Source organism: Elephas maximus, chromosome 2 (assembly GCF_024166365.1).
Source record: "Elephas maximus indicus isolate mEleMax1 chromosome 2, mEleMax1 primary haplotype, whole genome shotgun sequence".
Lineage (NCBI taxonomy): Eukaryota > Metazoa > Chordata > Mammalia > Proboscidea > Elephantidae > Elephas > Elephas maximus.
The window spans coordinates 212,880,614-213,024,792 of record NC_064820.1 but is presented as its reverse complement, the minus strand read 5'-3'; the positions used below and the strand labels follow the sequence as shown (position 1 = coordinate 213,024,792).

General features: G+C 41.6%; 3 protein-coding genes across 5 annotated transcripts; 1 reads left to right on the top strand and 2 right to left on the bottom strand.

Annotated features, from left to right (window-relative positions):
* Window positions 1-9,573: 9,573 nt before the first annotated feature.
* Window positions 9,574-18,653, bottom strand: LOC126068336 (replication factor C subunit 5-like). Its single transcript, XM_049870821.1, is given in 3 exon segments — window positions 9,574-10,488; window positions 17,625-17,681; window positions 18,561-18,653. Coding segments are annotated over 3 exon segments (1,065 nt in total).
* A 24,781-nt stretch (window positions 18,654-43,434) lies between these two features.
* ALDH3A2 (aldehyde dehydrogenase 3 family member A2) lies at window positions 43,435-102,330 on the top strand. 3 transcript variants are annotated; one of them, XM_049874623.1, is made up of 10 exons: window positions 43,435-43,670; window positions 45,204-45,435; window positions 46,551-46,636; window positions 48,673-48,881; window positions 50,076-50,193; window positions 52,337-52,478; window positions 60,893-61,059; window positions 64,588-64,687; window positions 92,195-92,430; window positions 95,596-102,330. In XM_049874623.1, exons 1-10 carry the CDS (start codon window positions 43,518-43,520, stop codon window positions 95,608-95,610), a joined length of 1,458 nt encoding a protein of 485 aa, XP_049730580.1. In that variant the 5' UTR covers window positions 43,435-43,517; the 3' UTR covers window positions 95,611-102,330. The 3 variants fall into 3 exon arrangements, with proteins under 3 accessions (XP_049730580.1, XP_049730582.1, XP_049730581.1); XM_049874625.1 differs by lacking the exon at window positions 95,596-102,330 and adding an exon at window positions 93,366-95,583; XM_049874624.1 differs by lacking the exon at window positions 92,195-92,430.
* SLC47A2 (solute carrier family 47 member 2) lies at window positions 100,221-138,281 on the bottom strand. Its single transcript, XM_049874626.1, has 17 exons — window positions 138,159-138,281; window positions 137,065-137,166; window positions 136,653-136,721; window positions 135,095-135,243; window positions 133,818-133,860; window positions 130,731-130,775; window positions 130,267-130,364; window positions 129,589-129,686; window positions 128,542-128,655; window positions 127,597-127,664; window positions 126,493-126,601; window positions 125,522-125,597; window positions 124,756-124,825; window positions 103,135-103,267; window positions 102,960-103,054; window positions 101,513-101,597; window positions 100,221-100,441 (listed from the first exon to the last, which is right to left on the bottom strand). The coding sequence occupies exons 1-17, from the start codon at window positions 138,279-138,281 to the stop codon at window positions 100,221-100,223; spliced, it is 1,698 nt and encodes a 565-aa protein (XP_049730583.1).
* Window positions 138,282-144,179: the final 5,898 nt, after the last annotated feature.

Genomic DNA, 144,179 nt, shown 5'->3' with positions numbered 1-144,179 from the left:
AGTGGAAGAACATACCTTGCTCATGGATAGGAAGACTTAACACTATAAAAATGTCTATTCTACCAAAAGCAATCTATACATTTAATGCAATTCCGATCCAAATCCCAAAGATATTCTTTAATGAGATGGAGAAAAAAATCACCAATTTCATATGGAAGGGAAAGGGCCCCAGATAAATAAAGCATTACTGAAAAAGAAGAACAAAGTGTGGGCCTTACTCTACCTGATTTTAGAACCTATTATACCTCCACAGTAGTCAAAACAGCCTGGTACTTGTACAACAACAGATACAGGAACCAGTGGAACAGAATTGAGAATCCAGACATAAATCCATCCACATATGAGCAGTTGATATTTGCCGAAGTCCCTAAAACAGTTCAATGGGGGAAAAGACAGTCTTTTTAACAAATGGTGCTGGCATAACTGGATATCCATCTGCAAAAAAATGAAACAAGACCCATACCTCACTCCATGCACAAAAACTAACTCAAAATGGATCAAAGACCTAAATAAAAAAAAAAATATATATATATATATATAATTTAAAACAATAAAGATCGTGGAAGAAAAAATAGGGTGAATGTTAGGAGCCCTAATACATGGCATAAACAGTATACAAAACATTATAAAGAATGTAGAAGAAAAACTAGGTAACTGGGAGCTCCTAAAAATCAAACACCTATGCTCATCCAAAGGCTTCACCAAAAGAGTAAAAAGACCACCTACAGGCTGGGAAAAAGTTTTTAGCTATGACATTTCTGATCAGTGCCTAATCTCTAAAATCTACATGATACTGCAAAAACTCAACTGCAAAAAGACAAATAATCCAATTAAAAAATGGGCAAAAGATATGAATAGACACTTCACTAAAGAAGACATTCAGCTGGTTAACAGATATATGAGGAAATGTTCACAATAATTAGCCATTAGAGAAATGCAGATCAAATCTACAATGAGATTTCATCTCATGCCAACAAGGCTTGCATTAATCCAAAAAACACAAAATAATAAATGTTGGAGAGGCTGTGGAGAGATTGGAACACTTATACACTGCTGGTGGGAATGTCAAATGGCACAACCACTTTGGAAATTGATTTGGTGCTTCCTTAAAAAGCTAGAAATAGAACTACCATACGATCCAGCAATCCCACCCCTTGGAATATATCCTAGAGAAATAAGAGCCTTTACACGAACAGATATATGCACATCCATGCTTATTGCAGCACTGTTTACAATGACAAAAAGATGGAAGCAACCAAGGTGCCCATCTACAGATGAATGGATAAATAAATTATGGTATATTCACACAATGGAATACTACACATCGATAAAGAACAGTGAGCAATCAGTGAAACATTTCATAACATGGAGGAATTTTGGAAGACATTATGCTGAGTGAAATTAGTCAGTTGCAAAAGGACAAATATTGTATAAGACCACTATTATAAAAACTATTATAAGAACCTGATAAATAGTTTAAAATGAGAAGAAAACATTCTTTTGTGGTTATGCAAGGGGGGAGGGAGGGAGAGTGGGAGAGGACTTTTCACTAATTACACAGATAAGAACTACTTTAGGTGAAGGGAAAGACAGCACAGAATACAGGGGAGGTCAGCACAATTGGACTAAACCAAAAGCAAAGAAGTTTCCTGAATAAACTGAATGCTTCAAAGGCCAGCATAGCAGGGGCAGGGGTCTGGGGACCATGGTTTCAGGGGACATCTAAGTCAACTGGCATAATAAAATGTATTAAGAAAACATTCTGCATTCCACTTTGAAGAGTGGCGTCTGGGGTCTTAAACGCTAGCAAGCAGCCATCTAAGATGTATCAATTGGTCTCAACCCACCTGGATCAAAGCAGAATGAAGAACACCAAGGACACAAGGTGATTAGGAGCCCAAGAGACAGAAAGGGCCACATGAACCAGAGACTACATCACCCTGAGACCAGAAGAGCTAGATGGTGCCTGGCTACAGCCGGTGACTGCCCTGACAGGGAACACAACAGAGAACCCCTGAGGGAGCAGGAGAGCAGTGGGATGGAGACCCCAAATTCTCATAAGAAGACCAGACTTAATGGTCTGACTGAGACTCTAGGGACCCCGGTGGTCATGGCCCCCAGACTTCTTTTGCCCCAGGACAGGAACCATTCCGGAAGCCAACTCTTCAGACATGGATTGGACTGGACAATGATGGGTTGGAGAGTGACGCTGGTGAGGAGTGAGCTTCTTGGATCAGGTGGACACTTGAGACTATGTTGGCATCTCCTGCCTGGAGGGGAGATGAGAGGGTGGAGGGCATTAGAAGCTGGCGAAATGGACTTGGAAAGAGAGAGTGGCGGGAGAGAGCGGGCTGTCTCATTAGGGGCAGAGTAATTGGGAGTGTGTAGCAAGGTGTATATGGGCTTTTGTGTGAGAGACTGACTTGATTTGTAAACTTTCACGTAAAGCACAATAAAAATTATATATAAAAAAAAACCAACAGCCAACACAACTGAATGAAGAAAACCATAAAGAGAAATGAAGTCCTTGAGAACGGAAACGAAAGAAGCATGCTTGCTATCACCACTTCTATTCAATATCATACTGGAATTCCTAGCCAGAGCAATAAGGCAAGAAAAAGAAATAAAAGGTATACAAATTGAAGAAGAAAAACTATCTTTATTTGCAGATAACACGATCCTATATATAGAAAAGTTCAAAGAATCCATAGGAGCTCTGGTGGCCCTGTGGTTAAGAGCTCGTCCACTAACCAAGAGTTTGGTAGTTTAAACCACCAGCCACTTCTTGGAAACTCTATGGGGCAGTTCTACACTGTCCTATAGGGTCACTATGAGTCAAAATTGGCTCCGCAGCAAAGAATTTTTAACAAATCCACAAGAAATCTTCTAGAACTAATAGAAGAATTCAGCAAAGTTGCAGGGTACAAGATTGGCACACAAAAAATCACTTGGAAATCTATAACCAATAAGTTAAATCTAAAAAGAAAATATCAAGAAAAGAATTCCATTTACAACAGCACCTAAAAGAAGAAAATACCTAGGAACAAACTTAACCAAGGCTATGAAGGACTTACACAATGAAAACTGTAAAACACTGCTGCAAGAGACTACAACAGACCTAAATAAATCCAAAGACATTCCATACTCATGGACTGGAAGACTTGATATTGTGAAAATGTCAATACTACCTGAACAATCTATAGATTCAACAGAGTCCTGATCAAAATTCCAACAGAATTTTTTTACAGATATGGAAAAACTAATTCTCAACTTTATATGGAAAGGCAAGAGGCCCCAAAGAGCCAAAGCAATTTGGAAGTGAACAAAGTAAGAGGTCTCACACTTCCTGATTTCAAAATATACTATACAGCTAAAGTAATCAACGCTGCCTGGTACTTGTTTAATGACAAAAACATAGACCTTGAGTCAGAATCAACATGATGGCAATGAGTTTGTTTTATGGTTTACATAGATCAACAGAATAGAATTGAGAACCAAGAAATAAAACCATACATTCATGGTCAATTGATTTTCAGCAAGGGTGCTAAGTCAATTCGATGGGGAAGGAACAGTCTCTTCAACAAATAGTGCTGGGAAAATTGTATTTCCACATGCAGAAAAATGAAGCAAGAGTCATACCTTACACCTTATACAAAATCTAATTCAAATTGGATTAAAGACCCAAATGTTAAATCTAAAGCCATAAAGTTCTTGGAAGAAAATATAGGGGTAAAGCTATTGGACCTAGGTTTTATGTTTTTTTTTTTGTTTGTTTTAATGGTAGATTATCAGATGCAACAACAAATCCACAAGCAAGAGAAGACAAAAGAGATCATTGAGACCTCATAAAAATTAAATGCTTATGTTCATCAAAGGACTTCATCAAAAGAGTAAAAAGACAACCTACAGACTGGGAAAAAATCTTTGGGAACTAAAAATCCAATAAGGGTCTAATATTCAAATATATATAAAACTGATACAACTTAACAAAAAAAGACAAATAATCAAAACATGGGCAAAGGACATGAACTTCAGTAAAGAGGATAACCAAGAAGCCAACAAAAAATGAAAAGATGCTCATTGTCATTAGCCATTAGAGAGGTGTAGATCAAAACTACAATGAGATACCACCCCACCCCTATTAGAATGGCAATGATCAAAAGGAAAGAAAGAAAGAAAATAACAAATGTTGGCAAGGATGTGGGGAGATTAGAAACCTTATTCATCATTGATGGGAATATAAAATGGTACAACCATTGTGGAAAACAGTATGACGATTCCTCAATAAATTAAAAAAGAACTACAATATGACCCAGGATTTCTACTTTTAGGTATACCCTAGAAATCTAAAAGTAGCAACACAGACATATGTACACCTATGTTCACAGCAGCACTATTCACAATAGCAAAAAGTGGAAACCATCTAAGTGCCCATCAATGAATGAATGGGTAAAGAAAATGTGGTACACACATACAAAGGAACACTAAAAACTCAGTCATAAAGAGAAATGAAGTCCTGATGCACACTACGATATGGATGAACCTTAAAGACTTGTCTTAAACCTTAAAGAAATAAGTTAATTACAAAAGGACAAGTGCTGTATGACCTCAATTACATAAAATGACAAGAATAGGTAAATATATAGAGATCAGTGGTTGTTAGTAGTTACCTGGGGTGAGATGGGGAGGGAGAATCCTTCTCTGGGAAGCAGTGAGTTTATGCCTATGGTGATGGGAAAATTGGCATCAATTAAGGTAACTATTATGCACTTGACTAATGTAACTGATATCACTAAATTGTATAGCATAAAACGGGTAAAACGACAAATGTGTTGCATATAATTTTACAACAACAGCAACCCCCCCCCCCAAAAAAAGGGATGAAGTTGCTGAAACTACTTAGGTACAACTAAAAGCCGTATGAGATTAGTTCTCTTGGTTTGAAGACCTAGGGTCACGGCTCCATGGAACTGTCCAGCCAATTGGCCGAACACTGTTTTTAGAGTTTCTGTTCTACCCCCCAGTTTGGTGAGTAATGCCTGTCTTAAAAACTTACGAGAAGCCATCCAAAATACAATAATTGGTCTCTATCCTCCTGGAGCAGCAGAGCAAGAAGGAGACCCAGGAACTGGAGGAGGAATTGGACTGTGAGTCTAGGTGCCTCCATAAACTACCACCTCCTTTGCCATGATACCAGAAGAATTGTATGATGAACATTTTGATCAAGGACTCAATAAATGGGTCCTGATCAATTGGGGGGAGGGGAATGTGGAACAGAATTTAAAATATCCTATAGAATCCAGACATACTGGACTCATTGAGGTTGAAGTAAACCCTGAATGTTGCCCTGAGAAAATTTTTGAACCTTGAACTGAAACTATCCCCTGAAGTCATCTTCAGAAAAAAAAAAAATAGTTTAGATAAATTAGTAAAGAATGTTCACCTTGAGCATTTCACTCTTTTGAAGAATTATCTGTGTCAGATGAAATTAACAATAGTAACTCCCAAACATAGGTGAGTAGTGTATGGTATAGTGAGTCTAAGTGAGTGGTGGTGAAACAATATGGGGAGAGATAGTGAGAATGGTGACACAACGTGAGGAATATAACTAATGTCATTGAACTGTACATACAGAAATTGTTGAATGGGTGTATGATCTGCTGTATATATTTTCACCAAAAATAAAATATATATTTTTTAAAAAAACAAACATGATTCAACTATATGCTCTCTGTAAAAGACACTTTGGACCCAAAGACACAAATAGGTTGAAAATGAAAGGATGGAAAAAAGATATCCATGCAAATAGTAACTGAAAGAATACAAGCTGTAATTCATTTATACTCCTTCCTAGGTGGTATCCCATTGAATGCATATATCACAATTATTTATTATACTATAGAGGGCATTTAGGTTGTTTCCATTTGAGATTATTATAAACAATGTTGCAATGAATATTCTTGTATGTGTGTTATGGCACATATATGCACAATTTTCTCCAGAGTCTATAGAAGAAAATTAATGGGCCATAGGGTTTATTTACGGGACTCTGAATGACCCAAACGGTTTGTGCTCCACTACTAAAGGTTGGTGGTTCTAATCCACTCAGTAGTGTCATGAGAGAAAGGCCTGGTGATGTGCTTTCGTAAAGATTACAGCCAATAAAGCCCTATGAAGCAGTTCTACTCTATAACACATGGGGTCAACATGAGTTGGAATCGACTCAATGGCAATGAGTATTTTTTTTTTGGTAGGGTTTATTTATCCTCAATTTTACTAGATAATAAAAAACTGTTTTCCAAAGTGCTAGCACAAGTTAACATTCTCACTAGCAGTGTATGTTGTTGTTGCTGTTGTTAGGTGCCATCAAGTTGGTTCCGACTCATAGTGACCCTATGTACAACAGAACAAAACACTGCCTGGTTCTGTGCCATCCTCACGATTGTTGTTATGCCTGAGCCCATTGTTGCAGCCACTGTGTTAATCCATCTCCTTGAGGGTCTTCCTCTTCTTCGCTGACCCTCTACTTTACCAAGCATGGTGTCCTTCTCCAGGGACTGGTCCTTCCTGATAAAATAACCATAGTATGTGAGACAAACTCTTGCCATCCATTCTTCTAAGGAGCATTCTCACTGTACTTCTTCCAAGATAGATTTGTTTGTTCTTCTGGCAATCCATGGTCTATTCAATATTCTTTGCCAAGACCATAATTCAAAGGCATCAATTCTTCTTCAGTCTTCCTTGTTCATTGTTTAGCTTTTGCATGCATATGAGGTGATTGAAAACACTATGTCTTTAGTCAGGTGCACCTTAGTACTTAAAGTGACATCTTTGCTTTTTAACACTTTAGAAAGGCCTTTTGTAGCAGATTTGTTCAATGCAATACATCGTTTGATTTCTTGACTGCTGCTTCCATTGGCATTGATTGTGGATCCAAGTAATATGAAATCCTTGACAACTTCAATCTTTTCTCCGTTTATCATGATGTTACTTATTGGTCCAGTTGTGAGGATTTTTGTTTTCTTTCTGTTAAGGTGTAATCATATTGGAGGCTGTAGTATTTGATCTTCATCAATAAGTGCTTCAAGTCTTCTTCATTTTAAGCAATCAAGATTGTGTCATCTGCATATTGAAGGTTGTTAATTAGTCCTCCTCCAATCCTAATGCTACATTCTTCTTCATATAGTCCAGCTTCTCAGATTATTCACTCAGCATACAGATTGAATAATTATGGTGAAAGGATACAACTCTGACACACACCTTTCCTGATTTTAAACCACTCAGTATCCCCTTGTTCTGTTTGAACGACTGCCTGTTGGTCTATGTACAGGTTCCACATAAGCACACTTAAGTGTTCTGGAATTCCCATTCTTTGTAGTGTTATCCATAATTTGTTATGATCCACACAGTTGAATGCCTTTCCATAGTCAATAAAACACAGGTAAACCTCTTTCTGGTACACATCTTGCTTTTAGCCCAGATACATCTGATATCAGCAATGATATCCCTCATTCCACTTTCTTTTCTGAATCCAGCTTCGATTTCTGGCAGTTCCCTGTCGATGTACTGCTGCAGCAACTTTTGAATGATCTTCCACAAAATTTTACTTGTGTGTGATATTAATGATACTGATTGATAATTTCCACATTCAGTTGGTTCACTTTTCTTGGTAATAGGCATAAATATGGATCTCTTCCAGTCAGCTGGCCAGGTAGCTGACTTCCAAATTTCTTGGCAGAGACGAGTGAGCACTTCCAGCATTGCATCTGTTTGTTGAAACATCTCAATTGGTATTTTGTCAATTCCTGGAGCCTTGTTTTTCACCAGTGCCTTCACCATAGGTTGGACTTCTTCCTTCAGTACCATCAGTTCTTGATCATATGCTACTTCTTGAAATGGTTGAATTCTGTGTATTCCTTCCACCTTTTCTTGATGCTTCCTGAGTCATTTAATATTTTCCCATAGAATCCTTTAATACTCAAGGCTTGAATTTTCTCTTCAGTTCTTTCAGCTTGAGAAATGCCTACCGTATTCTTTCCTTTGGTTTTCTAACTCCAGGGCTTTGCACATTTCATTATAATACTTTGTCTTCTCAAGCCATCCTTTGAAATCTTCTGTTCAGCTCTTTTACTTCATCATTTCTTCCTTTTGCTTTAGCTACTCGATGTTCAAGAGCAAGTTTCAGAGTCTCTTCTGACATCTCTTTTGGTCTTATCTTTCTTTTCTGCCTTTTTAATGACCTCTTGCTTTCTTCATGTATGATGTCATTGATGTCATTCCACAACTCATCTGCTTTACAGTAAAGATTACAGCCTTGGAAGCCCTGTGGTGCAGTTCTACTCTGTCCTTACAGGGTCACTATGAGTTGTAATCAACTCAATGGCAATGGGTTTGGTTTTATAGTCAGGTTACAAGATATAAGTAGTTATTAAATTGCTTAGACCTAACCAATTAATAAATAGAATTATTGGTATTTCTTTTGGCTTAGGTGTGCTATGAAAAATTACTGAATACTAAGGGCACCATGAGCCAAGAAAGTTTGGGAACTTCTGCCCTGCATACTTTAAAAAGATAAAATTTGAGGTCACAATGTGACACTCTAGATTTCAAAGGGTCAAGGAACCTTCATCAAGCTGTGAATGAATCCTTCGTTGAGGGTCAACAGAAGATAGAGATACCTGGTGTTTTTATCTTTGCCTAAGTCTATAACTGCTGCCTTGAAAAGGTCTTGAATACTCTTGGTTTTATGCCATATTCTCATAGTGCATTGCAAAAGCCAATTCTCTTTAAACAAATAACTTTTATATATATATATGATAAAACAGTCTTATATAAAAATTTAAGCAATACTGAAGAGTTGTTGTTGTTGGGTTCTGTCAAGTCAGCTCCAACTCATAGCAACCCTATAGGACAGAGCAGAACTGCCCCATAGGTTTTCCAAGGAGTGGCTGGTGGATTCGAACTGTTGACCTTTTTGTTAGCAGACAAGCTCTTAACCACTGCGCTACCAGGGTTCCTTTTTTTTTTTAACCTACAGTCCACACCACAACTAGGAAGCTGCTGGTAACTCTCTACTTCAAGAGGAGAAATAAAAAGTCCAGTTTTTAAAATAAGAGAATTGAGTCTGTTTTATAAGAATATAATGCTCTTAGCCAGAAATCCATCAATACCCATTTAAAGTAGATATGTAAACTTAATTTTGGAGATCTTCTGTTTACCTAGAGTTGAAAGACACATGGACTATGTTAGATTTGAAAGTTTCCCGTCATGTCATCCAAGCAACATATGAGTAGAAGCCTTAAGGCTGACAAGTTTTATTTCCTCCTGTAAAAGACAAATGGGCAATGCAGTAAGACAGTTGTACACTAAAACTGTTTTGTAAATTCCTCCTCCAAACTGCCACAAATGCAGTACTTCTTGATGCCTGCTCACCCAGGCCTGGAATGGAGTTTTCCAACACTTTGGGTGACTGTGGCTTTATCACTCCGGCCCAGGGCAACAGGTTGTCTTCTGAGTCCTCTGGTCTCTGGTCACTGCTGGGTACTAAGAATTGTAGCTAACAAGCCCTGCCATCTAGGCCTGTGCAATGATCAGGTCTCTGCTGACTATAAAAGCGGCAGTGAGGGAACTCAGCTGAATCTTCTCAATGGTGCCAAGAGAAAATCTGTACTCAATGTCTGCCATTTTGGGCAACAAATGTATTCTAACTGAAGATGGAAAGTTGACTCTGTGCACCAACAAGTGCAATGCCAACCCTTTCAGCATTTACAACTCCAGAATATTTCTATGGGCTGTGGTGAAGTTTTGATTCAATATCCAGTCTAGGATGTTGGTGATGTCTGACCTGAGCAGGCGCCCCGTGCAGGTGTGGACAGTCCTCCCTGTCGCCTTCCGAAAGGCAGTATTGGTGCTCTGCAAAATGTTCAGAGCCTTTCTCATATCTCCACTGGAAAGAGTTACAAGTGCTTTCATCTCATCTTCACTTATATCAGCTTTCTCTTCTTCCATGACATGTTCCAAATATGGGACCATCAGTTCAGGAGTCAGTGGACCAAACTGGGACCTCATACACAGTGACCGCAAGGCAGGAATGATCTCCAACAGATAGTTACAGATGAGGCAAAATCTGGTATTTTCAGTAAATTTCTCAATCAATCTCCTCAGGGCATTCTGGGTGTCTTGAGTCATGGCATCATCTTCATCCAATATCACTAGTTTAAAGCCTTTCTTAAATATTGTCCTTGTGCTAGCAAAGCTCGGGATTGGTCTCCTAGTGATGTCTATTCCTCGATCGTCTGAAGTATTCAGCTCCAAGACTATGGAACAGAATTCTTTATCTTTGTAGAGCTGTTTAGCACAAGCTAGGTTGGTGGATGTCTTCCCTGTCCCAGGAGGACCATAGAGAAGCAGATGTGGCAGTTGGTCCTCACTGATAAATTTCTGAATGGTACTCAAAATTTCCTGATGAGAAATGAGATTATTTAATGTCTGTGGCCATCGCGGGCTGCTGTTGCTGCTTTAGTGCTGAGGTCCCCATGGTGAGGAGATGGGGGTGACCGAATCTACTAGGATAGTAGCATTCCCCAGGCACCAGCAGAGAGCAGCTGTGATCTGTCCCCAGACCCTCTCACTTAGAGTTCGGGCAAAGGGTAGTCAATATCAAACCCATTACCTGGTAATTTAATGAAAAAGACCGTGTGTTTCCTTGATTTTTGTTTCAAGAGGTCTCGTAGCTACAAGATAAAGAATACTGAATATACCATGGGCTGCCAGAAAAATGAACAAATCTGTTTTGGAAGAAGTACAGCCAGAATGCTCCTTAGAAGCAAGGATGGCGAGGCTTGGTTTCCTATACTTTGCACATATTATCAGGAGGGACCAGTCCCTGTAGAAGGACATCAATCTAGGTAAAGTAGAGGGTAAGTGAAAAAGAGGAAGACCCTCAACGAGATGGATTGACACAGTGGCTGCAACAATGGGCTCAAACATAGCAACAATTGTGAGGATGGTGCAGAACCAGACCTTGTTTCATTCTGTTGTACGTAGGGTCGCTATGAGTTGGAACCAACTCGATGGCACCTAACAACAACAATAACAAAAAAATTTTTTTTACAACATAGCTGCAAATAAGGAAAGGCCAGTTTTCAGGAATTACTTTTTTTTTTATTGCTAATTTAGTAACCATTAAGTACCTTGTCACCATGGAAAGTTGTATTCATTAAGTAAAAAATTATTTAAGCTTCTGTGAAATCTCCAGTCCTTGGGAGTGTTTTTTCTTCTTTTTCTTCATGCACAGAGACTCATGCACCCCTAATTTGCAAATTGTTTATTAAATCATCAAACCAAAACCAAACCTGTTGCCGTTGAGTTGATTTCAACTCATAATGACCCTACAGGACAGAGTAGAACTGCCCCACAGGGTTTCCAAGTTGCAGTTGGGGGATTCCAACTGCCGACATTTTGGTTAGCAGCCAGTAGTTCACCATAGCTCTTAACCACTGTGACATCAGGGCTCCTATTAAATCATAAAAACAGAAAGCCAAACCCATTGCCATTGCCGATTCTGACTCATAGTGACCCTATAGGACAGAGTAGAACTGCCCCATAGGGTTTCCAAGGAGCTGCCAGTGGATTTGAACTGCCAGCGTTCTGGTTAGCAGCTGAGCTCTTAACCACTTCATCACCAGGGTTCCTACTAAATCATAGAGCAATCAAATATTGTGTTATTGTTTTGAGCTAATTCAAAAGTTTTTTTTAAAGCAATTGTAACTAGGCTACTTTGAGCCACTTGTTTTTAGAAACAAAATGATCTCCCTGCATGCTTATAGATTAACTGCTCAAAATAAATCCTGTTTTAATTTCCTTGGGTTTCAATTATTTTTAATAGTTGTCTTAAACACTTCATAAAATCTGTTATTCTCTGGAAATACATATGCAAACAATGAATAAACATATGAAAAGATGTCCACCATCATAGGCATCCAGGAAATGCAAATTAAAATCACAATGAAATACCATTACACATTCACCAGAGTGGATTAAAAAAAAAAAAAACTGACACCAAGTGTTGGTGTGCTACTAGACTGTCATACACTACTGGTGGGGAGTATAAATTGGTGTAAGCACATTAGAAAATTATTTGGCGACTAAAGTTAAACAAGCCCTGGTGGCGCAGTGATTAATAGCTCAGCTGCTAACAAAAAGGTCGGCAGCTTGAATCCACCAGCCGCTCCTAGTAAGCCCTGTGGGGCAGTTCTACTCTGTCCTATAGGGTCGCTATGAGTCACAGTCACCTTAATGGCAATGGTTTCATTTTCATTTTAAAGTTAAACATGCTAAACATATATTTGCTTTCACCCAGAAATTCTGTAGCAGTGATTGGGTAGGGATAAGAAGGATAATTGGGTAGGGATAAGAAGGTAATGTTCTGAGTCGTTGTAACGATCTGTTAAAAATAGTCAAAACTCAAGGAAATTGAAACATGAGATTTCTTCCGAGCAGTTATTTTATATGCCTATAGGGAGACCATTCTGATTAAAAAAAAAAAAAGCAAATGGCTGGAAGTGAGCTAGTTACAATGAGGCTTAAAAGAGAAGGGGGTAAAGAGAATAGAAGATCAACCACTGGCTAATCTTAACATGTTTGATTGAACCCTGCTCTCTCCCTTTTACTGAGATCAACTGATATCAGATTAGGGGGTGGTCTCAGGCCTGGCAGCTAAAAATTTGGCCCTCCACCCACCTGCGGCCATGGTACCTTTTGAAATTTAAATTAAGTAAGCCTAGAGTCTTTTTCCTTAAATCTTGAGGTAATGGTTTTACTATTGACTGCTCTCCAACAGGAAAAAGAGTCAATTAACAACTTCGGGGGGGGCGGGGGAGGAGGGAAGGCCATTAAAGCTATAAAACCAAAAAACCAAACCCGGTGCCATCAAGTCTATTCCGACTCATAGCAACCCTATAGGACAGAGTAGAACCGCCCCATAGAGTTTCCAAGGAGCGCCTGGTGGATTCGAACTGCCGACCTTTTGGTTAGCAGCCATAGCACTTAACCACTACACCACCAGGGTTTCCCATTGAAGCTATAACCCAGTGCTGAGGCAGTATTAATTTTGGGTCAGGAATTTTTAGGTTCGTGGATAAGAAATGTCTCTTGAAATAAAAGTAAAGTATTTTTAATAAGAAAAAATTTATTTCATGAGCCAATAAAATCTACTTTTCACACCAACTGAATGAAGAAATTCAATTCCAACTCAAATCTATTCCACTTCTGTTCTAATTCTGACACCAATTGCTCACGCAGTACTTCTGTTACCAGAGAATAGCTCCGGTCTTGTCTTCGGTGTAGGAAAGAATTCAAACACTGAGACAAATAGTGCCAAGTGAGCAGAGTTTATTAGCTAGCAGAGGGTTAGTAGTGAAAGCACACTTGACTAGGGAGCGTCAAGCAGGCTACTCAGATATAGAGAGAGCCTGAGAGCCCTGATAGTCATTTTCTTAGGGTTTTATACCCTTCTTGTCTCTTATTTCTCCCTGTTAATGTTTAACAGCTAAGTCAGGGACCCCTATCGAGATTACTTCTTCGGTTTAACATTTAATTAGCAAGTTAGGGACCTTGGTACCATTTCTTTGGCTTAAGGTTTACCATTTCCTTGGCTTAATGTTTACCATTTCCTTGACTTAACGTTTAATGACGTAGGGACCATCTTATTGAGGAATGTCACCACCCCCTGCCTCTTCTTCCTCTTGAATGTAACCTCTCCCCCTGCCCTTACATTTTTTCCTCTAATCTTAACCACCACAGCTAGCTCTGATCTCATAAATTAAAGGACACAGTCTTTCAGACTCTAAGTCTGCCCAAGACTTCAGATGACAACTGTAAGCTTAGGGGTCTCTGGGTCCCTGCACGTCTGACCTGCTGGCTACAAACTGGGGGATTTCACACCACCCTCTCAGGATGCCAGCCATAAGCTCAGAAATCCCCAAGGCCCCCCTTCACTTCTGAACTGCTGGCCCCCACTATTTCCTCAGGTTTGATAATTTGCTAGAATGGCTCACAGAATTCGTGGAAAATGCAATACACCTACTACTTCCTTATCAACTATCTTGTTATCTGACATTTTGCAATTATGACAATAGCAAAAAATCTACTTTCCAGCTATTTTGTGCATTGACAACTTACGTACGGCAGTAACAAATGACAAGGTGTGGGGCCAGAATAATGCTGGCCGTGATGGTTAAGGTTGTGTGTCAACTTGTGATTTAGGATTATAATAAGAAATTTGCAAATTGTTCAGGAATCAGACATACCAGAAGAGCTGATCAAACTGGTTTGGTTGTTGGATTGAGCTGGCTAAGGATAAAAGGTCTTTTTAAGTCAAAGATTGATTCTTTGAGGCAAAACACCAGTAGTTTGAGGCAAAACACCAGTAGTTTTAGGCAAAACAGCAGAAATTTTTGGCAAAACATTTTGTGATTAGCATGGGGTTGAGAGAAAAGAGAAATACAGCCCTTAAGAACATAGATATTATTAGTTAAAAGGCCACCAATCCAGAGAGGTTTGTTTATAAAATAACCTATGTATTGATAAATCCCGTTCTCATCAGGATGAAGCAAAATTGTATCCAATAGTGATTTTACTGCTATCTTTCTCCTGGTAAAACGGTATAAATTATATAATTGGCAGACTCAGTTTGATCTTGAGTCAGTCAGCTGTGTCCCCCACTCAAGTGATTTGTGGTGTTTGTCTCTGAATAAAGGATTTTTCCTTTTTCATGCAAATAACTTGTCCTCTATTTTATTCTAGAAGTTTTTTTTTTTTTTTTTAATGGTGTAGCTGGCAGGATTTCGGAACCAGCTTCTTCTACAAAACCCCAAAGAGACCTGGACGGCAAAAGATGCTGAAGCTGTCAACTAATAGGTTCTTGTCAAGCAGACTAGCAAATTGAAGTCAGCCAGACACAAGGTGACCTAAGGCTGCCAGCATTCTGAACCAGGGCAGATGTACTCTTTTTATAGGGAGTAACATACTTTCGCATGAACAGTGAGGGGAGGATCTTCAGCCTTGTGACATGTGTGCAGTCAGCATAATTTTAGTGAATGAGTTTTTGCGCACGGCTCTAAAATACGGTGCACAGCCCCTGAAAAATGGTGATGGCTTGCTACTGCCAACCTGGAAGGTCACATGTGGGTAGATTAGCAGTCAGTGCGCCTCTTGCCAGGGGAGGAGACGAATCCTGGAGATCGGGCAAATCAGGTGAAGTGCTGTTAAATTTGTAACAAAAATGTAGCAAGAGTAGACTTTTCTGAAAAACAACTATTATGGGATAGTTAATAACCCTTTCATGACTGCCTGCTTCAACGCCACTACGCTACTGGTCTGTTGAACCCTGTTTCACGCATCCATTTGGGAAGTTCTGGCATGGTTAAGTGGTCTCAGAAAAAGAGCCTTTGTTTTTTATAACCGAAAGTAATAGAAAGAGTAGAAGAATAATTCTTGTTCGGATTTCTTTGTGGGTTTTTTTCCCCCCTTTGGTTGAAATTGGTTCATTTGCTACTCAGATGACTTGCAGACGAAAGAATCCTTAAGGTGTCCATGTCTCTAAACTCAGAGTTAAGCTAAGGGCATTATCTAGTGGCCTTTTTGAGAACTGCAGTCTGATAAAATTTAAGTGGAGATCACGGGGAAATACTGGTAGCAAGCTGAAAGCCCCCCTCCCAGACTCCTGCGAGCTTATATGCTTCATAATTTTGGCCCTGCTACCATAAAAAAAAAAAAGTTCAGTTTTACCATTCAGTACTTTTTTTTTTACCATTCAGTACTTAGAACAATGGCATGAAATTACGAAGGACTGAGAGGTGGAGCCATGGCCCGGTGGAGGAGCTTTGAATTACACAGTTTGTAAAAATACAAATTGGTATGAACATAGACAGTCAGCCTCAATAGGAAATATTTTTAATTGGTATTTTGAGACTTCTCACTGACCACATAATGCTAAATTTGCCTCTATCTATATAAGAGAAAATTTCTAAATAAGCTCAGCAATTTCAGGAAATACAGAAGGGACAACGTCCCCTTTATCAATCAAAAGGAAGGAGTGAGGTAGTTGCTTCTTGTTTTCCAGATTTATCTTCTTCAAATCACAATCTTTTGTTCAAATTATCTTTTTCCAATGTAGAATCTTTAGACGCAAGTTCTGCTGCCCCTATTACTACAATGCCATTAGTGGCTAGAAAACCTAGGGTGGGAGGTGGGCACCCGGAAGTCACCTGTTACGGATTGAATTGTGTCCCCCTAAAATGTGTGTCAACTTGGCTAGGCCATGATTCCCAGTAGTGTGTGGTTGTCCTCCATTTTGTAATCTTGTTACCGCAAATCGCGGGTTCAAGCTGCCTGTCACAAAGCTAATACTGAGATAGGAGGAGGTAAGCAGTAAGAGGGCTTTACTGAATACCGGTGTTCAAGAGACAGAGGGGGTTAAATTTCTCCCAAATTCTGTCTACCCTAAAGGGTTGATGGGAGGGTTTTATATGGGGGAGATCAGGGTTATCTAATGTTTTGAGCACATAGTCCACAGATGGTCTTATATGTCACAAAACAACTACAAAAAACTCTTTATTAAACTAAAGATATGCATATCAGGTATCCGGACTCTAATCAGTATGTTTGTAACAGGCTGAAAAACTCACATAAAACTCTCTCGGCTAGTGGAACTGTTTTGCCAAGTCCACTGTGGCTGAGATAGGGAGCAAGAAAGAAAGTTGCAGATTAAAAATGCCAGAGAGCTTTCCTATCGGTTTTGCAGGCTGAAGGCCATTTCTCAAGAGAACAAAAAAGAAGAAAGACCAAGGCCACAGGAGCTGAGATAGCTCCACACCCCTTTGGAAGAGACTGGTGCAGCTGGTGCAATAAAAAAAATGTTTAGAGATTATTTAGGGCATCCTTATGGCATTAGTCATGTCAAGCTCTCAGTCACCTATTCTGAACAGAGGAAAACGTGTTGTAAGGTATTAGGGTGTTTGTTATGTTTAAGAGTGGAACAGGCTGCTCAGCTATATTTTGAACAGAACCTGCACCATTTTCCAAGGACTAGAGATTAATCACAGCTTATACAGCTATACTAAAACGAATGAGAAAATATATTCTCTCTAATACTAAAACACTAAAGAAAATGCATTTTCGCTACTTCAATCTGATGTAATTATACTATGTGTCGTAAATCCCAACCTCTGTGATGTAAATGAGACAGGATCAGAGGCAGTATGCAATCTACAGGATCGGATTATATTTTGAGCCAATCTTTTATGAGATGTAAAAGACAGAAGCAAGGAGAGAGAAGAGGGACCTCTTACCACCAAGAAACAAGAGCCAGGAGTGGAACATGTCCTTTGGAGAAGGACTGAGAAACTCCTAGACCCAGGGGAAGGTTGATGAGAAGGACCTTCCTTGTCCTTGTCATCAATCTTGTCCAGAGGAAGACAGAGAGAAAGCCTTCCCCTGGAGCTAGCACCATGATTTCAGACTTCTAGCCTCCTAAACTGTGAAAGCATAAACTTCTATTTGCTAAAATCTTCCCACTTGGGTATTTCTTTTATAGCAGCATTAAATAAGACACCTTTTCTCACTGGTCCAAGGGTGAACTTCTTGCCATTGTAAAAGAATTTCCTGACCCCCGAGAATATCTGCAAAAATTTATACATAAGTTTAGAATATTAACTGAAACTTATGAACCAGGTTTGGTAGACCTGTGTAGTTTATTAACTATGTTTCGGGGACCAGGAGATGCCCTTAGGCAGACGGAAGAGGCTAAGTGGAAAGATTCAGAACAATCTGTGTCCATTCCCATTGGAGCATTGGGAAAAGAAATTAGAACAGAAATTAAGGCCTTGGTTAAAAGTCTGACTGACACCTTTCCTGTTGTGTTCTCATCAAAGATTAATTGGACAAAGGTGCAGACTTGTACCCAAGAAAAGGATTAAAATGTTTATAATTACTGTGATAGACTAGCTAAATTATTTTTAGAACATTCAGGGTTAAAATTAGAAGACCAAAGAACAAAGGTCACTTTTAAGTTTCTCTTCAAAGGAGGGTTGAATCCTGGATTAGCAGATTTGTTAAAGAGACATCAGCTTAATTGGGAGAGTGTTGATACTTCTGAATTAACTACTGTGGCCTATAAATTAGCTCAAACCATGAGAAAAAAGGCTAAGGAAGCTGAGCGAAGAGCTAAAGAGAAAAAAGATAAGCTGATGGCTTTACAACTATAGCAATTACAACATGCTGGTCAAGATCCTCAACCAATGACCAAATCGGGAATTCACAACTCAAATGGCCCAAATGGCACAGTAGTCTGCAGTTATTTTTAAAAAAAAAAAAACCCTGGTCATTTTAAGGGGCCCTTTTTTTTCTAAGTTAAAGAACAAAATGTGAGCTTTTCCATCAGCTCTGCTTCTACCTAAGACCCAATGACTAGGTCCCAGGGAGATCTTAGAGGCTTTGTCAGTGGTACCACTCACCCATCAAGGTGAGGCAACACTTCAAGTGAATGAGGAGCCTTGTACTTTCTTGGTGGACGTGGGGGCAAGCCTGTCTGCAATAAATCCCACAAGTTTGCAGAAGCCTTTTCCCCTTAGTACCCGAACATCTAAGGTCATGGGAGTCTCAAATCAAGAACAGGTTTTACCTCATACCTTATCTCTATTTCTTTAGGTCCAGTTCAAGATTTCCATTCATTTCTTTCAAGTCAAGTTACCTTCATTAATTTATTAGTCGGGGACTTTTTATCAAAATGGAGGTATCATGTACAATATACTGAAGGAGGAAAAATTCTATCGACTTTCCCGAATCCCAAAGGGAACTCAGAAGAACCCCTACCTGAGGTTGTAGAAACCTGTACTTGCTTCAAGGGCTTATGGTAACAGAGGAAAGGACAGAAGAAGAAAACAGGGAGGGAGGGAAAACTCTAGATCAAGTTCCTTCCCGACTGTGGGCTACCTCTTCCACCGATGTGGGACAGGAGCTGTCAATTGAAATCATTAAGGTACAGATAGATGCTTGTAAGCCTTTGCCTAGGGTAACTCAGTACCCATTAAAATCAAACACTAAGATAGAATTAGAGTCTGTTACTCAAGAATTTCTAGATAAAGGACTCATTATTCCATACACTAGTCCTTGGAACACTCCTGTGTTTCTTGTCAGAAAGCCTAACAATCAGAAATGGAGATTTGTACAAGACTTAGAGCCATTAATCAAGCAGTAGTTCCTCAGTTCCCATAGTCCCTTATGTTATTGTAGATGGATCTTATTTAAAGCCCGACGCCTAAAGTTGGATATGTATCAAGGAGGATATGCTATCGCCACCTCCGCAGAGGTTTTGGAGAGTGGTCCCTTACCAGAAGTGACAGCTGCTCAACAGGCTGAGCCGATAGCTTTAACCAGGGCCTGGCAGATGGGATCCAGACAACTGATTGCAATATGTACAAATTCAAGGTGTGGCTTTTATTGGGGTCATTTTTGGAACGCTATGGATCAGGTTGTTAGAAGTTGAGCTGTTTTTTCAGAATTAAATCCGGAACACACTTATCAACCACCTCCAGGAAGATATCCCTTTTTCAACTGGTCCCATATTAGAATGGCAAATGGATTTCATACAACTGACTCCTTCCCATGGATATAAATGTGTTTTAGTAATGATATGCAGGTACTCTCATCAGGTTCAAGCTTTCTCTTACAGAAATACCATTGCAACCTTTGTAGATTAAAAAAAAAAAAAAAAAACTTATAGAAAACATTCTTCCCACTCGGGGAAGCCCAGCCCTGCTGTGTAGTGATCAGGGTTCTCATCTCACAGAGCAAGTAATCTCTGCCATATATGGAATTTTTCCATTCCTTCAGCGACTACATCATCCCTACCATCCTCAATCATCAAGGTTGATGGAATGAATAAATGGAATTCTAAAAACACAATAGGTTGGGCAAGCTGGCTGCATCCTTAGGGCTGACATGGCTTCAGGTACTACCTATAGTTTTAATAAATCTTTGTTCCACTCCTTTTGGACCACATAAACTTATTCCTTTTGAGATTGTGACTGGGAAGCCAATGATCCTTCCTTATGGAGCCTGTATCACTGACTCTAGCCTAATTGCTTGTAATCCTCTTAAATATCATCAAGGGTTGATATATCATAATAGGGAGCATGCTTACTAAATACAATAAGCTTTTTCCACTGATAAACATTCAGAGAATCCAAGGTTCAGAAATCCTAAGCCTAGAAATTATGTATATTGGAGAAGGCATCAATTAAAAGATTCATTAGAACCAAGATGAAAGGGACTATGTCTAGTCTTGTTCACTAACAATTATGCTGCAAAGTTGCAAGGAGTCAAATGGTGGGTTCATTTGTCACAGCTTAAGAAGACAAAAGTTCCCAGCTGGGAAACAGAACCAGCAGACGAATTGAAACTGAAGTTCAAGCATCATCCTAAGACCCCAAACAACTGTCCTGCTCCAAATACAGAGAATCCTGCTGTGGAAACATGAGAGCAATCAAGAACTGACTCTGCCTCCAGCTGATCTTTTGGGTTTAACTTTTGCCTGTTTCCATTTATTACTCTTTTCATACATTAATTGGAAATAAAAAAAAATACCTTAATCCACTCATTGGTGTGAAATTATTGGTATTGTGTGTATGATTCTCGGGCCTATCATTTTGATTATTGGTTTATATCCTCTTTTTCATTTATCATCGTGTTAATTATTCAGGCAGTTTCATTTTTGTTACTAGTCATAAAAAAAACATAGATATTAGCAATTCTTGGAAGGAAAATGCCTTTGCTAGGTCATCTTAGTCTGAAGCCAGTGCTAGTAACCTTACAAGTTGCTGGATTCATCGCCAGAATTCTGGGTTGGTTGAAGAAAATTCTGATCCCTTAGCTTCCCTGGTTTCGAATTATCATATTATATCACCTCCCAGTATAAATGTTAACTCAGCCCTTAAGAGGGTTATAAGGGTAAAATTATGGAAGCCCATGTTAGTCATACACCACCAGTTCCTTGTTTAACTGTCATCCAACTTAGTTATTACAGCTGTGATAAATTATTATTGAGGGGCATCCAGATTTACCCTGTAAAAAAGGAGAATGTCTTCAGACTCAGCGTGAGAGTACTCCCCACTACTATACTGATTGGTATGAAGGCTGTCTCAGATGCGTAGCCACTAATCAGCATTACACTTCTGTGACAATGAACGTTTACATAATTATTGACAGCAAGAACTGCTTTTCAGACGCCTATGCATATGTGATAATCGTATACTTGAAACTTGGTTAACACGTGCTAATTTTTCTATTCTGTACCCCCATTCTAATCAAGTGGAACATACCCCATATGGACATACCTTTTTTTACGTGGGGGTTCAAATTACACTCATATCCATGATCCTTTTCCTAAATACAATTCTTATACCTGGGATATTCCTTATATTGACGGAGGGTGTATGAGGGGACAGTGTACCTTGGGATCTCTAGGACTGCCCCTAGACATTCATAGCTATACAGATAGCTTACAGTGACCAGTAAACTAAAAGTAACAAACCTAGTGAAAAGAGAAACAGTAGATAATCCCATAGTAGAACATGCATGGTGTTGTTGTTAGGTGCCATAGATTTGGTTCCAACTCATAACCACCCTACGTACAACAGAACGAAACACTGCCCAGTCCTGTGCCATGCTCACAATCGTTGTTATGCTTGAGCCCATTGTTGCAGCCACTGTGTCAATCCATATCATCGAGGGTCTTCCTCTTTTTCATTGACCTGTACTTTACCAAGCATGATGTCCTTCTCCAGGGACTGATCCCTCCTGACAACATGTCCAAAGTATTTAAGATGCAGTCTCGCCATCCTTGCTTCTAAGGAACATTCTGACTGTACTTCTTCCAAGACAGATTTCTTTGTTCTTCTGCAGTCCATGGTATATTCGATACTCTTCGCCAACACCACAATTCAAAGACATCAGTTCTTCTGTCTTCCTTATTTACTGTCCAGCTTTTGCATGCATATGATGCAATTGAAAAATACCATGGCTTGGATCAGGCATACCCTAGTCTTCAAGGTGACGTCTTTGCTTTCCAACACTTTAAAGAGGCCTTTTGCACCGGATTTGCCCAATGCAACGTGTCTTTTGATTTCTTGACTGCTGCTTCCATGGATGTTGATTGTAGAGCCAAGTAGAATGCAATCCTTGACAACTTCAACTTTTGTCCATTTATCATGACGTTGCTTATTGGTCCAGTTGTGAGGATTTTTGTTTCTTTATGTTGAGGTGTAATCCATACTGAAGGCTGTGGTCTTTGATCTTCATTAGTAAGTGCTTCAAGTCCTCTTCACTTCCAGCAAGCGAGGTTGTGTCATCTGCATAACACAAGTTGTTAACGAGTCTTCCACCAATCCTGATGCCCCATTCTTTTTCGTATAGTCCACCTTCTGAGATTATTTGCTCAGCATACACATTGAATAGGTATGGTGAAAGGCTCAACCCCGACGCAGTGGTTTCCTGACTTTAAACCACGCAATAATCCCTTGTTCTGTCCAAACAATTGCCTCTTGACCTATGTACAGGTTCCTTATGAGCACAAGTGTTCCAGAATTCCCAATCTTTGCAATGGTATCCATAATTTGTTATGATCCACACAGTTGAATGCCTTTGCATATCAATAAAACACAGGTAAACATCCTTCTGGTATTCTCTGCTTCCAGCCAAGATCCATCTGACAGCAGCAATGATATCCCTGGTTCCACGTCCTTTTCTGAATCCTGCCTGAATTTCTGGTAGTTCCCAGTTGACATACTGCTGCAGCCGCTTTTGAATAATCTTGAGCAAAATTTTACTTCCATGTGATATTAATGATACTGTTCGATAATTTTTGCATTTGGTTGGATCACCTTTCTTGGGAATCGGCATAAATATGGATCTCTTCCAGTCTGTTGGCCAGGTAGCTGTGTTCCAAATTTCTTGGCATAGATGAGCGAGAACTTCCAGTGCTGCGTCCATTTGTCAAAACATCTCAATTGATATTCCTTCAATTCCTGGAGGCTTGTTTTTCACCAGTGCCTTCAGTATAGCTTGCACTTCTTCTTTCAGTACCATCTATTCCTGATCATATGCTATCTCTTGAAATGGTTGAACATTGACCAATTCTTTTTGGTATAATGACTCTGTGTATTCCTTCCAACTTCTTGTGATGCTTCCTACATCATTTAATATTTTCCCCATAGGATCTTTCACTATTGCAACTTGAGGCTTGAAATTTTTCTTCAGTTCTTTCAGCTTGAGAAATGCTTTTGATTTTCTATCTCCAGGTCTTTGCACATGTCATTATAATACTTAACTTTTGTCTTCTCGAGCCACCCTTTGAAATCTTCTGTTCAGCTCTTTTGCATCATCATTTCTTCCTTTTGCTTTAGCTACTCGACAGTCAAGAGCAAGTTTCAGAGTCTCTTCTGACATCCGTTTTGGTCTTTTCTTTCTTTCCTGTCTTTTTAATGAATTCTGGCTTTCTTCATGTATGATGTCCTTGATGTCATTCCACAACTAGCCTGGTCTTTGGTCATTAGTGTTCAGCGCATTAAAGATGGTTTTTAAATTCAGGTAGGATATACTCAAGGTCATAATTTGGCTCTCGTGGACTTGTTCTAATTTTCTTCAGTTTCGACTCGAACTTGTGTATGAGGAATTTATGGTCTGTTCCTGAGTCGGCCCCTGGCCTTGTTCTGACTGATGATATTGAGCTTTTCCATTGTCTCTTTCCAGAATTAGTCGATTTGATTCCTGTGTATTCCATCCAGTGAGGTCCACGAGTATAGTCACAGTTTATGTTGGTGAAAAAAGGTATTTGCAATGAAGAAGTTGTTGGTCTTGCAAAATTCTATCATGTGATCTCCAGCTTCGTTTCTATTACCAAGGCCATATTGTCCAACTACCGATCCTTCTTCTTTGCTTCCAACTTTCACATTCCAATCACCAGTAATTATCAATGCATCCTGATTGCATGTTCAACGTCAGGCTTCAGGAGTTGGTAAAGATCTTCAATTTCTTCATCTTTGGTCTTAGTGATTGGTGTGTGAATTTGAATAGTAGTTGTATTAACTGGCCTTCCTTGTAGGCGTGTGGATATTATCCTATCACTGACAGCTTTGTACTTCAGGATAGATCTTGAAGTGTTCTTTTTGACGATGAATGCAATGCCATTCTTCTTCAAAATGTCATTCCCGGCGTAGTAGACCATATGATTGTCTGATTCAAAATGGCCAGTACCAGTCCATTTCGGCTCACTAATGCGTAGGATATTGATGTTTATATGTTCCATTTCTTTTTTTTTTTAAATAATTTTTATTATGCTTTAAGTGAAAGTTTGCAAATCAAGTCAGTCTGTCACACATAAGCCTATATACACCTTACTACGTACTCCTATTTACTCTCCCCCTAATGAGTCAGCCCCCTCCCTCCTTCCAGTCTTTCCTTTCATGACCGTTTTGCCAGTTTCTAACCCTCTCTACCCTCCCATCTCCTCTGCAGACAGGAGATGCCAACACAGTCTCAAGTGTCCACCCGATACAAGTAGCTCACTCTTCATCAGCATCTCTCTCCTACCCATTGTCCAGTGCCTTCCATGTCTGATGAGTTGTCTTCGGGAATGGTTCCTGTCCTGGGTCAACAGAAGGTTTGGGGACCATGACGGCCAGGATTCCTCTAGTCTCAGTCAGACCATTAAGTCTGGTCTTTTTATGAGAATTTGGGGTCTGCATCCCACTATTCTCCTGTTCCCTCAGGGGTTCTCTGTTGTGCTCCCTGTCAGGGCAGTCATCAGTTGTAGCCAGGCACCATCTAGTTCTTCTGGTCTCAGGATGATGTAAGTCTCTGGTTCATGTGGCCCTTTCTGTCTCTTGGGCTCATAGTTATCATGTGACCATGGTGTTCTTCATTCTCCTTTGATCCAGGTGGGTTGAGACCAATTGATGCATCTTAGATGGCTGCTTGTTAGCATTTAAGACCCCAGACGCCACACTTCAAAGCGGGATACAGAATGTTTTCATAATAGAATTTATTTTGCCAATTGACTTTATAAGTCCCCTTAAGCCATAGTCCTCAAACCCCCACCCTTGCTCCACTGACCTTCGAAGCATTCAGTTTATCCCAGAAACTTCTTCGCTTTTGGTTCAGTCCAGTTGAGCTGACCTTCAGTGTATTGAGTATTACCCTTCCCTTCACCTAAAGTAGTTCTTATCTACTAACTAATCAGTAAATAACCCTCTCCCACCCTCCCTCCCTCCCCCACGCTGCCTCGTAACCACAAAAGTATGTGTTCTCATAGACCAATGGAACAGAATTGAGAACCCAGACATAGATCCATCCACATATGAGCAGCTGATATTTGACAAAGGACCAGTGTCAATTAACTGGGGAAAAGATAGCCTTTTTAACAAATGGTGCTGGCATAACTGGATATCCATTTGCAAAAAAATGAAACAGGACCCATACCTCACACCATGCACAAAAACTAACTCCAAGTGGATCAAAGACCTAAACATAAAGACTAAAACGATAAAGATCATGGAAGAAAAAATTGGGACAACCCTAGGAGCCCTAATACAAGGTATAAACAGAATACAAAACATTCCCAAAAATGATGAAGAGAAACCCGATAACTGGGAGCTCCTAAAAATCAAACACCTATGCTCATCTAAAGACTTCACCAAAAGAGTAAAAAGACCACCTACAGATTGGGAAAGAATTTTCAGCTATGACATCTCCGACCAGCGCCTGATCTCTAAAATCTACATGATTCTGTCAAAACTCAACCACAAAAAGACAAACAACCCAATCAAGAAGTGGGCAAAGGATATGAACACACATTTCACTAAAGAAGATATTCAGGCAGCCAACAGATACATGAGAAAATGCTCTCGATCATTAGCCATTAGAGAAATGCAAATTAAAACTACCATGAGATTCCATCTCACACCAGCAAGGCTGGCATTAATCCAAAAAACACAAAATAATAAATGTTGGAGAGGCTGCGGAGAGATTGGAACTCTCATACACTGCTGGTGGGAATGTAAAATGGTACAACCACTTTGGAAATCCATCTGGCGTTATCTTAAACAGTTTGAAATAGAACTACCACACAACCCAGAAATCCCACTCCTAGGAATATACCCTAGAGATACAAGAGCCTTCATACAAACAGATATATGCACACCCATGTTTATTGCAGCTCTGTTTACAATAGCAAAAAGTTGGAAGCAACCAAGGTGTCCGTCAACGGATGAATGGGTAAATAAATTGTGGTATATTCACAGAATGGAATACTACGCATCGATAAAGAACAGTGACGAATCTCTGAAACATTTCATAACATGGAGGAACCTGGAAGGCATTATGCTGAGCGAAATTAGTCAGAGGCAAAAGGACAAATATTGTATAAGACCACTATTATAAGATCTTGAGAAATAGTAAACCTGAGAAGAACACATACTTTTGTGGTTATGAGGTGGGGAGGGAGGGAGGGTGGGAGAGGGTTTTTTATTGATTAATCAGTAGGTAAGAAATGCCTTAGGTGAAGGGAAAGACAACACTCAATACATGGAAGGTCAGCTCAATTGGACTGGACCAAAAGCAAAGAAGTTTCCGGGATAAAATGAATGCTTCAAAGGTCAGCGGAGCAAGGGCGGGGGTCTGGGGAACATGGTTTGCAGGGACTTCTAAGTCAATTGGCAAAATAATTCTATTATGAAATCATTCTGCATCCTACTTTGAAATGTGGCGTCTGGGGTCTTAAATGCTAACAAGCGGCCATCTAAGATGCAGCAATTGGTCTCAACCCACCTGGAGCAAAGGAAAATGAAGAACACCAAGCCCACACGGCAACTAAGAGCCCAAGAGACAGAAAGGGCCACATGAACCAGAGACCTACATCATCCTGAGACCAGAAGAACTAGTTGGTGCCCGGCCACAATCGATGACTGCCCTGACAGGGAGCACAGCAGAGGACCCCTGAGGGAGCAGGAGATCAGTGGGATGCAGACCCCAAATTCTCATAAAAAGACCAAACTTAATGGTCTGACTGAGACTGGAGGAATCCCGGCGGCCATGCTCCCCAGACCTTCTGTTGACACAGGACAGGAACCATCCCCGAAGACAACTCATCAGAAATGAAAGGGACTGGTCAGCGGGTGGGAGAGAGACGCTGATGAAGAGTGAGCTAATTATATCAGGTGGACACTTGAGATTGTGTTGGCAACTCTTGTCTAGAGGGGGGATGGGAGGATAGAGAGAGAGGGAAGCAGGCAAAATTGTCAAGAAAGGAGAGACTGAAAGGGCTGACTCAAGAGGGGGAGAGTAAGTGGGAGTAGGGAGTGAGATGTATGTAAACTTATATGTGACAGACTGATTGGATTTGTAAACGTTCACTTGAAGCTTAATAAAAGTTATAAAAAAAAAAAGTATGTGTTCTTCTCGGTTTATACTATTTCTCAAGATCTTATAATAGTGGTCTTATACAGTATTTGTCCTTTTGCATCCGACTAATTTCACTCAGCATAATGCCTTCCAGGTTCCTCCATATTATGAAATGTTTCACAGATTCGTCACTGTTCTTTATTGATGCGTAGTATTTCATTGTGTGAATATACCATAATTTATTTAACCATTCATCCGTTTATGGACACCTTGGTTGCTTCCAGCTTTTTGCTATTGTAAACAGAGCTGCAATAAACACGGGTGTGCATATATCTGTTCGTGTAAAGGCTCTTATTTCTTTAGGGTATATTCGGAGGAGTGGGATTTCTGGGTTGTATGGTAGTTCTATTCCTAACTTTTAAAGAAAACGCCAGATAGATTTCCAAAGCGGTTGTACCATTTGACGTTCCCACCAGCAGTGTATAAGAGTTCCAATCTCTCTGCAGCCTCTCCAACACTTATTATTTTGTGTGTTTGGATCAATGCCAGCCTTGCTGGAGTGAGATGGAATCTCATCGTAGTTTTAATTTGCATTTTCTCTAATGGCTAATGATCGAGAGCATTTTCTCATGTATCTGTTAGCTGCCTGAATATCTTCTTTAGTGAAGTGCGTGTTCACATCCTTTGCCCACCTTTCGACTGGGTTGTTTGTCTTTTTGTGGTTGAGTTTTAACAGAATCATATAGATTTTAGAGATCAGGCGCTGGTCAGAGATGTCATAGCTGAAAATTTTTTCCCTATCTGTAGGTGGTCTTTTTACTCTTTTGGTGAAGTCTTTAGATGAGCATAGGTGTTTGATTTTTAGGAGCTCCCAGTTATCTGGTTTTTCTTCTGCATTGTTGATAATGTTTTTTATTCTGTTTATGCCTTGTATTAGGGCTCCTAACGTTGTCCCTATTTTTTCTTCCATGATCTTTATCATTTTAGTCTTTATGTTTAGGTCTTATCCACTTGGAGTTAGTTTTTGTGCATGGTGTGAGGTATGGGTCCTGTTTCATTTTTTTGCAAATGGATATCCAGTTATGCCAGCATCATTTGTTAAAAAGACTATCTTTCCCCCAATTAACTGACACTGGGCCTTTGTCAAATATCAGCTGCTCATATGTGGATGGATTTATATCTGGGTTCTGAATTTTGTTCCGTTGGTCTATGTGCCTGTTGTTGTACCAGTACCAGGCTGTTTTGACTACTGTGGCTGTATAATAGGTTCTGAAATCAGGTAGAGTGAGGCCTCCCACTTTCTTCTTCTTTTTCAGTAATGCTTTACTTATCCGAGGCTTCTTTCCCTTCATATGAAGTTGGTGATTTGTTTCTCCACCACATTAAAAAATGTCATTGGAATTTGGATTGGAAGCACATGGTATGTATAGATGGCTTTTGGTAGAATAGACATTTTTACCATGTTAAGTCTTCCTATCCATGAGCAAGGTATGTTTTTCCACTTAAGTAGGTCCCTTTTAGTTTCTTGCACTAGTACTTTGTAGTTTTCTTTGTATAGGTCTTTTACATCTTTGGTAAGATTTATTCCTAAGTATTTTATCTTCTTGGGGGCTACTGCGAATGGTATGGATTTGGTGATTTCCTCTTCGATGTTCTTTTTGTCAATGTAGAGGAATCCAAGTGATTTTTGTATGTTTCTCTTTTAACCTGAGACTCTGCCAAACTCTTCTATTAGTTTCAGTAGTTTTCTGGAAGATTCCTTAGGGTTTTCTGTGTATAAGATCATGTCATCTGCAAATAGAGATAACTTTACTTCTTCCTTGCCAATCCAGATGCCCTTTATTTCTTTGTCTAGCCTAATTGCTCTGGCTAGGACCTCTAGCACAATGTTGAATAAGAGTGGTGATAAAGGGCATCCTTGTCTGGTTCCCATTCTCAAGGGAAATGCTTTCAAGCTCTCTCCATTTAGAACGATGTTGGCTGTTGGCTTTGTTGTATAAGTATAGATGCCCTTTATTATAGTGAAGAATTTTCCTTCTATTCCTATTTTGCTGAGAGTTTTTATCATGAATGGGTGTTGGACTTTGTCAAATGCCTTTTCTGCATCAATTGATAAGATCATGTGGTTTTTGTCTTTTGTTTTATTTATATGGTGATTACATTAATGGTTTTTCTAACATTAAACCAACCTTGCATACCAAAACACTTGATCATGGTGAATTATTTTTTTGATGTGTTGTTGGATTCTATTGGCTAGAATTTTGTTGAGGATTTTTGCATCTATGTTCATGAGGGATAGAGGTCTATGATTTTCTTTTTTTGTGGCGCCTTTACCTGGTTTTGGTATCAGGGAGATGGTGGCTTCATAGAATGAGTTAGGTAGTATTCCGTCATTTTCTATGCTTTGAAATACCTTTAGTAGTAGTGGTGTTAACTCTTCTCTGAAAGTTTGGTAGAACTCTGCAGTGAAGCCGTCCGGGCCAAGGCTTTTTTTTGTTGGGAGTTTTTGGATTACCGTTTCAATCTCTTTTTTTGTTATGGGTCTATTTAGTTGTTCTACTTCTGATTGTATTAGTTTAGGTAGGTAGTGTTTTTCTAGGAATTCATCCATTTCTTCTAGGTTTGCAAATTTGTTAGAGTACAATTTTTCATAATAATCTGACATGATTCTTTTAATTTCAGTTGGGCCTCTTGTGATATGGCCCATCTCGTTTCTTGTTCGGGTTATTTGTTTCCTTTCCTGTATTTCTTTAGTCAGTCTGAGCAATGGTTTATCAATTTTGTTAATTTTTTCAAGGAACCAGCTTTTGGCTTTGTTAATTCTTTCGATTGTATTTCTGTTCTCTAACTCATTTAGTTCAGCTCTAATTTTTATTATTTGTTTTCTTCTGGTGCCTGATGGATTCTTTCGTTGCGCGCTTTCTATTTGTTCAAGTTGTAGGGACACTTCTCTGATTTTGGCTCTTTCTTGCTTATGTATGTGTGCGTTTATCGATATAAATTGACCTCTGAGCGCTGCTTTTGCTGTGTCCCAGAGGCTTTGATAGGAAGTGTTTTCATTCTTGTTGCATTCTATGAATTTCTTTATTCCCTCCTTAATGTCTTCTATAACCCAGTCTTTTTTCAGTATGGTATTGTTCAGTTTCCAAGTATTTGATTTCTTTTCCCTGATTTTTTCTGTTATTGATTTCCACTTTTATGGCCTTGTGGTCTGAGAAGATGCTTTGTAATATTTTGATGTTTTGGATTCTGCAAAGGTTTGTTTTATGATCTAATATGTAATCTATTCTAGAGAATGTTCCATGTGCACTAGAAAAAAAAGTATACTTTGCAGCTGTTGGGTGGAGTGTTCTGTATAAGTCTATGAGGTCAAGCTTGTTGATCCTAGCAATTAGGTCTTTTGTGTCTCTAGTGAGCTTCTTACTGGAAGTCCTATCCTTCTCCGAAAGTGATGTGTTGAAGTCTCCTACTATAATTGTGGAGGTGTCTATCTCACTTTTCAGTTCTGTTAAAGTTTGTTTTCTGTGTCTTGCAGCCTTGTCATTGGGTGCATAAATATTTAATATGGTTATATCTTCCTGGTCAATTGTCCCTTTAATCATTATGTAGTGTCCTTCTTTATCCTTTGTGGTGGATTTAACTTTAAAGTCTATTTTGTCAGAAATTAATATTGCTACTCCTGCTCTTTTTTGCATATTGTTTGCTTGATATATATATCTTTTCCATCCTTTGAGTTTTAGTTTGTTTGTTTCTCTAAGGTGTGTCTCTTGTAGGCAGCATATAGACAGATCATGTTTCTTTATACAGTTTGAGACTCTCTGTCTCTTTATTGGTGCATTTAGTCCATTTACATTCAGCCTAATTATAGATAAGTATGTGTTTAGTGCTGTCCTTTTGATGCCTTTTTGTGTGTGTTGTTGACAATTTCATTTTTCCACTTACTTTTTTGTGCTGAGGCGTTTTTCTTTGTAAGTTGTGTGTTTCTCATTTTCATAGTAGTTGAATTTGTTTGCTGAGTCGTTATGTTTTTCTTGGTTTTTATTCTGAGTTATGGAATTGTTAGGCCTCTTTGCAGTTACCTTAATATTTACCCCTATTTTTCTAAGTAAAAACCTAACTTGTATCGTCCTATATCATCTTGTTTTCCTCTTCATATGGCAGTTCTATGCCTCCTGTATTTAGTCTCTCTTTTTGATCATTGTGATCTTTTACATAATGACTTCAATGATTCCCTGTTTTGAGCATTTTTTTTTCTTTTTAAAATTAATCTTAAATTGTTTTTGTGATTTTCGTATTTGAGTTGATTTCAGGATGTTTTGTTCTGTGACCTTGTGTTGTGTTGGTATCTGATATTATTGATTTTCTGACCAAACAACTTCCTTTAATATTTCTTGCAGCTTTGGTTTGTTTTTTGCAAATTCTCTAAGCTTGTGTTGATCTGTAAATGTTTTAATTTCACCTTCATATTTGAGAGAGTTTTGCTGGATATATGATCCTTGGTTGGCAGTTTTTCTCCTTCAGTGCTCTACATATGTCATCTCATTGCCTTCTTGACTGCATGGTTTCTGCTGAGTAGTCTGAACTTATTGATTCTCCTTTGTAGGAGACCTGGCTGCTTTTAAAATTTTCTCTTTATCTTTGGTTTTGGCAAGTTTGATGATAATATGTCTTGGTGATTTTCTTTTTGGATCAGTCTTAAATGGGGTTCGATGAGCATCTTGGATAGATATCCTTTCATCTTTCATGATGTCAGGGAAGTTTTCTGCCAACAGATCTTCAACTATTCGTTCTGTGTTTTCTGATATCCCTCCCTGTTCTGGGACTCCAATCACACGCAAGTTATTCTTCTTGAATCCCACATGATTCTTAGGGTTTATTCATTTTTTCAAATTCTTTCATCTGATTTTTTTCAGCTATATTGGTGTCAATTCCCTGGTCCTCCAGATTTCCCACTCTGCATTCCAACTGCTCGAGTCTGCTCCTCTGACTTCCTATTGGGTTGTCTAATTCTGTAATTTTATTGTTAATCTTTTGGATTTCTGAACGCTGTCTCTCTATGGATTCTTGCAACTTATTAATTTTTTCACTGTGTTCTTGAACAATCTTTTTGGTTTCTTCAACTGCTTTATCAGTGTATTCCTTGGCTTTTTCTGTAGATTGCCTTATTTCATTTTTGAGGTCATCCCTGACGTCTTGAAGCATTCTGTAAATTAGTTTTTTATATTCTGCATCCGGCAATTCCAGGATTGTATCTTCATTTGGGAAAGATTTTGATTCTTTAATTTGGGGAGTTGTAGAAGCAATCATGGTCCGCTTCTTTATGTGGTTTGATATCGACTGCTGTCTCCGAGCCACCTATAAGATATTGTAATGATTTATTTTGTATTTGCTCACTGAGTCCTTATCTTGTTTTGTTTTCTTTCAATATACGTAGATGGGCTACTAGATTGTGCTGTCTTGATTGTTGTAGCCCTTGAATCAGTTATGTCCTATTACCAGCTGGTTTGGGCTGTTACCAGATATATAAGCCTAAGAGTACATACACTATTCTTGAGTAGAATCTGATTTCGGTCACCAAGTGTGTGGTGTAGACTGTCACCTATTCACTTAGAGGAGTAGTGGTGATAGTTGTGTGCACCAGATTCTAGTAGCAGCGGGGGGGGGGGGGGGCAGGATGCTGACAGGCTGCCCCCAAGTGCCAGTGAGGTAGGTGTGTCTGTATTCCTAAAGCACTTTGGTGAGTGGGCTCTGCAGCTGTACCTTAGGCACCCAGTGCATGTACCTCTACAGATTGGTAGGTGTCACTATCCTCAGACCCCTATGGCAGGAGGCTAGGTGGTTTGGGTGGAGCTTCAGCCCTCAGTTCCCTGTTGTGGGTCAGTGAGGGCTCTGTTTAATAGGTAGAGATATCAGACCTGGGAAACTTGTCTTTCCAGTAATCTGCTAAAACAATTACAGTCAGATCACTATCAGAATTGCCTTTGCAGTATAATAGCCACCTTGTTGCCTGTAGGGATGAAAGCCCAAGACTGCGGAGCTCATATGCTTGGCTGGAGCTGTCTCTGTATTTTTAGTCCAGTTTCAGGAAGTCAGGGAAGGATTTTTGGTCCCTGGTTTTTTTGTAGCTGCTTCTCTCAGGCTAGGAGAATGGGTTAGGAAAAGACAAAGAAAAAAAAAACAAAAACTGCAGAGCACTTCACTCTCTGGCCCAGGATATTCCAGTGTTAATGAAGCCGCCTGGGAAGGGGAGGGGAGGTATCAGATAGATAGGAGAGAGTAGCACCCAGGGATGTAGACAAAGTTACTTATCTTGCTTGGTGATGACTGTTTTATCTGAGATTCCTGAGGGGTGTGTAGCCTGTGTGAGTTGGCTGGGTCGAGATTGCCCCTGACGGTCAGGCCTGCATCCTGTGCTTGTGCTGTCTCAGAAGCTGTGGTCAGTTCCTCCGCTCCCAGTCCAAAGCCTAGTGCCAAGGTTCCCCGGCTGGGGCGCCGCACTCCAGGCTCCAAAACCAGTTGCTGCCTCCCGGTGACTTCTCCTCCTGTCAGCTGCGTCGCTGCGCTGCCTGCGTGCACTGGCTGGGCTTCCCCCGAGGTCACTTCTGTGGGCTAGGGCTGCGTCTCGTGTTTGTGCCGTCTCAGGATGCCATGCTCAGCTCCCCTGTGCCTAGTCCAAAACCCGGCGCCAAGGTTTTCTGACTGGGATGCTGGCTCCAGGCTCCGAAAACAGTCGCTGCTTCCCCGTGGCTGCTCATTCTCTCGTTAGCCCTGTCAGTGTGCAGCCTTCTTGCACTGGCTGAGTCTCTACGGAGGTTATCCCAAGGGGCTAGGGGTTAGGGCTGCCTCCTGTGCCTGCCCCACCTCAGCGAGCCACAATCAGCCCCGCCACTCGGCACCCGGGAACCACGAGGGCTCAAGGCTGTGGCGTGGGTCGCTGGTTCCAGAAGCGGTCACTGCTTCAGGATGCAGCTTTTTGCTCCCGTCACTCAGGTCAACTTTTAGATCTGTGTTTGATGGTCAGGGTTCATAGATTGTCATGTGTGTGATTGAGTCACTTGTTTTTGTGAATCTTTGTTGCAAGAGGGATCCGAGGTAGCTTCTACCTAGTCTGCCATCTTGACCCTGCCTCTGTTCCATTTCATTTTTGATGGTTTCCAATTTTCCTAGATTCATACTTCATACATTCTATGTTCCAATTACTAATGGATGTTTGTAGCTGTTTTTTCTCATTTGAGTCATGTCACGTCAGCAAACAAAGGTCCTGAAAGCTTGACTCCATCCACGTCATTAAAGTTGACTCTACTTCGAGGAGGCAGCTCTTTCTCAATTGTATTTTGAGTGCCTTCCAACCTGAGGGGCTCATCTTCTGGCACTATATCAGACACTGTTTTTGCTGCTATTCATAAGGTTTTCACTGGCTAATTATTTTCAGAAGTAGACTACTGAGTCCTTCTTCTTAGTCTGTCTTATTCTGGAAGCTCAGCTGAAACCTGTCCACCACGGGTGACCCTGCCAGTATCTGAATACTGGTGGCATAGCTACCAGCATCACAGCAACATGCAAGCCCCCACAGTACAACAAACTGACAGACACGTGGGGGAATATGCAGGGTGGGGATGATCATTTTTGAAGGTTCTAATACCTACATATGGAATAGTTGAATTAGAAAAATCTTTACAGAATTTGTCCATTACCATGGCTTGGCTTGGTGATGAAATAGCTGATGGAATAGTGGCTGAATGAAAATCCTTAATTTCTTTTCTTTAGTTAGAGTAGTTTTAAACAATCAAATAGTATTAGGTTTTTTTTTTTTTTTTATTGGCACAACAAGGGGTATGCCCAATAGCCAATTCTTCCAGTTGTACTTAGATAATAACACAGGAGAAGTGAAACCAGATATTAATCAAATTCACCAACAAGCTGCCTGGTTGCCTATCACTCCCATACAGGCCCCTGAATTATTTGGGTAGTTGCCTCAGGAAATTTAGTCTTGGGCTTATTTCTTTTTACAAGACATGTTGATTATTTCAATTTAGTAACAATAGTAATTGGTTTAGTTGAATGTACTATTTTTTTGTGTCACCAAGTGCCAGCACTCTGGAACCCATCCAATTGCCAAACAAATGATGTATACGAATTCTGTCCATTTCTGCAACACTGTGGCCAGCCTGGTTGCCTTGTATTAACACTTGAGCTCTTCAAGGAATCCTTTCATCACCTCAGTGGAGAAACAGAAGGTATCCGGTTCAATAGAGCTCTGAGATTAAAGTACCTGCTACGGCTGCCATCCAGGAGCCACTTAAGCCTAGGGCATTGTCTTCTGCATGATCATTGATTTACTGCCTGTAATTCAATGATCAAAAGAAGGAATTGATTTAGGATTATAAGAAATTTGCAAATTCTCTAGGAATTAGACATACCGGAAGAACTGATCGAACTGGTCTTGGTTGTCAGATTGAGCTGGCTAAGGATAAAAGGTCTTTTTAAGTCAAAGATTGATTCTTTCAGGCAAAACACCAGTAGTTTTAAGCAAAACATCTTGTGACTAGCGTGGCAGTTATGAAATGATGTAATTTGGAGTTATGTAATGATGTAATCTAGCAGTTATATAATGATGTAGTCATGTTCCATTTTGTGATCTGATGTGGTCATCCTCTATTTTCACATAACAACCTGGTTCTTGGAACCTAACCATGTCAGTAAGTGAGGAGTGACTGTACTTGCAATTACATTTTTGTAACAAAAAGGATACAAGTGAAGAGATGCATAGGATGGGGCAAGGAGGGTTCTCAATGCAAAGCTTCCATGTCCCAAGAAGGGATGTGCTACCCTTTCATGAGCTGCAATGTTTTTCATCAACCAGGAAGCCCATGGAGCTTCCATGTCCAGAGCCGTCATTGGGGTCATTACATAGGCATGATTAATTGAACTCAACCTTCAGCCCTCTCCCCTGAGGTCAGGCTGTATCACGTGGTGGGTTTTTCTGGCCTGCCAGCTCCCACTCAAGAGTCACCTTATTATCATAAGCTGTTAGGTTAGGTGTGGTCTGGAGGCCTCATCAAAGACATTTCGATAACTGGGGAAATTCCAAAGTTTTAGATGTTATTATTCATGAGCCAAGGACAAAGGCCAAATTCTTTGGGAAAGTTAACCCCACAGTTGTAGATATACAAGTGGCTTAACTTTGTAATAATTCATTGTATACATTTATGATTTATGTACTTTTTTGTATTTATGCGATATCCAATAAAAAAAGTAATACTTATTACCAAAAAAAGTGGTAGCCTAATATCAAGGTTTAGACCTTTGATCTCCTCTATTGTCAGTGCGGACGGCCTTCTTAACAGCAAGGGTAAAATAATCAACCAACAAACAAAACCTGTTGCCATTGATTCCAACTCATAGAAACTCCATGTGTTACAGAATAGAACTGCTCCACAGGGTTTTCTCGGCTGTGACCCTTATGGTGGCAGATTGCCGGGACTTTCTGTCTCAACCTTAGGGGACTAACATTGTGAGTATATGCCCAGAACTTACTCTTCCTTCTGGCCCTGATTTGGTTTCCTAGCAACCTGGATATGATTTATCACTTATATTCCCCTGCAAGTTGTTCACTGACTACTTAGATACACTTTCATAGTTTCAAGATTATTTCACTCCTCCTATTCCGTAGTCGGAGCCCTGGTGGCACAGCGGTTAAGAGTTTGGCTGCTAACCAAAATGTCCACAGTTCGAGTCCACTAGCTGTCCCTAGAAAGCCCTATGGGGCAGTGCTATTCTGTCCTATAGGGTTGCTATGAGTTGGAACCAACTCAACGGCCACGGGCTTGGTTTTTTGGTTTTTACCCAATAGTTAGGAGCCCAGGTAGCACAGTGGTTAAAGCACTCAGCTGCTAACCAAAAGGTTGGTGTTTTGAATCTACCAGCTGCTCTGTGGGAGAAAGATGTGGCAGTCTCCTTCCATAAAAATTTACAGCCTTGGAAACCCTATGGGGCAGTTCTGCTCTGCCCTTTCAGGTGGCTACGAGTTGGCATCAACTTGACGGCAATGGGTTTGGTTTTTTTGGTTTACCCCACAGTTGGAGTCCCTGGATGGTGTAAATGGTGTCTATAGTTATCTAGTGCTATAGTAGAAATACCACAAGTGAATGGCTTTAACAAACAGAAATTTATCCTCTCACAGTCTAGTAGGCTAGAAGTCCAAATTCTGGGTGCCAGCTCCAGAGGAAGTCTTTCTATCTCTGTCGGCTCTGCAGGAAAGTCCTTGTCATCAATCTTCCCTTGGTCTGGGAGCTTCTCTGCACAGGCACCTCTGGTCCAAAGGGTGGGCTGTGCTCCTGGTGCTGCTATCTTGGTGGTATGAGGTCCCCATGTCTCTCTGCTTGCTTCTCACTTTTATATCTCAAAAGAGATTGGCTCAAGACACAATCCAATTTTGTAAATTTGAGTCCTGCCTCATTAACATAACTGCTGCTAATCCCATCTCATCAACATCATAGAGACAGGATTTATAACACATAGGAAGATTTCATCAGATGACAAAATGGTAGACAATTATATAATACTGGGAATCATGGTCTGGCCAAGTTGACATATATTTTTGGGGGACACAATTCAATCCATGACATTGGTTAACAGCTGCTAAATGAAATATTGGTGGTTTGAATCCATTCAGAAGTACATTGGAAGAAAGGCCTGGAGATATACTTCCAAAAGGTCAGCTGTTGAAAATCCTATAGAGCATAGTTCTACTCTGTCGCACGTGGGGTTTCCGTGAGTCAGAATTGACTCAGTGGCGACTGTTTTTTTCCCTATAGTTAATTTGAGGGCCTAGATAACAGAATTGAGTGAAATTTGGCAAATCTCTCCATACTATTCAAGTTTCTTTTGGTGACAAGTGACAAAAATTCAACTCAAACTTTGTAGGGCCCTTAACATTTGGGAACGTATTAGCTCATGAACCTGTGAACTTCAGATGTATATTTTGCATCAGGTTTTAGCTGAATACAAATACTCTTACCAGAACACTGTCTGAGTTCTACTTTCCTCTGTATTGGCTTTATTCTCAGGGAGTCTTTTACCTCAGAATGCCCCAAAAGTGGTTTTGGGTGGCTGGAGGGTTGTACCATCCACAATAACTAGTGATCTCATGGGGAAAAGCACGTCTCTTTCATAACAGTTCTAGTAAAAGTTCTAGAGGGACTTGAATGGTCAGGCTTGGGTCACCTGCAAATTCCTAATCACTGTGGCTAGAATGATCTGATTTTCTAAATAGACAGGTCTGAGTCATATGGCAACCCTGAGGTTGTGGTTGGGAAGATCATGAAGTAGGTTACCTACTATAGAGAAATTTCTTTCTTTAACTGAAAAAGGTGAGAAAATATGCTGGGCAGGCATACTAAAATTATTAGTCTGCTACATTTCCTGAAAGAATTAGCCCGTGAACTCTTACCCCATAACCCTGTATCCTGCAGTGGTGATATCATTGGTTCATATCTACCCAAATCAATGATTATATCATATTCAAAGCTAGAAGGGAGAATGTTTCAACTTGGGAGTGTGGTGAAAGAATTACCAGTCCTCTCATTGGTTCCATAAATGTATCTCCTTGTTCTGTTAAAGTATTTGCATGTGGTTTTTAAATATGCCTAGCAAAATGCCATCAATTGATTTCTCCAACTAATAAAGAAAATGTTCAAGAATTGGTGGAGTCAAACTCTTGGTGATTGTGCCATTAGAATACATTCTTTTAAAGAAATCCTCACATCTTATCATATTTGCTACTGAGAAATTAACTTGCCTCAGATAATACTGATTTCTATTTTCACACTGGAATTCTGTTCATTCTTTACATTTATGAGGGTTTTTTTTTTCATTGTAGAATGACTCATATTTCAACTTACCTAGCCCCTCACATAATGTTTACATATTAGCCCAGAGTTTAAAGCTAGTCACTTTTCCATATCTTCTCAGATAAAACAAGATAACTGGGTACACTCTATGGTGAGCTTTGAGCCAATTTTAAGCATTGCTACACAGTTTTTTTTGGTGGGTACACAGTTTTGGATACTGTTATCAGACCCTTTGCCTGCTATGCACACGCAATGCTCAGTTACTTATAGAGTTGATTTAATTTAACCCTTTGGTGACCGAACTATTTTCTGCTTTGATTTTTTTATTGATACCATGTGTTTTCATTAATGGAAGCATACTGAATCATTGAGTGTGTCTGAATTTTGGTGGGTAGTATGGATTTTTTTCTTGCCCCCTCCCACAAGCCTATCCTAAGTGTTTAATGGTACATATGAAATACCACTAATTATACCCTGGAGTCCTCACTAGGGTCTATTGGTACCTACATGTAACAAATAAAAGTTTTCAAAATTTCTATTTTGCCTACCAAAAATTCAGACAAAATACCCTGTAAAACAATAATTTGCTGCACATGTCCATTTCTTCGGTTTCAAACAGTCACAAAGATCCCTGCTTTCTGGTAGCATGCACTGTCAGTGGTACAGTAGCACCCCAATAAACCACAGAGGCTGAAAAAGTTCATGGTCACTATATGTACTGTTGGGCACAAGAGTTAAAGGCTTTGTATGCGTTGGAGCTACAGCTTTTCCTTGTAATGTAAGAAGCCTGCTTCTCTTCTCCCCCACCTTCTCACCTAGAGATTTCTCAGGGGATCTCCACATGGACTGTCATTTTCTTTTCTTTCTTTTTTATTTTGAGACAAGGCAAAGGGAGAAGTAGAGGTGAAGAGTTTGATGGTCTTGCCAATTTTCTTCCTTCACCAAGAATCTCCTTACATAAGCCTCAAATTATAGGCTGTTGAGAAGGCCATAAAAGTGGACATTGCCAAGATGTTAAGACTAGAGTATTGCTGAGTATATCATTTATTCATTCAATGAATATTAAGTACTTACTATGGGCCTGGTTCTGTAGTAGGTACTGATATTACAGTAAACATGAAAGACAAACGTCCCTGTCTGTCTTCCCCAGTGGAATGTCTTGTAAACAGATACATATGTAAGTCCTATTAAGAAAAACAAAGCAGAGTAAGGGACAGAGACTAGCAGAGTCTGCTATTTTAGACATACTGGTCAGGGAAGGAGAACCTCTGGTGGTGCAGTGGTTAAAGCACTCAGTTGCTAACCAAAAGGTGGGTGGTTCAAGCCCACCAGTGGCTCCATGGGAGAAAGATGTGGCACTCAGCTTCTGTAAAGATTTACAGCCATGGAAACCCTACGGGGCAGTTCTATTCTGTTCTATAGTGTTGCTATGAGTTGGAATCAACTTGATGGCAGGGAGTTTGGTTTTTGGTTTGGTCAGGGGAGACTTCTCCAAGAAAGCACCATTTAAGCAGAGATTGAATTATGAGAAAAAGTTAGCTGAGCACTCCAGTCAAAAGAAACAAGAGTGCAGAGTCCCTTAAGTGCAAGTGTGCTTGGGTTATTCAGTGAACAGCAAGGAAGCCAATCTGGCTAGAAATTACTAAGTGGGAGATCATAGACAACGAGGTTAGAGATGTAGGCCAGGACATATAGGGCTTGTAGGCTATGTTGTGGGTTTCGGAATTTATTCTAAATGTGTTAGGAAGCATTGGAAAAGTTTTGAGCAAAGAAGTAACATGATCAGGATACGTCCTGAAAGGACCATTGACAGCTAGGTAGAAGCTAGGATGTGTTGTTGTTCTTGTTGTTAGTTGTCGTTGAATCAATTCCTCCTCATGGTGACCCCAAGTACGCAGAGTAGGGTTTCCAAGGCTGTGACATTTTGGAAGCAGGTCATTAGACCTTTCTTCCAAGGCATTTCTGAGTGGGTATGAACCGCCAACCTTTTGTTTAGTAGTGGAACACTTCACTGTACCATTAGGGACTCGTATCTATGAGTCGGAATCAACTCTACAGCAATGCGGTTTTTTGTTTTTGTTTTTGCTATATATAGTTCAGATGAAAAATTACACCTTGATTAGGGTGGACATGATTGAATATATTTTTTGAAGATGGGGCAAAGAGAAAGATGAAGGACGAGGTCAAAAACTGGAAGAATAATGGGATAAAGGATAGTACCATTTACTGAGATAGTGAACACTGCGGGAGGTATGCACTGTGTTTGTATGTTTGTTTGGTGGGGGAAGATAAAGTTCTATTTTGGACATGTTAACTTTAAGATGCTTATTATAAATTCAAACAGAGATGAATAGGATATAGTTAGATATACCAGTTAGAGTTCAGAGGAAAGGCTGGGAGTAGAGATGGGATTTAAAACTGTCTCTGACCACCATTCATGGGATTACATGACCGAGTGACTGTGAAAAGAAAAGAAGGCCAAGGACTCAGCTTGAGGGCACCAGAACACTTAAAAGGTCAGGCAGGGGAGAAAGATCCGGCAATGGAAGACCCAGAAGACTCAGTCAGTGAGGTAAAAGGAAACCCAGAAGTTTGCAGGGTAATGGAAAATAAGTGAACAGTGTCTCCAGAAGATGGGAGTGATCGGCTAGGCCAAATTTTACTTCAGATAAGAATGGAAGTACCCCTAGGATTTGACAACTAGGAGGTAGGGAGGAAAGTCTGATAGGGGCAAATTCCCTTCGGGAGAGTTCTGCAATAAAGCAGGGCAGAAAAATGGGATGGTAGCTAGCAAGCTGCAGGAGCCCTGGTGGTGTAGAGGTTAAAAGTTCTCAGTTGCTAAAAGAAAGGTCGGTGGCTCAAACCCACAAACTTTCCGCAGGAGATGTGGCAGTCTGCTTCTGTTGGGAAATCAGCCTGGGAAACCCTATGGGGCAGTTCTGCTCTGTCCTACAGGATCGTTATGAGTCGACCTGATGGCAACAGGTTTAGGGTTTGGAGCTATCAAGTGATAAACAGCCAAGGAGGAACTTTTTTAAAGGATGGGGTTAGGGTTGGGATAACACAGTGTATTTGTATAGCGCTGGAAATACCGACTGCGCTAGCATAAACCAAACCAAAACCACTGCCGCAAATCCATTCCAGCTCATAGCGCCTCCATAGGGCTTCCAAGGCTGTAAATTTCTGCAGAAGCAGCAGACAGCCACATCTTTCTCCCATGGAGCCGCTCCTGGGTTCCAACCACCAACCTTTGTGTTAGCAGTACTAACATAATAGGAGATAAATCCTCGCTTTCTGTTTTCAGAAGTTTAACCTTCGGAAGAATTCATGAGATCAAGCACCAGAAGTGCGTCGGCACTGCATAAAATCAAAGCAGCTCATCTATGAAGCAGGTCGCGCAGCCTTTAGCTGAGAAGGGGGGGGAAAAAAAAAACCCCAAACGCGTTGCCATGGAGTCATTCCGACTCAAAAACCAAACTAAACCCGTTGCCATGAAGTCCATCCCGACTCATAGTGACCCTACAGGACAGAGCAGAACTGCCCCATAGGGTTTCCAAGGAGCGGCTGGTGGATTCGAACTGCCAATCTTTTCGTTAGCAGCCAAGTTCTTAACCAGGCGCCACCAGGGCTCCTGGGACAGAGAATGGGTGGGCAAACATCATCTTCTTGCGGCTTCGGGCTGGAACGCTGAGACGCCCCTGGGTTATGGTGCCCACACTCTCCACAGACCCCGCAAAACACGGCCCCAGGACGCCCTATGCGTTTAGCCGCGCCTGGCTTCCCGATTCTAGCCGTTTTGCCACATTCCGAAGAGCCACAAAATGGAGGCGGGCGGCTTCCTCCCTCCTTTATACGGTGTCCTTCAGCGCTTCACCCCGCTTCTCGGGGACGCCTCTCTGCACTGCGGAGTCACCACGGGCCCCGCGCACCAGCCTGGCCAAGCTTCTCCCTCCAACCCGGCACCCCGACGCCACAGCCGGGCGGGCACCACAGCCAACCAGCGGCCAGCTGACAGGCCGTGAGTGCCTTGCCTGACGGCCGGCGGGCGGAACGATGGGGCGGGGTCGGGCGCACCCCAGAGGTCACGTGGCCGGCCTAGGCCAATGGGCGCGCGGCGTGGGGTCGCTGGGCGTTGGGCTGCGGGTTGCACTCGGCGGGCGCTGAGCCGGTGTAGTTCAGGCTACGAGCGAACGGGCAGACTGGTGGCAAATGGAGAGCAAGGTCCAGCGGGCTCGCGCCGCGTTCCGGTCCGGCCGGTCTCGGCCTCTGCAGTTTCGGCTGCAGCAGCTGGAGGCGCTGCGGAGGATGGTGCAGGAACGCGAGAGGGACATCCTGGCTGCCATCAGCGCTGACCTGTGCAAGGTGCGGACTCCGGCCTTCCGCCTCCCCACTTCCGGATGGCATTCCCCTGAGCTTCTGCATTCTTCTTTTTAATTCTGATTAAGCAAGCAAACGTTTCCCCCGACGTTCCCGATCCTCCGCCCTGCGTGTTTAGACACGCTTAGAAGTCCGTGTGTTTTCTCTTCTCTGTAGTTCCTCGTCTATGAATGACCTATTATATACTTTGCCCATATTTCTGTCGCGTCTATGGCCCTTTTTTATTTGTAGAAGCTCTTTGTATATGCTGGATTTCATAGTTTGCCAACTTAACATATTGCCGATATTTTTCTCCAGGTCTGTTTCTTGCCTTTTAATTTTGTGGTTTCTTTTGTAGACAGGCGTTTTTTGTCGTCGTCTTCGTCACAGTCGTTGCGCTCAAATTTTCTGTCATGATTCTGTGTTTTAGGTCAGCACACCTCAAACTCTGTAGTGTGCTGAGGAATCACTTAGGGATCTTGTTAAAATGCAAATTATGTTCACCAGGTCTGGGATGGGGCCTGAGAGTCTTAAGTTCCTAATGAGTTCGCTGGTTGATACCATGCTTTCAGATCTGGAACCACGTTTTCGGTAATAATACTACTGTCACCTTGTTTTCACTTTTTATATGCACTCCACATATAGCAAGACCTTTCTTTGGCTTTGGGAGTCTTCCTTCCCCACCTCCCTCTGTCAAAGTTTATTTCAAGTAGTAGTAATATCAACGGTAGTAGTAGTAACAGTAATAACCATAGAATTTCCTTTATAGTACTTCTGGTGTAGAGGAGCTGTGATATCAAATATACAAGGTGGGATAATTAAGATTCCAAAAAGGCTGTGGTTCATTTACTCATTCTACAAATGTTAAATGTGTGAGTATGTACATGTATAGGAGTACTAAAGAAATTAAGATCCTGACATTGAAAGTTTTAAATTTGGTTGGCAGACAAAACATACACAGATAAATGTGAATATAGTTAAAAACTAGCATATTAAGGGTGAAATATCAAGATACAGATTGAAAGTGTAGTTGCTGTTGTGTATAAATCGAAGCGTGACCAGGACAAGCCATTATTTTTCGGGAAAGTCTTCCTCATGGAAGAAGAGTTTAAACCCATTTTTAAAGAGTTTAGATCAGTAGAGAAGGATTTTGATGGATTAAATATATTACAGAAGGTGTTAGCAAGTTGCTACTGAAGGCTTAGGAGTCCCTGGATTGTGCGGCCTATTAGTGCACTTGGCTGCTAATGGAAAGGTCAGAGGTTTGAGTCCACTTGGAGGTGCCTTGGAAGAAAGGCCCAGTTATCTACTTCTGAAAAACCAGCCATTGAAAACCCTATGGAGCACAGTTCTACTCTGACACATGTGGGGGCCCCCTGAGTGAGAACTGACTTGATGCCAGCTGGTTTTATTGAAGGCTTGGAGGGTGTAAAAGGGATCCGGATGGTAAACCATCCAGTACCTGACCTGAGGTTTTTGACAATTAAGGCTGAGTGTGTCAGACTCATTGTGTAAGGTTAACTGATTCTCTTATAACAGAGTGAATTCAATGCATACAGTCAGGAAGTCATTAACATCCTTGGAGAAGTTGATCACGCCCTGGAGAAGCTTCCCGAATGGGTTACTCCTAAACCAGTGGAGAAGAACCTGCTCACCATGCTGGATGAGGCCTATATTCATTCAGAGCCCTTGGGAGTCGTACTGATTATTGGAGCTTGGAACTACCCCTTTGTTGTCAACATCCAGCCACTGATAGGAGCCATTGCCGCAGGTCTGGAGCCAACTTATGTCCTCATACCTTTTTAGAGGAGCTTACTCTCTTATGGAGCTCTGGTGGCACAGTGGTTAAGAGCTTGGCTGCTAACCAAAAGATCGGCAGCTCAAATCCACCGGACACTCCTTGAAAACTCTATGGGACAGTTCTGCTCTGCCTAAAGGGTCACTATCAGTTGGAATCGACTCAGTGGCAGTGGATTTGGTATTTCTCCCCTATTGGTTGTAAATTAAGGATTGTGTCTAATTAAATAATTTTCCTTGGCAGTTTGCTTTGGTTTATACCAGTAGCGTATTGAGAATTCATAATTATCATATTTTTTGAAAATTGGGCTCCAGGGTGGATTTTCATGATGACTATCTTTTGAAACAGGGAAACCCTCATAGCACAGTGGTTAAGAGCTATGGTTGCTAACCAAAAAGATGGCAGTTCGAATCTACCAGACACTCCTTGGAAACCCTTGGGGCAGTTCTACTCTGTCCTATAGGGTTGCTATGAGTCAGAATCAATCGATGGCAACGGGTTTGTTTGTTTGTTTTGATCTTTTGAAGCACCCAGAGAGTGCACATGTGAGGGTGTAAAGGCATCTGAGTCAGTAGGCTCAAGAGTTTGGAATCAGGCATCCATTATTTTTTAAATGTAGATTCAGTTGCTGGCTCTGACTAGCTTCTTCATTCAGATAAGGGCTATTATGGGAGTAATGCTACCTTGAGTGCATGGCAATACCAAGAGATTAGTTTATCACTTCTGCGGGTCTAGATCAACAACTTTCTGTTGTCAAGGCCTGCTTGTCTGACAATTTAAGAGCAGAGAGGGAAATCCAAGAGTGGGAGTGGGAAAAAAAGTGATAGAAGGGTAAAGGAGTAGGGAAGCCTCATTGAGCCAGTTGCTAACGATCTGAAAGCTAAGGAGAACTAAGGAGTTCGAGATAGAGCGCGGAAAGGAAGAGAAGGTGAGACAGACTCTTCTGCCCCTTATGAGGAAGAACAGAATGAAGAGCTACAGAAGTAGTTTGAGGGCCTAGCCTGTACTCTACTTGTGAACACTGTTGTGGTAGCTACTGAAGTTACTCAAGTATTAGATGATATTGTTCTGCTTTTTGCTTTGTTCAGGAAATGCTGTGATTATCAAGCCTTCTGAAGTAAGTGAAAATACAGCCAAGATCATGGCTAAGCTCCTCCCTCAGTACTTAGACCAGGTAAGAATGTTTTCAACAATCTTCAGCATATCTGTTTAATTTAGGAAACACACATTTGGTTTTCCTGTCATTGTAGCAGGAGCTCCGTTTGTGGGTTCAAACAACTGGCTGAATAAAAGAAGTTCAAGTTCCAAAATAAACTGTGAAATGACCTAGCCATTGTGGTTGGTTATACAATAGTTTTAGGCTCGTGGCTTCATTGGGACCCCTCCTTTTATTTCCAAATCCTTTTCTGCTATTTCGCATTTTGCTTGCTCTAAAATAAGGCTTTAGGTGTGTTCATTCAGTGAATTATTGAGGGATTGGTACTGTGCTGTGTACTGCCATATTTTTGTTGCTGACAGTTTCTTTTTGCCTAACGGGTTACAGCTGTATAAGAGCATGCCTGCTTTTAAAAAGGGTATGTTTGTGGCCTGAAAACTACAAAAGAAAATGATCCTCAACCGGAGTTAAAGTTTAACTCTGTGTCTGACTCATAGGTTCTTGCACTTACCTAGGGAGCAAGCTTATGATGTGGCCATGCAGCTCGGACTGCTGAGTTCTAAAGAAATTGCTGCAGCGAGAGGTCCTCATTTAGCTTTCATCAAAAGGCAACTTTAAAATATCATACCTACAGCTGTACATAGTAATTTGTAATGGTAGCCTTGAGGCCTTCTCTGGCTCTTGGAATAATATTGTTTTCTGTTGTCTTATCACTGTCATGGCAGCCCACAGAACAATTTTGTTCTAATAGCTGTAGTTATCCACTTCAGAGGGATGAAATGGAAGGCAGTAAGATGTCATGAATTCCTAGGATTTGGAACCAGAAGATGGAGGTTTAAAGCCCTGTTCTGCCCCTCACTGGAAGTAAATTCTTCAGTATCTGGCTCTATGGAGACAGGGCTAATGACGCCCCCTCCTGCCTCACTTAGCTTGTTGGGGGATCAATCACATATATTCTGTAGATAAGTCATATAAAAGTTAAAACTTGAAACATTTGTTGGGCAGTTGAACTGTGAAGTGAATGAGAACTAATTAACTCTTCAAAGAGCAGGAGGTAAAGTGGGCACACGTCCGTAAGCCAGTGTTTACTTCATACTCACACCTCAGAAGCTTTTGAATACCTTCTGTTTTCCTTCCTTGGCATGTGTTCTCTGGCGTTACTTTCTGTGCTATTATTTTTCAAGGTGTTCTCATTTATAATAGCTGCTAATAATAACACAGAGCATCTAAGGGGTCAGTCCATGGAAGCTACATGAATTTCTCAATAACAGATGAGGAAACTGAGGCTCAGAGATGTTCAATAACTTGCCGAAGATCATATAAGCTACTAAGTGGCAGAGCCAGAGTTGCTCCAGATCTGTCTGCCTTGTATACCATTTGTTTATTTGGCAGACATTTATTTGTTTCCTACCATGGGTGGTGCAAACGTCACACTCGGCTGGTGACTGAAAGGTTGGCGGTTCAGGTCCACCCAGAGGCGCCTTGGAAGACAGCTCTAGCAATCCACTTCCAAAAAATCAGCCAGAGACCCTATGGAGCACAGTTCTTCTCTGACATAGGGGCTGCCATGAGTCAGAGTCTGCTCGTCAGCAACTGTTTTTACCATAGGCTAAGTCCTGCCCTATACTGTGTAGAGAGATATCATTCAGATTGAGATATTTCGGCTGGGACCTGTCCTGTGGTTCATAACAGTAGCTACTTTCTCACCAAAATCCTCAGCTTCTGTTCCAAAATACCCTCTGTTTCATCCATTTCCCTGGCCGAATCCAGCTGTTTGCTCTTTTTTTTGTGCCTTCGTGGCTGAGCTTATGTAGAAAACAATGGACTGTTTGGATCAGTTCCACTGTCAGTTGACGCTTCCTAGACTCCCTCAGATTGTGTGTTCTCTACTTATCCTTGGCTGGTCCCTCTGCCATTCCTCACAAGGACCAGTCTTGACTTTCTTCTGGCTTTATTGAATGTTATGTGTTTATGTTAACAAAGAAATTGCTCATATTAGATAATAGAATTAATTTGACAATTTAAGTGTTTATGTTTCTCTTTTTTTTTTTAAGGACCTGTATGTTGTTATTAATGGTGGTGTTAAGGAAACCACAGAGCTTCTGAAGCAGCGATTTGACCATATTCTGTATACAGGAAGTGCTGCAGTTGGAAAAATTGTCATGGAGGCTGCTGCCAAGCATCTGACCCCTGTGACTCTTGAACTGGGAGGGAAAAGTCCATGTTACGTTGATAAAGATTGTGACTTAGACATTGCCTGCAGGTGAGAGTTACTCTCTGGTTATCTGAGGTTTTCCTAGCACAGTGGGAAACAGGTTGGTGTATCTTCTTCGCACTTGAACCCTGTGCTTTGTGACTCCGAGATACATCTTTAGGCTTTGGTGGTTGATGTCCTCAAGGATAACGTAACTCTTTCACGGACTGCCTCTTAATGCCAGTGTTAGAAAAGACGAGCCGTGGGTTTTGACGTCATGTGGTTGACCTCGGGAATTATGAAAAAGTTTTTTCTGTCCTCGAGATTTATGGATGGATCAGGCAAGATATTTTACTGTTCTCCTGGAAAATGATCCAAGAAGTAGAATAATCCAAAATCTCATGTATGCCTCATAAAATCTTTAAATTACCAGCTGAAAGGGTATTATATGGATCTCTTAACTGAGTTCCTTTGTTGACAAAACCAATATTTCTCATCTTTTCCTTTGAGTAGCACTTTGCATCTGGGAACTAAAAAATAAGGTTTCAGGTTTTATCTGCTTAATCAGGTTTAACTACCAGGAAGTGCCAAAATAAAGAAGTGACCCTGTCCTCAGTGTAGTGCACCTGCCTGTCCGCTTCAGAGATGGGGAACGAGGAGGAGTCAGGTAGTTAGGTCCAGGTTCCAGGTTGGCTTCCTGAGTAGAAGTCCGATTGCCAGAATATGAGACCCTCAGTTAGTGAACGTTCAGGCTGTAGACTTCTGTCCATACCTAGAAACGGCCTTCCAAACTGAGGAAGGGCTCCACACAGAGGAAGGTGGTCTTGCCAGCTGGCTGTTGTCCTGCTTTATAGCTGAACCTCTAGTCAGCAGGACCTGATGCCACAACCAGTAGAAGCAGAGTCTGTACCAGACTTCCGTCACCCAGGATGTCCTTACGGCTGCAGTAGGAGGAGAAAGGAGATGTTGGGAGGCTGTTTCTCCTCTTTTCCTGCAGCAGTGGCTGTACTCCTTATAATGGACTATTTCCTATGAGCTGGTTTGGGAATTTTCCTGACACTTAGAACATTCTACTTCATTCAGAAAATGCATTCTAAGTTGGTTTGAACGAACTCATTTACACAGTTTTTAAAATGTTTGTTTTTTTATAAAGATTACCAATTAAACTTATGAATATGTTCTAGTTGTAAAACAACACAAAAGTATATAACGATTGAGTATTATACTGAATTATATAGCTAATCTGTTTCTACCTCCTCCCAGACGCATAACCTGGGGGAAGTACATGAACTGTGGTCAAACCTGCATTGCTCCAGACTACATTCTCTGTGAACCATCTCTCCAGAATCAGATTGTGCAGAAGATTAAAGAAACTGTGAAGGTCTGTGTTCAGCACATCTGAATCCATTTATTTCATTAAGATATGGAGTCAAATTAACTCTTAGCAGGGAGCATCCCCTTTTCCCCTCCTTTCAGGAAAATCCAATAGCATTTGTGACTGAATTATTATTTATCAGTTAATTAAAAGTACTCTGTGCATCTTTTATAGAATGTCTGCTGGGAGGAAAGTTAAGGGGGTATTAAAACCACTTAAACTGTCTAGTTGATTTGTTGGTGAAACAGCTGATTAGTTGTGGCACCTACTTAAAAAAAGTTAAATAATTATATGTTTATGGTTTTGAAAGAGTGTCGTGAGTGTAATTGTTGAAGTATAATTGACATATTGGCTATTGCTGATTAAGATTATCAAGATTTATGTATGTAGAGGGTCTAGGATGACCAGTAGTTTGGAGGAATGAGTTAATTAAATACCTGCTTATAGTGTACCCTTTACATGTTTATGAATCTTTCAGAGTGTTTACAGTAAAGATTTCCAGTGAGGGATTGAGGAACTCAGCCTGGAAAGAAATGTAGGATTTGAATTGGTGAAAAGAAATGGGATGAACCAGTGTGACTGAGGGCAGTGGTGGAAGGGTGTCACTAAGCACGCTGGGCAGAACAAATGATTAGAACAATCATCGTTCACACAGAAGATGCTAATTGAGCACTGAAAGGATCGAGAATACCTAAGAGTAAGGTATATTATCAGGGAATGAAAGCTGTATGCCAGGAAGTTTAGGGAGATAGTTCACAATGGGCTCAGCCAGGGTAACACTGGGGGTGATGCTGGAGGTCTTGATGTGGAAATTGGATGTTAGTGATGGGACTGGAGATGAATCTAGACCAGGAGAACAAGAAGGGAGGATTGGGCAGACTTAGGGAATGTGGGATGGAAGGGACATTAAAGATAAATGTGTGAGATTGAGAGTATTTGGAGAAGTGGTTAGTTGAGGACGGTGATGAACTCAGTTTTAAAGGAACAAGGGCTTCTTTGTCTTCTTTTGGAAACCCTAGTGGCGTAATGGTTAAGAGTTTGGCTGCTAACCAAAAAGTTGGCAGTTCATGTCCACCAGGCAGTCCTTGAAAACCTTATGGGGCAGTTCTAGTCTGTCCTCTAGGGTCACCATGAGTCAAAATTGACTTGACGGCAATGGGTTTTGCCTTCCTTTGAGGTATTTTATACTTGAGCACAGTGGTTCTTAGCCTGGCTATACATTAGAATCAGTGGGGAACCACTTAAAATTAAGTTTCTAGCCTTTACCCTCCAAAAATTGATTTAATTGGTCTGGGGTCCCCAGGTAAGTCTAAGGTCCAACCAGCATTGAAGATTACTGTTGGTAGCTCTGGAGGTGGGGCCCAGGAATATGCATTTTAACAAGAGCCCAGGGAATTCTTACCACCCAGACTTCAAAATCACTGTTCGTAGGTGAACAATTTTCATTTTAAGTCAAGAGTAAATTGAGAGCTCTCATAAGCCTTTGAAAGGATGCCCTAAAGCCCCATTGCAGTAGTTAGAAGGAAGAGCAGCAGTTTAGTAGTTTTGTGTTTATTTTACATTATAATTATTGATTGTATGACTATTGGGATTCTATTACTTCGGTTAATTTTATCAAACCTGTATTTCAGTTTGAGTGGTTTCACTAACATCTATGATCATATAAGTCAGCAAAATAGAGCAGAGTTTCCAAATGTCTGTAAAGGGCTGGATAGTAAATATCTTAGGCTCTGGATGCCATAGATCTCTGCTGCAACTACTCAGTTGTACTGCAGTGGGAGAGCAGCCATGGCTAGTACATAAATGAATGGGCGACCCCTGATAAAGAGCAACTCCTTCCCCTGCACCTGTTCCCACAGTCACCCCCAGGAGGGCCCAGGGATTGACTCTAAGAGATCTGTATGAACCCCCTGAAACTGTATGGGAAATGAAAGATCTCTGTGTGTTTGCTTTTATTTCTTGTCCTTGACCTGCCAAAAAGCTTAAACTTACTACTGTTAAATTACTTGAGGAGGGTGGTGTGGAGTGTTGGATTCTATGAGAATATAAAACCAGGTAGATTTTTGGGCATGGGTGGATTTTGTAACTTACTAAAGAAATTGAAACATGGGTATTTTATGCCAATCAAATATTGTATTATTTTAAATAGGAATTTTATGGTGAAAATGTGAAGGAGTCTCCTGATTATGAAAGGATCATCAATCTTCGTCACTTTAAGAGAATAAAAAATTTGCTCGAAGGACAAAAGATAGCTTATGGTGGGGAGACTGATGAGGCCACACGCTACATAGGTAATGGAAATTCACCTCTTCCTATGGGAAGATGACAGTTGCGGTTTTTACTGACACTATTTACTGACACTAGACTTTTAAACATACAACGTTTCAGTATGCCAGAAAGCGGTATTGAAGAGTTTAATAATTATTTAATGTTCTTGTCATTAGCTGCTGTCAGGTCGATTCTGACTCATTCCAACCCTGTGTACCATAGAATGAAACACTGCCTGGTCCTGCTCCATCCTCACAATTGATGTTATGCTTGAGCTTATTGTTGCAGCCACTGTGTCACTCCATCTCATTGAGGGTCTTTCTCTCTTTTGCTGACTCTCTACCAAGCATGATGTCCTTTTCCAGGGACTGGTCCCTCCTGATAACGTGTCTAAAGTATGTGAGGCAAAGTCTCGCCATCCTTGTTTCTCAGGAGCCTTCTGGCCAAACTTCTTCCAAGACAGATATGTTCGCTCTTCTGGCAGTCCCTAGTATATTCAGTATTCTTTGCCAACACCATAATTAAAAGGCATCAATTCTTCAGTTTTCCTTATTAATTGTCCAGCTTTCGCATGCATATGAGATAATTGACAATACTATGGTTTGGGTCAGGGGAACCTTAGTCTTTGCTTTTTAACACTTTAAAGAGGTCTTCTGCAGCACATTTACCCAGTGCAGTGCGTCATTTGATTTCTTCACTGTTGCTTCTGTGGCGTTGGTTGTGGATCCAAGTAAAATGAAATCCTTGACAACAACTTCAGTATTTTCTCCATTTATCATGATGTTGCTTATTGGCCAAGTTGTGAGAATTTTTGTTTTCTTTATATTGAGGTGTAATCCGTGTTGAAGGCTGTAGTCTTTGATTTTCATCAGTAATTATATAGTAGTTTAAATTACTTGAACTAATAGTTAAATATTTTAATAATAGTTTAAATATTTAATTATTAAATTATTAAATACTGCTTTCTGGCATACTGCTTTTACTATAAACTATTTAAGAATGTATATATGTATACATGTTTAATAATGCCACCTGTGTCGTACTAGCTTTTCAGTATTTATACATATATTACCCAATTTTTTTTCTTTCTTAACCACCCTGAGAAGCAGAACAGAACTCTATGTAATTGTTCCCAGTTTATGGATGGGCAGACAATCCAGAGAAGGAACTAAATTAGCCATAATTCAGCAACTAGTCAATGGCAGTACTATTTCAGAAATAGTGTTTTGATCTGTTGTACTTGACCTTATAATTTATCTTCTTTGTAGTTTTTATTTTTTGCCATGAATATGTATAGCTTTGAATTTTAAACACATTTTTCTAAAATAACATACAAGATGACAGAAGAATTATAGGCACATTTAGTTGGCAAAGAAGCTGCCCCAAATTGCTTTCCTTATAAAATCGGACTCTGCAAGTTACATATAAACAAAGGATTTAAACAATATGGAAGAATATGAGCAGTCCTGAGGTCCTCCAGGGCTGGCTAATCATCAGAGCACCTAATTCTTCCATCTTTCTGTCCCCCATCCTCAGCATGTGACTTTGCCTCTGATTCATCTATCCTTCTGTCCCCCATCCTCAGCATGTGACTTTATCGCTGATTCTTCCATTTTTCTGTCCCTCATCCTTAGTGTGTGACTTTGTTCCTGATACTTCCATCTTCTGTCCCCCATTCTTAGGATGTGACTTTTTCCTCTACTGTCGGCTGTCTGGATCTCAGGCAGCACAGACATATCTGCACTAAGTCCAATGGAGGGAAGGAGCTCTTTCTCTTGTTTTTGTATTTAAGAGCTGGGAGACCTTTTTCAGCTTTCTTCCCCTTTGATCATATTGGCCAGCTGGGCCACATGCAGGGGGGGATTATCCAGTAGGCAAGGTAAGCATGGTGCTTACCTTGCTTACCAGATCATCTGTAGTGAACAATTTCACATTTTTCACCACATCAAAGTTTCTGCTTCTAAGTATGGCTGGCATCTGTCTCTCTCCCAACCCCACAGCATCTTCCTACAGAATCAAAGCCTCTTTTCAAATTTATAGTCCCTGATAGAGGCAGATGACCCAGTAAGCAAGGTAAGCATGGCCTTACTTGGCTTACTTTCTAATCTGTAGTGAGAAATTTCATTGTAGATGATCTGGTGAGCAAGGTAAGCACCATGCTTATCTTACCTATTAGATAATTTGCCCAAGCTTCTAGGCTACTCAATGGCAAGAGGAAAGTGTGATCATGGATAACTTACACTAATGATTAACTTAGGACTTTCCCTTGACCTGGAGTTAGGGTCGCCTTACCTGAGCACATGACTGTGCAAGGTAGGGTGGGCACCCAAACGAAATTGATGCTCTGACCCCAAGGAAGAAGTGGAGAGTGGATTTGGGATAGCAGTTTATACTTCTGGAGTGTTGCTGGAAAGGTCATGCCAAGATGAGCTAGTAGGACGGTAGGGATAAAGGAAAAGAACACGCATGTTATTGCCAGGTATCTTCTCTTTTAGTTGATGATCCAGTTTGTTTGCAAGGTCTTTTTGAGTACTGCTCATTGGTGACATGGGAGTCCCTGGGTGGTGCAAATGATTAATGCCTTCAACTGCTAACCAAAAGGTTGGTGATTTCAGCCCAGCCAGTACAGCCTCAGAATAGAGGCCTGGCAGTCTATAGGTAGTCCCCAACTTAGGATGGGGTTCCATTCGACAACTCCCTTGTAAGTTGATTCTGACTTAACTCAGATACTTCTTTTTTTTTAGTTTTCATTATTATTGCCTTTTATTATCAGTGTTTTTATAAATCTGATCTTTGCTTGCCTTTGGCATTTGAAAACATTACATATAAACATCTGTGACTGAACATTTGAGAATGCTAACATCAGCAAATTGCACACAGCAATATTGTATGTAGTACATATTATTAACAATAAGATATACCAAAAACAAAAGGTCGTTATGTGTGGTTCATCGTAATTTGAATGGATTGTAAGTCCGGGACTACCTGTACTTACAAAAAATCAGCCTTGAAAACCCTGTGGAGCACAGTTCCAGTCTGACACATGAGGTTATCATGAATCGGGGTCAAATTCACAGCAACTGGTAAGTTGGTGACTTATGTTTGTATGAATGCTGGACACCCTGCAAACCTTCTTCAGCATCCACCTTGCCCTCTTTCCTAATACACCTTCCCCACAGTAGACAGAACACGGAGCTAAGGGTTAGGGAATTTTGACCATTTAAGTATATTTTCTTAATCTGTAAAATGTCCTCACAGTCTAACAGAGTTATAATAAAGGTCAGTGAGACAGTTTGCATGAAGAGTGCTTGTATTAAGAAGAAATGGTGTCATCTATACATACAATGCACTTCCGATCCAAATTCCAATGTCATTTTTTAATGTGATGGAGAAACAAATCACCAACTTCATATGGAAGGGAAAGAAGCCTCGGATAAGTAAAGCATTACTGAAAAAGAAGAAGGAAGTGGGAGGCCTCACTCTACCTGATTTCAGAACCTATTATACAGCCACAGTAGTCAAAACAGCCTGGTACTGGTACAACAACAGGCACATAGACCAATGGAACAGAATTGAGAACCCAGATATAAATCCATCCACATATGAGCAGCTGATATTTGACAAAGGCCCAGTGTCAGTTAATTGGCGAAAAGATAGTCTTTTTAACAAATTGTGCTGGCATAACTGGATATCCATTTGCAAAAAAATGAAACAGGACCCATACCTCACACCATGCACAAAAACTAACTCCAAGTGGATCAAAGACCTAAACATAAAGACTAAAACGATAAAGATCATGGAAGAAAAAATAGGGACAACGTTAGGAACCCTAATACAAGGCATAAACAGAATACAAAACATTACCAAAAATGACGAAGAGAAACCCGATAACTGGGAGCTCCTAAAAATCAAACACCTATGCTCATCTAAAGACTTCACCAAAAGAGTAAAAAGACCACCTACAGACTGGGAAAGAATTTTCAGCTATGACATCTCCGACCAGCGCCTGATCTCTAAAATCTACATGATTCTGTTAAAACTCAACCACAAAAAGACAAACAACCCAATCAAGAAGTGGGCAAAGGATATGAACACGCACTTCACTAAAGAAGATATTCAGGCGGCTAACAGATACATGAGAAAATGCTCTCGATCATTAGCCATTAGAGAAATACAAATTAAGACTACGATGAGATTCCATCTCACTCCAACAAGGCTGGCATTAATCCAAAAAACACAAAATAATAAATGTTGGAGAGGCTGCAGAGAGATTGGAACTCTCATACACTGCTGGTGGGAATGTAAAATGGTACAACCACTTTGGAAATCTATCTGGCGTTTTCTTAAAAAGTTAGAAATAGAACTACCATACAACCCAGAAATCCCACTCCTCGGAATATACCCTAGAGAAATAAGAGCCTTCACACGAGCAGATATATGCACACCCATGTTTATTGCAGCTCTGTTTACAATAGCAAAAAGCTGGAAGCCACCAAGGTGTCCATCAACGGATGAATGGATAAATAAATTGTGGTATATTCACACAATGGAATACTACACATCGATAAAGAACAGTGATGAATCTGTGAAACGTTTCATAACATGGAGGAACCTGGAAGGCATTATGCTGAGCGAAATTAGTCAGAGGCAAAAGGACAAATATTGTATAAGACCACTATTATAAGATCTTGAGAAATAGTATAAACTGAGAAGAACACATACTTTTGTGGTTACGAGGGGGGGAGGGAGGGAGGGTGGGAGAGAGTTTTTTACTGATTAGTTAGTAGATAAGAACTGCTTTAGGTGAAGGGAAGGACAATACTCAATACATGGATGTCAGCTCAACTGGACTGGACCAAAAGCAAAGAAGTTTCTGGGATAAACTGAATGCTTCAAAGGTCAGCGGAGCAAGGATGGGGGTTTGGGGACCATGGTTTAAGGGCACTTCTAAGTCAGTTGGCAAAATAATTGTATTATGAAAACATTCTGCATCCCACTTTGAAGTGTGGCATCTGGGGTCTTAAATGCTAACAAGCAGCCATCTAAGGTGCATCAATTGGTCTCAACCCACCTGGATCAAAGGAGAATGAAGAACATCAAGGTCACACGATAACTATGAGCCCAAGAGACAGAAAGGGCCACATGAACTAGAGACTTACATCATCCTGAGACCAGAAGAACTAGTTGGTGCCCGGCCACAACTGATGACTGCCCTGACAGGGAGCACAACAGAGAACCCCTGAGGGAGCAGGAGATCAGTGGGATGCAGACCCCAAATTCTCACAAAAAGACCAGACTTAATGGTATGACTGAGACTAGAGGAATCCTGGCGGTCATGGTCCCCAAACCTTCTGTTGACCCAGGACAAGAACCATTCCCGAAGACAACTCATCAGACATGGAAGGGACTGAAAGATGGGCTGGAGAGAGATGCTGATGAAGAGTGAGCTATTTGTATCAGGTGGACACTTGAGACTGTGTTGGCATCTCCTGTCTGGAGGGGGGATGGGAGGATAGAGAGAGTTGGAAGCTGGCAAAATTGTCACGAAAGGAGAGACTGGAAGGGCTGACTCATTAGGGGGAGAGCAAGTGGGAGTATGGAGTAAGGTGTATATAAACTTATATGTGACAGTCTGACTTGATTTGTATACGTTCACTTGAAGCTTAATAAAAGTTAAAAAAAAAAAAGAAGAAGAAATGGTGTCAAAACACTACTACAAGAAACTAAAGGAGATCTACATGAATGGAAAAACATACCATGCTCATGGATTGGTAGATTCAACATTGTGAAAATGATAATTCCACCCAAAGCAATTTGCAAATACAGTGCAATCCCAATCCAAATACCAAGAACATTCTTTAAAGAGATGGAAAAACTTCATCATTAACTTTATATGGAAAGGGAAGAAGCCCCGGATGAGTAAAGCACTATTGAAGAAGAAGAATAAAGTAGGAGGACTTGCACTACCTGACTTCAGAGCTTACTATACAACTACAGCAGTCAAAACAGCTTGGTACTGATAACAACAACAGATACATTGACCAGTGGAACAGAATTGAGAACCTAGATGTAAATTCATCCAACTATGGTCACCTGATCTTTGACAAGGGCCTGAAGTCCATCAAATGGGGAAAAGACAGTCTTTTTAACAAATTATACTGGCAGAACTCAATGTCCATCTGCAACAAAATGAAACAGGGCCCATACCTCACACCGTATACAAAAACTAATTCAGAATGGATCAGAGACCTCAATATAAAGCCAAAAACTGTGAAGTTCATTGAAGAAAAAAATAGAATCAACACTAGAGACCCTAATACATAGCATTAACAATATAGAAACCACAGCCAACAACACACAAACTCCAGGAGATAAGCTAGATAACTAGAATCTTCTAAAAATTAAACACTTAAGCCCATCAAAAGACTTCACCAAAAGAGCAAAAAAAGAACCTACAGACTGGGAAGAAGTTTTTGGCTATTACAGATCAAACAAAGATCTAATCTCTAAAGTCTACAAGTAAATCTAACACCTCTGCAACAAAAAGACAAATAATCCATTTGGAAAATGGGCAAAGGAGATGAACAGACACTTCACCAAAGAAGACATTTAAGCTGCTAACAGACACATGAGGAAATGCTCGAGATCACTAGCTATTAGAGAAATACATGTCAAAACCACAATGAGATACCATCTCACCCCAGCATTACTGGCAAGGATCAAAATAACAGAAAATAACAAATGTTAGAGAGGCTGTGGGGGGATTGGAACTGTTGTGCAGTGCTGATGGGAATGCAGAATGATACAACCATTTTGGAGAATGATATGGCACTTCTTTAGAAAGCTAGAAATAGAAATACCATATAATCCAGCAGTCCCCCTCTGGGAGTCTATCGTAGAGAAATGAGTCATCACACGAATAGACATACGCACACCCATGTTCATTGCAGCGTTGTTGACAATAGCAAAAAGATGGAAACAACCTAGATGCCCATCAACAGACGAATGGATAAACCAACTGTGGTACATACACAGTGGAGTATTATGCAATGATAAAGAACAATGATCAATCTGTGAAGCATCTTATAACATAGACGAATCTGGAGGACATTATGCTGAATGAAATAAGTCAATCACAAAAGGATAAATATTGTCTGAGACCACTACTATAAAAACTCATGAAAAGGTTTACACACAAAAAGAAACAATCTGTGATGGTTACGAGGGAGGGGAGGGCTAGGGATGGAAAAACACCAAATAGACAATAGATAAGCGGTAACTTTGGTGAAGGGTAAGACAGTACACAATACTGGGGAAGCCAGCACAACTTGTACAAGGCAAGGTCATGGAAGCTACATAGACACGTCCAAACTCCCTGAGGGACTGAATTGCTGGGCTGAGGGCTGTGGGGACCATGGTCTCGGGAAGCAACTAGCTCAATTTGCATAACATAGTTTATAAAGAAAATGTTCTACACTCTGGTGAGTATTGTCTGGGGTCTTAAAAGCCTCTAAGCAGCCGTCTAGGATACTCCACTGGTCTCACCCCTTTGGGAGCAAGGAAGAATGAAGAAAATTAAAGATACAAGGGAAAGATTAGTCCGGAGGACTAATGGACCATATCCACCACAGCCTCCACCAGACTGAGTCCAAGCACAACTAGATGGTGCCCTGCGACCACCACTGACTGCACTGACAAGGATCAGAATAGAGGGTCCTGGAAAGAGCTGGAGGAAAATGTAGAACAAAATTCCAACTCAAAAAGAAAGACCAGACTTGCTGGCCTGACAGATGCTGGGGAAACCCTGAGAGTATGGGCCCCAGACACCCTTTCAGCTCAGTAATGAAGTCAGTCCTGAGGTTCACCCTTCAGCAGAAGATTGGCCAGGCCCATAAAACAAAACGAGACTAAAGGGACACATGAGCCCAGGGGCAAGGAAGAGAATACTGGAGGGAACAGGAAAGCTGGTAATAGGGAACTCAAGGTTGAGAAGGGAGAGTGTTGACATGTCATGGGGGTTGTTAACCAATTTCATAAAACATTATGTACTAACTTCAATGAGAAACTAGTTTGTTCTGTAAACCTTCAAATAAAGTACAATAAAAAAAGAAGAAGAAATGGTGTTGCTTTGATTCCCAGAGAAACCTACTCACAAAAAGATGTAATCTCCTTTTAAATATGCATAGGCCACCTATTCCAGTATACATCTGTCCCATCTTGCACAAGGATCCCCTAATCCACATGCTTGGAGACATTTAATATTTGAGCAGATTAATGCACATACTTAGGACTTTTTTTTTTCCTAAGAGATACGATTTGGGTGGCAGTGTAAAAGGAATGGATAGGTGGCCTGATGAAACAAGCGTCAGATGGGAGTTTTGCATTTGTGTCTTCTTCTTCAGCATTTTTAGCTTCGTGTTGTTTCTTTCCTTTTTAGCCCCAACAATACTTACTGACGTCAGTCCTGAAGCCAAGGTGATGCAAGAAGAAATTTTTGGACCAATTCTTCCAATAGTGCCTGTGAAGGATGCAGATGAAGCCATAAAATTCATAAATGACCACGAAAAGCCCCTGGCTTTTTATATATTTTCTTATAACAATAAGGTAAACATCACAGAGAACAGTCGCTGTCATAAGCCACTATCATAAATAATTTTCTTTTTTTGCTCTAAAGCAAATAATATTTTTCTTGTATAGTGTTAGAGTTCACAAAGTATAATTGAAAGAGCTAAGTGTACCAGTGGAAAATATGGCCTTAGTGATAGAAATGATGCTGGAGATCACATGACTGACTTTTGCAAGATCAGTGACTTCATTGCAAATACCTTTTTTCACCAACATAAACAGTGACTATACATGTGGACCTTGCTAGATGGAATAGATAGGAATCAAATTAACTACATCTTTGGAAAGAGATGATGGAAAAGCTTAGTATCATCAGAGCAAGACCAGGGGCCGACTGTGGAACAGGCAATCAATTGCTCATATGCAAGTTCAAGTTGAAACTGAAGAAAATTAGAACAAGTCCACGAGAGCCAAAATACAACCTTGAATATATCCCACCTGAATTTAGAGACCATCGCAAGAATAGATAGTTCTTGACACGTTGAAGCCTAATGACCCAAGACCAGATGAGTTGTGGAATAACATCAAGGACATTATACATGAAGAAAGCAAGCGGTGACTGAAAAGACAGGAAAGAAAGAGAAGACCAAGATGGATGTCAGAGGAGACTCTGAAACTTGCTCTCGAACGTCAAGCAGCTAAAGCAAAAGGAAGAAATGATGAAGTAAGAGAACTAAACAGAAGATTTCAAAGGGTGGCTCGAGAAGACAAAGCATTATAATGACATGTGCAAAGAGCTGGAGATAGAAAATCAAAAGGGAAGAACATGCTCAACGTTTCTCAAGCTGAAAGAACTGAAGAAAAAATTCAAGCCATGAGTTTCAGTAGCGAAAGATTCTATTCGGAAAATATTAAATGAGGCAGGAAGCATCAAAAGAAGATGGAAGAAATAAATAGAGTCATTATACCAAAAAGAATTAGTCGATGTTTAACCATTTCAAGAAATAGCATATGATCAGGAACCGATGGTACTGAAGGAAGAAGTCCAGTCTGCACTGAAGGCATTGGCAAAAAACAAGGCTCCAGGAATTCACAGAATATCAATTGAGATGTTTCAAAAAATAGATGCAGCTCTGGAAGTGCTCACTCATCTCTGCCAAGAAATTTGGAAGACAGCTACCTGGCCACCCGACTGAAAGAGATCCATATTTATGCCTATTCCCAAGAAAGGTGATCCAACTGAATGCAGAAATTATTGAACAATATCATTAATATCACATGGAAGTAAAATTTTGCTGAAGATCATTTAAAAGCGGGTGCAGCAGTATATTCACAGGGAACTGCCAGAAATTCAAGCTGGATTTAGAAGAGGACATGGAACCAGGGATATCATTGCTGATGTCAGATGGATCCTGGATGAAAGCAGAGAATACCAGAAGGATGTTTACCTGTGTTTTATTGACTGTGCCAAGGTATTTGACTGTGTGAATTATAGCAAATTATAGATGACGTTGTGAAGAATGGGAATTCCAGAAGACTTCATTGTGCTCATGAGAAAACTGTACACAAATCAAGAGGCAGTTGTTTGGAAAGAACAAGGGGATACTGAGTGGTTTAAAGTGAGAAAAGGTGTGCATCAGGGTTGTATTCTTTCACCATACCAATTCAATCTGTATGCTGAGCAAATAATCCGAGAAGCTGAAGAACGGGGCATCAGGATTGGAGGAAGACTCATTAACAAGCTGTGATATACAGATGACATGCCCACCTTGCTTGCTGATAGCGAAGAGGACTTGAAGCACTTACTAATGAAGATCAAAGACCACAGCCTTCAGTATGGATTATACCTCAACATAAAACAGAAATCCTCACAACTGGACCAATAAGCCACATCATGATAAACGGAGAAAAGATTGAAGTTGTCAACGATTTCATTTTACTTGGATCCGCAATCAACAGCCATGGGAGCAGCAGTCAAATCCAACAATGCATTGCATTGGGCAAATCTGCTGCAAAGGACCTCTTTAAAGTGTTGAAAAGCAAAGATGTCACCTTGAAGAGTAAGGTGCTCCTGACTCAATCCATGGTATTTTCATTCGCATCATATGCGTGTGAGAGCTGGACAGTGACTAAAGAAGATGGAAAAATAATTGATGTGTTTGAATTGTGTTGGCGAAGAATATTGAATATACCGTGGACTCCCAAAAGAAGGAACAAATCTGTGGTGGAAGAAGTACAACCAGAATGCTCCTTGGAAGCAAGGGTGGCAAGACTGCGCCTTACATACTTTGGACATATTATCGGGAGGGATCAGTCCCTGGAGAAGGACATCATGCTTGGCAAAGTAGAGGGTCAGCGAAAAAGAAGACCCCCAACGAGATGGATTCACACAGTGCCTGCAACAATGGGCTAAAGCATAAGAAGGATTGTAAGGATGCCACAGGACCAGGTAGTGTTTCGTTCTGTGGTATGTGGGGTCGCTGTGAGTCGGAACTGACTGGACGGCACCTAAGAACGACAAGTATACCAGCGTTAGGTGCTTTTCTGATACTTAGTCACAGGGACATTCCACTATAGAGCACTCCTCTGTTACCTGAATGGCGTTGGCAGATACTCAGATTTGGCTGTGTGTGACAGAGTTCTCTGGCGCTGTCATGTAAACAGTTGTGATATCTTGGACTTCAGTTTCTCAAATTAAGTCACTTTTTTGTAAGTGTGGTGGAACCCCAGCAGGTTGAGCAACTTGGAGGACTGCTTTATGGCTTATTCTTCTGTATTGCTACTACTGGCTGGCCTCAGAGTGGGGAAGTAGGTTCAGGAGCCCTCCATCTGAAAGAAAGGGAAAACTGGAAGGAGGGAATGGGAGCAGTCAAGGTCTGAGAAGTTCATAAACAGGTGTTTTCTGGAGAGCCTCTGATGGATTCATACAGCAGTCGTGTGACAGCTTCTGGAACCTGAGTGCCGTGGCAACACATGTACTACAGGTATTTGAAGTGAGACTCACTGCATGGGGGTCCACAAAGAATGGGCTGTTAACAAAACAGTGGTCTGACGTGTAAACTTACCATAGATAATATGGTGTAAAGTATTATTGGCTAGGGTGCATCTTGAGGTGGGGGGAGGTTGGGGAGCGGGACACTTTCTAGCAGTTGTGTCATCTGAAAAAAATCTATTAATCATGTACTATAAGATACAGAAAACATTAACCATTTATAAGAATTGAAATGTAGCCCCTTATAAAAAGCCATGTACTGTTTTGAGTTTGTAAACGTATAGGTGGTAATTCAGTGCCTCACTGATGTATTAGACGTGCTTCTGAAAAAAAAAAAAAAAATTTTTTTTTTTGCTTCTGAGGTGTTGGATATATTGCTAAATTGAAACACAGTTTAGACCATTTATCTGTTCGGTCAGGTCAGTTTGTTGATGCTGGAATGGACATAGTACCCCCAGACTTGAGCCTCCTGTGGAAGCACAAAGGTAGACCACAGACCCCCTCCTTTGAGAAGCTGCACCTGGGCCCACCATCAGCTGTGGTTCTGACCTGGAAAACTTTGTTTTGTTACCTAGTTGATCAAACGAATGATCGATGAAACATCCAGTGGCGGTGTCACAGGCAATGATGTTATTATGCATTTCACAGTCAATTCTCTACCGTTTGGAGGAGTGGGTGAGTATTAATTTCTCTTGTCCGTGGTATAAATATTTCAGAGCACCAACGTTTCACAGATAATTTTTCCAGGCTGTTGAAGTTAGCTGGCTACTGCTGTTTCTCATGTCTGCTTGATGGCCTTCTCCTGGAGAGGCCTTCCTGACCACCAGTCCCCCTTCCCCGCCAACTCCTCCAACGCAGGGCACATCTCTGTCCTATTGTCCTCCTTCCTTGCTATGTAGCACTTAACACAATCTGTAATTATTTTGTTCATTTCATTTGTTTACTTATTTATTGTCCTAGATTTTGGGTTTTTTTTTTTGGCCAACAAACAGGTCTTAAATTAATAAGATCACTCTCCCTCTTTTTCTAAAAAAGGTAGCGAATAAAAAATTCAGAGTGCCTTGGCATAGACAGCAACCAAGGTAACGTTAAGTAGTAATCAGCTCTTAGCCCAGCCCTCTTCCAGGGGCAGCCTCTCCTTGAATTGTCTTGCAGTCTGAATAGAGCCAGACGCCCTGTGTCCTAGAGAGGATGGGCAGAAAGAAGTTCACACTCAGTGATGCTCTGTGGACACAACCAGGTCCTGCGGCTCCCTCCCCCACCTCCCCAGGACTAGACTGCTTACTTTTTACTGAGATGATGAACCGTGATGACACCCTGTTTGAACTTCTTAGTTTTCATTTGAGTGGTAGTTTTCTCTTATCTAATAGAGCTATTGCAAAATAACACGGGTAAAAATTCTCATAACCAAAAGCAAGTGATGAAAGCAGAAGGCGTAAAAGCTCAAGCTTTATTCCCTTTGTCGGGGGACAGCCCCAGCAAGGAAAGACCTTCACTGTGTGTCCTGGCAGATAATCCGAAGAACTGACACGTAGCCCTTTCCAAATTCATACGTTCAGGGAAACTTACTGACATGGGTGAGCAGCTGCTCTCCAGTGGTAGCTGGCTGGAGCATTTTCCACAACCACCTAGCAAGGGACTCAAGCTTGTATACCATTCTAGTTGGGACCAAGGTTCATTGTTTTCTCCCATGTCCTTGGGCAGTCAGTGTTCCCCGGGACTTCACGTCTAGGCCCAGATGTTTTCCTTCTTGTTGCTGAGGCATTCTTTGGCCTTGGCTGCTGGCCCAGTCGTGCCCCTCCCGGCCTTGTACCTTAGCCCAAGTCCATCCCAAATTCATCCCCAGCATGCTTTGGGGAAGAGCAAAGCTGATTCTGTTAGGGAGGGGATGCATATAGCTGAATAGCATTACGCTACACCTTCCTTTGTCATTGTATAAATAAATTACACCAAGTGAATGGAACGGCCTTACACTCTCAGGGATCAAGTCACCTGTGCCTGGATTAAGGGAGTCTCTCCCTTGGCCTACTTCCCTTGATGCAAGCCTGTTGCCAGCCCCACCCAGTGCCTGGCATGTTGTGAGGGACAGGTGGGGAGAGACCTAGTAAGTGGGTATTGTGGGGTTCATCTAGACATGACCATGTGGACTAGGGTGGTGGCAGAGGAGACAGTGGAAGAGAGTGGATGTTTTTGAGGTTAAGCAGCAGAATTTGCTGAAGGAGAGAGAGTGTGTGTGTGTGTGTGTGTGTGTGTATGTGGTTGGGCGAAGAGAGGATGGCTCCTGGGATTTTGGCTGGAGTAACTAGTTTCACTGCCCACATTTTTACAGGAGTAGATTAGACTCTGTTGTCTCTAGTTGCTCAGCAAGCCCACAGGATTCTAGCTTCCATTGTACCATTGTGGTGACTCTGATCGCCCTGTGTGAGGTTACCAGAGGCTTCCTAATTGCAAATCTGGTGACTTGTTTTCAGACCTTATCTTACTAGACTAGGTAGTTAGGCTTAGAAAAGTCATCTCTATTTTTGTTAAATTCTCTAATGGTTTTTTTTTTTTTTTTTACATTTAACCGTGGAGTTTTTTTTCCCAAAGAGTAAACAGTCATGCTGCCACCATTTTTTTTGAATAATTATTCTTTTTTTTTAAAAATTAATTTTTATTAAGCTTCAAGTGAACATTTACAATTCCAATCAGTCTGTCACATGTAGGTTTACATACATCTTACTCCCTTCTCCCACTTGCTCTCCCCCTATTGAGTCAGCCCTTACAGTCTCTCGTTTCGTGCCAATTTTGCCATCTTCCCTCTCTCTCTATCTTCCCATCCCCCCTCCAGTCAAGAGTTGCCAACACACTCTCAAGTGTCCACCTGATTTAATTAGCTCACTCTTCATCAGCATCTCTCTCCCCGCCACTGACCAGTCCTTTTCGTGCCTGATGATTGTCTTCGGGGATGGTTCCTGTCCTGTGCCATCAGAAGTTCTGGGGAGCATTGTCTCTGGGATTCCTGTAGTCGCAATCATACCATTAGGTATGGTCTGTTCATGAGAATTTGGGGTCTGTATCCCATTGGTCTCCTGCTCCTTCAGGAGTTGTCTGTTGTGCTCCCTGACAGGGCAGACATCGATTGTGGCTGGGCACCAATTAGTTCTTCTGGTCTCAGGTTAATGTAGGTCTCTGGATCATGTGGCCCTTTCTGTCTCTTGGGTTCTTAGTTGTCGTGTGACCTTGGTGTTTTTCCTTTGCCTTTGCTCCAGGTGGGTTGAGACCAATTGATGTATCTTAGATGGCCACTTGTTGGCATTTAGGACCCCAGGCGCCACAATTCAAAGTGGGATGCCGAATGTTTTCATAATAGAATTATTTTGCCCATTGACTTAGAAGTCCCCTCAAACCAAGTTCCCCAGACCCCAGCCCCTGCTCCGCTGACCTTTGAAGCTTTCATTTTATCCCGGAAACCTCTTTGCTTTTAGTCCAGTCCGATTAGGCTGACCTTCCTTGTATTGAGTGTTGTCTTTCCCTTCACCCAAAGCAGTTCTTATCTACAGATTGATCAATAAAAAGCCCTCTCCCTCCCTCCCTCCCTCCCTCCCTCCCTCCCTCCCTCCCTCCCTCCCTCCCCCCTTTGTAACCACAAAAGTATGTGTTCTTCTCCGTTTTTTCTATTTCTCAAGATCTTATACAATTTTTTTTTTTTTATAATAGTGGTCTTATACAATATTTGTCCTTTTGCAACTGACTCATTTCGCTCAGCATTAATGCCTTCCAGATTCCTCCATGTTATGAAATGTTTCAGAGATTCGTCACTGTTCTTTATCGATGCGTACTATTCCATTCTGTGAAGATACCACAATTTATTTACCCATTCATCTGTTGATGGACATCTTGGTTGCTTCCAGCTTTTTGCTATTGTAAACAGAGCTGCAATAAACATGGGTGTGCATATATCTGTTTGTGTGAAGGCTCTTGTATCTCTAGGGTATATTCCGAGGAGTAGGATTTCTGGTTTGTATGGTAGTTCTATTTCTAAGTGTTTAAGATAACGCCAGATAGATTTCCAAAGTGGTTGTACCATTTTACAATCCCACCAGCAGTGTATGAGTGTTCCAATCTCTCCGCAGCCTCTCCAACATTTATTATTTTGTGTTTTTTGGATTAATGCCAGCCTTGCCGGTGTGAGATGGAATCTCATGGTAGTTTTAATTTGCATTTCTCTAATGGCTAATGATCGGGAGCATTTTCTCATGTATCTGTTGGCTGCCTGAATATCTTCTTTAGTGAAATGTGTGTTCATATCCTTTGCCCACTTCTTGATTGGGTTGTTTGTCTTTTTGTGGTTGAGTTTTGACAGAATCATGTAGATTTTAGAGATCAGATGCTGGTCTGAGATGTCATAGCTGAATATTCTTTCCCAATCTGTAGGTGGTCTTTTTACTCTTTTGGTGAAGTCTTTAGATGAGCACAGGTGTTTGATTTTTAGGAGCTCCCAGTTATCTGGTTTCTCTTCATCATTTTTGGTAATGTTTTGTATTCTGTTTATGCCCTGTATTAGGGCTCCTAGGGTTGATCCTATTTTTTCTTCCATGATCTTTATCGTTTTAGTCTTTATGTTTAGGTCTTTGATCCACTTGGAGTTAGTTTATGTGCATGGTGTGAGGTATGGGTCCTGTTTCATTCTTTTGCAAATGGATATCCAGTTATGCCAGCACCATTTGTTAAAAAGACTATCAATTTCCCCAATTGACTGACACTGGTCCTTTGTCAAATATCAGCTGCTCATACGTGGATGGATTTATATCTGAGTTCTCAATTCTGTTCCATTGGTCTATGTGCCTGTTGTTGTACCAGTACCAGGCTGTTTTGACTACTGTAGCTGTATAATAGGTTCTGAAATCAGGTAGAGTGAGGCCTCCCACTTTCTTCTTCTTTTTCAGTAATGTTTTGCTTATCCGGGGGTTCTTTCCCTTCCATATGAAATTAGTGATTTGTTTCTCTATTCCCTTAAAGTATGACATTGGTATTTGGATTGGAAGTGCGTTATACGTATAGATGGCTTTTGATAGAATAGACATTTTTACTATGTTAAGTCTTCCTATCCATGAGCAGGGTATATTTTTCCACTTCAGTATGTCCTTTTGAATTTCTTGTAGCAGAGTTCTATAGTTTTCTTTGTACAGGTCTTTTACATCCTTGGTAAGATTTATTCCTAAGTATTTTATCTTCTTGGGGGCTACTGTGAATGGTATTGATTTGGTTATTTCCTCTTCGGTGTTCTTTTTGTTGATGTAGAGGAATCCAAGTGATTTTTGTACGTTTATTTTATAACCTGAGACTCTTCCAAACTCTTCTATTAGTTTCAGTAGTTTTCTGGAGGATTCCTTAGGGTTTTCCATGTATATGATCATGTCATCTGCAAATAGTGATAGCTTTACTTCCTCCTTACCAATCTGGATACGCTTTATTTCTTTGTCTAGCCTAATTGCCCTGGCTAGGACTTCAAGTACGATGTTGAATAAGAGTGGTGATAAAGGACATCCTCGTCTGGTTCCCGTTCTCAAGGGAAATGCTTTCAGGTTCTCTCCATTTAGAGTGATATTGGCTGTTGGCTTTGTATAGATGCCCTTTATTATGTTGAGGAATTTTCCTTCAATTCCTATTTTGGTAAGAGTTTTTATCATAAATGGGTGTTGAACTTTGTCAAATGCCTTTTCTGCATCTATTGATAAGATCATGTGGTTTTTATCTTTTGTTTTATTTATGTGATGGATTACATTAATGGTTTTTCTGATATTAAACCAGCCTTGCATACCTGGTATAAATCCCACTTGATCATGGTGAATTATTTTTTTGATGTGTTGTTGGATTCTATTGGCTAGAATTTTGTTGAGGATTTTTGCATCTATGTTCATGAGGGATATAGGTCTAAAATTTTCTTTTTTTGTAATGTCTTTACCTGGTTTTGGTATCAGGGAGATGGTGGCTTCATAGAATGAGTTGGGTAGTATTCCGTCTTTTTCTATGCTTTGAAATACCTTCAGTAGTAATGGTGTTAAGTCTTCTCTGAAGGTTTGGTAGAACTCTGCAGTGAAGCCGTCTGGGCCAGGACTTTTTTTTGTTGGAAGTTTTTTGATTACTGTTTCAATCTCTTTTTCTGTTATGGGTCTATTTAGTTGTTCTACTTCTGAATGTGTTAGTTTAGGTAGGTAGTATTGTTCCAAGAATTTATCCATTTCTTCTAGGTTTTCAAAATTGTTAGAGTACAATTTTTCGTAGTAATCTGAAATGATTCTTTTAATTTCATTTGGTTCTGTTGTGATGTGGTCCTTCTCGTTTCTTATTCGGGTTATTTGTTTCCTTTCCTGTATTTCTTTAATCAGTCTAGCCAATGGTTTATCAATTTTGTTAATTTTTTCAAAGAACCAGCTTTTGGCTTTGTTAATTCTTTCAATTGTTTTTCTGTTCTCTAATTCATTTAGTTCAGCTCTAATTTTTATTATTTGTTTTCTTCTGGTGTCTGATGGGTTCTTTTGTTGCTCACTTTCTATTTGTTCAAGTTGTCGGGACAGTTCTCTGATTTTGGCTCTTTCTTCTTTTTGTATGTGTGCATTTATCGATATAAATTGGCCTCTGAGCACTGCTTTTGCTGTGTCCCAGAGGTTTTGATAGGAATTATTTTCATTTTCGTTGCTTTCTAAGAATTTCCTCATTCCCTCCTTGATGTCTTCTATAACCCAGTCTTTTTTCAGGAGGGTATTGTTCACTTTCCAAGTATTTGATTTCTTTTCCCTAGTTTTTTCTGTTATTGATTTCTAGCTTCATTGCCTTGTGGTCTGAGAAGATGCTTTGTAATATTTCGATGTTTTGGATTCTACAAAGATTTGTTTTATGACCTAATATGTGGTCTATTCTAGAGAATGTTCCATGTGCACTAGAAAAAAAAGTATATTTTGAAGCAGTTGGGTGGAGAGTTCTGTATAAGTCAATGAGGTCAAGTTGGTTGATTGTTGTAAGTAGGTCTTCCGTGTCTCTATTGAGCTTCTTACTGGATGTCCTGTCCTTCTCCGAAAGTGGTGTGTTGAAGTCTCCTACTATAAATGTGGAGGTGTCTATCTCACTTTTCAATTCTGTTAAAATTTGATTTATGTATCTTGCAGCCCTGTCATTAGGTGCGTAAATATTTAATATGGTTATGTCTTCCTGATCAATTGTCCCTTTTATCATTATATAGTGTCCTTCTTTATCCTTTGTGGCGGATTTAAGTCTAAAGTCTATTTTGTCAGAAATTAATATTGCTACTCCTCTTCTTTTTTGCTTATTGTTTGCTTGATATATTTTTTCCATCCTTTGAGTTTTAGTTTGTTTGTGTCTCTAAGTCTAAGGTGTGTCTCTTGTAGGCAGCATATAGATGGATCGTGTTTCTTTATCCAGTCCGTGACTCTCTGTCTCTTTATTGGTGCATTTAGTCCATTTACATTCAGCGTAATTATAGATAAATAAGTTTTTAGTGCTGTCATTTTAATGCCTTTTCATGTGTTTTGTTGGCCATTTCATTTTTCCACATGCTTTTTTGTGCTGAGACGTTTTTCTTAGTAGCTTGTGAGCTCCTCATTTTCATAATTTTTAACTTTGTGTTTGTTGAGTCGTTACGTTTTTCTTGGCTTTTTTCTTGAGTTATCGAATTGATATTCCTTTTTGTGGTTACCTTATTATTTACCGCTATTTTTCTAAGTAAAAACCTAACTTGTAACCTTCTATATCGCCTTGTATCACTCTCCATCTGGCAGTTTAATGCCTCCTATATTTAGTCCCTCTTTTTGATTATTGTGATTGTTTATCTATTGATTTCCATGATTTCCTGTTATGTGTATTATTTTGTTTATTTATTTATTTTTTAGAATTAGTCTTAATTTGTTTGTTTTTGTGCTTTCCCTATTTGAGTTGCGTTGATATCAGGACGTTCTGTTTTGTGACCTTGTATTGTGCTGGTACCTGATATTATTGGTCATCAGGCCAAACAATCTCCTTTAGCATTTCTTGCAGTCTTGGTTTAGTTTTTGCAAGTTCTCTAAACTTGTGTTTATCTGTAAATATCTTAATTTCTCCTTCATATTTCAGAGAGAGTTTTGCTGGATATATGATCCTTGGTTGGCAGTTTTTCTCGTTCAGTGCTCTGTATACGTCGTCCCATTCCCTTCTTGCCTGCATGGTTTCTGCTGAGTAGTCTGAACTTATTCTTATTGATTCTCCCTTGAAGGAAACCTTTCTTTTCTTCCTGGCTGCTTTTAAAATTTTCTGCTTGTCTTTGGTTTTGGCAAGTTTGATGATAATATGTCTTGGTGTTTTTCTTTTTGGATCAATCTTAAATGGGGTTCGATGAGCATCTTGGATAGATATCCTTTCGTCTTTCATGATGTCAGGGAAGTTTTGTGTCAGGAGTTCTTCAACTATTTTCTCTGTGTTTTCTGTCCCCCCTCCCTGTTCTGGGACTCCAATCACTCGCAAGTTATCCTTCTTGATAGAGTCCCATATGATTCTTAGGGTTTCTTCATTTTTTTTAATTCTTTTATCTGTTTTTTTTTCAGCTATGTTGGTGTTGATTCCCTGGTCCTCCAGAAGTCCTAGTCTACATTCTAATTGCTCGAGTCTGCTCCTCTGACTTTCCATTGCGTTGTCAAATTCTGTAATTTTATTGTTAATCTTTTGGATTTCTACATGCTGTCTCTCTATGGATTCTTGCAACTTATTAATTTTTCCACTATGTTCTTGAATAATCTTTTTGAGTTCTTCAACAGTTTTATCAGTGTGTTCCTTGGCTTTTTCTGCATTTATCCTAATTTCATTTGTGATATCTTTAAGCATTCTGTAAATTAGTTTTTTATATTCTGTATCTGATAATTCCAGGATTGTATCTTCATTTGGGAAAGATTTTGATTCTTTTGTTTGGGAGGTTGGAGAAGCTGTCATGGTCTGTTTCTTTATGTGGTTTGATATGGACTGCTGTCTCCGAGCCATCACTGGGAAACTAGATCTTCCAGGTAATCAGCTAAAAAAAAATGCAGTCAGATTCCTATCTGAATTCTTCCTCTGGCTCCGGGTATTCGGATGTTAATGGAGCCGCCTGGGGAGGGTGGGGGAGGGATCAGAGAGCTAGGAGTGTAGCACCACAGAATATAGTGCTGATCACCGCATTCACGCTCCACCCCCGTCCACCAAAATCCGGGCGGGACAGTTCCCCGGCTGGGACGCTGCTTTCCCCACTCCGAGACCAGTCATTTCCTCCTGGGGACTTCTCCCTCCGGTGCGCGGCACCACTCGCTTGCGCGAACTGGGTGGGCGTCTCCTGCACGAATGGGTGGGCCCGCCCCCAGGGTCTATTCAGGAGAATATAATTGGACCCCGCGCTCACGCCCCGTCCGCGCGCGCGCCCAAATCACATCGGGACATCTCCCCGGCTGGGACGCTGCTTTCCCCGCTCCGAGACCAGTCACTTCCTCCCAGGGACTTCTCCCTCCGGTGCGCCGCGCCACACGCGCGGACTTGGTGGGCGTCCTCCCGCACGAACGTGCGGGCCCCGCCCCGGGGTCGCTTTAGGGAAATATAGCTGACCCTCCCCCCCGCTCGCACCCTGCCCGCTTCCCTCCAAACTCCCGGCGGGACGGCTCCCCGGCTGGGACGCTGCTCTCCCCCTCCAAGATCAGTCACTGCCTCCTGGGTGCTTCTCCCTCCGGCTGCGCCACTACGCCGCCCACGCCAACCAGCTAGACTTCCTCCGGGATGGTTTCGGGTGGGAAGGGCTGGGCCCCCCGTCTGTGCCGTCTGCCCCCCTGGGCTCTGCCCCAGATCGGTCTCCGAAGGTCACCTGCCTGGTACGCTGGCTTCTAGTTCTGAAAACGTTTGCTGTCTGCCCGTATTTGTTCGTTTTCCGTCTCTAAGTCTGTGCTTGTTGTTCAGAGTTCGTAGATTGTTATGTATGTGATCGATTCCCCTGTTTTTCCGAGTCTTTGTTGCAAGAGGGATCTGCGGTAGCGTCCACCTAGTCTGCCATCTTGGCCCCGCCTTCTAATTATTCTTTTTAAAGTTGATTTGAAGTATTAGCTTTATCATAAACTATGAACCAAAAAAAACCCCAAACCCATTGCCATCTAGTCAATTGCAACTCATAGCAACCCTATAGGGCGGAGTAGAACTGCTCCATAGAGTTTCCATGGAGCACCTGGTGGATTCAAACTGCCAACCTTTTGATTAGCAGCTGTAGCACCTAACCACTACCTCACCAGGGTTTCCAAATATATGTATATATATATATTCCTGTCAAGTGAATCCTGACTCATGTAACCCATAGGGTTTCCAAGGAGCAGCTGGTGGACTTGAACTGCCAACCTTTTGGTTAGCAGCTGAGCTCTTAACCACTGTGTCACCAGGGCTCCAACTATTATAAACTATACTCAATAAGGACCCAACTTGGATCATTCTTTGAGTTTTCTGTTTGGTTTCATTGATCTTCCTGGGTTTTTTCCCTCCTGGATGAGTAGTACCACAGTGTTAATTATTATAGTTATAGTTAGCTTTATAGCTAGAATTTAGTATATGCTTATTATATGCCAAGTAATGTGGTTGGATATGTGGGTTTTACGTTCATCCATATCGTAGTATGTATCAGAACTTCATTTCTCTTTATGGTTAATATTCCATTGTATGGATAATTTTGCTTACCCATTTATCTGTGAATGGGCACGTTCTTGAAACTTACTCTTCCTTCAGCTTATTTTTTTTTTTAATTTTATTGAGCTTTAAGTGAACGTTTACAAATCAAGTCAGACTGTCACATATAAGCTTATATACACCTTACTCCATACTCCCACTTACTCTCCCTCTAATGAGTCAGCCCTTCCAGTCTCTCATGACAATTTTGCCAGTTTCTAACCCTCTCTACCCTCCCATCTCCCCTCCAGACAAGAGATGCCAACACAGTCTCAAGTGTCCACCTGATACAAGTAGCTCACTCTTCATCAGCATCTCTCTCCAACCCATTGTCCAGTCCCTTCCATGTCTGATGAGTTGTCTTCGGGAATGGTTCCTGTCCTGGGTCAACAGAAGGTTTGGGGACCATGACGGCCAGGATTCCTCTAGTCTCAGTCAGACCATTAAGTCTGGTCTTTTTATGAGAATTTGGGGTCTGCATCCCACTATTCTCCTGTTCCATCAGGGGTTCTCTGTTGTGTTCCCTGTCAGGGCAGTCATCGGTTGTGGCCGGGCACCATCTAGTTCTTCTGGTCTCAGGATGATGTAAGTCTCTGGTTCATGTGGCCCTTTCTGTCTCTTGGGCTCATAGTTATCATGTGACCATGGTGTTCTTCATTCTCCTTTGATCCAGGTGGGTTGAGACCAATTGATGCATCTTAGATGGCTGCTTGTTAGCATTTAAGACCCCAGATGCCACACTTCAAAGTGGGATGCAGAATGTTTTCATAATAGTATGATTTTGCCAATTGACTTAGAAAGTCCCCTTAAGCCATAGTCCCCAAACCCGCACCCTTGCTCCGCTGACCTTTGAAGCATTCAGTTTATCCCAGAAACTTCTTTGCTTTTGGTCCAGTCCAGTTGAGCTGACCTTCAGTGTATTGAGTATTGCCCTTCCCTTCACCTAAAGTAGTTCTTATCTACTAACCAATCAGTAAATAACCCTCTCCCACCCTCCCTCCCTCCCCGTCTCGTAACCACAAAGTATGTGTTCTTCTCAGTTTATACTATTTCTCAAGATCTTATAATAGTGGTCTTATACAATATTTGTCCTTTTGCCTCTGACTAATTTCACTCAGCATAATGCCTTCCAGGTTCCTCCATGTTATGAAATGTTTCACAGATTCGTCACTGTTCTTTATCGATGTGTAGTATTCCATCGTGTGAATATACCACAATTTATTTAACCATTCATCCGTTGATGGACACCTTGGTGGCTTCCAGCTTTTTGCTATTGTAAACAGAGCTGCAATAAGCATGGGTGTGCATATATCTGTTTGTGTGAAGGCTCTTATTTCTCTAGGGTATATCCCGAGGAGTGGGATTTCTGGGTTGTATGGTAGTTCTATTTCTAACTTTTTAAGAAAACGCCAGATAGATTTCCAAAGTGGTTGTACCATTTTACATTCCCACCAGCAGTGTATAAGAGTTCCAGTCTCTCCGCAGCTCCTCCAACATTTAATATTTTGTGTTTTTTGGATTAATGCCAGCCTTATTTTTTTTTCTTGGAGTGAGATGGAATCTTATCGTAGTTTTAATTTGCATTTCTCTAATGGCTATTGATCGAGAGCATTTTCTCATGTATCTGTTAGCTGCCTGAATATCTTCTTTAGTGAAGTGCTTGCTCATATCCTTTGCCCACTTCTTGATTGGGTTGTTTGTCTTTTTGTGGTTGAGTTTTAACAGAATCATATAGATTTTAGAGATCAGGCGCTGGTCAGAGATGTCATAGCTGAAAATTCTTTCCCAAGCTGTAGGTGGTCTTTTTAGTCTTTTGGTGAAGTCTTTAGATGAGCACAGGTATTTGATTTTTAGGAGCTCCCAGTTATCTGGTTTCTCTTCATCATTTTTGGTAATGTTTTGTATTCTGTTTATGCCTTGTATTAGGGCTCCTAACGTTGTCCCTATTTTTTCTTCCATGATCTTTATCGTTTTAGTCTTTATGTTTAGGTCTTTGATCCACTTGGAGTTAGTTTATGTGCATGGTGTGAGGTATGGGTCCTGTTTCATTCTTTTGCAAATGGATATCCAGTTATGCCAGCACCATTTGTTAAAAAGACTATCAATTTCCCCAATTGACTGACACTGGTCCTTTGTCAAATATCAGCTGCTCATACGTGGATGGATTTATATCTGAGTTCTCAATTCTGTTCCATTGGTCTATGTGCCTGTTGTTGTACCAGTACCAGGCTGTTTTGACTACTGTAGCTGTATAATAGGTTCTGAAATCAGGTAGAGTGAGGCCTCCCACTTTCTTCTTCTTTTTCAGTAATGTTTTGCTTATCCGGGGGTTCTTTCCCTTCCATATGAAATTAGTGATTTGTTTCTCTATTCCCTTAAAGTATGACATTGGTATTTGGATTGGAAGTGCGTTATACGTATAGATGGCTTTTGATAGAATAGACATTTTTACTATGTTAAGTCTTCCTATCCATGAGCAGGGTATATTTTTCCACTTCAGTATGTCCTTTTGAATTTCTTGTAGCAGAGTTCTATAGTTTTCTTTGTACAGGTCTTTTACATCCTTGGTAAGATTTATTCCTAAGTATTTTATCTTCTTGGGGGCTACTGTGAATGGTATTGATTTGGTTATTTCCTCTTCGGTGTTCTTTTTGTTGATGTAGAGGAATCCAAGTGATTTTTGTACGTTTATTTTATAACCTGAGACTCTTCCAAACTCTTCTATTAGTTTCAGTAGTTTTCTGGAGGATTCCTTAGGGTTTTCCATGTATATGATCATGTCATCTGCAAATAGTGATAGCTTTACTTCCTCCTTACCAATCTGGATACGCTTTATTTCTTTGTCTAGCCTAATTGCCCTGGCTAGGACTTCAAGTACGATGTTGAATAAGAGTGGTGATAAAGGACATCCTCGTCTGGTTCCCGTTCTCAAGGGAAATGCTTTCAGGTTCTCTCCATTTAGAGTGATATTGGCTGTTGGCTTTGTATAGATGCCCTTTATTATGTTGAGGAATTTTCCTTCAATTCCTATTTTGGTAAGAGTTTTTATCATAAATGGGTGTTGAACTTTGTCAAATGCCTTTTCTGCATCTATTGATAAGATCATGTGGTTTTTATCTTTTGTTTTATTTATGTGATGGATTACATTAATGGTTTTTCTGATATTAAACCAGCCTTGCATACCTGGTATAAATCCCACTTGATCATGGTGAATTATTTTTTTGATGTGTTGTTGGATTCTATTGGCTAGAATTTTGTTGAGGATTTTTGCATCTATGTTCATGAGGGATATAGGTCTAAAATTTTCTTTTTTTGTAATGTCTTTACCTGGTTTTGGTATCAGGGAGATGGTGGCTTCATAGAATGAGTTGGGTAGTATTCCGTCTTTTTCTATGCTTTGAAATACCTTCAGTAGTAATGGTGTTAAGTCTTCTCTGAAGGTTTGGTAGAACTCTGCAGTGAAGCCGTCTGGGCCAGGACTTTTTTTTGTTGGAAGTTTTTTGATTACTGTTTCAATCTCTTTTTCTGTTATGGGTCTATTTAGTTGTTCTACTTCTGAATGTGTTAGTTTAGGTAGGTAGTATTGTTCCAAGAATTTATCCATTTCTTCTAGGTTTTCAAAATTGTTAGAGTACAATTTTTCGTAGTAATCTGAAATGATTCTTTTAATTTCATTTGGTTCTGTTGTGATGTGGTCCTTCTCGTTTCTTATTCGGGTTATTTGTTTCCTTTCCTGTATTTCTTTAATCAGTCTAGCCAATGGTTTATCAATTTTGTTAATTTTTTCAAAGAACCAGCTTTTGGCTTTGTTAATTCTTTCAATTGTTTTTCTGTTCTCTAATTCATTTAGTTCAGCTCTAATTTTTATTATTTGTTTTCTTCTGGTGTCTGATGGGTTCTTTTGTTGCTCACTTTCTATTTGTTCAAGTTGTCGGGACAGTTCTCTGATTTTGGCTCTTTCTTCTTTTTGTATGTGTGCATTTATCGATATAAATTGGCCTCTGAGCACTGCTTTTGCTGTGTCCCAGAGGTTTTGATAGGAATTATTTTCATTTTCGTTGCTTTCTAAGAATTTCCTCATTCCCTCCTTGATGTCTTCTATAACCCAGTCTTTTTTCAGGAGGGTATTGTTCACTTTCCAAGTATTTGATTTCTTTTCCCTAGTTTTTTCTGTTATTGATTTCTAGCTTCATTGCCTTGTGGTCTGAGAAGATGCTTTGTAATATTTCGATGTTTTGGATTCTACAAAGATTTGTTTTATGACCTAATATGTGGTCTATTCTAGAGAATGTTCCATGTGCACTAGAAAAAAAAGTATATTTTGAAGCAGTTGGGTGGAGAGTTCTGTATAAGTCAATGAGGTCAAGTTGGTTGATTGTTGTAAGTAGGTCTTCCGTGTCTCTATTGAGCTTCTTACTGGATGTCCTGTCCTTCTCCGAAAGTGGTGTGTTGAAGTCTCCTACTATAAATGTGGAGGTGTCTATCTCACTTTTCAATTCTGTTAAAATTTGATTTATGTATCTTGCAGCCCTGTCATTAGGTGCGTAAATATTTAATATGGTTATGTCTTCCTGATCAATTGTCCCTTTTATCATTATATAGTGTCCTTCTTTATCCTTTGTGGCGGATTTAAGTCTAAAGTCTATTTTGTCAGAAATTAATATTGCTACTCCTCTTCTTTTTTGCTTATTGTTTGCTTGATATATTTTTTCCATCCTTTGAGTTTTAGTTTGTTTGTGTCTCTAAGTCTAAGGTGTGTCTCTTGTAGGCAGCATATAGATGGATCGTGTTTCTTTATCCAGTCCGTGACTCTCTGTCTCTTTATTGGTGCATTTAGTCCATTTACATTCAGCGTAATTATAGATAAATAAGTTTTTAGTGCTGTCATTTTAATGCCTTTTCATGTGTTTTGTTGGCCATTTCATTTTTCCACATGCTTTTTTGTGCTGAGACGTTTTTCTTAGTAGCTTGTGAGCTCCTCATTTTCATAATTTTTAACTTTGTGTTTGTTGAGTCGTTACGTTTTTCTTGGCTTTTTTCTTGAGTTATCGAATTGATATTCCTTTTTGTGGTTACCTTATTATTTACCGCTATTTTTCTAAGTAAAAACCTAACTTGTAACCTTCTATATCGCCTTGTATCACTCTCCATCTGGCAGTTTAATGCCTCCTATATTTAGTCCCTCTTTTTGATTATTGTGATTGTTTATCTATTGATTTCCATGATTTCCTGTTATGTGTATTATTTTGTTTATTTATTTATTTTTTAGAATTAGTCTTAATTTGTTTGTTTTTGTGCTTTCCCTATTTGAGTTGCGTTGATATCAGGACGTTCTGTTTTGTGACCTTGTATTGTGCTGGTACCTGATATTATTGGTCATCAGGCCAAACAATCTCCTTTAGCATTTCTTGCAGTCTTGGTTTAGTTTTTGCAAGTTCTCTAAACTTGTGTTTATCTGTAAATATCTTAATTTCTCCTTCATATTTCAGAGAGAGTTTTGCTGGATATATGATCCTTGGTTGGCAGTTTTTCTCGTTCAGTGCTCTGTATACGTCGTCCCATTCCCTTCTTGCCTGCATGGTTTCTGCTGAGTAGTCTGAACTTATTCTTATTGATTCTCCCTTGAAGGAAACCTTTCTTTTCTTCCTGGCTGCTTTTAAAATTTTCTGCTTGTCTTTGGTTTTGGCAAGTTTGATGATAATATGTCTTGGTGTTTTTCTTTTTGGATCAATCTTAAATGGGGTTCGATGAGCATCTTGGATAGATATCCTTTCGTCTTTCATGATGTCAGGGAAGTTTTGTGTCAGGAGTTCTTCAACTATTTTCTCTGTGTTTTCTGTCCCCCCTCCCTGTTCTGGGACTCCAATCACTCGCAAGTTATCCTTCTTGATAGAGTCCCATATGATTCTTAGGGTTTCTTCATTTTTTTTAATTCTTTTATCTGTTTTTTTTTCAGCTATGTTGGTGTTGATTCCCTGGTCCTCCAGAAGTCCTAGTCTACATTCTAATTGCTCGAGTCTGCTCCTCTGACTTTCCATTGCGTTGTCAAATTCTGTAATTTTATTGTTAATCTTTTGGATTTCTACATGCTGTCTCTCTATGGATTCTTGCAACTTATTAATTTTTCCACTATGTTCTTGAATAATCTTTTTGAGTTCTTCAACAGTTTTATCAGTGTGTTCCTTGGCTTTTTCTGCATTTATCCTAATTTCATTTGTGATATCTTTAAGCATTCTGTAAATTAGTTTTTTATATTCTGTATCTGATAATTCCAGGATTGTATCTTCATTTGGGAAAGATTTTGATTCTTTTGTTTGGGAGGTTGGAGAAGCTGTCATGGTCTGTTTCTTTATGTGGTTTGATATGGACTGCTGTCTCCGAGCCATCACTGGGAAACTAGATCTTCCAGGTAATCAGCTAAAAAAAAATGCAGTCAGATTCCTATCTGAATTCTTCCTCTGGCTCCGGGTATTCGGATGTTAATGGAGCCGCCTGGGGAGGGTGGGGGAGGGATCAGAGAGCTAGGAGTGTAGCACCACAGAATATAGTGCTGATCACCGCATTCACGCTCCACCCCCGTCCACCAAAATCCGGGCGGGACAGTTCCCCGGCTGGGACGCTGCTTTCCCCACTCCGAGACCAGTCATTTCCTCCTGGGGACTTCTCCCTCCGGTGCGCGGCACCACTCGCTTGCGCGAACTGGGTGGGCGTCTCCTGCACGAATGGGTGGGCCCGCCCCCAGGGTCTATTCAGGAGAATATAATTGGACCCCGCGCTCACGCCCCGTCCGCGCGCGCGCCCAAATCACATCGGGACATCTCCCCGGCTGGGACGCTGCTTTCCCCGCTCCGAGACCAGTCACTTCCTCCCAGGGACTTCTCCCTCCGGTGCGCCGCGCCACACGCGCGGACTTGGTGGGCGTCCTCCCGCACGAACGTGCGGGCCCCGCCCCGGGGTCGCTTTAGGGAAATATAGCTGACCCTCCCCCCCGCTCGCACCCTGCCCGCTTCCCTCCAAACTCCCGGCGGGACGGCTCCCCGGCTGGGACGCTGCTCTCCCCCTCCAAGATCAGTCACTGCCTCCTGGGTGCTTCTCCCTCCGGCTGCGCCACTACGCCGCCCACGCCAACCAGCTAGACTTCCTCCGGGATGGTTTCGGGTGGGAAGGGCTGGGCCCCCCGTCTGTGCCGTCTGCCCCCCTGGGCTCTGCCCCAGATCGGTCTCCGAAGGTCACCTGCCTGGTACGCTGGCTTCTAGTTCTGAAAACGTTTGCTGTCTGCCCGTATTTGTTCGTTTTCCGTCTCTAAGTCTGTGCTTGTTGTTCAGAGTTCGTAGATTGTTATGTATGTGATCGATTCCCCTGTTTTTCCGAGTCTTTGTTGCAAGAGGGATCTGCGGTAGCGTCCACCTAGTCTGCCATCTTGGCCCCGCCTTCTAATTATTCTTTTTAAAGTTGATTTGAAGTATTAGCTTTATCATAAACTATGAACCAAAAAAAACCCCAAACCCATTGCCATCTAGTCAATTGCAACTCATAGCAACCCTATAGGGCGGAGTAGAACTGCTCCATAGAGTTTCCATGGAGCACCTGGTGGATTCAAACTGCCAACCTTTTGATTAGCAGCTGTAGCACCTAACCACTACCTCACCAGGGTTTCCAAATATATGTATATATATATATTCCTGTCAAGTGAATCCTGACTCATGTAACCCATAGGGTTTCCAAGGAGCAGCTGGTGGACTTGAACTGCCAACCTTTTGGTTAGCAGCTGAGCTCTTAACCACTGTGTCACCAGGGCTCCAACTATTATAAACTATACTCAATAAGGACCCAACTTGGATCATTCTTTGAGTTTTCTGTTTGGTTTCATTGATCTTCCTGGGTTTTTTCCCTCCTGGATGAGTAGTACCACAGTGTTAATTATTATAGTTATAGTTAGCTTTATAGCTAGAATTTAGTATATGCTTATTATATGCCAAGTAATGTGGTTGGATATGTGGGTTTTACGTTCATCCATATCGTAGTATGTATCAGAACTTCATTTCTCTTTATGGTTAATATTCCATTGTATGGATAATTTTGCTTACCCATTTATCTGTGAATGGGCACGTTCTTGAAACTTACTCTTCCTTCAGCTTATTTTTTTTTTTAATTTTATTGAGCTTTAAGTGAACGTTTACAAATCAAGTCAGACTGTCACATATAAGCTTATATACACCTTACTCCATACTCCCACTTACTCTCCCTCTAATGAGTCAGCCCTTCCAGTCTCTCATGACAATTTTGCCAGTTTCTAACCCTCTCTACCCTCCCATCTCCCCTCCAGACAAGAGATGCCAACACAGTCTCAAGTGTCCACCTGATACAAGTAGCTCACTCTTCATCAGCATCTCTCTCCAACCCATTGTCCAGTCCCTTCCATGTCTGATGAGTTGTCTTCGGGAATGGTTCCTGTCCTGGGTCAACAGAAGGTTTGGGGACCATGACGGCCAGGATTCCTCTAGTCTCAGTCAGACCATTAAGTCTGGTCTTTTTATGAGAATTTGGGGTCTGCATCCCACTATTCTCCTGTTCCATCAGGGGTTCTCTGTTGTGTTCCCTGTCAGGGCAGTCATCGGTTGTGGCCGGGCACCATCTAGTTCTTCTGGTCTCAGGATGATGTAAGTCTCTGGTTCATGTGGCCCTTTCTGTCTCTTGGGCTCATAGTTATCATGTGACCATGGTGTTCTTCATTCTCCTTTGATCCAGGTGGGTTGAGACCAATTGATGCATCTTAGATGGCTGCTTGTTAGCATTTAAGACCCCAGATGCCACACTTCAAAGTGGGATGCAGAATGTTTTCATAATAGTATGATTTTGCCAATTGACTTAGAAAGTCCCCTTAAGCCATAGTCCCCAAACCCGCACCCTTGCTCCGCTGACCTTTGAAGCATTCAGTTTATCCCAGAAACTTCTTTGCTTTTGGTCCAGTCCAGTTGAGCTGACCTTCAGTGTATTGAGTATTGCCCTTCCCTTCACCTAAAGTAGTTCTTATCTACTAACCAATCAGTAAATAACCCTCTCCCACCCTCCCTCCCTCCCCGTCTCGTAACCACAAAGTATGTGTTCTTCTCAGTTTATACTATTTCTCAAGATCTTATAATAGTGGTCTTATACAATATTTGTCCTTTTGCCTCTGACTAATTTCACTCAGCATAATGCCTTCCAGGTTCCTCCATGTTATGAAATGTTTCACAGATTCGTCACTGTTCTTTATCGATGTGTAGTATTCCATCGTGTGAATATACCACAATTTATTTAACCATTCATCCGTTGATGGACACCTTGGTGGCTTCCAGCTTTTTGCTATTGTAAACAGAGCTGCAATAAGCATGGGTGTGCATATATCTGTTTGTGTGAAGGCTCTTATTTCTCTAGGGTATATCCCGAGGAGTGGGATTTCTGGGTTGTATGGTAGTTCTATTTCTAACTTTTTAAGAAAACGCCAGATAGATTTCCAAAGTGGTTGTACCATTTTACATTCCCACCAGCAGTGTATAAGAGTTCCAGTCTCTCCGCAGCTCCTCCAACATTTAATATTTTGTGTTTTTTGGATTAATGCCAGCCTTATTTTTTTTTCTTGGAGTGAGATGGAATCTTATCGTAGTTTTAATTTGCATTTCTCTAATGGCTATTGATCGAGAGCATTTTCTCATGTATCTGTTAGCTGCCTGAATATCTTCTTTAGTGAAGTGCTTGCTCATATCCTTTGCCCACTTCTTGATTGGGTTGTTTGTCTTTTTGTGGTTGAGTTTTAACAGAATCATATAGATTTTAGAGATCAGGCGCTGGTCAGAGATGTCATAGCTGAAAATTCTTTCCCAAGCTGTAGGTGGTCTTTTTAGTCTTTTGGTGAAGTCTTTAGATGAGCACAGGTATTTGATTTTTAGGAGCTCCCAGTTATCTGGTTTCTCTTCATCATTTTTGGTAATGTTTTGTATTCTGTTTATGCCTTGTATTAGGGCTCCTAACGTTGTCCCTATTTTTTCTTCCATGATCTTTATCGTTTTAGTCTTTATGTTTAGGTCTTTGATCCACTTGGAGTTAGTTTTTGTGCATGGTGTGAGGTATGGGTCCTGTTTCATTTTTTTGTAAATGGATATCCAGTTAGGCCAGCATCATTTGTTAAAAAGACTATCTTTTCCCCAATTAACTGACACTGGGCCTTTGTCAAATATCAGCTGCTCATATGTGGATGGATTTATATCTGAGTTCTCAATTCTGTTCCATTGGTCTATGTGCCTGTTGTTGTACCAGTTACCAGGCTGTTTTGACTACTGTGGCTGTATAATAGATTCTAAAATCACGTAGAGTGAGGCCTCCCACTTTCTTCTTCTTTTTCAGTAATGCTTTACTTATCCGAGGCTTCTTTCCCTTCCATATGAAGTTGGTGATTTGTTTCTCCATCACATTAAAAAATGTCATTGGAATTTGGATCGGAAGTCCATTGTATGTATAGATGGCTTTTGGTAGAATATACATTTTTACTATGTTAAGTCTTTCTATCCATGAGCAAGGTATGTTTTTCCACTTAAGTAGGTCTTTTTTAGTTTCTTGCAGTAGTACTTTGTAGTTTTCTTTGTATAGGTCTTTTACATCTTTGGTAAGATTTATTCCTAGTTTTATTTTATCTTCTTGGGGGCTACTGTGAATGGTATTGATTTGGTTATTTCCTCTTTGATGTTCTTTTTGTTGATGTAGAGGAATCCAAGTGATTTTTGTATGCTTATCTTATAACCTGAGACTCTGCCAAACTCTTCTATTAGTTTCAGTAGTTTTCTGGAAGATTCCTTAGGGTTTTCTGTGTATAAGATCATGTCATCTGCAAATAGAGATAATTTTACTTCCACTTTGCCAATCCGGATGCCCTTTATTTCTTTGTCTAGCCTAATTGCTCTGGCTAGGACCTCTAGCACAATGTTGAATAAGAGTAGTGATAAAGGGCATCCTTGTCTGATTCCCGTTCTCAAGGGAAATGCTTTCAGGCTCTCCATTTAGAGTGATGATGGCTGTTGGCTTTGTATAGATGCCCTTTATTATGTTGAGGAATTTTCCTTCAATTCCTATTTTGGTGAGAGTTTTTATCATAAATGGGTGTTGGACTTTGTCAAATACCTTTTCTGCATCAATTGATATGATCATGTGGTTTTTGTCTTTTGTTTATATGGTGGATTACATTAATGGTTTTTCTAATACTTGGTCGTGGTGGATTATTTTTTTGATATGTTGTTGAATTCTATTGGCTAGAATTTTGTTGAGGATTTTTGCATCTATGTTCATGAGGGATATAGGTCTATAATTTTCTTTTTTTGTGATGTCTTTACCTGGTTTTGGTATCAGGGATATGGCTGCTTCATAGAATGAGTTGGGTAGTATTCCGTCATTTTCTATGCTTTGAAATACCTTTAGTAGTAGTGGTGTTAACTCTTCTCTGAAAGTTTGGTAGAACTCTGTAGTAAAGCCATCCGGGCCAGGGCTTTTTTTGGGGGGGAGTTTTTTGATTACCATTTCAATCTCTTTTTTTGTTATGGGTCTATTTAGTTGTTCCACTTCTGATTGTGTTAGTTTAGATAGGTAGTGTTTTTCTAGGTATTCATCCATTTCTTCTAGGTTTGCAAATTTGTTAGAGTGCCATTTTTCGTAATAGTCTGATATGATTCCTTTAATTTCAGTTGGGTCTGTTGTGATGTGGCCCATCTCGTTTCGTATTCGGGTTATTTGTTTCCTTTCCTGTATTTCTTTAGTCAGTCTGGCCAATGGTTTATCAATTTTGTTAATTATTTCAAGGAACCAGCTTTTGGCTTTGTTAATTCTTTCAATTGTTTTTCTGTTCTCTAATTCATTTAGTTCAGCTCTAATTTTTATTATTTATTTTCTTCTGGTGCCTGATAGATTCTTTTGTTGCTCACTTTCTATTTCTTCAAGTTGTCGGGACAGTTCTCTGATTTTGGCCCTTTCTTCTTTTTATATGTGTGCATTTATCGATATAAATTGACCTCTGAGCACTGCTTTTGCTTTGTCCCAGAGGCTTTGATAGGAAGTGTTTTCATTCTCGTTGCATTCTATGAATTTCTTTATTCCCTCCTTAGTGTCTTCTATAACCCAGTCTTTTTTGAGCAGGGTATTGTTCAGTTTCCAAGTATTTGATTTCTTTTCCCTGATTTTTCTGTTATTGATTTCCACTTTTATGGCCTTGTGGTCTGAGAAGATGCTTTGTAATCTTTCGATGTTTTGGATTCTGCAGAGGTTTGTTTTATGACCTAATATGTGGTCTATTCTAGAGAATGTTCTGTGGACTAGAAAAAAAAGAATGCTTTGCAGCTGTTGGGTGGAGTGTTCTGTATAAGTCAGTGAGGTCAAGTTCATTGATTGTAGCAATTAGGTCTTCCGTGTCTCTATTGAGCTTCTTACTGGAAGTCCTGTCCTTCTCCGAAAGTGGTGTGTAGAAGTCTCCAACTATGATTGTGGAAGTGTCTATCTCACTTTACAGTTCTGTTAAAATTTGTTTTATGTATCTTGCAGTTCTGTCATTGGGTGCATAAGTATTTAATATGGGTATATCTTCGTGGTCAATTGTCCCTTTAATCATTATGTAGTGTCCTTCTTTATCCTTTGTGGTGGATTTAACTTGTCAGAAATTAATATTGCTACTCCTGCTCTTTTTTGCATATTGTTTGCTTGATATATTTTTTTCCATCCTTTGAGTTTTAGTTTGTTTCTGTCTCTAAGTCTAAGTGTCTCTTGTAGGCAGCATATAGACGGATCGTGTTTCTTTATCCAGTCTGAGACTCTCTGTCTCTTTATTGGTGCGTTTAGTCCATTTCCATTCAGCCTAATTATAGGTAAGTATGTCATTTTGATGCCTTTTTATGTGTGTCGTTGACAATTTCATTTTTCCACTTACTTTTTTGTGCCGAGATGTTTTTCTTTGTAAATTGTGTGTTCCTCATTTTCATAGTATTTGACTTTATGTTTGCTGAGTCGTTACGTTTTTCTTGGTTTTTATTTTCAGTTACGGAGTTGTTATACCTCTTTGTGGTTACCTTAATATTTACCCCTATTTTTCTAAGTAAAAACCTAACTTGTACTGTCCTATATTGCCTTGTATCCCCCTCAATATGGCAGTTCTATGCCACCTGTATTTAGTCCCTCTTTTTGATTATTGTGATCTTTTACATATTGACTTCAATGATTCCGTGTTTTGAGCGTTTTTTTCTTTTTAAAATTAATCTTAATTTGTTTTTGTGATTTTCCTATTTGAGTTCATATCAGGATGTTCTGTTCTGTGACCTTGTGTTGTGCTGGTATCTGATATTATTGGTTTTCTGACCAATTTCCTTTAGTATTTCTGGTAGCTTTGGTTTGGTTTTTGCAAATTCTCTAAGCTTGTGTTTATCTGTAAATGTTTTAATTTCGCCTTCATATTTTAGAGAGTTTTGCTGGATATATGATCCTTGGCTGGCAGTTTTCTCCTTCAGTGCTCTATATATGTCATCCCATTGCCTTCTTGACTGCATGGTTTCTGCTGAGTAGTCTGAACTTATTCTTATTGATTCTCCTTTGTAGGAGACCTTTCTTTTATCCCTGGCTGCTTTTAAAGTTTTGTCTTTATCTTTGGCTTTGGCAAGTTTGATGATAATATGTCTTGGTGATTTTCTTTTTGGATCAATCTTAAATGGGGTTCGATGAGCATCTTGGATAGATATCCTTTCATCTTTCATGATGTCAGGGAAGTTTTCTGCCAACAGATCTTCAAGTATTCTCTCTGTGTTTTCTGATATCCCTCCCTGTTCTGGGACTCCAATCACATGCAAGTTATTCTTTTTGAATCCCACATGATTCTTAGGGTTTCTTAATTTTTTTAAATTCTTTTGTCTGATTTTTTTCAGGTATACTGGTGTGAATTCCCTGGTCCTCCAGATTTCCCACTCTGCGTTCCAACTGCTGGAGTCTGCTCCTTGACTTCCTATTGGGTTGTCTAATTCTGTAATTTTATTGTTAATCTTTTGGATTTCTGCATGCTGTCTCTCTATGGATCCTTGCAACTTATTAATTTTTCCACTATGTTCTTGAATCATCTTTTTGAGTTCTTCAACTGCTTTACCAGTGTGTTCCTTGGCTTTTTCTGTAGATTGTCTTATTTCATTTCTGATGTCATCCCTGATGTCTTGAAGCATTCTGTAAATTAGTTTTTTATATTCTGTATCTGGAAATTCCAGGATTGTATCTTCATTTGGGAAAGATTTTGTTTCTTTAATTTGGGGAGTTGTAGAAGCAGTCATGGTGTGCTTCTTAATGTGGTTTGATATTGACTGCAGTCTCCGAGCCATCTCTAAGATATTGTAGTGATTTATTCTGTATTTACTCACTGAGTCTTATCTTGGTTTGTTTTCTTTCAATATACATAGATGGGCTAGTAGATTGTGCTGTCTTGATTGTTGTAGCCCTTGAATCAGTTATGTCCTATTACCAGCTGGTTTGGGCTGTTACCAGATATATAAGCCTAAGAGTACATACACTATTCTTGAGTAGAATCTGATTTTGGGTTACCAAGTGTGTGGTGCAGACCGTCACCTATTCCCCTTGAGAAGTAGTGGTGATAGTTGTGTGCACCAGATCCTAGTAGCAGTAGGGGGTCATGCTCCAGGGAGGGCAGGATGCTGACAGGCTTCCCCCAAGTTCCAGTGAGGTAGGTGTGTCTCTATTCCTAAAGCACCTTGGTGAGTGGGCTCTGCAGCTGTACCTTAGGCCCCCTATGCAAGTACCTCTACAGATTGGTAGGTGTCACCCTCCTTAGACCCCTAAGGCCGGAGGCTAGGTGGTCTGGGGGGAGCTTCATCCCTCAGTTCCCTGTTGTGGGTCAGCGAGGGCTCTGTTGAATATGCAGAGATGTCAGACCTGGGAAACTTGTCTTTCCAGTAATCTGCTAAAACAATTACAGTCAGATCCCTATCAGAAATACCTTTGCATTATAATAGCCACCTTGTTCCCTTTAAGGATGAAAGCCCAAGACTGTGGATCACATATGCTTGGCTGGAGCTGGTTCTGTGTTTTTAGTGCAATTCGGGAAGGATTTTTCGTGCCTGGGTTTTTTGAGCTGCTTCTCTCAGGCCAGGAGAATGGGTTAGGAAAAGACCAAGAAAAAAAAACCGCGGTGTAGTTCACTCTCTGGCTCAGGAAATTCCAATGTTAATGAAGCTGCCTGGGACGGGGAGGGGAGGGTTCAGATAAATAAGAGAGAGCAGCACACCGGAATATAGACAACGTTTCTTACCCTGCTTGGGGTAACTGTTTTATCTGAGATTCCCGAGGGGCATGTCGACCCTGTGCACTGGCTGGGTAGAGATTGCCCCCGAGGGTCAGGCCTGCGTCCCATGCCCATGCTGTCTCAGAAGCCGTGGTTAGTTCCTCCGCTCCCAGTCCAAAGCCCAGCGCCAAGGTTTCCCGGCTGGGACGCCGCACTCCCGGCTCCAAACCCTGTCGCTGCCTCCTGGTCACGTCTCCTCCTGTCAGCCGAGTCGCTGCGATGCCTGCGTGCACTGGCTGGGCTTCCCCCGAAGTCAATTCTGGGGGGTAGGGCTGCGTTCCGTATTTGCGCCATCACAGGATGCCATGCTCAGCTCCACTGTGTCCGGTCCAAAGTCCGGTGCCAGGGTTTTCTGACTGGGACGCTGGCTCCAGGCTCCGAAAACAGCCGCTGCTTCCCTGTGGTTGTTTGTTCTCAGTCTCTGTCACTCAGGTCAACTCTTTATATCTGTGTTTCTTGGTCAGGGTTCGTAGATTGTCATGTATGTGATTGGTTCACTTGTTTTTCCGAGACTTTGTTGCAAGAGGGATCCGAGGTAGCTTCTACCTAGTGAGCCATCTTGGCCCCCTTCCTTCAGCTGTTTACACATGTTTTTTGTTTTCTTTCTTGGCCATCGTATCTTTGGTCCACTCCTCCTCGTCTACCCTCCCTAAAAGTCAGAGATTCTCAGGGCTTTGCCCTTGGTCGTTTTCATATACCACACCTGCCACCTAAACTGTCCCTTCCTGCAGCCTCAGGCATTACCTGACCGCTGATGACATACACACTGCAGCCTGGCCTGGCAAACTGCTCACTGGCCTCTGAGTGCCTGGGCTCATCCTCTGCTGTCCACATGCTGTTCTCTCTGCTTCTCTCCTTTTCTCTTCCCAGTCTACTGTACACATAGCAAAGTAGGAAAAGGAAAACTGTTATAGAACTTGGCTTTTTAAGAGTGCAGAGATTTACACTTGCTTATTATCTCCTGGCTTCATAACCCTGTCATGCTGGTCTCCTTTGCTTTCTAGGGGCCCACCAGCTGCTCCATGGGAGAAAGATAGGGAAGTCTGCTTCTGTAAAGATTACAGCCTTGGAATCCCTGTGGGACAGTTCTTCTCTGTCCTGTAGGGACACTATGAGTCGGGATCCACTTGATGCCAATGAGTTTTTTGGATTAGAGGAAGCAAGTGGATGAGCAGGGCCATGGGTAAATACAGCTGCATGGAATGGTGGTACAAGAACACACATAGCATTTAGAGTCAGACCGACCTGCGCTCACACACTGGGTTTGCCACTGTTGTGTAACAGCCGAGTGGCACCTGGACCCAAGGTCAGCCACGTCTCCAAGATACTGAAGAAAGACTCCAGAACCAGCAGTCATGACATATGGTTTATTGGGAAGCTTACTTACGGAACTGTGGCCCCGGGTGGTGGCTGGACCAGTTTGACGCTCTGCAGCCACCTAGCAAGAGCACAGGTTTATGTACCGTTCCAGCTGGGGCCAAGGCTCATTGTTTTTCTCCCATATCCTTGGACAGCCAGTGTTCCCAGGGACTTCATGTCCAGGACCAAATGTTTTTCTTCTTGTTGCTAAGGTGTTCCTTAGCTTTGGCCAGCTGCCCAGTCACACCACTCCCTGCCTTGTGCCTTAGCCCGAGTCCATCTGAATCCATCTCCAGCATGCTTTGAGGGAGAGCAAAACTGACTCCGTTAGGAGGGGATGCATATAGCTGAATAGCCTTACCCTATAGCCACCTACCCTCTGCAGGATCTGGAAAGGAGTTCCTGAAAAGAGGTACTTCTACTGCCAGAGAAGGTAAACGGAAGCATCCCAGGCAGCAGGGAGTACATGTAGATTTTCTTGGTCAGTGTTGGAAAGGACCACGCTCAGCACTTGTGGCATCCCTACCAAAAAAACAGTTGCTATGGAATTGACTCTGACTTATGGTGACCTCATGCGTGTCAGAGTAGAACTGTGCTCTGTACAGTTTTCATTGGCCAGCTTTTGGGAAGTAGATTGCCAGGTCTTTCTTCTGAGGCACCTCTGGGTGAATTCAAGCCTCCACCCTTTCAGTTGGCAGCCAACTATGTAAACGGTTTGCAGCACCTAGGGACTCTTGTCATACCTACAGTGAAGCCTTTTTGTCTGTTCCCCTTGATTTCAGGTTCAAGTGGGATAGGAGCTTATCATGGAAAACATAGTTTTGATACTTTCTCTCATCAACGTTCCTGTTTATTAAAAAGTTTAAAGAGAGAAGTTTTTAACAAACTCAGATATCCTCCCAACAGCCAGTCAAAGGTGAATTGGGCAAAATTTTTCATTTTGAAACGGTTCAACAAAGGAAAACTCGGTCTTCTGATGCTTACTCTCCTGGGTATTATAGCAGCTGTGCTCCTCAAGGTAAGTCTCCAGTACTCATGAGGTGTTGGTCTGAATGGCTGCCACGTGTATTTTTTTCTCCTGCCTTGGGAGTGCTTCTACTTTCATAAATGAGCTATACCTCTAATATTAACTGTTAAGGTTGCTGGCCAACTACCTGTTTTTATAAATAGTTTTATGGGAACACAACTACTCCCATCCATTACTTATTGTCTGTGGCTGCTCTCATGCTGTGATGGCTGAATTGTGTACGTAGAACAGAGACTAGATGACCCACAAAGCCTAAAATACATGTAGAAAAAGTTTGCAGACCTCTGGCCTAAGTTTAAAACATTGTAGAGCTTGCTTGCAGAATTCTAAGTTTGCTAATCCTCTGATCTTTTGTTATTGCTCTGTCGTTGTAGTTTCAGTTTTGTTCTTGAGTATGCATGAAATTAGCATGCCCTAGAAGTGGAGGGGCTTGTTGTGTGGCAGAGGGTAATGGTGGTGAAGCAATTTTGGTGAGGAATATTTATGGGGCTGGAATGTTTTTCTCCAGAGTTGACTACCAGATGAAGTTTGTCTTGGGTGAGTAGTTGTTAATAGCGATGGGCTTACAAAGAGGCCCCTGTGACAGCTACCTTTCTAAAGCAGTTTGTGTACCCTTCAGAGGAATGAGAAAATCCATGATAATGAAAGTTAAGATGGAATGGGGAACAAATTGAACTGTGTTCTTCGAGCCCTCAGATGCCTAGTGAGGAGGTTGAAACTGTTGACAACATTTGGGAAAAGAGGCAAGAATCCGGCATTTATTGGAATAACTGTGTTTATATTTGTATTTTTTTTTTTTTTAATTTGAAAGGAGATTGGATTATCTCACAATATCACAGCCTTGGTGGTGATATAATATTGATTCTGTCACAATTTGGTAGAACTGACGATATCAGTTGCATTTGAAATCATTTGGGTTTTCTCAGAAATACCAAGCTGTGCTGAGGAGAAGGGCCCTGTTGATTTTTCTGGTAGTTCACAGACTGCGTTGGTCCAGTAAACAGTGGTGAACTGCAGATTTCAAAACCCATCTCTGTAAAGAGTGAGGTAGGAATTCCTTGTTTTCTTTCTATATGTAAGGGGCCCAGTTGGGATATGTTTTCTTTTAGTTACTTGTTCTGCTACAGTTGGAGGCCTTAGGGGTTAATAAAAGAGAATGTTTATCTCCAAACATTTTGGACTTTGGCCCAGAGTATCAGAGTGTTAAAATTCAACTTAGTCACAAATTTTAATAGAAGGGAGCTTTGCTGGAAATCTAAGAGAAATATGTAGAGGCAATGACTTAGCTGGAAGATAAACCATTTCTGGAAAAAGGACAGCCATGATAGTGAGCCCCCTCACTCTGCTATATCCACTCAGCTCCTTTGGAGGAAGTATCATTTTGACCCTGACCTCTTTTTCTTTTTTGTACACAATTTGAGAATATCTTCTGAAAATATCCAGGTCATTTTTTGTTTGTTTTGTTTAAAAAAAGTTTGACTTTGCAATTCATGGTAGCAAACTTAGTCCATCAAGACTTAGTGGGTTAGGGATTTCAACTTCTGTATCTTTCTGAGGCTGTGAATGTGGCTGGAGATGTGCTTGGTTCTGCTGTCTATCGACCTTGCTCTTTTCCCAAGACATCCTTCCTCCAGCCTGATATGCAGCTTCCTGATTGGGGTAGAATTCCTCAGCCTCGTGGAAAAGCTGGAGAACTGGGGTGAGTCTGTGCTCCCAGGCTTGCCGTATTCCCAGGAAGGCCCCCAGGGGCAGTTGTACCACATCAGACAGGCTGGGGCTGGACAGTGAGCCTGTTCAGAGTTCACAGGAGGGTTTGGCAGACTGGTCTCCTCTCTTTTAGGTTCTAGAAAAGCAGCAGTGTGTAAAAACATGTAGCTGGGAATAAGAAAATCTGACTTTGATCACTGGTTCTGATACTGACTTGAAAATGACCGTGGGCAAAGCCTTTTCCAAACCCTTTCTTAGGCCTAGCTTGCTCATGAGGCCACTTTCAACTCCAGCTGTCTCAGTTCTTGTGACTGTTAGCTGATATGTTAGCTGCGCCTATTTTGGGGGGTTCAGTCTGGAACTAAAGATTTGGCTTTCTTTTTCACTTTGTGCTTCTTTGCTTTTCTCTTTGAGCTTATATCGTCCTTTTATTAAATCATCTTTCATTTTAGGTAAATGACTCTGAGACAATATTGCGTATTTTACGAGGAGTCTTTGTTATAATTGCAGATATTTTTCTGAAATTGCCTTTCTGCAATTAAGAGTTTACTGATTTTGGAATATGCTTGGATTTGATTTTATTCTTTGGCTTTACTAGAATTAGAATAGTTTTGGAACATTTTAAAATGGAAAGTCAGAAGCAGCGATTACCAATCTAAAGGGAGCGTATCAGGCTCAGGGAGAGGAGTTCGCAAAAGCTCACCGTGTGTGCATTTTTTTAAAGATGTAAGTGCACAAAGTAAAGTTTCAGTAAACTTAATATAAGCTACACCATAGGGGTATGGATTTAAGAAGGCTGAAAAATCCGAGATGTTCAAGTTGATGAATGTCATTGAACCCAGAAACCCAGTGCTGTCGAGTCGATTCCGACTCATAGCGACCCTGTAGGGCAGAGTAGAACTGTCCCATAGAGTTTCTGAGGAGCGCCTGGCGGATTCGAACTGCCGACCCTTTGGTCGGCAGCCGTAGCACTTAACCATTATGCCATTAGGTCTTAGAAAGTTAAATATCACATTTGAACTTTGAGGTTCAGTAGCACCTCTTCAGCCTCCATAGGTGGGGATTAAATTCAATACTGCTTGTGAGTTTTAGAAATAAAATTGTTCCCACTTTTCAGATTTTGTGCAGACTTCAGCTTCCTAGTTACAGTGGTAGGAAAGTAAATGAGTTTTTCAACTCCTGTCTCTGATACCAGGCAGGATCTAGCTTCCATCACCACCCGTTTTGCTGCTGCTGCTGCTGCTGTTGGAGAGAGGACATAGGCCTTTATCTTCAGCCCAAACCTCACTGATTTCTTAGGGATACATAGGCCTTTTTTAACAAAATACATTTAAAGTCTCTAAAGACAGGAGGTATTTGTTAGAGTCCCAGTATTAAGTGCATGTTCCACGACTGGTTGGGTGGGTTTTTAACCTGGTAGAGTAACCTGGATCCCTTTCTCCTCTCTAGGCTGAATACCACTGAAGAATGATCCTGTTCAACCACCGGCTTGCTGCTTCAGAATGATTCCTTCTATTAAATGGCTAATGAACCAATAATTTTAAAATTCTGCTAAAAACAGTAAGAATGAATATGCAAGCGCAATGTGTTTAAACCTAAAAATCACTGCCACTAATGATTAATAAAATTTGCCATTTCAGCCAAATCCCAACATCCCCCAAAAGTAAGGGTACCCAGCAGCACCTATTCTAGATTGTGCTTACGCAAATCTTAAACCTTTGGGGTACAGGAGGAGAATGTGTTAGGCTAAACCCAGACTGTTTGGGAGTGTAAGGAAGTTGCGGGACTGTTCAGTGACTTCACTCCAGTTCATGGGACACCCCACCTGCTGCCCCTGCTGCTGCGGCAATCACTCAGGGAAGCTTTTCAGGGTTGTGTTACTCAGTAAGGTATGGAGGCTGGTTTTCTCAGCACTGCTTAGGATTACCAGCAGTCCAAAGAGGTGAGGCTAGAGCGCTTCTTGAGGTTTGAGGCAGTAGAACTGCACGCGGGTGGCCTCTCATTCACTGGGCCTTGAGCACCTGGCCTCCCGAAGTTGACCCTCTGCTCAGGTGTGCCATCTGACATGTGGTCTGTATCCTCTCGTATCCATTCTTCATCCTGAGTTGTGTGTGGTTTGTGGAATTCTGTGTTGTAGTTGTCCACAAGTGCTTTTGGTAACTAATGTCACTCAAAGTATCTTGTAAATCTCGGGCTTCCTAGAAGACACTTGCCAATTTCATGCAAGTATCGTCTGTCATTCTTATGGCTTTGGAGTTGTAGAATTCCACATATTATCAAAACTAACTGGCATTTTTTAAATGCTGTAATAAAAGGACTTATGAAAATGTTTGTATACTCTCAGGACCCTAAAGTGGCAAGTTAGCAGATCTTCAAGGACAGATCTCTGAGTTTCCTACTTCTGTAGCACAGTGCAAGTAAATTTCATCTTTTAAAGCTTCAGATAGATCCCTTTTGGAATAAATTCATCCTGCAGAACTTAAAGTGGGGAAACCATTTCCTCTCACAGAAAAGAGGCCTTGAATATTCAGGACTTTGGGGCTTGAAGGTCTCATGGGGCAGGTGGTGGATCAGTTGGAGAAGTTTGGAGAATAACCATGACCCGTTGCCGTCAAGTTGATTCCGACTCATAGTGACCCTATAGGACAGAGTAGAACCTCCTCATAGGGTTTCCAAGGCTGTAATCTTTATGGAAGGAAGCAGACTGCCACATCTTTCTCCCGCAGTGGGTTTGAACCGCTGACTTTTCAGTTAGCAGTGCTTAACTACTGTACCACCAGGGCTCAGGAATAACTGTGAGCTATAGCAGTTGACCATACTGAAGGGGTTGGAGAACACAGTAATAGGACCTGCAAATGTAAAGCCAGAGTATTTCCCAAGCAAAGTAGAAGTTACCCTCATGCAGAGCCTGATATGGCCAAGACCTGAAGCATTTCAGCCAAGTTGGGAAAGTACTAAAAAGAATTGGGCATGTGGAACCCAGCCCTTTCCTCGGGGCAGTATCGCGCTATCTTAGTCATCTAGTGCTGCTGTAACAGAAATAGCACAAGTGGATGGCTTTAACAAAGAGAAGTTTATTTCTTCACAGTAACGTAGGCTGAAGTTCCAAACTCAGGGCATCAGCTCCAGGGGAAGGCTTTGTTTCTCTGTTGGCCTTCTCATCAGTGTTCCCCAGGACTAGGAGCTTCTTTGAGCAGAGACCCCGGGTCCAAGGACGCACTCTGCTCTCCGTACTGCTTTCTCGGTGGTATGAGGTCCCCCCTCTCTCTGCTGGCTTCCCTTTCTTCATCTCATGAGAGATAAAAGTTGGTGCAGGCCACACCCCAGGGAAACTCCCTTTACATTGGACCAGGAACATGACCTCGCTAAGGGTGTTACAATCCCACCCTAATCCTCTTTAACATAAAATTACAATCACAAAATGGAGGACAGCCACACAATACTGGGAATCATGGCACACATTTTTGGGGGACACAATTCAATCCAGGACATGTGCTTCTGACTCCACCTTGCTACCCCTCTGCATTTGCAAGCAAACTCAGCCCACTCAATGAGAGAATATAATTCATTTTATAGAATGTATAACCAAATTTGTTGAATGAATTTGTTCCATGAAGGCTATCAAAAGTATGTTGTGTTCATCGTTATCACAGTAGGAAGTATTAGGAGTTAATCACTAGCCCAGTTTAGGAAGAGACTGACTAAACTGTGGCTATAACAATCCAAAAGGGAGAACATTAAAATATCTTAGGCAAAATTTCAGTATGAAACTTTCATTTAGTATATAAATTGTACATTATAATTCATGATTAAACTAAATTTTTGGCATGGTTACTAGTACATTCTCCTTCAGAATAAGTACATTGTATTTGAAAGAATTGGCAAATGCTACTAAACGTAGCATTCTTGGTGTGGAACCTCAGTTATGCCCTGATTCTTCAATCTGTTGTAGGGGAAAAGACATTTCCAAGTTTAGTAAAGTAAAAGGAAAGTTTTATTCAACATATATTCAAAAAGATAGAAGTGGGAAGCGGTCAAAGGATGTTGCCAGAGCTTCGTCTGCCTGAGTCCAAGGAAGTATTACAGAGTAAGCAAGAATGGGAAAATGGACAGGCATGCTACCACAGCCTTGTCTGTCCGAGTCCAAGGAAATTACAGAACAGACAAAAGTGGGAAAATGGGCAAGCATGCTGCCATAGCCATGTCTGCCCAAGTCCAAGGAAGGTTACATAGTCATCAGTATATATTAACATTACAAATGCACAAAACGATTGAAAGCTTCACCTTTTCACAGATTGGGTAGAAACTGTCATCCTACATTTTGAATTGTGTTTCTTAACAATGATTGGTACAGATGACAGTCAGGAGGGTCTTCACTGGTCCAACAAATTTCTATTCACTAAATGTTAATAGAAAAAGGTAAGAGTGGAAAGTCTTTTGTGTTCTGGCTTCTGTGAAAGTTTTCCTAAAAGACATTTTCCAAGATTCTTCTATCTATACCTCGGGGCCCAGTTGATGTGTCCTTGGGAGTCCTTGTGAGTCCAGCTCCAGCTGGATTACATTCTGTATGCTCAGGGACAGGGAATAATGACTCCAATATTATTTTCTAAATCAGATCATAAACTGTTTCCCACTACATATTTTTTTTGCTCTTAACCATCAAAAGTAGTATTTGGCAACTTTAAGGCATGCTTTCTTAATTTAAATCCTTAGCTAAGAAGATTTTCTCAAGCTTTCTTTATGTGATTTGTTTAAAAAAAAAAAAAGCTATAGTGAATATACTTTTCCAACTGTATCCTCCTGTCCTCATTCACTAATCTAAAACGGGCTTCTGAAAGCATATTCATAGAACATTAACCCACAAAATTTTACACAAAGAATGGTCCCACAGCTATTCCTGTATAGCAGGGATTTGTAAAGCACATCAGCATATCAAAAGATCCAAGTCCTATAGAATCTCTGAAGCATTTAGTGTGTGTTGCTATTTGACCATGGAACCCCTTTCCTCAACACCTATTAACTTTCCATGACACTACCATTTCCTTAGCGCGCGTGTGGGGAGACAATACCACGGAGTCCAGATTTTCTCTTCAGTGATTACTTTTCTGTGCCCTGTACCTAGTTATTTTGTTTGGTTGCTAGAAGCTCACTAAGGCATTTGTCTCACAAATAGGTATGGGACACTGAAAACACCGAGTAACTGAATTTATAGCATGTTGAATCTTCAAAGCAGGGATTTATGCTCTGTGCATCCTTTTTTATCCCTTCCATTGGCCTTCTGTTTATAGCTAAAGATGTTGAAGAGAGCAGCAATGAAGGTAGACTGCCTTCCACTTTTGATGGCAGGGCATGGCCTGCATTCACCATTGAACCCTAAGATGTTAACCAGCCCCAGGCCTCAAAGAAAGCATCCTAGAATTTGAATCAGCATTGAATTCCATTCCAGGGCTATGTGGGAGAAAGATCTTGTTTTTGCTGCCCTTGTTTATATTTAGTAACTGCTATAAGAAAAAATGTGGTAAGAAACAACTGTTTCCCAGAGCTGTGTAAGTGAAAATACTGGTGGTAAGGAGAGAACTGGAGGGAAGGTTCAACGGGATCCCTGAAGAAGAATCTACATTCAGCAGTTGACAGCACCTGTATTTGCTGAAGGGGGGATTGGGGGAGACAGCGAGGGGGTTGTGGTGAACTGGGTTGCCTGGACAGGCCCACTGGCCGCTTTTCCAGAGCTTCGCAAAGAGTCTGAGAACAGATTTGGGCAGCAGACTGCCTCAGAAATAAGTACTTTTTATACAACAGTGATTATTGTAGTGTCTTTTTATTTGACATCTCCAATTTGAAGCCATTTACATTATTGAATAATAGTGGCACTCAGGATTTTTTCACTCTTCACTTGGCTGGTATCTTCTAAAGAGCAATCCGAGTCAGAAGAAGAAAGCAGCTTGACCACAAGAGAATTGTCAGTCTGCAGTTCAGATGCCCTCATGTGTCCTGAAGCTCTTATGAGGAGCTGTCCTTAGTGTCCACACATTGGCAGACCCGTGTGTGTGGTGGGGGCAGTCCAAGCTGCTTTGCTAGTGACTGGTGGTCAGGACCCTGACAACAAGCCCCAGGATCAGTGTGGCTGATGCTGCCCCCAGAGCAGCCCCTCGGCGGACGGCCAGCTGTTTTACTGACAACATGTTGGCAGAAACCGAAAGGCCGAGGGCTGTTTCTGGCATCCTGAAGAGGTCCATTTGGTACTCAGGTCTTGAATATGTTGTCAAGGTGATGCCAGGGGAGCCGCCCATAGCCACTGCGGAAGCAAACAGGAACAAACTTAGGCAGTGCTGTGGTAATCAAAAAGCTTACATTAACCAGTTGACTCTACTTGTTATGCTGTATGACTGGCTAACTAACCTCTATGCCTTGCAATAGAAAATTCCTGTACAGTGAAATAATGCCTCCTTTTTCTACTTTACAAGCAGGATCAGATGAAGAAATATTTGGGGAAGCTTAATCTGTGAGTTGATGTATAAATAAAGCTTACTACTTGGTCAGATGAAGAATCTATCTGAACCTGTCCTTGCATGTTAATCCTGTGTATAACTTCAGAAAAGCATATTAAATGCTTAGTTGATTTTGTCTTACCAAATTCTCTCATGACAACTTAAGTCCTCAGTGTTTGTCAACTGGCTCCCAACTGCTCCAATCAGGGGAAGCCCAGGAAGAGTTGTGGCCCCTGGAAGAGCTGTGAGCTACATACACACACCTGATAGTGCCAGCCTGGGGGTGGGAGGGGACCCTGTGCCTCAGAGCTGGGGCCTTCACTTTATCGTGTGAACACTGGATGTAAACCAGAGAGGTTATGACTATCTGATGGTCCAGGCTCCCATCTCCGGATGGCTGCTGTGGGCAAAGTCAGGATCCCCCTATCCCCTCTGTCCTGGGAGGGAGTTGAGTGAGTGAGAATATGAGTTTACCAGTCTGACTTGCATCTTGTCTTTTGTCTTTAATAGTTGTGGAATGATGGGGAAAGTTCCTGATTTCTCTGGGACTTGGTTTCTTATCTGAAGTTGGGGATACGTGTTACTTGTATACAAGCCTAAGGCTGTAAATTACTTGTTGCGGTGTCTGGTATATTATTGTCGTTTTCCTGGCACTCAGGACATCATTTTCATGATGATAGGGAGGAAAACATTTGGGCTTACACAGTTTCCAAACACTTGAGCCACACAGAGGCTTAATGGGGAAGCTCTGGACCTAACACAAAATAGGTGCCCCATAACTATTAAACGAATGAAGCTGGTTGTCACACAGAAGGTGGCCAGGAACAGTGTGCCACTGAAAGTTTTATGTACCAAAGCAGAAGACGCTGCAACATTACCTGAAGATACAACCACCTTCTCTGGCCCAGGTCTGGGGACTGTGCACTGTGCCTCCTGCTGCTGCAGGCCTGCATGTTTCTGAGCCTAAAGGAGAGAGAGCTGCCTGAGTCAGCCTGCCAGCCCTCTTGGCACCACTGGCCTCATGTATCGCCTGCCTTGGAAATATTATAAGCTAAAGCAGAGCACATTCATATACTTGTGACAAGAGTTTTAATCCTCCTGGAATCCAGATTTCTGGCTTTCATGGGAGTTGGGGTCATCTGCCCTTAGGTGTCCTTTTTGAACCTTGTAGGAACTGGTTCACTGGAATCACCTTCATGTTAAACAATAGCTTAGTAAGCAGTTTAGCCAAGTTGTTTGCCTTTAGATATTGGGTTCTTTTGGAAGTTTTTCTGTGTGCAGCCTGTTTCGAGATGCAGGCACTCCAGGGTCTGACTAGAGGCTGTTTAAGGATAGTATGACATGCCTTTGGGGACCCTCTGTAACCTGCCCTGTGTTCTTTTGAAGAATTCGGTTAGTTTGGGGAAACAGATTCCAAAGGTCAGACTGGGAACTACGTTTAGGGTAAATCAGTAATTATTTTAATTGTTTTACAAGATAATGCTGTATGAAAATCCTTCTTGACCACAAATTTGTTTATCAGTTCTGTTCCCGCCCTTTTTTTCCCATGGCAATGATGCTGATAAGATTTTGTGTAAAAATTTTGGGAGTTTGTTTAATCTTTGGAACATTTCTGACACTAGTTGAAATGTTACCCTGATTTGGAAATCGTATATTCAATAAACTTCTATCAATTTCTGATATTGGCTTAATAGGATTTTTGTTTCAACAGTAGTTTTTATTGTGTGTCTTTACTGTCGTTGCTTTAAATCTTAACAGTGTCTTAAGATGCAAAGATGACTTTATCCACACACACAGCAAAATCCTACCCTGATCTTTGAGAGAATACCTACCTTCCACTCTTTACTGTGTCCCAGACCCCACCCACTGCCCTCGAGTCGATTCCGACTCATTACTGTGTAGGAGAAACAAATGCCGGCTTGCCGTTTAAAACTTCGTCTGAGAGGATTGTGGACAGGGTGATTTTAGGACATCTTCCAAAGTCAAGACACACTTTGGGGGCTCCTCTGGAATCAGCCTAGTTTGACTGAGCTCTTTGCTTTTGTTTGGTTTTCAGTAGCCTCCCTGTCTAAGGAAGACTTTTGGTCTTGCATTTCTCTTTGTAATTGCAGAGTATGTTCTTAACCTGGAACTATCTGGAGCCCAATTAGAATGACAGGAGCAGGTGTTGAGGCTCAGGTGGCCCTTCCCCGACTCCACCACTCCCACCGCAACCTATACCACAGATCACTGCTGCCAAGTCTTGGCATGCTCTGGGCATTTCTCCTGTCTTGGGCCAGGTGCAGAGTGTGTCTTCTGCGCCAAGTGCTATATTGATTTACTTACCTCCTCTGCAGCTAACTTCCAGTTAATCTGGGCAGTGTAGGCAACAAAGGCAGCAGCTGCCAGGAGGGCACAGACAAACATGCCCAGCCAGAGGCCTGTAGGAGACAAATGACAATAGGTAGAGGGTGAAATGAACACCCCAGACCTTCTCCCAGCTTTTCCTCACACCACATACCCATTATCCTCATTCTAACCACAAAGGTCAGAACGGCTCCCAGTGGGAGGGCGATGACATAATACATGATCAAATTCACAATGGCTCCAAAGGCCTGCTTCCCGGTGCCTCTTAGTATTCCACCATAGACACACTGGAAAGAGAGGCAGAAAGGGGCTAGAGATTAGTAACGATGAGATTGGTAGCTGTAACATAAGCGACAGGTACTTTTCTAAGTAATTGCATTGCCTTATTTAATTCTCACAACACTAGGATGGTGTTATAGATTGAACTGTTTCACCAAAATCCAAACCCGTTGCCATTGAGTCGATTCCAACTCATAAAGACCCTATAGGACGGAGTAGAATGCCCCACAGGGGTTCCGAGGAGCAACTGGTGAATTCAAACTGCCAGCCTTTTGGTTAGAAGGTGTCTTGGTCATCTAGTGCAGCTACAACAGAAATACCACAAGTGGATGGCTTTAACAAAGAGAAATTTATTCTCTCACAGTCTAGTAGACTACAAGTCCAGGGGAATGCGTTCTGTCTCTGTCGGCTCTGGAGGAAGGTCATTGTGATGCATCAGTCTTCCCTTGAGCTGGAGCATCTCAGTGCAGGAACCTCAGGTCCAAAGGATACGTTCTGCTCCCTGCACTACTTTCTTGGTATGAGGTCCCCCCTCTCTGCTTGCTTCCCTTTCCTTTTTATCTCTTGAGAGAGAAAAGGTGGTACAGGCCACACCCTAGGGAAACTCCCTTTATATTGGATCAGGGATGTAACCTGGTAAGGGTGTTACAACCCCACCCTAATCCTCTTTAACATAAAATTGCAATCACAAAATGGAGGACAGCCACAGAATACTGGGAATCATGGCCTAACCAAGTTGATAAACACATTTTTGGGGGGACATAGTTCAAACCATGACAGCAAGCAAGCTGTTAACCACTACACCACCAGGGCTTCCCCAAAAGATATGTTGAATTCCTAACTCCCAGTGCCTGTCAATGTGACCTTGTTTGGAAATAGGATCTTTGAAGATGTTAGTGGTTAACATGAGGTCATACCAGAGGAGGGTGGGTCCTAATCCAATCTCAGTGATATGAAAGAGGAGAAGAGAAACAGAGGGAAGATGGCCATATGTGATAGAGTCTTGCTGGAACTGCAAGCCAAGGAACACCTAAGGCTACCAGAAGCCAGGAGAGATGAGAAAAGATCTTCCCCTAGAACCTTTGGAGAGAAGATGGGCCTTTAGACATCCTGAATTTGGACCGCTGGCTTCCAGAACTGTGAGTCAATACATTTTTGTTCTTATAAGCCACCAACCTTTTTTGTTTTGGCAGTCCTAGGAAACTAATACAGATAAGTAATCTTATCCCCCTTTCTTCCATGAGGAAACTGAGTCACAGAGTTACACTTGCTCAGTGTTACACAAAAGTAGCTATGTTTTAAACAACTCCAGAGCCCCCAGTCTTCACCTCCGCACCATTACTACCTTGCTAGAAAGTAAAGATAGAATTGGTGACCAACCACTAGTCCAGGACTCTGGGAGGCTGGACTAATGATACAGCAAAGATATGATTTATTAAGTTTCCTATTGCTGTTGTAGCAAATTACCACACACTTTATTTCTTAAAACAACACAAATTTATTATTTTACAGTTCTAGAGGTCACAAGTCAAAAACGGGTCTCGCTGGCCTAAAACCAAGGGCTGTGATCCTTCTGTAGGCCCTAGGAGAAAATCCATTTCCTTGCCTTTTCTAGCTTCTAGAGACTACCTGCATTCCTTGGCTCATAGCCCCCAGACAGCAATCGTATCTCCAACCTCTGCTCCTGTAGTCACATTCTCTCACTCTGAATCTACTGCCTCTTTCGTTTATAAGGAACCTTGTGATTACATTGGACCCACTTGGACAATCCAGAATAATATCCCCATCTCAATATCCTTAACTTAATCACATTTGTAAAGTCCCTTTTGCCATGTGAAATAACATATTCACAGGTTCCAAGAATTAGCACATGGGCATCTTTAGGGGCCATTATTCTGCCCACCGTAAGTGTCATGCAAAGGTGTTCTCTCATTCCATATGATATAGGCAGCCCTTGCCTACTCCATCACAGTGGTTATGTTCACAGATCAGAGTTGCTCTGGAAAAAATAGAAACTTGGCTTTTATTAGTCTCATCCTCCCAACTTGCTCTCAGATCTAATGAACTGCAGAACTACAGGCACAGCTCATGCTCAGTCAGCATTATTGACCGGTAGGTATTTGATTATTTTGTTAATATGAGGGATGAGAAGTATTTAATCATTTGATTTTTACACATTTGAGTGAAGAAGTATTCATTGGGGTTAGGAGATATGTACCTCTTGAAATTTGAACTAAGATGTGCACATTTCTGGTTATTATATATCATAGAATAGAAGATGATCTTTTTTGGTTAAAAAAAAGACTTCTCCCAAATTATGATTGATGTGCTCTGGACCAGTGGTTCTCAACTAGGGGGTGATTTTGCCCTCATGGGACATTTGTCAGTGTATGGAGACGTTTCTGGTTGTCACAACTGGAGGGAAGTAGATAACTGGCATCTAGTAGGGATACTGCAAAACAAAATAGTCCCCCCCACAACAAAGATTTGTCTGGCTCAAAATGTCAATGATGCTAAGGTTGAGAAGTCCTTATTCACAGCATCATAAACTAAAGTAAAAATTTCAGTGGCAAGTGCACAGGAAGGCCAATGGCCCCATTAGCCTGAAGCTATATATATATATATATTTTTTTTTTATAGCCCTATATAGGACAAGCAATGGACGGGCAGATTAGACAGGGATTTAGCAAGGAATCCCATGAAATAAGATAGCCAGAGGGGGCTTGAAAATTCTCCACATACCCCAGGGACTGTAGGAGCAGGTCCAAACCTCCTCCACACCCCTGGACAGTGGAGCTTATGCACATGGGCAGAAGAGATATGAGAGGGCCAAGAAGGGCATTATATAATGATAAAGGGGTCAATTCATCAAGAAGATATAACAATTATAAACATATATGCACCTAACAAGAGAGCCCCAAAACATATGAAACAAATATTTTCAGAATAGAAGGGAGAAATAGTTCCACAATTGTAGCTGGAGACTTCAATATCCCACTTCCAATAATGGATAGAACACCTAAACATAAGATCAAGATCAAAATAGAGAACTTGAACAACTCTATAAACCAATAAGACCTAAAAGACATGTATAGAACACTCCACCCAACATCAGAAGAATACACATTGTTTAGTGCGCATGGACCATTCTCCAGGATAGACCATATTATAGCTCATAAAATAAGTCTCAATAAATTTTAAAAGGTTGAAATTGTACAAAGTATCTCTTCTGGCCACAAGGGAATGAAACTACAAATCAATAACAGAAAACTAGAAGTTTCACTAATATGTGGAAATGAAACAACACACTGTAAAACAACTAATGAGTAAGAAATTACAAGGGAAATCAGAAAATAATTTGAAGTGAATGAAAATGAAAGCACAATATGCCAAAACTTGCGGATGCAGTAAAGGCAGAGCTCAGAGGGAAATTTAGAGCTGTAAACGCCAACATTAAAAAAGAAGAAAGGTCTCAAATCAATAAGCTAACTTCACACTTTGAGGAATTAGAAAGAAACGAGCCATCAGAAGGAAAGAAATAATAAAGATTAGAGCAGAGATAAATGAAAGAATAGAAAACAGAATCAGCAAAACCAAAAATTGTTTCTTTGGAAAGAACAGTAAGATTGACAAAACTTTACCTAGACCAACAAAGCAAAAAAGAAGATGCAAATAACTAAATTTAGTAATTAATGTGGGAATGTTACTACCAATCATAAAGGGAAGAAAAAATTATAAGAGAATACTATGGAGCCCTGGTGGCGCAGCACTTAAGAGCTATGGCTGCTAACCAAAGGGTTGGCAGTTCGCATCCACCAGCCGCTCCTTGGAAACGCTGTGGGGCAGTTCTACTCTGTACTCTAGGGCCACTATGAGTCAGAATCGACTGACTCAATGGCAATGGGTTTGGTTTTTTTTTTTTCTTTAATGAACGGTCGTATACCAACAAATTAAATAATCTAGATGAAATAGACAAAATCCTAAAAACATACATATTACTAAAACTGACTCAAGAAGAAATTGAAAATCTCAACAGACTTTTAACAAGTGAGGAGGTTGACTTAGTAATCAAAAGCCTTTCAACAAATAAAAGCCCAGGGCCAGGTGGCTTCACTGGTGAATTCTACCAAACATTTAAAGGAGAATTAGCACATCCCTTCTTGTGCTCTTGAAAAAATAGAAGTGGAAGGAACACTTCCTAATGCATTCTGTGATGCCAGCATTACACTGATCCCAAAGCCAGGATACAGACACCACAAGAAAACTACAGACCAATATCCGTTATGAATATAGGTGCAAAACTCCTCAATCAAATACTAGCAAATCAAATCCAACATCATATTAAAAGGGTTATACAACATGACCAATTGTGATTTTATCCCAGGATTGCAAGGCTGGTTCAATATAAGAAAATTAATCAATGTAATATACCACATTAATAGAGCAAAGGAAAAAAAAAAACCACATGATTATCTCAATTCAAGCAAAAATTGCATTTGACAAAATCCTAAATCCTTTCATGGTATGTTTTTTTTCTGTGTACTTTAGATGAAGGTTTACAGAACAAACTAGTTTCTTATTAAATGGTTAGTACACATATTATTTTATGACATTGGTTAACAACCCCATGACATGTCAACACTCTCCCTTCTCATCCTTGGGTTCCCTATTATCAGCTTTCCTGTCCCCTCCTGCCTTCTAGTCCTTGCCCCTGGGCTGGTGTGCCCCTTTAGTCTTGTTTTGTTTTATGGGCCTATTTAATCTTTGCCTAGAGGGGGAAGTTTGGGAGGGACTTCATTCTTGAGCTAAAAGGGTTTCTGGGGGCCATACTCTAAGCGTTTCTCCAGTCTCTGTCGGGCCAGTAAGACTGGTCTTTTTTGGGGGAGTTAGAATTTTGTTCTACATTTTTCTCCAACTCTGTATGGTACCCTGTATTGTGATCCCTGTCAGAGCAGTCAGTGGTGGTAGCAGGCACCATCTAGTTTTACTGGACTCGGTCTGGTAGAGGCTGTGGTAGATATGGTCCATTATTCCTTTGGACTAATCTTTCCCTTGTACGTTTAGTTTTCTTCATTCTTCCTTGTTCCCAAACGGGTGAGACGAGTGGAGTATCTTAGATGGCCACGCACAGGCTTTTAAGATCCCAGATGCTACTCGCCAAAGTAGAATGTAGAACATTTTCTTTATAAACTATGTTATGCAAATTGAGCTAGATGTTCCCCGAGACCATGGTCCCCACAGCCCTCAGTCCAGCAATTCGGTCCCTCAGGGAGTTTGGGTGTGTCTATGGAGCTCCCATGACCTTGCCTTGTACAAGTTGTGCTGGCTTCCCCAGTATCGTGTACTGTCTTACCCTTCACCAAAGTTACCACTTATCTATTGTCTATTTAGTGTTTTTCCAGCCCTACCCTTCCCCTCCCTCATAACCATCAAAAATTGTTCCTTTTTGTGTGTAACCTTTTCACGAGTTTTTACAGTAGTCGTCTCGTACGATTTTTGTCCTTTTGTGATTGACTTATTTCACTCAGCATAATGCCCTCCCAAGTTCATCCATGTTACGAGATGCTTCACAGATTCATCATTCCTCTTTATCTTTGTGTAATACTCTTTTGGTGAAGTCTTTTGATGAGCATTAGTATTTAATTTTTAGAAGATCCTGGTTATCTAGCTTATCTTCTGGAGTTTGTGTGTTGTTGGTTATTGTTTGCATCCTGTTAATGCCATTTATTAGGGTCTCTAGTGTTGATCCTATTTTTTCTTCTATGAACTTTATAGCTTTTGGCTTCCAGCACAATGTTAAATAGGAGTGGTGATAAAGGGCATCCTTATCTTGTTCCTGTTCTCAAGGGAAATGTTTTCAGCCTCTCTGTTAAGAATGGTGTTGGCTGTTGGTTTTGCATAGATGCCCTTTATTATGTTGAGAAATTTCCCTTCTACTCCTATTTTATTGTTTCTATCAGGAGTGGGTGTTGGACTTTGTCAAATGCCTTTTCTGCATTGATTGAGATGATTGTGTGATTCTTTTCTTTCGTTTTTTTTTTTTTATGTGGTGGATTCTGTTGACTGATTTTCTAATGTTGAACCACCTTTGCATACCTGGTATGAATCCTACTTGGTCATGGTGTATTATATTTTTGATATGATGCTGAATTCTATTGGCTAGAATTTTGTTGAGAATTTTTGCATCTATATTCATGAGAGATATTGGTCTGTAATTTTCTTTTTTAGTGGTGTCTTTGCCTGGTTTTGGTATCAGTGTTATGCTGTCTTCATGGAATGAATTTAGAAATATTCCTTCCTTTCCTATGTTCTGAAATAGTTTGAGTAGTACTGGTATAGTCTCTGAATGTTTGGTAGAATTCTCCAGTGAAGCCATCTGGGCCAGGGATTTTTTTTTGTTGGGAGTTTTTTAAATTACCTTTTCAATCTCTTTTCTTGTTATGGGTCTGTTCAGATTTTCAACATCATTTTGTGTTAATTTGGGTAGGTAGTGTATTTCTAGAAATTTGTCCATTTCCTCCAGGTTTTCAAATTTGTTGGAGTATAGTTTTTCATAATACGCTGTTACGACCCTTTTTATTTCAGTTAGGTCTGTTGCAATGTCCCCCATTTCTTTTTTATTTGAGTTGTTTGTGTCCTCTCTTGTTTTTCTTTTGCCAGCTTGGCCAGTGGTTTGTCAATGTTGTTGATCCTTTCAAAACACCAACTTTTGGTTTTGTTGATTCTTTCTATTGTTTTTCTATTCTCTATTTCATTTATTTCTGCTCTGATCTTTATTATTTCCTTTCTTCTTGTGGCTGTGGGATTTTTTTTTTTTTTTTGCTGCTTTCTACTTGTTCAAGTTATGCAGCTAATGTTTTGATTTTGTCCCTCTCTTCTTTTTTGATGTGTGCATCTATTACTATAAATTGACCTCTGAGGACTGCCTTTGCTGTGCCCAAAGGTTTTGGTTGATGTGTTCTCAGTCTCACTTGATTCTAGGAATTTTTTGGTTCCATCTCTGATTGCTTCTATTAGTCATGGTTTTTAAGCAGGGTATTATTCAGTTTCCATGTAATCGATTTTTTTTTTTTCCTTGCTCTTCCTGTTAATTTCTACCTTGATGGCATTGTGGTCAGAGAAGACACTTTGTATTACTTTGATGTTTTGAATTTTGTTGAGGGTTGCTGTGTGACCTAAAATGTGCGCTATTCTGGAGAATGTTCCATGTGGGTTGGAAAAGAATGTGCACTTTGCAGCTGTTGGGTGAAGTGTCTATGAGGTCACATTGGCTAAGCGTGCCCTTTAGCTCTTCTATATCTTTGCTGAGTTTCTTTCTAGATGTTCTGTCCTTTACCAAGAGTGGTGTGTTGAAATCTACTATTACTGTGGAACTGTCAATTTGTCTTTTCAGTGCTGTTAAGTTTGTTTTATGTATTTTGGAGCCCTATCATTGGGTTCGGAAACCCTGGTGGCCTAGTGGTTAAGTGCTACGGCTGCTAACCAATGGGTTGGCAGTTCGAATCCACCAGACACTCCTTGGAAACTCTATGGGGCAGTTCTACTCTGTCCTATGGGGTTGCTATGAGTTGGAATTGACTCTGGGTATTATTGGGTTCATAGATGTTTATTATGGTTATGTCTTCATGATGGATTATCCCTTTAATCATTATATAGTGCCCTTCTTTGTCTTTTATGGTGAATTTTGTTTTAAAGTCTATTTTATCTGAGATTAGTGTTGTCACTCCTGCACTTTTTTGGTTGCAGTTTTCTTGATATATTTTTTTCATCTTTCCATTTTCAATATATTTATGTCTTTGTTTCTAAGGTGTCTCTCTTGTAGACAGCATATTGATGGATCGTTTTTTTAATCCATTTTGTCACTGTTTAACTCTTTATGGGTGCATTTAAGCCATTTACGTTCAGTGTGATTATTGATAAAATAAAAAAAATTTTTTTCTCTGTGTGATTATTGATAAGTGTGAGTTTATTGCTGTCATTTTGTACTGCTTTTTTTTTTTGTAGTGCTGATGTTTTCTTTGTACCTCTTACTCTCCTGTGCTGAATTCTTTTTTCATTTCTTTTGTTTTTGTAGATTTTGTTTTTACTGAGACTTTATTTTTCTTCTTTATTTTGATGAGTAGGCTTGTTAACTTCTTTTGTGCTTACCTTGATATTTACCCTTATCTTCCTACATTTGAAACAGTCTATTAATGCTTCGTATTGCCTTGCCTTCCTCTTCATTAGAAAGTCTATATCTGCACCATTTGTTCCCACTTTTGTTGTTCTGATGTTGTTGTCATTTACAGATTAACCTCTCTGCTTCCCTGTTGTAATTCTTCTGGTTTTGGATAGTCCTCGAGAGTTCATTTCCTAGGTTGGTATCTGGCTGGTATGATCTTGTGTCCTAGATTCAGGCTGTGGTCTGATGTTGTTTAATCTCAAACCAAAGGACTCCCTTTAATAATTCTTGTAAATTTAGTTTGGTTTTTACATATTCCCTTAATCTCTGTTTATCTGGAAGTGTCCTAATTTCACCATCATATTTGAATGAGAGTTTTGCAGGATGTATTATTCTTGGTTGGCAATTTTTTTCTTTCAACATTTTGTGTATGTCATCCCATTGTCTTCTTGCCTGCATGGTGTCTGCCGAATAATCAGAGCTTAGTCTTATTTTTTCCCCTGTGTATGTGACTTTTGTTTTTCTTGAGCTGCTCTCAGGATTCTTTCTTTGTCTTTCAGTTTTAGCAAGTGTGGTTATGGTATGCCTTGGTGATTTTCTTTTGGGGTCTATCCTGTATGTGGTTCATTTAGCTTCTTGGATGGTCGGCTTTTCATCATTCATGATATTAGGGAAGTTTTCTGTCAGCAATTCTTCAATGATCCTCTTTGTGTTTTCTGTTTTCTCTCCCCTGTTCTGGAACTCTGTCACTTGCAAATTTTTGGTTCTGATCGTATCCCACATAATTCTCAGAGTTTCTTCATTTTTCTTTATTCCTTTTTTCTGACTTTTCCCCAGAGTCGTATCCAAGTATTTGTCTTTAATTTTGCTGATCTTGTCTTCCATTGTTTGAATTCTATTGTTTCAGATCTGCTCCTCAGCCCTTGTGTGACATCGTCCATTTCTGAAATCTTGTTTATCTTTTTGGATTTCTAATTGTTGTTTTTGTATGATTTCTAGTTGTGAATTTATTTTGGCATTTTGTTCCTGTATTATTTTCCTGAATTCTTCCATTTTTTTGTCTGTATTTTCCATGAATATGTGAAGCTGTGAAGAACAGGGAAGTGGCTCCCAAGCTGGGCAGGAAAGCCTGGCTAGAAGGGGCTCCCAAGCCATGTAAAGAAAAAGAAAACAAACAAACAAGACAAAACAGAAGAAAACAACAACAACAACAACAAAGACTCCAGGGATCACACCAGCATGGTGGCACAGACCAGGGAAGCAGTTTCCCAGCTGAGCGATGCTTCACAGCCTTTCAAGAAGAAGCTAAGCTGGCACACAGAGCGAGGTGTTTGAGACAGAGGAGGGGGAGGTGGTGAGAGGCAGGGAAGAAACCAAAAGAATCCAAAAAAAGCAACACCAGCAACAAAAAAATGGCAGTTATGGGGCCGGACAGTGTGGGTGCAGTGAATCATAGCGGCATGTGTCTAGAGCCTATGCTTCCCGGCCAAGAGACTGTGGCCAGTGAGAAGCAGCAGAGGCTGAGTAGAGGGAAGAAGGGTGGGGGGTAGAAAAGTGTATATTGCTGGTTACTGGCTACTCTGTCTCCTGCTGGGAGCTCCATAAAGCTGCTTTCTCATACCCCCTGTCTGCCAGTCTCTGATGTGGATGGGGCGAATCCAAGCCATACAGACCCTGCACTTCCCAGCCAGCCTAGTAACCAAAGTCAGCTAGGAAGCAGTGGAGGCGGAGTAGGGGTGAGAAGGATGGGGGGTGGGAAAGCATATATCACTAGTTCCTGGTTTTTCTGTCTCCTGCGGGGACCTATGTGAAGCTCCTATCCTGTACCCCTGTCTTCTGATCTCTGATAGGAGTCCAAGATGGTGAATCTGCTGCGTTAGGTGATAGGGGACCTCCACACACATCTCTCCTCACTCTCAATTTTCTGTCAGTTTCTTATTTCATTTGGTTCTTGACTGAGCTCTTTATCTCTCCATTTGATGCTTAGGGTTCCAAGATTGATGTTTGTCTCCTTTTTGTTAGTTTTTCAGGTCTTTGCTGTGGAGGGATGGCGTGGTGCTTCTGTCTATAGCACCATGTTGGCTCCACCCCTCATGATAAAAACTCTTAATAAACTAGGAATAGAAGGAAACTGCTTCAACATAGTAAAGGCCACATATGAAAAACTCAGAGCTAGCATCATGCTAAATGGGGAAAGACTGAATGCTTTGCTTCAGGAATAATACAAGGATGATCATTTTTACTACTGCAATTCAATATTGTACTGAAAGTTCTAGCCAGAGCAATTAGGCAAGAAAAAACAAATAAAAGGCATCCAAATAGTAAAGGAAGAATTAAAAGTTATCTATTCACAGATGACATTTCTTATATATAGAAAATCTCAAGGAGTCCTCAAGAAAAAGCTACTAAAACTAATAAATTCAGCAAAGTTGCAGAGTAAAAAGAGTCAATACACAAAAATCAGTTGTGTTTCTATACATACTAATGTACAATCTGAAAAGGAAATTAAGACAATTTCATTTATAATAGCATCTAAAAGAATAAAATAACTAGGAATAAATTTAACCAGGAGGTGAAAGACTTGTACAATGAAAAATATAAAACATTGCTGAAATTAAATAAGACCTAAATAAATGGAAAGACATCCTGTGTTAATGGACTGGAAGGCTTAATATGGTTAAGATTTAAATACTACAGAAAGAAATCTACAGATTCAACATAATCCCAATCAAAATTACAACAGCCTTTTTTCAGACATGGAAAAGCCAATCCTCAAATTCATATGAAATTTCAAGAGGCCCCAAGTAGCCAAAACAACCTTGAAAAAGAAGAACAAAGTAGGTGGACTCACACTTCAGATTTCAAAACATACTATAAACCTATGGCAATCAAAATATGTGGTTCTGGTATAAGGATAGATATACACACAATGGAATAGAACTGAGAATCCAGAAATAAATCTATGACCAACTGATTTTCAACAAGGGTTCCAAGTCCATTCAATGGGGAAAGAATGGTTTCTTCAACAACGGGTGCTTGAAAAACTGAATTTTGACATACAAAAGAATGAAGTTAGACCCATACCTCACACCATATATGAAAACTAACTCAGAATGGATCAATGACCTAAACATAAGAACTAAAACTATAAAATGCTTAGAAAACACATAGGGGTAAAGCTTCAACACCCCCCTTTTAAAACAATGAATTCTTAGATATGACACCAAGAGCATAAGCAACAAAAGACAAAATGGATAAGTAGTCTTTTAAATAATAATAATAAAGCTTTGGTGCAACAAAAGACATTATCAAGAAAGTGAAGAGACAGCCTACAAAATGGGAGAAAATATTTGATAATCATATATCTGATAAGGTTTAATATCCAGAATATATAGAGAGCGCCTTCAACTCAACAACAAAAATAACTGAATTATAAAATTGGCCAAAGACTTGAATAGACATTTCTCCAAAGAAGATATTCAAATGACCAGTGAGCACGTGGAAAGATGCTCAACAACTTAAGGAAATGAAAATCAAAATCACAATGAGATACCACTTCACACCCACTAATATGGCTAATATCAATAAAGTGGAAAATAATGAGTGTTGGCAAGGGTGCAGAGAAATTGGAACCCTTGTGCATTGTTGGTGAGAAGGCAAAATGGTACAACCACTGTGGACAAGAGTTTGGCAGTTTCTCTTGAAGTTAAACACAGAATTACCATATGACCCACCAACTCCACTCCTAGGTGTACCTTCAAAGACATGAAAGCAGGGACTCAAACATATAGTTGTACACCAATGTTCATCGCAGCACTATTCACAAGAGCCAAAAGGCGGAAACAATGCAAGTGTCCATCAATAGATGAATGGATACACAAAATGTGGTATACACATACAATGGAATATTATTCAGCAATAAAGACAAATGAAGTTCTTACACATGCTATGACATGGACGAACTTAGAAAACATTATGCTGAGTGAAATAAGTCAGAAACAAAAAGACAAATATTGTATGATTCCATTTATATGAAATAGCTAGAATAGTCAAATGCATAGAGAAAAAAGTTCATTAGTGGTTACCAGGGCTGGGGGTAGGGGTAATGGGTAGCTATTGCTTAAGAGGTACTGTTTGTGTTGGGGAAAATCTTTTGGAAATAGATAATTATAACGGTTGCACAACATTTTGAATGTAATTAATGTCCCAAGTTGTACACTTAAAAACGATTAATATGGCAAATTTTTTGTTATATGTATTTTACTACAATAAGATAAAAAAGAATAATTTTTTTTTTAAAAGGGCATCCTCAGATAAAAAATGAGAGAATTTGTTGCTAACAGAACAGCTTTACAGGAAATACTAAAGGGAATCTTTCAGGCTAAAAGTAACACTAGTTAGTAACTTGAATCCGCAGGAAGAGATATGTCGGTAAATATAAAAGAATTTATACAGTTTTCTTCTCATTTTCTTTCTTGATCTTTTTAAAATACATACCTTTGTAGAAAGCAATAATTATAACACTGTATACATTTTTTTTGTATACATGGGTTTATATATCATACTGTATTTTTTAGCAAATAACACACACTTTCTACTTTTGTTTGCTAGCTGCACCCTTCCCCCACCACGTACTTATATAAGTATAAGTTATACTATTATCAGACTGCATAAAAAAGCGAGACCCAACTATATGCTCCTTAAAATAAAAGTACCTTAGATTCAAAGACACAGATAGGTTGAAAGTAGAAGGATAGAAAAAAAGATATACCATGCACACAGTAAAAGAGCTGAAGTGGCTATGTTAATATTAGACAACATAAACTTTAAGATGAAAAATAGTGTTAGAGACAAATAGAGACATTTCATTTGACGCAAGGGTCAATACATCAGGAAAATATAAAAATTATAAACGTATACACATTTAATAGCAGAGCCCAAAAATACCTGAAGCAAAAATTGATAGGACTGAAAAGAAACAGATGATTAAAAATCATAGTTGGAGATTTGAATATCTCATTCCCAATCATTGATAAAACAAGTAGACAGAAACTGCAGCAAGGATATAGGAGATATGAATAATGCTATCGATCAACTTGACATAATTGGCATTTATAGAACACCCCACCAGATTTCTCCAGAGTACATTTTCTTTTCAAGCATACATGTAACATTCTTCAGGATAGATCTATGCTAGGCCATAATAAGTCTCAATAAATTTTAAAAAGATTGAATTCATACAAAATACGTTTTCTGATCACAACAAATTAAATAAGAAATGCACAACAGAAAAAAATCTGGGAAAACTTCAAATATTTAAAAATTAAACAACACACTTTTAAATAATCCATGGATCAAAGAATAAATCACAAGAAGAAACTTAAAATATTTTAGTAGAATGAAAGAAAAACATACCAAAAATTATGAGATGCAGATAAAACCATACGCAGAGGGAAATGTATAATTTAAATTGCCTATATCAGGAAAAAAGAAAGATGTCAAATCAATAACCTAAGCTTCCACATTAAGAAACTAGAAAAGAAGAACAATCTATATTTACGTCAAGCAGGACAGAAATATTAAAGATTAGAATGGAAATCTTTGAAACAGAAAAGAAAACCAACAGAGAAAATCAGTGGAGCAAACAGTAAATTCTTGGAAAAGGGTTCTAACTCTTAGTTAAACTGATCAAGATAATAAGAGTGAAGACACAAATGACCAAAACTGGGAAAGAGTCTGACTGGGACATCACTGCTGACCATGAAAAAATTAAGAGAATTCTAAGAGAATATTCCACCGGGCATCTATCAGTTTGTCTTACTGCGGTGGCTTGCATGTTGCTGTGATGCTGGAAGCTATGCCAACAGTATTTCAAATACCAGCAGGGTCACCCACGTCGGACAGATTACAACAGAGCTTCCAAACTAAGACAGACTAGGAAGAAGGGCCTGGCAGTCTACTTCTGAAAAAATTGACCAATGAAAATCTTATGAATAGCGGCAGAACATTGTCTGATATAGTGCCAGAAGATGAGCCCCTCAGGTTGGAAGGCACTCAAAATACAACTGGGGAAGAGCTGCCTCCTCAAAGTAGAGCGGACCTTAATAACGTGGATGGAGTCAAGCTTTTGGGACCTCCATTTGCTGATGTGGCATGACTCAAAATGAGAAGAAACAGCTACAGACATCCATTAATAATTGGAACATAGAATGTATGAAGTATGAATCTAGGAAAATTGAAAGTCATTGAAAATAAAATGGAATGCATAAACATCATTATCCTAGGTGTTACTGAGGTGAAATGCACTGGTATTGGCCATTTTGAATCATATAATCATATGGTTTGTTATGCCAGGAGTGACAAATTGAAGAGGAATGGCATTGCATTCACTGGCAAAAAGAACATTTCCAGATCTATCCTGAAGTACAATGCTGTCAGTGATAGGGTAATATCCATACGTCTACAAGGACGACCAGTTAATATGACTATTATTCAAACCTCTGCACCCAATACTAAACCCAAAGATGAGAAAATTGAAGATTTTTAACCAATTTTTGCAGTCTGAAATTGATCAGACATGCAATCAAGATGCATTGATAAGTACTGGTGATTGGAATGCAAAAGCTGGAAACAAAGAAGATGGATCAGTAGTTGGAAAATATGGCCTTGGTGATAGTAATGATGCCACGGATCACATGATGGAATTTTGCAAGACTGACTTCTTCATCGCAAATACATTTTTCAGCAACATAAACAGTGGTTATACATGTGGACCTTGCCAGGTGGAATACATAGGAATCAATCAACTACATCTGTGGAAAGAGGCAATGGAAAAGCTCAATATTATCAGTCAGAACAAGGCCAGGGGTCAGTTGTGGAACAGATCATCAATTGCTCATATGTAACTTCAAGTTGAAACTGAAGAAAATGAAAAGAGTCCACAAGAGCCAAAGTACGACATTCTCACTTGAATTTAGAGACCATCTCAAGAATAGATATGACAGGTTGAACACTAATGACCAAACACCAGATGAGTTGTAGAAGGACATCATACATGAAGAAAGCAAACCAAAAACCAAAGCTGCTTCTGACTCTAGCGACCCTATAGGACAGAGTAGAACTGCCCCATAGAGTTTCCAAGGAGTGTCTGGCAGATTCGAACTGCCAACATTTTGGTTAGCAGCCGTAGCACTTAACCACTACGCCACCAGGGTTTCCTATGAAGAAAGCAAGAGATCATTAAAAAGACACGAAAGAAAGAAAAGACCAAAATGGATGTCAGAAGAGACTCTGCAACTGGCTCTTGAACATAGAATAAAGCTAAAGTGAAAGGAAGAAATAATGAAGTAAAAGAACTGAACAGAAGATTTCAAAGGGAAGCTTGAGAAGACAAAGTGAAGTATTATAATGACATGTGCAAAAACCTGGAGTTAGAAAACCAAAAGGGAATAACACGCTTGGCATTTCTCAAGCTGAAAGAACTGAAGAAAAAATTCAAGCTTCAAGTTGCAATGTTGCAAGAATCTATCGGCAAAATATTGAAAGACCCAGGAAGCATCAAAAGAAAATGGAAAGAATACACAGAGTCACTGTACCAAAAAAACCTGATTGACTTTCAACCATTTCAGGAGGTAGCATATGATCAAGAACCGATACTGCTGAAGAAAGAAGTTCAAGTGCTTACTCATCCATGTCAACAAATTTGGAAGAAAGCTACCTGGACAACTGACTGGAAGAGATCCATATTTGTGCCCAAATCACCTTTGCAAAGAAAGGTGATCCAACAGAGTGTGGAAATTATAGAACAATATCATTAATACCACACACAAGTAAAATTGTGCTGAAGATCATTCAAAAGCAGTTGCAGCAGTACATCAACAGGGACTGCCAGAAAGTCAAGCTGGATTCAGAAAAGGACGTGGAATGAGGGATATCATTGCTGAGATCAGATGCATTTTGGCCAAAAGCAGAGAATAACAGAAAGATGTTTACATCTTTCTGTTTCACCGACTATGCAAAGGCCTTTGACTGTGTGGGTCATAACAAATTATGGGTATATTTCAAAGAATGGGAATTCCAGAACACTTAATTGTGCTCATGAGGGACCTGTACATAGACCAAGAGGCAGTCTTTCAAACAGAACAAGGGGATACTGTGGCTTAAAATCAGGAATGGTGTGTGTCAGAGTTGTATCCTTTCCATCCATATGCTGAGCAAATAATCCAAGAAGGGGGACTATGTGAAGAAGAATGGGGTATCAGAACTGGAGAAAGACTCAATGACAACCTGCATTATGCAGATGACACAACCTTGCTTGCTGAAAGAGGCCTTGAAGCCTTACTGATGAAGAACAAAGACTATAGCCTTCATTATGGATTACATCTCAATATAAAGAAAACAAAAATTCTCACAACTGGACCAATAGACAACATAATGATAAATGGAGAAAATATTGAAGATGTCAAGAATTTCATTTTACTTGGATATGGAATCAACACCCATGGAAGCAGCAGTCAAGAAATCAAATGACACATTGTATTGGGCAAATCTGCTGCAAAAGACCTCTTTAAAATGTTAAAAAGCAAAAATGTCAGCTTGAAGACTAAGGTGCACTTGACCCAAGCCATGGTGTTTTCAATCACCTACTATGCATGCGAAAGCTGGACAGTGAATAAGGAAGACAAAAAGAATTGGTGCCTTTAAATTATGGTGTTGACAAAGAATATTGAATATACCATGGACTACCAAAAGAATGAACAAATTCGTCTTGGAAGAAGTACAACCAGAATGCTCCTTAGAAGCAAGGATGGCAAGACTAGGTCTCGTGTACTTTGGACTTGTTAACAGGAGGGATTAGTCCGTGGAGAAGAACATCATGCTTGGTAAAGTAGAACCCAGTGCCATTGAGTCGATTCCGACTCATAGTGACGTAGAGGATGAGTGAAAAAGAGGAAGACCCTCAACGAGATGGATTGACACAGTAGCTGCAACAATATGCTTAAGCATAACAATGACTGTGAGGATGGCTCAGGACTGGGGGATGTTTTGTTCTGTTGTACATGGGGTCACTATGAGTTGGAACCAACTTGACGACACCAATCAACAACAACAATGCGCTGCTGGTGGGAATGTAAAATGGTACAACTGCTTTGGAAAATGATATGGCACTTCCTTAGAAAGCTAGAAATAGAAATACCATACGATCCAGCATTTCCACTCCTAGGAATACACCCTAGAGAAATTAGGGCTGTCACTCGAATAGACACAGGCACACCCGTGTTAACTGCAGTACTGTTCACAACAGCAGGAAGATAGAAACAACCTAAGTGCCCATCAACAGATGAAAGGATAAACAAACCATGGTACATAAACACAATGGAAGACTATGCAAGGATAAAGAACAATGTTGAATCTTGAAACATCTCACAACATGGATGAATCTGAATTAGGCTGGGTGAAATAAGTCAGTCACAAAAGGACAAATATTATATGAGACCACTATTATAAGAACCTGAGAAAAGGGTTCACACAGAAAAAAAAACATTCTTCGCTGGTTATGTTTGGCCGGGGGGAATCACTAACTAGATAGTAGACAAGTGTCAACTTTGGTGAAGAGAAAGACAACACAAAATATAGGAGAAGTCAGCACAACTGCACCAAAGCAAAACCACAGAAGTTTCCTAAACACATCCAAACACTTTGAGGGACCGAGTAGCTGGGGCTGGGGGCTGGGGACTGGGGACCATAGTCTTGGGGGACATCTGTGTCAGTTGGCATAACACATTTCATAAAGAAAATGTTCCACATCCCAGTTTGGTGAGTAGCAGCTAGGGTCTTAAAAGCTTGTGAGCAGCCATCTAAGATATGTCCTTTGGTCCCATTCCATACGGAGCAAAGGAGAATGAAGAAAACCAAAGACACAAAGAAAATATTAGCCCAAAGGTCTAAAGGACCACGTGAACCAGAGACTCCACCAGCCTGAGCCCCGAAGAACTAGCCGGTGCTCGACTGCCACCACCGACCACTCTGACAAGGTCACAACAGAGAATCCCAGAGACAACAGGGGAAAAATGTAGAACAGAAGGCAAATTCAGGAAAAAAGACCAGGCTTTCTGGTCTGACCAGAGACTGAGACTCTGGCCCTCAGGCGCTGTGCTAACTCAGAACTGAAACCCCTCCCGAATCCTGCTTTTCAGAGAAAGATTAGACAGGCCTGTAAAACAAACACTAACAGACATGAAGAACATGCTGCTTAGTTTAATCAAATATATGAGACCTAATGGGCAACTCCTGCCCAAAAGTAAGATGAGAAGGGACAGGAACTAGACAAATGGACAGAGGGAACCTGGATGGAAAGGGGGAGCGTGCTGTCCCATTGTGGGGGTTGCAACCAATGTCACAAAATAATATGCGTATAAATTTTTGAATGAGAAATTAACTTGAGCTATAAACTTTTACCGAAAGCACAATAAAATTTATATATATATGTGTACATATATAAATATAATACTAAGTGAAAGAAGCTAGACACAAAAAACTACATGTTGTATGATTCCATTTATATAAAATGGTAGGAAAAGGCAAATTCATACAGTCAGAAAGCAAATCTGTGGTTGCCTGAGGCTGGGGGTGGCAGCCTGAGGCTGGGCGTGGCAGCAGGGATTGACTACAAAACAGGCTCCAGGGAATTTTGAGGGGTGATAGAAATATTCTTAAACTGGATTGTGACAATAGTTGCACAAGACTGAATTTATTAAAAATAATTGTATTGTACACTTAAAATGAGGTAATTTTATGACATGTAAATTATACCTGAATAAAGCTGTAAAAATATGAAATAAAAATAAGGTTCACAGAAAACAAATTAAGAATCAAATAGAATAACTGTGAGGAAAAATGACAGAATATAGATATGCAAGCCATAAGTCTCCATACAATTGCTGTTAACTTCCCTCTGAGTTTCCTGGCAACCCATGTGAGCAGAGAAGTGCTGCCCATTGGAGGAACGGGTGTGGTTCGCTGCCATTGAGTCGGGCCCCAACTCATGGTACCCATGCACAATGGAACAAAACACTACTGAGTCTTGCACCATCCCCACATTGGTTTGGACTCGGTTTTCATTGGGTGATTCTCGGAAGTAGATCTCCAGGTCTTTCTTTCTAGGCCATCTTAGTCTGGAAGCTCTGTAGAAACCTGTTCAGCATCAGAGCAAAACACAAACCTCCACTGACAGAGAGGTGATGGCTGCACACGAGGTGCATTGGCCAGGAATTGAACCTGGGCCTCCCGCATAGAAGGGGAGAAGTCTACCACTGAACCACCACTGCTCCTACTGGAGGAGAAGGCCTATGTAATTTTTTGAGAAATGCAAAGCTATTCTCAGTCTTTACTTACAAAAGCAATTTCTCAACTGTACCTTCACCTTAGAAGAGCTAGAAAAAAAAACAAAACAAAACACAAATAGTGTCCTTAACAATATCCTATGACAAATGCAATAATGGGCTCTATAAAGTAATTTCTTCTAATATTCCTTGACAAAAGTTATGAATATGATACCAACACAGCCCAGAGAAAGCTGGTCTGCTGAGGCTAAGAACATGTGGCCCCACATTGCTTTCTGGATGTCCAGCTTGATTCAAAGGTAAATCATAGAATATTTAGAGAGCTGGATGGCGTTCCTAGAGTGCTTTGGAAAAATCCTTCATAAATAAAATTTATCTCAATGGGATATTTTTATATGAGTTGATAACAATTATTGTACATCCTGCCCCCCACACCCCTGCAAAGAGCTGGAGTGTAGTAGTTTTGAGTTGCTAATTAAGGGCACAAATCCCATATGGAGCTGTTGGATTTAAGGCATCCCTTGATATATTCAGAAACCCTCGTGGCCTAGTGGTTAAGTGCTACAGCTGCTATCCAAAGGGTCTCGAATTCGCCAGGCACTCCTTGGAAACTCCATGGGGCAGTTCTACTCTGTCATATAGGGCCGCTATGAGTCGTAACTGACTCGATGGCACTGGGTTGGGTTTTCTTGATGTATTCTGTAAAATTCACGTAACTAAAGTAGGAGTCCTATGATTTCAAATTCTGCTTGTAAAGTTAGACATTAGTGTTGTGTGTTTTTATGTCATACTTTTAAAAAATTTGCATAAATTAAATTTGCATTAAATCAAATGACATATTGCATTGGGCAAATCTGCTGTAAAAAATCTTTTTAAAGCGTTAAAGTGTAAAGATGTTACTTTGAGGTGGGCCTGACTCAAGCAATGATATTTTCAATCACCTCATATGCATGTGAGAACTGGACAGTTAATAAAGAAGACTGAAGAAGAATTGATGCTTTTGAATTATGGTGTTGAAGAATATTAAATATATCATGGACTGCCAGAGGAAAGAACAAAACTGTCTTGGAAAATGTACAGCCAGAATGCTCCTTAGAAGCCAGGATGGAGAGACTTTGTCTCACGTATTTTGAATATGTTATCGGGAGGGACCAGTCCGGACATAGTGCTTGGTAAAGTAGAGGGTCAGCAAAAAAAAAAAAAAAGGAAGACCCTAAATGAGATGGATTGATACAGTGGCTACAACAATGGGCTCAAATGTAGCAATGATTGTGAGAACGGTACAGGACCGGGCAGTGTTTTTTTCTGTTTTACATAGGTTTGCTATGAGTCAGAACCTACACAAAGGCACCTAACGACACCAACTTTATTGGGAGTCCTTCAGTGGTGCAAACGGTTAACTCACTTAACTGCTAATTGAAAGGTTCGTGGTTTGAGTCCACCCAGAGGCACCTTGGAAAACAGGCCTGGAGATCTACTTCCAAAAATCAGCCATCGAAAACCCTACGGAGCACAGTTCTACTCTGACACACATGGGGGTGCCATGAGTCACAGTACTTGTATTTTAGTGATCAAATGAGCAGAAAATTTAGATCCCTTGGCATTCACTCATTCATTCTCAGAAACGTCCCTCTTTTCTGGTTGCTATTGAGCTCCTGACCAGTATGGGGCAGGGGTCAGCGCCCATGGTTTCAGCTTTTGAGTGATTAAGAAGAAAAAAGTTTGTGAGCTTACACGTACAATTTTGCAGTTTTTTGCTAATCTTGATTCATTTTTTTTTTTTTTGGCTTGTTGGAATTTCAGAAGATGAAGGGAGCCATTGCTTTGAATAGAACCAATAACAGCAAATAATTTTGTCTACCCTGTAGTTAGCCCTTTACACGTTTTAACTCATTAATCCTCACAAAAACTCTCTGAGGTCTCAGGGAGGGTTCAGCAGGTGCACACAGACTCACGCACTTTGGGGCCAGGTTTGGATCAGAACGGTACTCACACAGATGGCTTCAAAGAGCTGAAAGATGATGTAAATTGGCAAGACCTGGTTCACAAGGGCAATGACTTCTCTGCAGAAGAAGTGGGAAAGAACACTCACTTGGAGCACTCAGAAAAGACTATCTTTAGATACACATTTGTGTCCCTTCTATTCTCCCCCAGGAGTCCTGTGTGGTACAAATGCTAGGTGCTAACCAAAAGGCTGGAAGTTCAGGTTCACCCAGAGATGCCTCAGAAAAAAGGCCTGATAATCTACTTCTGAAAAATCAGCCAGTGAAAACCCTATGGAGCACAGGTCCACTCTGACACACGTGGGGTCGCCATGAGTTGGAATCAACTTGAAGGTAACTGGTTTTTATTCCCCCGCCCCACCCACCCCCCATATTTTTGCAATAGAGGTCATTCCCTCGTGCAAACATAACTGACACTTACAGGCCTGAGTTTTCTATATGTCTGAGCCACATATTAAACCCCAGAAGCCCCGCCTACACCCCCCACCCCCTGCACAATTTGCTACTGCCCTTAGATTAGCATCTCGTCTATGGGCAAGCAAACAGTAGAGGACAGGACTTGGGTGGACAAGCACAGGGTAGGTGGACCACCCAGGGCCCACAAGATGTTGGTCTCCTCCCAGTGAGAGCAAAGATTGTGCTCTTCCCGTTTCCTGTAGACCCAGCACCCAGCCAGGCATGGAACAAGTCTCTGAGCACCAGCTGAGAACCACACCAAGATTTTCCAGGAGACAATGAAGAAAACTGATTACCTACTCGTCATTGGTAAAAATATGCCCCAGTTTATTTTTCAGGATGCTCAACAGGGTGCCCACAACCAGGGAACTGGCAACTGGAAGAGACAAAGGGAACAGCGGTGACAGCACCCAAACTGAGGACCCCAGCTTAGATCAGATAAATCAGTGCAAAGTTCCCAACCCTGTACCCTGAGGAGCTTTGGTTGCAGGGCCTAATGTATTAGTCATTCATACAGATGAAAACACATACTGTTTTGCAGTCACCTAGGAAGTCACCATGTAAAATGTGTTTTACTCCAGTGGTTCTCAAAGGGCAGTCTCTATACCAGTATCATCAGCATCACCTGGTAACTTGTTAGAAATGCAAATTTTCAGATAAGTGTCCAACCTATTACATCAGACCTCTGCTGGCCCAGCAACCTGTGTTCACAAGCCCTCCAGGAGATTCCATGCAGGCTGACACTTGAGAACCACTGCTCTACACAGATGAACTTGTCTGAATCTGTTAGTCTCAGGAGCAGAACGAATGGGTTGGGAAACACAGACATTCATTCTGTTGGGTGGGATGGGCAGATTCCAAGCTCATAGGCATGCTGGGAAGGTGGACTTACAGAAAGACGCTGGACTGTTGGAGGTTGAACCCTGGGGAGGAAGGGCCTTCCTGGTTTTGTGTACCGTAAGTTGTGGAAGTTAAACTGAAAGGCTGTCCCCAGGTGAGTTTGAGAGTCCCAGCAGCAGGGAAGGAGTGGGGAGGGGACAAGACAAGTAAGAGAGACATGTTTGGAGCTGCCTTCTGGGGCCAAGAACCCTGGGAAAGTGGCAGCTATCAACTTCCCATCAGCAGGGCCTGCTCTGGGTTGGACGGCAGACACAGCAGGTTTGGAAGGTAAACCATTTGGCTCTTCTGGATCCCAACATGCCAGGCCCTCATCTGATCAGGTCCTTGACTCACTCATGCCAGTGTCTCAGGAGGAGAGGGCTACCACCCACCTGTGCAGAGCACACCTGAGATGGCCGACCGCTTTGCTTGCACAGTGTCTAAAGCTCCCAGAGCTGTCCCCACTCGGACACAGACTGCGATGCTGAGCCCCATGGGAATCTAGATCAGAGATATGAAGGTGCTGTCAGTGGAGCCACTCTCCAGCCCCTGAGATGAAGTGGGATCCTGAGCCAGGAAAAGGCTGGGGGAGAGCAGCCCACCACCCTGGCCAGTAGGGAGAGAGCAAAGCAGGCTGGATAAGAGGAGAGGGCATTCATCGTTGCAGATGGCAGGCAGTGAGGTCTGAGGTGGGGAGGTGGTGTGGGGGTCCCCTAAGTGAGCCACAGAATCATTCCCTCACCAATGCCACCCCACCCACTCCATCAGAGACTTCACAGGAGTGCTGGCCTTGCAACTGAAATCAATGTGTTGCCAGAAAGGCACAAGGAAATGAATTTTAAAGCGGTGAATGTGGTCTTACGTAGACCAGGAAAGCTCCGCGTAAGAAGAAGAAAAAAAAAAAATTTAGTGGAAACAATTTGTAAAAATCAGAATCACCTGATAAACTAGCTTTGTAAACATAAATTTCTGTGAATTTTTTTGCTTAAATGGGGATCCCAGGCTCGGTGCCCTCAGGAGCCCTCAGATGCTGAGCGTCTGTGGGGAGGAGAGTGGCATGGGACTGAGGGAGATTGCTGTCTCTCAGCTCCAGCTGACTGGGTGTGCAGAATGCAGGCCTTTCCCTAAATGGAATGTCCTGTACTTTTAAGAAAAGCCAAACACCCAGATTATAATGTGAAATCTCCCAATTTGTGAATGATGTTAACAAATTTTAAAAATTCTACAGTCATCTGAACTGAATATTACACTTGTGTGTGCCACCTGTGTGCAAGCTCAGCCTTGGCCAAGCAGGTCTGGGACCTGATGCTACAGGACATGGGAGGGGTCCCTCACCCTGAGGCACCTCACATTCCCAGGAGAGGCTGCAGAGGGGTCCCTCAGGAGACATGGTGCCCTGTGTGGTGACAGATGACCCCCCGGGCACCCCCAAGGATCAGTGGGTGTTGGGCCCTAGGCGGAAAGTGTGGGAAGGCACCTGCAGAAAAGCCACTCACCATGTATGTCACCGTGGCCACCTCGTAGATGACCGCCTGGGCAGAAAGGTCCAGCACGCTGAGCAGACCTGTTGGGGGGTGGAGGAGAGCACAGTGCAGAGTGGGGAGTGGGAAGGGATCCAGCGCTCAGGTCAGTCAAATGCCACCTACTGGCCTAGCCAGTGGGGAGGAGTCCAGAGACTGGGAGACACTATGACTCTCTGCTCTGCGGACAAAGGGACCAATGATCCTGAAGAGCAGATTTGCAGCCAGAATTTTCCTACTTGGCCTTCTGCTTGCTGGGAAACCCTGGCCCAGTTGTTTTGCAGAATGTCCTGCAGGTTGCACCTCTCAGGAACAGAGGGGATGAGGGAGGGTCTGTCTTTAATGGGGGATGGACCAAGGTCAGGAGACCCAAGTTCGGGCCCTAGCCCTACCGTCCTTTTCTGGGTGACTGTGGACAATTTCTCTTATTTGTGGGACTCCACATTTTTCTCATCTGTAAATAGTGCCAGGGATTGGCCTAGGTTTCTTGGGGCTGTTCCAGGCCACGCTTTCTGCATTTCAGGATGTTTCAACTCTGTGCCGAGTGCCATGAGAAACACATGGGAAGTGCCAGGTGAGAGCCCTGCACTTGCCAAGCCCTTGAATGACTAACCCTCCCACCCAAGTCATTCCCTCCCTAACTTCTTCATTTGACTGACTCAGCCTGCTCTCACAGAGACCCACACAGTGCCAAGCCTGGTGCTGGGCAATTCTGGGGACACAGAGATGGAAGGTAAAAGGCACAGGTCTGCCTTCGGGGGAGAGATAGGTGAGCAACAGACTCAGCTGCACCAGCTGGGCTGTGCTGGGACCCACCCATGGACTCAGAGTGAGACCTGTGAACTCCCTGTCTAGGCCAGAGGCTTCTGGGTTGGGCAAGCTGCCCACACGTGGTGCCCCACCCTGCCCTCTTGCACGTACCCATGAGGAAGCTCCCGATCTCGTAGGCCCACCACTCGATGCACATCATGAGCATGCTGGGGATGGCCAGAGAGAAGAAGGAGCCCCAGTCCTGCAGGCACTGGCTGGACCAGCCTAGGAGCAGAAACCTGAGAGCTGAGCAGCAGCCACCCACAGACTGGGTGCCTGCCGCCACTGGGAGCGCAGGCCCAAGGCATGTGTCACCCCACACGGGGGTGGGAGGGGGGATGGGAGTCAGCTGACCTGGGAGCGGGCATTGGGGCCAGAGGAGAAGGATGCAGGCACAGGATAGCAGCCATCTGGCCACAGCAGAGCCAGATAAAGGGGTGGCTCAGGACCAGGAGGGGTCATGGGTGTAGGTCCCCATCCTGCCCCTTGACATCATGGACTTCAGGCAATACCCTACCCTTTTATCTGAAAACCTTGAGTCCGCAGTCTCCACCTTGCCTCCCCTAAAGGGTTGTTGGAGGGTAACCTGAAGTTAAGGGTGACGAAGAGACTCTCACAGTAGCCAGGGCTGTGTAAGATAGGAGAGGGGTGCAGGAGTCCCTGCCCCCAGCCAGGCTCTGGGTCTTGGAGGAACCCACATTCGACAGTCAGCTCTCAGGAGGCAGACAAGTGCAGTGCTCAGACCCCGAGACCTGAATCCGACAGGTGTGGGCTCAAGTCCACGCCCTACCACTTAGGACCTCTGACATACTAGACAAATTACTCAACCTCTCTCTGTCTCAGTTTCCTCAAGGTAAGATGGGGAGGTTTAAACAAGGGAAGGAATGCCAGGCACTCAGCATGCTGCTGACACTTAGGGCTTCTGCCTGCGTTACTAGTGTGACCAACACTATGGGATGCTCACTGACCAGGTTTGACTGGCCAACACAGTAGAACCTGGTCTGCAGCAGAGCTGTGGGTGCTGAAGGGGCAGAACAAAGGAGAAGGAAGGAGCCCTAAAGGGAAATGGAGGCAGGCCAGGGACAGGGCCTGCGGCCTCTACCTGGTGAGTGCCCACCCTCTACTCCAGGGTTTCTGAGGGGGGCTCTTCGCACGCACCTGCCCATGTCTCCAGGTGCAGCTTCTTGAGCACGATGTAGAAGAAGAGGAAGATGGTCTGCATGTACTGGGAGATGGTGTTGGCATAAGCAGAGCCCCTGGAAAGGAGGGAAGACAGGCTGTGGCTGATAGCCAAATGGCCCCTTGCGCTCTCCTGGAGCCCTCACTGCTCTTTCTGTGGGGTGGAGGTGGCTTCCCTGCTGATAGCCAGCATGGGGCAGCAAGGGGACACAGCCATGGCCTGGCCAGCACCCCCATCCCTGGAGTTGATCCTGCCCAGTAGCCAGGGGGTCTCTGGGCACTGCAATGCCACACAGGCAGCAAATACTACCATGTCCTTGGGGCCACCCAGCCAGCCCCTACTTGTCCCCATCTCCTGGTGGGCTGGATCTGGGGGATAGTGGAGTGTCCCTGCCCCATCTCATCAATGGGGAGTGATCCTCCTCCCACCTGACTGGGCCCACAGCAGAAGTGCCATGGGGCACCTGAGGACCATCAGGCCCCCTCCCCGTGGCCCCCTCGCTTAAGGACAGCACAGCAGCCTTGCACAAGTTCTTGCCTTGAGCAAGTCTGTGGTGGTAATTGTCTTCTGCCTGCACGAGGGTTCTCAGTGGGCAGTGCTCCCTGACCACACCCTTCAGCTCACCAGCCCCTGTGCCCATGGCAGGAGCTGCTCACCTGACCCCCAAGTTCAGCACAGAAACCAGGGCGTAGTTGGCCAAGCCGTTGACACAGTTCCCCACAATGCCACTGAGGACTTCAGGCCAGATGATCCCCTGAAATAAAGATTATCCACTAGCCTAAGGCCACAAGTAACCTCTGTTCCTTAAATGCAAGGACTTCCTTGCTCCCTCAGTCTTACCCACCCCTCAGGTGGGTAAGACTGAGGGAGTGTGAACAAGCCCAAACATGTCAGCTGTGTAGCAGTTTGGGGGCATGCTGCTTCTTGGTGGTCAGGACACAGGATGGCAGATAAGAAGTGACCCGGGCCTTCTCCTCTGACTCCCTGGTTCATAGATGGTAGAGAGGGAAAGCACAGAGGTATCTGTCCTGTCCCATTCAGTTGGAATCGGGGTATTCCTGAGCTGCCCGGGAAGTGTGCTGTCGGGGGAGGGAGCCTCCCTCCAGCCAGCGACCTGTACCTGATTTTGCAAATATTTTGCCAGCAGACAGTAGAGAAAAATTGCCTGTATGAAAAAGAAACAACAAATCAACAAACAACAACTCAGACTAGCGTTAACAGACATTTCCTTCTGGGACATAGATATCTGAGTTCCCTCAGGTCTCCTGCTCTGCTGTGGTGGGAGAAAGCAGGCAGAGTATGGGGCTCTAAGAAAACAAATTTGAGGTCTGGTCACGCTTGGGCAACAGGCAAAAGGCTGCTTCTGGCTGCCAAGCGGAGCTTCCCTCAGTGAGCCGGCGCCTGTCTCAGCTTTGGAGGACAACAAGGAGGGAGCGAAGGCTGGGCTTGTTCAGAGAAAGGCCCAGCAAAGCCTGAATCCACAGGCCATGCTGGGGACATGCTGCCTCTTGCTGGTCAGGATATGGGACCGAAGATTAGAAATAACCCAGAAGAAAGGCCTGCAGATCTGCTTCTGAAAAATCAACTATTTGAAAACCTTGTGGAACACAGTTCTATACTTGTTGCTGGGTGGAAACCCCAGGTTTTGCTTGGATCAACTCGTCACAGTCAACAAACAAGAGGCTGAGGTGGGAGATTAGAAAGGTGCCTTTATCTTCCTGGGGGAGGAAAGGAACAGTCGGGCTGCCCCCAAGACTGCTGGTAGGCAGCTTGGGGAGGCAGGCTTTTATAGAGAGCAGACAAGAAAATATAAATTCATAATCAATATTCGGGATCAACCTTCGAGCAAGTGCCTAGAGCTTGGGGATGACTAATTTCACTAGACAAGCGCTTGACCCTCCGGGATGGAGGAAGAGGTCAATTTTCCTTGGTTAGCACGTTAAGTCTCCACTCAGAGGCAGGTGCTTATGTGTATTTTGCACTTTGTGAACTAATGGTCACTTAAAGTGCCAAGATGGCCTGGAAAACTTGCCAAAACACTGCACAAACGTTTTATAGACAGTCATTTTGGTGTCAGATTCTCTGACTCTGTGTCACATGGTGCTGTCCGCACCCCCGCACCACCCTAGTGATGTCACTGAACCATAACGATATCTTCAGAGGACATTTCCCCCGATCCAGCTCCAATGACTTTATTTGGTAAGATACCATCATCTTGATCTGAAGAGCCAAAGTATGCCTTATAGGGAAACCAGCCCTTCAGGTGGTTTCCATAAGATATGGAAGAAATCTGTAGCTGGGTGGGCCTCAAAGAGGTCAGGCCCTGGCCTTTCAGACGGGTAGGTATGGCTGGGGTACACCTGGGCATGCTTTAGGGGCACCCTGTGTTCACCCTGACCCAGTCTCTTCCCGGTTCCTGCCTTAAGAACTTTGCCCCTGGTGCCATGGAGGCAAAAGGGCTGCTGCTATTACAGAGATGGGAAGATGAACTTGGGCCATCTGTGATCAGCACTGCCAAACATTAATGAGTATGATTACATGACAACAAACCAAATAATGCAGTATTGTATTCCAGAATAGTCATACAAATCACTGGGTCAGTGTAGAAAGCCCAGACACTGACCGGAATATATGCTGTGCTTATTGATTTAGCACTTAATAAATTAAGGGAGAAGGAAGAGAATATTCAATCATTGGTGCTAGAAAAAATTTAAGTTAGGTGTATTAAAGTCTTAGATGTAAAAATAGAAACCATGGCAGAGTTCAAAGAAAATATAGGCAAATCCCTATATAATCTTGCAACGGGATAATTCTTTCTAAGCTCATCTAAGACAGACTTCATGAAACAGAGGCCTTGTGGATCCAATTACACACAGGATAAAATTCTTTAAGTCAAAAATATCAAGAAATAAAAGGCAAATGACAAACTGAAAAATATTTGTAACATAAATGACAAAGGGTTAAAATATTATTTAATATGAATTGTAATAATTAGAAGATTAAATAATCAAAAATAAGCAGAGCAAATGGACATTCAGAAAAGAAAACCAACCAACCAATAAATAGATGCAAAAATGTTCGACTTCATAAGCAATAAAAGCATGTTAAAAATAATTTATTTCCAACTGGTTAAAAAAAAGTATGATCCCCTGCATTGATTTTGGGAAAGTGGAGCTCTCGCACACTGCCAGTGGGAGTAAAAATTGGTACAACTGGGCAACACGTATCAAAAGCCGTGGACCAAACAACCCACTTCCAATAACGCATCTTAAGGAGATCTTTATGAATGTCCACAAAGATTTTTCAACAAGGTTTATCACAATCTTGTTTATAATAGTGCTATTGAAAACAACTTAAATATCTGCAAATAGGGATTGGCTAAAGAATTACGGCACAACTATATGGCACTGTTGTTAGTTGCCACCCGGCCCAACCACAACATCTGATGCAATACTACATAGCCTTTAAAATAGATATTACAGGAGGCTATTTAATCATATCACGAGACTAATGACATATTTTATGTGGGAATAAGTAGGTCAGAATACAATATACACATACTGACTCTATTTCAAACTATTTGTATATATGTGTGTGTTTGAACATACACACCCATGAATAGAAGTAGTTGCCATATGTTCTCTCTGAGTGGTAGGACTATTAAAAACAAAAAACAAACCAACAAAAAAACCCATTGCCATCAAGTCGATTCTAACTCATGGCGACCTCATGCGTTACAGCGTAGAACTGCTCCATAGGGTTTTCTTGGCTGTAATCTTTACGGAAGCAGCCAGGCCTTTCTCCCATGGAGCTCCTGGGTGGGTTTGAACCAAAAACCTTTCGGTTGTCAGCCAAGCACAAAGTATTTGCACCATCCAGGGACTTTGGTAGGATTATAGGTGATTTGAAAATTTTCATTCCCATGCTTCCCAAATTTTCTCCAATAAACAATTTTCTAATCAGAAGAACATGCTATGTTATTATTTTTTTTAAGTCCAATTTGCAACAACTGGAATCATAGATTGGAATCCTAACTCCTATTCTCCTACTTCTGCCGTTCTCCTGGCCCTGTAGGGGGTTACCGTGGGCTGAGATGTGCCTTCTGAATGGGAAGGGTGGAAAGGCAGGAAGCCAGAATTTAGACGAGGATAATTCCAGGCTCCTCCTCGTTCAGCGGAATAAAAAGCCCAGGGACAGGGGTACTTACTGGAAGTGCTGGGATGAAAATCATCACGTAGTCCTGAGTTAACCTGCAAGAGAAGGAGAAGCACGGAGCTGATCAGTTACGGCCCAGGGAAGGCAGGGCCTTCTCCACTCTGACCTCTGACGGGGGGTTGGGCTGCCGTCCAAGGGACATCCCCGGATACCAGGGTGCGAGAAGAGGATTTATCAGGCTCTGCAGAACTCGGCTAAAGCGTCTGAAACCTCAGCAGTCAGGGATCGCTGCTACCAGGTGCTAGAAGGTGCCAGGAGCCAGAGCCCAGTGCACTGAGGCCTCGTGAGTAAGCAACTTAACGTTTCGTAACATGTCGTTTGTAGAGGGAAAAAAATATATATGTATATGTGTGTGTGTATACATATACATATACATATACATATACATATACATATACATATACATATACATATACATATACATATACATATACATATACATATACATATACATATACATATACATATACATATACATATACATATACATATACATATACATATACATATACATATATCTATCTTATCAAGAAATAACCAAGAAAAGTGTACCTAATACAAAATGAACAAGGCATCCCAATGAAAGGGCGTTTCTACATTTACTAACACATAGATACGCTTTGCCGTCGAGTCGATCCTGACTCACAGCGACCCTATAGGACAGAGTAGAACTGCCCCATAGAGTTTCCAAGGAGTGCCTGGTGGATTCGAACCGCCACCTTTTTGGTTAGCAGCTGTAGCTCTTAACCACTATGGCACCAGGGTTTCCCATTTAATAATAAATGTATGCGTAAATCATCAGAAATTGGCTCTGTCCTCTTTCTCCTTTTGGAATATGAGGTAGCGCACGCTTCATCAAAAAAAAAAAGAAAGAAAGCATTTATGAAGCATATACTATGCGGAAGGAGTCCTGATGGCGTCAGCAGTTTGAATCCACCAGCCGCTCTTTGGAAACTTTATGGAACAGTTCTACTCTGTCCTATAGGGTCGCTATGAGTCCGAATTAACCCCACAGCAACGGGTTTTTTTTTGGTACTAGGCGGCAGGACACAAATGCAAACGCCAAGATGTTTCTCGCCTTTGGTCGCTTGTCTGCCCCCTGCTGGTCACAACTGGAGACGCGTACCTTAGCATCCCTGAAGACACTGCACTTGGAAGCTGTTGTGGCCAAGAGAAGCAAGGGCCTGGGAGACGGGCTTCCTCTGGGTTTCCCGCCCCAGGTTTCCCTGGACCTCCCAGAGTCCCGGCTTCCAGCAGGAGCGAGCGTACCTGGACACGGCCGGGTCCTGCCGGAGGAGCAGCAGGAGCTGCTCGGTGTTGAGGTAGAGCGCCCAGCAGGGGAAGCAGGAGAGGAGTAAAATAAGCGTACCCCTCTGCAGGATGACTCCCACGTGCTTCTTGTTCTGGCTGCCGAAGCTCTGCAAAACCAGGCAGGTCAGGCCAGGCCGCTGTTGCTCGCCCCCACCCCATCACCCCCTAGCCCTTCCCGGCCAGGGATCTTCAGCGAAAATCCTGGTTTTACCACATGCCGGGGTCGGGCGGGGGGCGTGAGGTGGGGTGGGGGAGGCTCCCAGGTGTGTGACAGCCCCGCGCATCATGTTGTTGCTGTTGTTGGTTGCCATCTAGTCGATTCGGACTCATGGCGACCCCACGTATACAGATTAAAACTCCTCCATAGGGTTTTCAAGGCTGTAACCTTTCAGAAGGAAGTGGAAAGGCCAGCCTTCCAAGGCGCCTCTGGGTGGGTTCCAACCACCGCCAACCTTTAGGCTAGTAGTCAACTTTTTCTCCTGTGCCACTGAGGCTCCTTTCCCTAAGTGCACCTCCAATCACAGCCCAGAGGCTCGCCCGCTCATAGAATTACACCTTCCACGCAGGAGGCTCAGGCTCCATTCCGGCCAATGCACCTCCTGCCCAGCCACCTCCCATCTGTCAGCGGAGGCTTTTGTGTTGCTGTGATGCTGAAGAGGTTTCAGCAGAGCTTTCAGACTAGGACTAGGATAAAAGCCTGGCAGTCTACTTCTGAAAATCGGTCATTGAAAACTGTGTGCACTACAATGGTCTGATCCGCAGTGGATCATGGGGATGGCCCAGGACTGACAGCATTTCATTTCCTTGTGTATGGAGTCACCTTGGGTTAGGGGTGACCTGATGGCAGCGAACAACAGCAATAGCTCCGCGCCTTCCATTGTACATCCATTGCCTCCACTGTTCTTCAGAAGTGCCTAATGAGGATGATAGTATTCATTCCACTTTACAGCTAAGGTCAGGGAAGCTCAGCAACAACCGACGAGCCGAGACAGGGGTCAGGTCCCTGGAGCGCTTCACTGGAGGCTTTGCGGCCCACTGCAGCCTGGGCAAGCCTCCTCTGGGACACGAGGGGGAAAGTCCCATCTTGCGTCCTCAGTATCTGACACAATGCTGCAATAGGCAGCTTAATGGGCTGTGTTTGGGGGGCAAGGGGTTAGCGGGCAGGGTGAAGAAGTGAGTGAAACACGTTAGGGTTGCAACTGTTTTTTCTTTTTGGTGACTTCCACTGTGGGAACAAGCCAGCGAACTGTTTCTATGCCTTTCTCCTCCGCGACTCCTCTCACCAGTCTGCTGGTCTCCCAGAGGGTCAAGCTAACACCTGGTCTCTGTCCCTAAGGGCTCACAGTCCCTGGAGATGGGGTAGCCGACACCAGCACCAGTCTGTAGGACTAAGGCTCAAGGTCCAGGGGTGGGCAGAGAAACCTTCAGCGGGCCCTCCTCCCGCTGTTCCTGCTAGCCTTGAGGGGTTTGCTCTTGCCTTGCCCAGCCAGGTGCCCGCCTCCCGGAGGCTCCTTACCTGGGACATCAAGGTGTCACATGCCGAGGCCAAGCCAAATCCCACGGAAACACCGCAGACATTGACAAACTGGAGCCACTCACAGGAGAAAACACAAGGGCTTGTCAGGTGTGCATTTAGGAGAAGACCCTGTATCTGAGACTAGGCCAGTCCACTTGGGCCTCAGGGGAGACTGTCCCAGAAGGGGAAATGGGGCCTGAGACAGCTCTGAATGCAACTGAACAAGGGCCTTCCTTTTGGTCCTGGCTGCATCTTAACATGCTCTACCGTGTGATCTTGGACAAAACTCTTCCCACCTCTGGCCCTTGGGCCCATTGTGGAGTGCAGTGGTCAGACCAGATGGTCTGAGTCACACTGCCTGACCCGCCCCACCACCCACAGCAGGGCTTCCTGGGAGCTGGTGGGTACTCACGGCCACCGCGAGCGTCACGGATGCCAGTTCCACCTTGCCCAAGTGCCCACAGAACACCGTGCTCACCACGTAGATCAGGAAGGTCAGCATCTGGAACAGGAACTGGGGGCAGTCCCGGGGTCAGATGTGCCACTGGCCCCACATGTAGGCTCCGGCCTGTGTCATTCTTGCCACCTGAGGGAGACCCCAACCCTTCACCCTGCTCGGTCCTGCTTCTCTGCCCAGCAAAGACCCCAGGCATCCTCAGTCCTCACAGCCCAGCAAACCCGTCAAGGCTAGTGGGCAAGAATCACCCCTGCCTGTGCTGAGGGGTCTCTCCTGTGGAACACTACCACCCCCTGGGCAAACATCTCTGTACAGAGCCAGATCCAGGAAGACAACAGTGTGGTCCAGGCTTGCCAGGAGCCAGGGCTGGAAGTGGGGAAACCTCGGTCCTGCTGCCCTCCTGCCACCAGCAGCAGTGGTGTGATCTTAGGTCTTCCCCTTACCCCTGGGCTTGCGTTTCCTCCCTTAAAACTGTGGTAACATCTGGAGAGCACTTGGCACAGTGCCTGGCACACAGCAAGCTTCTACAAATATCCCATACTGCTCTTGCTGTTATGATTATAATAAAGTGGGAGAACTTGATCAGATCATATTAATAAACAGTGAAATAAAATACACCAAAAAACCATGGTTATTTCCAGGAGGTTAAATAAGAGGATGGGTTATTTTCTTTCTAACTTTCTTTCTAGGATGGGAAGGAGGCTCCTTCTCCCCTGTCTGAGAGTTCCACAGGCCCCGGGTATCAGTGAGCCCCATTTGCCCTCTCGGGATTTTTCATCTGAGCCTTTCGAAGGGTTTCCGGACCCTTCTGAGTGGGGCTGCCTGTGCTGAGCACACCTGGCCCCCTACTACCCAGGCACTGTCCTGGGCCTTGAGGGGCCATCCCGCTGTCACCAGCTCAGGGCAGGGCCTTGGTGCAGGTGGGGTGCCAGCATCGGTAGTTTCTGGGGAAAGGCACGAGCAGCCCCTGGCACACCCCCTTGTCCTGCCTAGGCAGCAGCCGCCCTCCTGTCCCCTACCCTGCTTGCTCCCCAACCCCACCTACTCACCAGAGGTCCAGAAAGGACAAAGAGCTTTCGTGCCTCAGCCCCAAAGCCCACAGGGAACAGCCTGCGGAGGGCAGGGCGGCAGCACCCATGGGCCGGGGGCCCTGTTTCCTGGAGGCTGTCCATCCCAAGCCAGGCCTGGCTACCCTGTGGGCCAGAGTGTTCTCCCAGTCAGCTTTGTACAGCCAGCCAAGCCATCCCTGACTGCCACCCCATGTCACCTTACAGCCTGGCTAATGAGTAAGGAGTTGGAGGAGGGGGGTAGGTGGTGAGGAGGAGGAGCAGCCCCAGCCTGCAGCCTCAGCCATGGCAACCTGTGCGATGTGCCCTCCCTCCTGGGGGCAATTTTCAGCACGACTGCCTGGCCTGCTGGCCCCAGCCATGGAGTGAGCCTGCCCTAGGGGGCACAGGACAGAGTCACCCAGTCCAGTGCCTGCTTGTGACTCTGTCTGCTCACCCAGAGGGGTCAGCAGGAAGCCCTGAGAAATAGGGGCTTGCGCTTGTTTCCCATAGCCATGAGGATGTGTGCTGGGGCACGAGGGGAGGAAGAGCTGGGACAGGCTGAGACCGATCCCCACAGGACTGTGCCCCAGCCTCCTAGCGCCATAATGACTCCCATTTACAGATGAAGGACTGAAGCCTCAGAGAGGCAGGTGGCTTGCTGGTGTCACGGAGCAGGCAGAACTGGGGTTCCATGCTCCTGCCCCTGCTCCTGCCCTGTGAGGGAGCGAGGTAGGAGTAGGCTTGCTGGTGATAGCATGTCCTCTGGCAGTTTCCTGCTGAGTGGGCCTGGGGTTGGGGACAGGAGCTGGGCTATCTGGGATGACTCCCATTGCCCTCACACATCCCCCCGCCCCTTCTGGTAGATAACTGAGGACTAGGCAGGACTCGGCTCAGGAAAGCAGCCCCTCCTCTCCTCAACTTTGCCCACTGAAGCTGTCCTTTCGTGTCCCAGTAGGCTCCCCTCTTGCTCAGGTTGCCGTCTCTCCCTTGCTTGTGACCCACTGACAGCAAATGTGGGAGATTTTAACTGCTGCCCCTCTTTGGCCCAGTCTGGATCAGGCCTCAGGGTGTGTGCTCAGCCCAGGGAAGGAGGGGTGAGTAAGAAGGGCTGTAAGGAGCAGCAGGCAGGACCAGCTCCAGTTCTCTTGTGCGCCTAGCAGGGCTGGATTAAGACATGTGAGGGTCTTAAGACATGTCCCCTCCTCTGCTTACTCACAAATTCAGAAGGGACATGTGAATTATACATATACGTGTGTGTGTGTGTGTGCGTGCGTGCATGTCTTAGCTATTCATGATGTAATTTCTATTTAAATTCGACTATGAGCTGGGTTATAGAATTTTTATGGGATGCAGGGTACTAAAAGTTTTACTGTATACCACATTTTCTACAAAAAGAATATTGCACATATTCTACAATAAAGAGAATGAGTCAGTGAACTTAATCATTTCAACAATCAATGTAAAATTCTGTTGATCTCCCTACAATAAAAAATTGACTTTCAGCAAGTCTGCTTTAAATGGATCATACTTCAATTCTGATGCTTACTTGGTAATAAATGCTATAATTAGAATGAACAAATGGAAGGATGTCACAGAAGACAATTTAATGATCAGAAAACAAATATTACAACAAATTACTAATATTTTATTTTTAATATAATTAAAAATATATTAATTCACCTTCAACATCTTATAATTAATAGCACTTCTTTCTACTCTTTGCTCTTACAAATTCTTCAATGATTTCATCACAATTAAGGTGCCAAACAAAATCTACTTCCATACGTAATAAAGATAATGAACTGAGTCTTTCTTGAATCATTGTTGTACACTGAGGGTTATTGAGCCTCTTAAGGGACAAAAATGAGCTTTCTGTTGTGCAGTTTGTGATCATTAAAGTTAGGAATATGCGTAAAGCAATTTCAACATTGGGAAATACCCATTGTATTTTATCTTCTATTATGGATCATGCATGCCTACAGGAGTAAAATTTGTCTTTCCTGAGTCTGTAAACTTAGTTCTCATGTAAGAATGAAATTGTCGCACTTCTCTGTAGAGCTTTGTATTTAAGTCATTGGGATAAGTGAGCACTAATTTACTGGATGACTTCATGTGTTCTTCTTCAGGTATATCCCCACAGTTTACTAAGGAAAATCTATCTGAGAGAACTTCATACACTTTTGCCCTTGTTTTCATGCAAGATTCAAGTGTGTCAGTGATGGTGTAGTATGTGATTATGGAAATTTGATCTCTGGCCCTCAGTGATACTTCTGGAGCGCTTCTGTCATTTACTTGTTTCTTTCTAATGCTTCTGCGATGGTGAACTGCTTGATAATCAGTATTCAGCAGTATTTGTTTTCTTGTGTTTTCAAAATCTTCTCTTAAATTAGGTAAATATGCTGTAATGACTGATAGAGATCTGGGCATGTTTTTAAATTTACTTCTGAATCTTGGAAAGCTTGTCTTGTCTGATGAAGACGATGGGATCCATTATATTCCACACAACCAACATAAATGTATAGTCTAGTGTTTGCACTTTGTTGACTATGTTTTCAGATTCTTTTTTGGTATCTCCTTTTTGTGTCTGGTCTTTAGCAATACTTTCTAAGGCACCTAGAATCTGAGTGTACAATCCCAGGGTGGCAATCATTTCTACAGCATGGGCTTCACAATGTATGTTAAAAAGACGTTTGAATACTCCACCACGGCCTAAATATGTTTTAAGAGCTGTGCATTGATGAATAGAGGCAGTAAAAAAATATGTAGAGTAACTGAATAGTGGGAAAAAAATCAACTGCTTTGGGACAACAACCTACTGTGCTACGCCCTACAAGATTGAGTGTGCAGCACATGGTATGAAAATGGCATATTCATTACGTTCTACAGTTTTCTGCTGCATGCCTTTATAACGCCCTGACATATTGACAGCATTGTCGTAGGACTGGCCTATGCACTTAGAAAAATCAAATATTCAAACTTCAGATAAATAGTGAAGTACTTGATCTGCAAGCTACTAAATGTGATAAGTCCCTTGACAGCTTTTCCATCTGTTGGAGATACATATCTTAAAACAATACTTAGCTGATCTGTGTGAGAAAGATCAGGAGTGAAATCTACAGGCAAACTGAAATATCAAGCTATACACATTTCACCAAAATTAGTTGATCAAACTCTATCACTTACTAAGTTTCTTAATTCTTCACATGTCATTTTAGACATATACGATGAGTTGCCCTTTCCTGTGTTACCTTATTTTGAGATGTGACCTGCCAAAAATGGATCAAATTGAATAACAAGTCCAACTAAACCCCCTAATTTCCATTTTGTGGGGATGCAAATACTTGGTTTCTTCCTCGAAAAGATATTCCAGACTCAGTGATTCATATGACAGCAGCAAAGGGTTGCAAAACGGCTTTCCAATACTGAAGTTCTTCATAAATTTGTCTTTCCAGTTCATGAGTTAAGCCACATCTTTGATTTAAATATGACAGCATACAATCTCTGTGAACTGAACTGTTTTCATGTTTATCAATCATGTTCAATTTGCACCAATCACTAAATCCATCTGTAGCAAATTGAGAATTAAGTGATTTAGGGCTGAATAGTTTGCAAACAAAACAGTATACAGAGCTGGCTGATGGGGAATACAGTAGCTACTCCCTCTTATAATTTTCACCATTACCTTTGGACCTTAGAAATATAATTTGGCTACAGAACCTTGTTTGTTTACCACCCAGAATTGTTTGACACGGATTTTCAAATGGTCCACTGTGATGTTGACAATCACTTGCTCCTCTTTTGCTCTGATAATTTACATCATTAGAAGAAAAATTATTCCACCAAGCAGGATCTGTATTTCTGCATTTATCGGGTCTGCAAGTGTGAAAATTTCAGATTCTAAAGCAGCTTCACTTTGTACCCCATTATTATTTTTTTTTACTACACTAAGGAATGGATGCAGAATTTGGGACAAATGCTGTTGTATTCGTATTGGTATTAGTAATTTCAGCACTAGTGGCACTAGTACAACGATTTGCACCCTTTATACTCAAGCATTCAATAGAAGTCTCTTTTGATTCATTACATTTTAAAAAGGAAGTTAATTTTGTAATTGTCTTTAGGGATTGGGAAATCCTTTTCTTTTTATCTTCTGTGAACTTTCGTTTTTGTGCTCCACTTAGTTGTTGCTGTTCCATTTTATCTGGATATAAAATTATGTCATTTTTTAAATTTGGCTCTACCGTAACAAATAATTTGAATAATTGAAAATAAATAAAATGTGCAAAACAAGAAAAATTTATAAAATAAAATTTACATTTGAATCTGGACATTAACACAAAAATTATGTTTGGAGGCGGGGCCAAGATGGCGGACTAGGTGGACGCTACCGCGGATCCCTCTTGCAACAAAGACTCGGAAAAACAAGTGAATCGATCACATACATAACAATCTACGAACTCTGAACAACAAACACAGATTTAGAGACTGAGAACGAACAAATACGGGGAGACAGCGATTGTTTTCAGAGCCAGGAGCCAGCGTACCAGTCAGCGGATTTTCTGGAAAAACTAGTTTCCCAGTGATGGCTCAGAGACAGCAGTCCATATCAAACCACATAAAGAAACAGACCATGACAGCTTTTACAACCCCCCAAACAAAAGAATCAAAATTGTTCCCAAATGAAGATACAATCCTGGAATTATCAGATACAGAATATAAAAAACTAATTTACAGAATGCTTAAAGACATCACAAATGAAATAAGGCAAACTGCAGAAAAAGCCAAGGAACACACTGATAAAACTGTTGAAGAACTCAAAAAGATTATTCAAGAACATAGTGGAAAAATTAATAAGTTGCAAGAATCCATAGACAGACAGCATGTAGAAATCCAAAAGATTAACAATAAAATTACAGAATTAGACAACGCAATAGGAAGTCAGAGGAGCAGACTCGAGCAATTAGAATGTAGACTGGGACAGCTGGAGGACCAGGGAATCAACACCAACATAGCTGAAAAAAAATCAGATAAAAGAATTAAAAAAAATGAAGAAACCCTAAGAATCATGTGGGACTCTATCAAGAAGGATAACTTGCGAGTGATTGGAGTCCCAGAACAGGGAGGGGAGACAGAAAACACAGAGAAAATAGTTGAATAACTCCTGACACAAAACTTCCCTGACATCATGAAAGACGAAAGGATATCTATCCAAGATGCTCATCGAACCCCATTTAAGATTGATCCAAAAAGAAAAACACCAAGACATATTATCATCAAACTTGCCAAAACCAAAGATAAAGAGAAAATTTTAAAAGCAGCCAGGGAGAAAAGAAAGGTTTCCTTCAAGGGAGAATCAATAAGAATAAGTTCAGACTACTCAGCAGAAACCATGCAGGCAAGAAGGGAATGGGACGACATATACAGAGTACTGAAGGAGAAAAGCTGCCAACCCAGGATCATATATCCAGCAAAACTCTCTCTGAAATATGAAGGAGAAATTAAGATATTTACAGATAAACACAAGTTTAGAGAATTTGCAAAAACCAAACCAAGGCTACAAGAAATGCTAAAGGAGATTGTTTGGTCAGATGACCAATAATATCAGGTACCAGCACAATACAAGGTCACAAAACAGAACGTCCTGATATCAACTCAAATAGGGAAAGCACAAAAACAAACAAATTAAGATTAATTCTAATAAATAAATAAAATAATACACATAACAGGGAATCATGGAAGTCAATAGGTAAAAGATTACAATAATCAAAAAGAGGGACTAAATACAGGAGGCATTGAACTGCCAGATGGAGAGTGATACAAGGCAATATAGAACGATACAAGTTAGGTTTTTACTTAGAAAAATAGGGGTAAATAATAAGGTAACCACAAAAAGGAATATCAACTCCGTAACTCAAGATAAAAGCCAAGAAAAACGTAACGACTCAACTAACATAAAGTCAAACATTATGAAAATGAGGATCTCACAATTTACTAAGAAAAATGTCTCAGCACAAAAAAGTA

Excerpts from the sequence above, each read along its gene's own strand:
- ALDH3A2 (XM_049874625.1), top strand. The coding sequence starts at position 43,518 with ATGGAGAGCAAGGTCCAGCGGGCTCGCGCCGCGTTCCGGTCCGGCCGG. Across the intron at positions 48,882-50,075 it reads GACTTAGACATTGCCTGCAG|ACGCATAACCTGGGGGAAGT; the intron begins GTGAGAGTTACT and ends ACCTCCTCCCAG. Across the intron at positions 64,688-92,194 it reads TCTACCGTTTGGAGGAGTGG|GTTCAAGTGGGATAGGAGCT; the intron begins GTGAGTATTAAT and ends CCTTGATTTCAG.
- SLC47A2 (XM_049874626.1), bottom strand. The coding sequence starts at position 138,281 with ATGGACAGCCTCCAGGAAACAGGGCCCCCGGCCCATGGGTGCTGCCGC. Across the intron at positions 135,244-136,652 it reads GTGACACCTTGATGTCCCAG|AGCTTCGGCAGCCAGAACAA; the intron begins GTAAGGAGCCTC and ends CTGGTTTTGCAG. Across the intron at positions 101,598-102,959 it reads GGAAGTTAGCTGCAGAGGAG|GCTCAGAAACATGCAGGCCT; the intron begins GTAAGTAAATCA and ends TCTCTCCTTTAG.